This window comes from Carassius auratus, unplaced genomic scaffold, assembly GCF_003368295.1.
Source record: "Carassius auratus strain Wakin unplaced genomic scaffold, ASM336829v1 scaf_tig00214737, whole genome shotgun sequence".
Lineage (NCBI taxonomy): Eukaryota > Metazoa > Chordata > Actinopteri > Cypriniformes > Cyprinidae > Carassius > Carassius auratus.
Genome location: NW_020527788.1, coordinates 214,517 through 358,695, shown reverse-complemented (window position 1 = coordinate 358,695; position 144,179 = coordinate 214,517). Strand labels below are relative to the sequence as shown.

The 144,179-nt window shown below is 36.4% G+C and overlaps 2 protein-coding genes and 6 long non-coding RNA genes across 8 annotated transcripts; 6 read left to right on the top strand and 2 right to left on the bottom strand.

The window, feature by feature from the left end:
* The first annotated feature begins 4,775 nt into the window (after positions 1–4,775).
* On the top strand, positions 4,776–5,678 carry LOC113092906 (uncharacterized). Its single transcript, XR_003287655.1, has 3 exons — positions 4,776–4,816; positions 5,208–5,501; positions 5,577–5,678. It is a non-coding gene; the product is annotated as an uncharacterized LOC113092906 (long non-coding RNA).
* A 76,158-nt stretch (positions 5,679–81,836) lies between these two features.
* Positions 81,837–132,084, bottom strand: LOC113092898 (uncharacterized). Its single transcript, XM_026258672.1, has 6 exons — positions 131,852–132,084; positions 126,726–127,058; positions 124,456–124,794; positions 123,702–123,709; positions 97,366–97,369; positions 81,837–82,324 (listed from the first exon to the last, which is right to left on the bottom strand). Exons 1-6 carry the CDS (start codon positions 131,889–131,891, stop codon positions 82,176–82,178), a joined length of 873 nt encoding a protein of 290 aa, XP_026114457.1. The 5' UTR covers positions 131,892–132,084; the 3' UTR covers positions 81,837–82,175.
* LOC113092902 (uncharacterized) lies at positions 90,316–91,432 on the bottom strand. Its single transcript, XR_003287654.1, has 3 exons — positions 90,807–91,432; positions 90,546–90,641; positions 90,316–90,446 (listed from the first exon to the last, which is right to left on the bottom strand). It is a non-coding gene; the product is annotated as an uncharacterized LOC113092902 (long non-coding RNA).
* On the top strand, positions 97,517–98,882 carry LOC113092897 (uncharacterized). The gene is made up of 3 exons (XM_026258671.1): positions 97,517–97,564; positions 97,972–98,140; positions 98,247–98,882. The coding sequence occupies exons 1-3, from the start codon at positions 97,559–97,561 to the stop codon at positions 98,855–98,857; spliced, it is 786 nt and encodes a 261-aa protein (XP_026114456.1). The 5' UTR covers positions 97,517–97,558; the 3' UTR covers positions 98,858–98,882.
* Positions 101,327–101,912, top strand: LOC113092901 (uncharacterized). The gene is made up of 3 exons (XR_003287653.1): positions 101,327–101,411; positions 101,517–101,721; positions 101,808–101,912. It is a non-coding gene; the product is annotated as an uncharacterized LOC113092901 (long non-coding RNA).
* LOC113092900 (uncharacterized) lies at positions 103,542–104,569 on the top strand. The gene is made up of 3 exons (XR_003287652.1): positions 103,542–103,643; positions 104,310–104,423; positions 104,522–104,569. It is a non-coding gene; the product is annotated as an uncharacterized LOC113092900 (long non-coding RNA).
* Positions 105,795–106,376, top strand: LOC113092899 (uncharacterized). The gene is made up of 3 exons (XR_003287651.1): positions 105,795–105,884; positions 105,970–106,031; positions 106,192–106,376. It is a non-coding gene; the product is annotated as an uncharacterized LOC113092899 (long non-coding RNA).
* Positions 132,085–133,048: 964 nt separating the features above from the next.
* On the top strand, positions 133,049–134,586 carry LOC113092896 (uncharacterized). Its single transcript, XR_003287650.1, has 3 exons — positions 133,049–133,250; positions 133,545–133,606; positions 134,262–134,586. It is a non-coding gene; the product is annotated as an uncharacterized LOC113092896 (long non-coding RNA).
* The last annotated feature ends 9,593 nt before the right edge of the window (positions 134,587–144,179 follow it).

Here is a 144,179-nt window from a genome sequence, read left to right as displayed (position 1 = left end):
ATCAAGAAATTTAATCAAGATCATGCAGTCTTCAAAAGCATAAGTCACCTGCTAGATCAAGAGTTGTATCAGCATTGCACAAATGTTTGCTGCAAAACAATAATGCAATTGTATAGAAGCAAATTTGTGAAAAACCGCTTAAAGGCTCAAGATATCAACTGAAGCAAATACTCACCACAATTATGGTGGCAAAGTTTTTTTTTTTTTTTATTGATTTTTTTTTTTTTTTATTGATTTCATCCAAGGCTGTGCTTAAAGTCAGTTGTAGTTCTTGTGTTTCTCTTTTCTTCAGTGATGTTGATTGTAAACAGCAGGTGTTCATCACTAATGCATCTTCATTTAATTAGTCACTTAATTATCTCATTAACTTTAACTCTTTGAGGACTTGGGATTTGACTCAAGACTCGTTTGTGACTTGGAAGGAATGACTTTGTTCCTCCTCTGGTGAAATCGGCTGATGAGTTCATGGGTGGAACAAAAATCTGGCAGGACTTTTACTCTTTGGCCCCTGGACTTCCCACCTCTGGTCCTGGGTGACACATATCCTTGTTTCCTTCATCAGGTTTTCTGAGCTATTCACTTTTAAAAAAATCTTTCTTGAACATTTTTTCTTTGTCTTTATTACTTACTGTGATTTCTTCCCCAATATTTAACACTGGACAATCATATTCTCTCATAAACAGAGGTGGGAAGTCCAGGTGCCAAAGAGTAAAAGTCCTGCCAGATTTTTGTTCCACCCATGAACTCATCAGCCGATTTCACCAGAGGAGGAACCAAGTCGTTCCTTCCAAGTCACAAATGAGTCTTGAGTCAAATCCCAAGTCCTCAAAGAGTTCAAGTTAATGAGATAATTAAGTGACTACTGAATGTGCATTAGTGATGAACACCTGCTGTTATTGAGAATTACAGAGGATCAGATGGTGATGTTTTATTGGTTAAAAAGATGCCACCATCATGGAGATCAGTGTTTGGTTTAATTGTGCTCTTGACCCTTGACTTGTTGTGCTAGATCTCTCTCTGTAGTTCTGCATGGGTTGTTGTGGAGAAGACAGAACTGTGACATATGAAAAACATATAGTTACAATGAGCTGGTTTAACTATATCTCAAATATTTTTGTCTTCTTTCTGATCACATGTCTAGGTTTTGAATAATTTCAGTGAAACTACAGCATGCACACAAAAAAAAGCATTGCTCTAATATTTACAGGATATGGATTTTTTTTTTTGTTTGTAACACATATAAAAGTTTGAACTCCAGTGATTTTCGACACACACAGATATCAAGAACCAGCATATGAATCTCTACAATGGTTACAATCAACAAAATGCTTCATGTCACGTTACATGAATTACTCCCATAATGCACTGCAGTATGAATAATAATTTTCACCACTGTTGAGGATCACATGATAAATGTTCATGGCTAAACGCCTAAATCCAATTTTTTTTTGCTTAATATTGAAGTGTTAAAAAGCATTATATGGTGGCCTTTGCATAATGAGATTTCTCTCTGTTTTATGAAAGTGACATACAGTTAAGTGTGGTGACCCGTACTCAGAAATAATATTCTGTATTTAACCCATACAAAGTGCACAGACAGAGCAGTGAATTCACGGCAGTTCTCTCTAACAACTAAGCCATGAACTCTTCTCATATAATCAAGAAATTTAATCAAGATCATACAGTCATCAAAAGCATAAAGTCACCTGCTAGATCAAGAGTTGTATCAGCATTGCACAAATGTTTGCTGCAAAAACAATAATGCAATTGCATAGAAGCAAATTTGTGAAAACCGTTTAAAGGCTCAAGATATCAACTGAAGCAAATACTCACCACAATTATGGTGAAACGTTTTTTTATTTTTATTTTTATTTTTATTTTTTAATTGATTTCATCCAAGGCTGTGCTTAAAGTCAGTTGTAGTTCTTGTGTTTCTCTTTTCTTCAGTGATGTTGATTGTAAACAGCAGGTGTTCATCACTAATGCATCTTCATTTAATTAGTCACTTAATTATCTCATTAACTTTAACTCTTTGAGGACTTGGGATTTGACTCAAGACTCGTTTGTGACTTGGAAGGAATGACTTTGTTCCTCCTCTGGTGAAATCGGCTGATGAGTTCATGGGTGGAACAAAAATATGGCAGGACTTTTACTCTTTGGCACCTGGACTTCCCACCTCTGCATACTCCACACTTCCTCAACTGGAGTATTTTTCCCAATTTCATCACAAAACCTTCTCCAATACTCTTTCTTCACCTCCCTATTATTTTCCTTTCTGCCTGAGTTGTCTATATATTATTATATTTTGCCAGTTGTGAGTCCTCTTCAGTTTTTCCAATCCCTTCCTTTTTCTTCTAACTGATGTTGAACATTTCTCATTCAACCATTGAACTATTTTTCATCTCTCTGTCCTTTACTTTTTTGAATGCATTTACTTGCATCATTGTGAATGCTGACACTACTTCTGTATCTTCTCATTTCCTATTTCTTCATTCACCTTTATCAATTTCAATCGTTCCTCACACAAGATTTTGAAATAGTTGATAAAAAATAACGTGACAGAGCTTAAACTCAGCTACAAACAGGAAGTGACATCTGACTAACATCAGAGTTGTCCCGCAGCGCTCTCTGTTGTGTCGGGTCCCGCAGGAGAGCAGGTCTCTAGCTCAAACAATGTTTCTTTTTGTCAACTTAAACGAAGAACATTTTTGTAAACCTTTTATTCAGAGAATGGTCATCCTTGACTAAGGACAACTTTCTTTCTCACAGAAAAATCTTGGGAGTCTTTATCCATTTCATTTATTGATTGATTTTCATTTCATTATTAGGTGTGTTATTTAAATCCTTTTTTATAAAACTGAGAATCATTTTATACAGTCACCAGATCATCTGTGAAAATTGTTTATTATTTTGATATTGTTCTTCATCACATCCTTCTTTTTCTCACATCCATGCAGAATGATGATGGAAGGTTAAAGGTCATCATCAATCTTTCTTTTTTTCACTTTTGTGGAAGGTTAGAGACTGCTGTGCTATTTAATTTAGTGTCCTATTTTGTTCTTGAGTGTTTCCTCTTCCTGTTCGCCCCTGTTTTCCACAGCACCAGCTTTTTACATTTACATTCTTGATTCTTGATCTCACTGCTTCAGCCTTTCTTTAAAAACTCTTTCCCATACTTTGATTTGACTGATTTTGCCGCTGACCCAAATGCCAAGCTCTCATAATCTAATCTTGACTTATTAGGGCAATATATGTATTTTAAAGATTCATAATCAGCTCCCCATTCCACTCGTGTAAGATACCTAATCATAATCAGGGTTAATACCTTCTTACATTTTTCCTCCACATGTTTAATATGCAGAAGACCGTTCTTCTTCTTTTTATTGTTTATTAGTGGTTGACACAGTAGTTCATCACAAACTGAAGTGTGGAGCATCGATGCTTGGGGGAAAAAATTAAATACAACAAATAATATACTCATAATGAGAGAAAAATAAAATAAATAATTAACACAAACAGAAAATAAATAAAAAACCAGGGAAAATTATATTCTTAATTTTCTTTTAAATCATTTATCTCAGAGACGCCCGGTTTCACAGACTATTCCCTTTACGATCATGTTTTCTTTCAGAATTATTTTATTATTTATTCTATTATATATATATATATATATATATATATATATATATATATATATATATATATATATATATTAACATAAGTATTGTATAAAATTCATGGCACGATTAGGCTTTTATTAGCACACATAACACACTCACATATATACACTAACCACCAGATGGCGTGTTTGATTCACTCTCGAAGCTGGGAATCTTTTCCAGGATGACAGGAACAGACAGAGGAAAGCCTCGGTGCTTCATTTGCCCATCCCTGCTCCACCACTGCATGAGACCAAACGCAGAAACTGTGATTCACGCTCACGTGCTGTGTTGTTGTGCTGTGTTTGTCTAAACCACTCTAGACCTAGTTAACAGACGATCAGAGCACTTCAGCTCCTCTGACGCTTGCACTCAACGTTTAATTCAACATCTCTGCTGTTTGGACACTGTGTTTAAATGTTGTCTTTTTAGAGTTTTAAACTGTTGTTGTTGGAAAACTGTTCAGCTGAAATGCCTCTTACAATATTTGAGGTGTTTCTTTTCTTCTGTTTGTGCTCTTGGAGTCCGGCTGGTAAGGATTTTTATGACTTTAGTTCTTCTGTATCTGTGTCATTTGTCTATCCACACATTCTGTTCTTTATTATTTCCATTATTCATTTAAATGTTTGTATCAGACTAAATTAAGCTTGTTAAATATCTTTGTTAATTACGTTTGTTTGGTCATTTTTCTCTTTCAATGAATTCAAAAGGATTCATTTGTTACACATTATCGCACTGAAGAACTGTTTTGCAATTACATTTTCTACATTTTTGAAAAAGACTAAAACTGCAAAAGTCTTTCAGAGAAACTGTTTGTGTTTGTTCTTCAGGTGTGTTTGGTGATGAAGTGAAGTCAGTGTCAGTGACGGAGGGAGATTCTGTCTCTCTACACACAGATTATACTGATACACAAAGAAAAGGTTCAATTGAGTGGAAATATGGATCTAAATACATTCTCATCGCTCAAATCAACAGAAAGAACAATGTCTCAACAATATTTAATGACAGTGCTGGTGGGAGATTCAGAGACAGACTGAAACTGGATCAGACTGGATCTCTGATCATCACAAACATCACAAACACACACTCTGGACTTTATAAAGTATTCAGCAGCAGATCAGAGACAACGCTCGACATCTTCAGTCTCTCTGTCTACGGTGAGTAGAGAAACACTTGCCCTGTTTGATTGTGAGTGTTTCTTCAGCAGTTAATTTTGGGCTGAAAAAAAAGCATCTTAAATATTTTAAGTAACAGTGCTGACTCATTTCTGTCTCGTTAAAGCTAATTTTATAGCTTGCATTTGCATATCCTAAGAACAAACAGCATTTTCACACTTCCTGCATGATTTGACGATTACAGTTTAACTGCAGATGAAGCATTTTTAAAATATTCTGTGAAATTATAGCCCGATTTCTTTATTTACACAACACTTTTCATTGCATCTCGGTCTCTTTACTGACAATATTGTCCATGTGTGATGAAACAGACCGACATCACAATGACATTTCACTCATCACATCAAATCCTATTCTCTAATATCTTTTCCAGCCCCTCTCTCCACTCCTAACATCATCAGAGACTCTTTATCTGTTCAGAACTCATCATCTTCATCAGGACCAGCATCCAGCTGTGTGTTTCTGTGTTCAGTGGTGAATGTGGATCATGTGACTCTCTCCTGGTACAAAGGAAACAGTTTATTGTCCAGCATCAGTGTGTCTGATCTCAGCAGAAGTCTTTCTTTACATCTGGAGTGTCTGGATGATTTCTACAGCTGTGTGGTGAACAATCCCATCAGAAACCAGACCACACATCTCAACACTGAACTCTGTCAGACATGTTCAGGTATGTCTGTGATAATATTTAGTGTTTATGAACACATTCACTCACAATAACAACACTCTCCTTCACATCCTCCAGACTCTGTATCTCTGATAGGGCTGATCTGTGTCATTGCTGCTGTTGCTGGTTTTCTGTTGATTGTAACTGGAGTCGGGATCTTCTTCATCTGCAGGAAACACAGAAAAAACAGACCAAGAAGGTGAGTATTGTCTACTTGTACCTCCTGCATGTGTGTATAATAATATAAAACAATACTCAGATATCAGTTCATTGAGAATTGTTGTTTCTGTTATATTTTCTTACAGTTCAGACCCATGACAGTGAGATCACTTACGCTGAATATACTGCACTTTCTTCACATAGTAATGTACATTTAACAGTAAAACAGATGTTTGAGCTTTAGGATGAAGTAAAGTTGATTAAATCTTGATGCATGTTTGTATTTGTCAGCTGTTGTTTGTTGTTTATGAAGATTTGTAACAGATACAAAATAATTTAAGATACAATATCATTGTTTTTAGTTAATTTCTCATTTATGTCAGAAACTGATATTAATCTTTCATCATTAAAATGTTACTTTAACAATTCAAATGTATCAGAACTAAACATATTTAAAGAGAAAAAATATTTTACTTAATTCACAAGATCCAGGCTTTAAAGCTCCTTTGACAAATTAAAATAGTCTACCAGTAAAGTTTTTGAACAGGAAGATTTTTTATGTTTTTGAAATAATTTTCTTCTGCTCACCAAGCCATTACAAGTTTTGATATTTAAAGTTTCTGAGAGTTTATGAACATTAATGTGATAATAAAAACAAGGTCAAAAGGTCAAAATTATAACATTATGCATTATAAATTATAATAAAAGGCTTTCGAGCAGTGTTGTTGTCTTATTTTTGTTTGTGTTAATATCAATATTTTTCTCAGTAGTGTGTCTCTGCCACAGTCAGATACAGATGAATCTGCTGGAGCGCCACCAACTGGATAAAGTCTTATTTCACTAACAGCTCCTCAGCCACATATTACATTTTATAAAGTAGAAATTCTTAAAAAGCTGATATGCATCTGTATTTCATAAATATACATATATATTATTTAACCTGTTTAGGTACATTGTTAAATAAACATGCTTGTAATACACTGTGTGCAGAATTATTAGGCAAATGAGTATTTTGACCACATCATCCTCTTTATGCATGTTGTCTTACTCCAAGCTGTATAGGCTCGAAAGCCTACTACCAATTAAGCATATTAGGTGATGTGCATCTCAGTAATGAGAAGGGGTGTGGTTTTAATGACATCAACACCCTATATCAGGTGTGCATAATTATTAGGCAACTTCCTTTCCTTTGGCAAAATGGGTCAAAAGAAGGACTTGACAGGCTCCGAAAAGTCAAAAATAGTGAGATATCTTGCAGAGGGATGCAGCACTCTTAAAATTGCCAAGCTTCTGAAGCGTGATCATCGAACAATCAAGCGTTTCATTCAAAATAGCCAACAGGGTCGCAAGAAGCGTGTGGAAAAACCAAGGCGCAAAATAACTGCCTGTGAACTGAGAAAAGTCAAGCGTACAGCTGCCAAGATGCCACTTGCCACCAGTTTTGCCATATTTCAGAGCTGCAACATCACTGGAGTGCCCAAAAGCACAAGGTGTGCAATACTCAGAAGACATGGCCAAGGTAAGAAAGGCTGAAAAACGACCACCACTGAACAGGACACACATGCTGAAACGTCAAGACTGGGCAAAGAAATATCTCAAGACTGATTTTTCTAAGGTTTTATGGACTGATGAAATGAGAGTGAGTCTTGATGGGCCAGATGGATGGGCCCGTGGCTGGATCGGTAAAGGGCAGAGAGCTCCAGTCCGACTCAGACGCCAGCAAGGTGGAGGTGGTGTACTGGTTTGGGCTGCTATCATCAAAGATGAGCTTGTGGGGCCTTTTCGGGTTGAGGATGGAGTGAAGCTCAACTCCCAGTCCTACTGCCAGTTTCTGGAAGACACCTTCTTCAAGCAGTGGTACAGGAAGAAGTCTGCATCCTTCAAGAAAAACATGATTTTCATGCAGGACAATGCTCCATCACACGCGTCCAAGTACTCCACAGCGTGGCTGGCAAGAAAGGGTCTAAAAGAAGAAAAACTAATGACTTGGCCTCCTTGTTCACCTGATCTGAACCCCATAGAGAACCTGTGGTCCATCATGAAATGTGAGATTTACAAGGAGTGAAAACAGTACACCTCTCTGAACAGTGTCTGGGAGGCTGTGGTTGCTGCTGCACGCAATGTTGATGGTGAACAGATCAAAACACTGACAGAATCCATGGATGGCAGGCTTTTGAGTGTCCTTGCAAAGAAAGGTGGCTATATTGGTCACTGATTTGTTTTTGTTTTGTTTTTGAATGTCAGAAATGTATATTTGTGAATGTTGAGATGTTATATTGGTTTCACTGCTGAAAATAAATAATTGAAATGGGTATATATTTGTTTTTTGTTAAGTTGCCTAATAATTATGCACAGTAATAGTCACCTGCACACACAGATATCCTCCTAAAATAGCTACAACTAAAAACAAACTAAAAACTACTTCCAAAAATATTCAGCTTTGATATTAATGAGTTTTTGGAATCATTGAGAACATGGTTGTTGTTCAATAATAAAATTATTCTCAAAAATACAACTTGCCTAATAATTCTACACTCCCTGTATATTCTTTAAATGTATTCTTCAGGCCTCTTTCCTGACCTTAAATAAATATCAAACATCGCATCATATGCATTTGCACCATCATTCATCTACTGTAGCTTTCACATGAGCAGCCAGAAAGAGCAATATAACCATTGAGAATAGAGATCAATACAGGATTACATCCACTGCTTCTTATGACATTGGTTAAATAGGCCACCCCTAGTATAAACATATATATATATATCCTGAAAACACACTGTTAATCCATTCAAGGAAGATCTTTACTAATGAAGTGAGAAAAAAGTGTGTGTTAAATGAGAAGCTGAGAAGAAAAACTGAACACAGTCTCTCGGACGCAAAAATAAATGTGTCACTAAACTTCAGTAATTTCTTCAGTTTATTTTCCACTCTGCTCTTGGATTGATCTTTATCTCTCATCAAGACTATTTAAAAAAATAAAATGATATTCATGTATCATTGTCCTGCAGTGATTTTATTTTATTTTTTCAGTTCTGGTCCAATTGTTTTCTGCTCTCCACAAACCACAGTGAAACAACACTGAGCAACTAAACCACCGACATCAGCTTCATCAGTCACTGAATCACCACATCAAGAGATCAGAATGCTTTACTTTAAAGGGGGGGGGGTTGAAATGCTCGTTTTCACTCAATATCCTGTTAATCTTGAGTACCTATAGAGTAGTACTGCATCCTTCATAACTCCAAAAGTCTTTAATTTTATTATATTTATAAGAGAAAGATAGTCTGTACCGATTTTTCCCGGAAAACACGACCGGCTGGAGGCGTGACGTGTGGGCGGAGCTAAAGAATCACGAGCGCCTGTAGGCTTTTGCGTTGAAAGCGTTTGGAAGCTGTGACATTACCGTGAGGAAAAAACCAACCAAAACAAACCATGGCTAACAGTCAGATTCAGCCGTTTATTTATGATCCAGAATCAGATCCCGAGGCTGAAATGTAAGTGATCAGTCAGTTATAAGTGATCAGTCTTTAAGAGAAGGACTACGTGAGAACCACTATGGATGACAAGTTCGCTCTGCCGCCTTGTTATTATTTTGTCTTTAATTGATTTGTAACGCCAAGAAAGAGTTAATCTTAAATGTGTGGGACACCAACTCCATTTCTCTTTCATTTCATGGATTTAATGAGTTATCCGAGTCAAAGCGGACCACTTCAATGACTACAGGCTCTAATCCTCCTGCGCTCGCGTGTGCGGTGTGTGTAAGCTGTACATGTGGAAAGTGCAGTTTGATGACAACATCGCATGTTGTTTACTTGATGTGCTTACGCGCCGATAGCTAAGTTAATAACACAGAGATATTTGAAGCAGTTTTACTCACCGCATGCGGTTCCAACACACGATCGTGACCCTTTTTCGTTGGGACTGCATTATCCTTAAGAAATAAACGATGTGCAAATCCAGCGTCAACCTGGGCCTTGTTTGTAAAACAAGTATCTTCGAAATGCAGGGAACAAACAAAAACACTTGCACAACTCCGTTGATGCTCTGTAAAAATAAACTCCATCCACTGGTCCCTTAATGTGGAGTATTTTGCCGGTTCTCCAAAGAATCGAACTCAGTCAGGGATTTTTCTCTCAGAAGAAAAGACTTTATTTTAAGCAAAACAAAGCCGAGAGTTCCTTGCAAGGAGATCTCCCGGATGCTATTTGGTTTCTCCTTATAGACACTATATGGGGCGGTTCCACATAGTCAAACTTTTCTTTTAGACTACACTTTTCATCCATCCCTAGAGAGGAGAGGCCCTCTGCTTGATTTATGAAGAAAGGCCCTTTCTGTATGTCTGACCACGTTTCTCATCAGTTTTGTACATTCCAGGGCGTAAGCATATTCCTTTCTATCCTTTACCTATAGGATTATAATGGAAAAACAACTAGCAACAAAAATGGCTAGATTCACATTGATTATTCTTGATTGATTAAAATCTTACTAATAAAAATCTTCCACATATTCTCCCCTTTGAGACTTAGTAAGTCCCACATTTGATTATTTTTATCCAGAGTGCTACTCCATAAACTAGTCATATTAGTTACACTACCTAATGACTAAATAAGTCACATTGTATTATCACCAGTGACTAGATTATGAAATTCCACTCTGAGGGATTACTGGACCAAACATCTCTCTCCTAATTTGACAAGGAGTGAGTAAAAGATCCAGTCTCCCTAACCCCTCTTTAATAGTAAACATTGTTAAAAGCATTAACATGCAATTGGTTCAGCATTTGCCTGGTTATCACAGTTATGTATAAAAGGCATACAAATACATACATCACATCACACATTGAATATCACAAGATTATAAGAGTTGATCTTCAGCGTAGATACCTTATGTATCAATTTCCCATTAGTTTGATATCTTTGAATTTAATTTGATTAACTGTGGCTTTGACTAGTAACCTCAATATAGGAAGTATACAGTAAAAGAGTAAATCTCCTGTCAATAATGCAATTCCTAAAAACTTTCCCAATTTAGTTATAAACTATGCTCCACATGCTCCTAACTGTAAATCAAACCGGTCTTACATTTTATTATCTTTTCCTTTTGTTATCTTCTAAGCCTTGTCAATTTGATCATTACTTCATTTAATGCTCCCTTCTATAAATACAGCATTGTCCCCCAAACATAACACATACTTTTCCTTCTTCAATTCTCAAATAATCTAGAGCTTTTCTATTTTGCTTCTTTCATTCTATTTGTTGCATCCAATTGCTCTATTCTCCCTTCTATCCTTCCTACATCCATATTTCCCTTCTCATAACCTTCAATTTCTTGATCTGACATTACTTGACATTATCTTTCCACTTTTTATTTTCTATTTGTTGGCTCATATCTGCTGCCAAGTATTTTGATCTCAGTAGCAGTCCCATCACTCTCTCGTTCCATCTTCACCAGGGAGACTTTGCGAGTCGTTGCAATGGTCTTTCCCTCGTTGGCAAGGGTGGGTCGTTACTAGCACGCCCTTCATCCCTCACTTCATGCTGTGTGGAGTTGTTGAATCTGGTTTGCTTGTTTTAAAGTTAGAGATGTGAACTCAGGTGTCACTCTGTAACCGTTTTGCTGATTAATGCAAGGCTCTCCCTTGAGATCATAACTGCACCCTCACTGGTTCTCTTTGACGGAGCGAAGCATTCCTTGGCCTTACTGGAACTGCAGTCACCTGTAAATGGAAAACTTCAGAGTTTTTTGTTAGTGTTATCAAGCATGCTAATTTGTTCATCTTGCTAGTCGTCCTTCTTGGTGTAACCTGTGGAAATGTAATGTGGGTTGAGGGCTGTCTTGGCCCCTTTTTGAGTTTTCACAATTCCAGTGCTGTCTTTACTATTTTTTAATTCCTTTCAATTTTATTCTCAGCAATTTGCTTATTTAGTTATCTCTTTGTTTTGTAAACTGAGTTCCATTATATCACTGGATATTTTCCTATCTCGCTCAGTAGCATAGGTCTTTTGACCTGGAAAACACTCAACCCACTTTATTTATTTTAACAGTCAGAAAGACAATATTTCATCCTTTTGACACAATCAGCTCCATCATGTTATGCTGAAAAGAAAGTTAGATGTGGGGTGGACAGAGCAAGCTTGCTTTGCTCCGCTCTGCCTTCCCATGTTATTCGCTGCGCATGTGTAGCACTGTTTTTCTTTCTGCCACAACAAAGACCTAGGTACTGACCAGGAAACTTAACCAAATTCATCCATGGTCATTATTTTTCTGGGCATAAGTTTGCCCTGTGGGCCCACATTCATATTTGTATACAGCTGTTTGGGCAAATTGATTGAATTGCCTCAGTGTCTCGTCAGACACTCTCTTTCATGCCATACAACACCATCATTCATACTTTTTCACACACTTTCACTTTCACCCTTTTTTGCCAAAAACTTTACTTTTCTTTCTTTCCTTCCTTTTTCCAAAATCTCCTAGATGAATTTGTTTGGAATATTAGGCCTAGGCATTGGGCATTTGAGAGAGCCAATTATCATTTCTCAAATGTCACGTGTTTGTCTAATTTAAAGTTAAGTCAAATACTTTTTTGTTATTGCTCATGAGCGACTCTGAGAAGAGGATTGGAGATCTCTGTAAATCTTGGATCCATGGCCAACAACATTTCCATCTTGTTATCCCCAGTGATGACAGCATATGTGATTTCATGATTTTAGAAATAATTTTTTTTTATTCATTATTATTTTATTCAGTTTTACCTTAGAAAATTACAAAATGGAGTGACCAATATTTCTATTTTTTCAACCAAATATATATTTTCTATTGTTCATCAAGATACCCTTATTTATTTATTTATTCTCTTCTTTCCCAAAGCACTCAGCATTGTTGTCAAGTTTTCAGTTGTGCATTTTCCCCCAGTTGTTTAATGAAACAGTCTTACTATGCCAAATCCAGCTCCATGTTGATCTGATTGGTGAGTCAAGTACTCACTTCTGTCTGTCAAAACTATTTTTTCTTTAAGACATGAGGCTGGACTGGAACCTATTGAAAAGCAGATTGAGGGAGTTAGTTAAAACACAGAATTTAAAGAAGTGCTGTGAGACCAGTGAATAATCAAGATTAAAACATAGTAAATAAGATAATGAAATAAAATAATTAACATTTGAAGCAGTCTCTATAGTGTTCATTGAATATGCAGGACCTGTGCACTGAAGGCATGGAAGTCCTTCTGGTTAGATCATCAGCCTGGGCTGTTGTACTGGGTCGTCAGTCTGTGATGGCATTCAAAGACCTGATGTTGTGGCGTACGGTCTCCGTTGTTTCTCTGCTTCTTCTCAGTCTGGCTTCTGGTTGCTTTCTGCCAGAGTTTTGCATTTTATAATGTTCTTTTCACCCTCAGGAAAAGTCTCAAGTGAAAGATTCACCTTTTCCTGCTTTAATTCAGTCTTTCTCCATGCTGAAGTGTGTTCTTCTCTTTCAGGATGCGAGGGGAACGTCCATCAGCCCCTCCCTCTTCTTCTCTCTGTAGCTGTGTTTGCTGTTTTGCCATTCCTCGACAGACTCCATTTCATTGCTCCCCTTTGTCAAGGCACTGTTCCAGAAATCATCTGAAAGTTTAACACTCAGAGACTGCATTAATCAAATGTACCTATGTAACTAACCAAATTGTGTCTGAGCAGTCAGCTCTTTTTCTAATTTTCACTTTTCAACCTCTTCTTTCAGTAGTCCCTTAATAAAAACAAAATCATCTGGTTGATAACAGCAGTTGTCTTACTCTATGTTAGTAAAGCAAGTTCTTCATTGCAGGAAAATAGCAAGCAGTTTTTTTCTTCTTTGCAAGATGCAGAAATCAGCTACCTTTATTATCTAAGTATACTGCAATAAAACAAAATAAACCCTTTTATAACAGCATGACATGCGTATGGTAAAATAAAGACTTCAATCATCATTTTTGTTCTATATTTGCATACATGATTCAGAATAATCTAGTATTTGTGAATTAATGTTTCCTAACCAACATAAAATAATTCCTATTATTGTAAATAAAATAATTAAATTTAATTATTTAAGCATCTAGTTCCCCTCCTATTGTAAAATGCCTATGGCTTTGAATCAAAATGTCTATTAACTTGGTCACCCAATCTTGCTTTCATTCCACATTGCGCAAGTTATTTCTTTTATTTTTTACATTTACACAAGCCCAATCTCTGAAACTCTGTAATGGATTAACTTTCATACTGTGTCCCAGGGATAACAAGATACAAATTTTAGATGTCTTCATTAGATATAAAGTTTTAAGCACATTCATCTTTTAAATTAATCTATTAATTTAAGTTATTAAATAATAAATGCATATCTTATTTTAATTTATTTATTATTATTTCTATATTCCACCATATCTGCCATCTCTATATTAGTCCATTTCTTGGAACATTTGTATTTATTTTTCTCTAAAACAACCTTCATACAGTTAACTTTATTGTTTTAGGGCTCCTGCACTTATCCTTGGGTTGCCTCTGTGATTTCACAGCTGGCTTCTCTTCCTCATTCATCTCTATCTGCCCTTCTAACTCTAGTTCTCCGGTTACCTCCACGGTTCCCTTGAGTATTGGGAACTCTCCTTGTACTGGCAAATGGGGGGAGGCTCTGAAAATAACTTTTCTTTTCTCATGTTATCTTTCTCTGCCCCCTTCAGGACTTTCCTGGCCTGTTTTATACTCTTCAGCATATCCTCACCTTCTTTTTAAACAGAGCAATTACTCCTTCCTCTTATTCCCTCTTTGTTTCTCTTTTTTCTCTTTTCATACTGATGCTTTTAGTTTTATAGTTTTTTATCAGGGTTTCCATTTCCTCACACAATGCTACATCAAATGTCCCTTCCTTTGGCCATTTTGTCGTCATATTTTTTGTTCTCTTCTGCCATTTTTTTGAGATTATATTTATTTGCTCTTTACACAGTGGATATGTTAATCCAATTATTTCCACTCTAGTGGCTGCCATATCTTTATTTATATTAATACCACCAAAAATCAACTTTTTAGTTTTATAGTCACTTGGTTACAATCTCTTATTTTCCTTTCACTTAATTTAACTATTTTTACCCATTACACCCTACTTTTTATTCTTTACTATGTGTCATACCTTTTTGAATTTAGTTTTTTATTTTGTCTCATGCGTTTACACTTTTTTTAAATATTATTATTTGACTGTCTATTTTATTTACTCTATTTTATTATCACTTTTTAGATAACTATTTCTAACAATAATTCTTTATTTTTATTTTTACTTCTCTTTCCTTTTTTGTCCAGCCATTTATTAAAACTTTAATGTGGAAACTTCCTCCCTTGCTCTCACTCCCACTGCGCTGGGCTCAGAAAATTTCCTCCCCTTTTCACACAGACATCCAAAATGCAAAAATCTATTATAGATCTTGTTTCAAACTTTATTGATACTATTTTCCTAACCTCATTAACACTTGCTACACTCTTTATTGAGCCAGAGTGCTTATTCTTGCATAATTTTTCCCTTTATCTAAGGGATAATCAGTCATTAATTGTCCTTTTATTGTCAAGGCTCATCATACATTCATCCCTCTCAAGTGGATACCATGCGTCCAACTCCACCCAGCCACCCTGAAGTGACGGTCCAAGAATGGTGCGCAACCTTTACCCACCCAACACAGAATTTATTTGTTCACACATTCATTCGTCCGGACACAAATACATCCACACAACAAAACACAGCTCTTCCTAGAGCGTCCTTAAGGGCCCACCTATTCTGTCCTTCGAGAATTTCACTTATACTTTCTCAAAGCGGTATCCGTGGGACTTTTCCTCGCGATTCCTTAACTAATCTGCTTATCCGTTTATCACTGTCCTTACCTAGACCCAGCTATCCAATAAACACAGACCATTGCATACAATGTCTTTTTGCCTACACCATTTTTGTTTTACATCAAGGTTAACTTCCAAGGCTTTCCTATTAATAAACCAAATATGTGCATGCAGTTATTTCTTCTGGAGTAAAACCCCTTTTTCAATTTAGATATCCTATTATTTTTCTAAATTTGGAAGAGCAGATTTTAAGTGTCCTTACCACTCAGAACTGACCAGTCAACAACACACACTAATTATCTAAGCAAAAATGCTTACCTTATTCTATGGTGGCCACCACTGTGTGTGTGTGTGTGTGTGTGTGTGTGTTGCTCATCAGTCAGCTCAAAAGCAGTCATCCACTCTGCTCCTTTCCAGTCCCATCTGGGGTGCCAAATCTGTGGTGTATATTGCCGGTTCTCCAAAGAATCGAACTCAGTCAGGGATTTTTCTCTCAGAAGAAAAGACTTTATTTTAAGCAAAACAAAGCCGAGAGTTCCTTGCAAGGAGATCTCCCGGATGCTATTTGGTTTCTCCTTATAGACACTATATGGGGCGGTTCCACATAGTCAAACTTTTCTTTTAGACTACACTTTTCATCCATCCCTAGAGAGGAGAGGCCCTCTGCTTGATTTATGAAGAAAGGCCCTTTCTGTATGTCTGACCACGTTTCTCATCAGTTTTGTACATTCCAGGGTGTAAGCATATTCCTTTCTATCCTTTACCTATAGGATTATAATGGAAAAACAACTAGCAACAAAAATGGCTAGATTCACATTGATTATTCTTGATTGATTAAAATCTTACTAATAAAAATCTTCCACATTAATGCTGTTTTTTCTTTGGTAATCTGTGCAGGGTTGTCTTGCCCTGGCAACCAAAAACACACTTCTTTTGTGACATTTCGTGCCGCTCTCGCTCTGATCAGTGAATGCCTGTTGTGCTCTCAGTGCTCTGCTCTACGGAAGCGCGCGCTCTTCCAGCAGAAGTGCCCTCAGGACCCATATAAGGAAATTCCGCTCCATCTAACGTCACACAGAGCCATACTCGAAAAAAACTTTCCGAAACTTGTGACAAACCGGAAGAGGTTTTTTTGGAACAGAAATACTCCTTCAAACGTACAACTTAATTTTTGAAACTTTGTCCATGTTTAGCATGGGAATCCAACTCTTTAACAGTGTAAAAAACTCAGTATGCATGAAATAGCATTTCACCCCCACTTTAACAAAACATACATTTTGTGCAAATACAGAAGCAAGTTACATTCAAATAAACCAATATTTATTCTTCAACCTCATTGTGATCTGGGACAGAAGATCTTTAGGTTTGGAAACACAGACCCAACACAACATGTTTCTGTTCTGCTGTCACTCAGATATGGCCTTCTGTTACTCGCTGATTTGGTTTTACATTTATACTGATGCATTTAGCAGATACTTAGTTTTTTTCCAACGTGACATAGACTAACGTCAGCTGTAGTCTTGAAGACTGAATATTACTTGTGCATTCACCTCATGATTGAGCAAATATACTGCATCAAACACAATATCCTTATCACAGATAGACTCCAGACACAGACGGGTTAGTGATCAAACATACGGGTTTATTGTACAGATATGGATAAATGTCAAGGCAGAGAAGTAACTGAGGTGAGCAAGGAGTTCGATGGAGATATTCTGGTTACCAGATATTGTCAGGGCTGAGTAGATAGCAGGATTGCAGAGAAGCTGGTGGTGATGATCAGAAAACACAAGAAAGAGACCAGGAGGAGTCATTCAGGTGAGTTACTTAGCATGAGCTATGAGTATTTTCCACATTGGAGAACAGACAGTGTGTTTCTTCTTCTGTGTTTTACAGCAGCTGGCATCCAGTTTGTTGCATTACTACCATCTTCTGTTCATATCCTTCCTGATCAGGATCGCTGGTGAGTGAAAGAGCCTCGTGTTTCCTATTGGCCTTCATTCATTACACTTACAGTTATTTATTATTATTATTATTTAGCACACTCTTTAACAAGAAAATACAACAGACACTACTAGTCTTTTTATTGCACAAATAAAATACAATTTTAAAAAAATCAATAAACTTTAAAAATGTCTTTTAAAAGATGACAGACATTAACCTCATCATGTCTGCGAGTGTTTCTGCTGAAAACATACTGTTCAACAGTTCGAGGAAGATGTTTGACACTGGAGTAAAAAAAAAAAAAAAAAAACATGATTGTGAGATGAGAAGAAAAACTGAAGACAGTCACACGGTCATAAAAATAAATGTGTGAGCATTAGTCACATCTTCAGTTTATTTTCCACTCTGCTCTTGGTTAATATATTTTTTCATACATATATCCACAGATGTTTGTTCTGATCTAGTATCTCTATTGTGTTCAGATCTTAAAATCATAGTTTTATCCAGTGGTTTTCCTCCCACAAACCATCATCAAACTCCAGACACCGACTAAACCACAGACATCAGCTTCATCAGTCACTGAATCACCACAAGAGAAGATTTCAGTTCAGTACAGCAATCTGAATCATTCACATCAACAAAACATTCATTTTGTGTGAATCTGTTAGTAAATTATCAATTGAGCGCAGATGAGAGAGAAGAACTGTAAGTGTATAGAGACACTTTAACCTTTAAACACAATGTGATTTAATGAGTATCTGTTAAAACAAATAAACAGTGTTTTCAGAAACTGAAGCTCTCAGCTCTCCGAGTTTATGCGTCTGAACGTGTGAGAGACGGAGGGAGAAAACAAGAGAAGAAACTCACCAGCTAGAATTTTTTTGTTCTAAAAATGTTCAGTACAACAATCTAAAACTTTTTTTCCTGAGGATTTCAGTTTTCATATAAACAAAACATGTATTTTTGTGCAAAAAGAAATGAGTGATCAATTGAGACAAGATGAGAAAGGGTGAAACAAACACTTGGAGACACTTTAACAGTAAACGGCTGTGGTTTAATGTGCTTCTGCTAAATAAATGCAGATAAGCAGTCCTTCAAGAAACTGAAGTGCTCAGGAGAACTAAGTGTAAAAAAAGCTGTAGTTACTTCTGCTTTTGCATGCAAACGAGTGTGAAAAAGATAAAGTGTGAAAAACAGCAGAAACTGACCAGTGCATTGGAAAGTTTGCTTTTAATACTGAACAATGATTTAGTTTTTACTTTTTTAATCTTCAGATTCAGTCAGTTCTTATCCTGGTCCTGGGACCCCTGCTCTGTCTCCATTATTTGATTCACCTGAGTCAGATCATCAGATCATTATGAGAGAGATCCATGAACTGAACTGAGTCAGATGAGAGAGACAGAGAATACATGTCTCATAAACACCCTGCTTTGATTAGTGCTAAGAACTTCATTTGGACAACTTTAAAGGTGATTTTCTCAATATTTAGATTTTTTGCACCCTCAGATTCTAGATTTTCAGATAGTTGTATCTCCCTTGTGACTGGTTTTGTGGTGCAGGGTCACAGTTGGTCCCCTGCTGGTAGATGTTGTAACTGCACTCTGGGAAAAGGAGCAACTTCCTCATCTGAAGTCAATTCAAAGTATTTATGTATTCTGGCGAAATTAAAGTATTTGCAAACAATATATGAATTGAAAAAATTTTATTTTGTAATATTTGTTTGTTGTCTTTACTTAGATGCTTTTTGCTGATGTTTTACAGTAACATATGAGTCTCCTGATGCAGACGATGCTGCTTTAGCTCCCTCTTGAAACTGAATATGAAACACATTCTGTTCAGGACACAGTCCATGTGTTCGGCCTCTACATCTAAACAAGGCTGGAATATTTGTAAATTAATAGAAATGTTCTGCTTTCAATACACACATAGTACATTTATTGTAAAGTTGATCAAACTGATTCTGAATGTCAGTAAATACAGTCAAATGCTGGCAATCATTTATAAAAAAAAGATATCATAGGAAGAGCTGACAAACATGAACTGCAAAACCCACAATTATTTTGTTCTTCATATTGGTCTAGAGCGTGTTTTTTTTAGATTTGCAGGGTGGTATTAAAATAGACGGGTTGGCAAACAGTCAAGGGATGTGCTTCATGCTTTTTCTGTGTTTTGTTTGTGCTTGTGGTGTCTGGTTGGTAAGTTATTAACGTGTCTTTTTGAAGTTTTAGTAGAGTAATAGGGTTCTGTTAAAAATCTGGGCAACACTTTAGTATAGGGACCAATTCTTGCTATTAACTAGATGCTTATGAGCATACATATACTTGCATATTGGCTGTTTATTATTACTTATTAAGTAGCCTGCATATTCTGAATAATTGTATTCTATATCCTTAATCCTAGCCAATACCTAAACACAACAACTAGGCCAACCTTAATAAAAATTAATAAGCAGTAATTAATTTGATAATAGTTAGTTAATGGTAATAGTTAGTTAATGACAAGAACTGGACCTTAAAATAAAGTGTGACCAAAATCAGCAATCATTATTTCACTGTTATTCCCATTATAAATAAAATTCCCCGTAACTAAATAACATGTGCTGTTATTTTCTTACCGACATGATGTTAGTTGTGGACCAAAATTTCAAATTAAATTATCTATGGATTCGATTTATTTGTTACTCAGATCAATCAATCGTTGAGAATTAAAAAATTTAATGCAACTTGATGTGTTCAGTTCTCTACTGTCCACATGGGCGTGGTAGTGGGGGGAAAAGTGTACCTGAATCCCCTCAATTCTTTGGGATTTCTTTTTTTTTTCTTTTTGTAGCCTAATTCGAATTAATTGGGCCCTCCAATTGATGTCATTATTCATTTCAAAATATTTTGATAACACCAACTGAGAGAATGAACTCTCAAAGTTTTAAAGTTATACTCTAAAATGAACTCTTAAAGTTTTAAAGTTCTACTCTAAAATAAATCTGATAAAAGATCATGTTGTTTACATATTTTTTTAAATAGTAAAACAAATCTTTGATATTTATGTTTGGATATGACAGTTTGTTGAAATTATCACCAAATTCCAGTTAATTTCTATTAATTTCCTAATTCCCATCATTTTTTTCAATTCAATTCAAGTTTATTTGTATAGCGCTTTTTACAATACAAATCGTTACAAAGCAACTTTACAGAAAATTATGTTTCTACAATATTTAGTAGTAGCTAGTAGTTTGTGCATGTTTGACAGGATTTTAGAAAAAATAAAAAATAATAATACAAGACGTAGTCAGCTAGACGATGAACTATCAATAATAGTAATTAATAGTTATTATATGATGCAGTCACATATTTAGCAATAATTGTTAGTTCTGTTTGTTGATTCAAGGTTAGCATCATCAGGGGTCCTCTGAGGGTCAGCATCATCTCTTCTCAGGTGTTCTGGATCCAGACTGGAGCTTGTGGAAATCCTAGTTGGCAAAACATAGAAACAAAATAGAGACATCATTAGCATAGCTGCTGATCCAACAAAGTAAAATTAGTTTAACCCAAGCTAATTAATAAAAATGCACATTTGATCAGATGCAACTACTCTCACAATTTAAAAGATACATTATTCGTATGCTTGGCGAAAGAGATGTGTTTTTAATCTAGATTTAAACAGAGAGAGTGTGTCTGAACCCCGAACATTATCAGGAAGGCTATTCCAGAGTTTGGGAGCCAAATGTGAGAAAGCTCTACCTCCTCTAGTGACTTTGCTATCCTAGGAACTACCAAAAGTCCAGCGTTTTGTGACCTTAGGGTGCGTGATGGGTTGTAACGTGGTAGAAGGCTAGTTAGGTACGCAGGAGCTAAACCATTTAGGGCCTTATAGGTAATTAATGATAATTTGTAACTGATACGGAACTTAATAGGTAGCCAGTGCAGAGACTGTAAAATTGGGGTAATATGATCATATTTTCTTGACCTGGTAAGGACTCTAGCTGCTGCATTTTGGACTACCTGTAGCTTGTTTATTGACGAAGCAGGACAACCACCTAGAAGTGCATTACAATAGTCCAGTCTAGAGGTCATAAATGCATGAACTAGCTTTTCTGCATCAAAAACGGATAACATGTTTCGTATCTTGGCAATGTTTCTAAGATGGAAGAATGCAGTTTTTGTAACATTGGAAATATGATTTTCAAAAGACAAATTTCTGTCTAATATAACACCCAGATTTCTGACTGTAGAGGAAGTAACAGTACATCCGTCTAGTTGCAGATTGTAATCTACAAGATTCTGTGTAGTGTTTTTTGGTCCAATAATTAATATCTCTGTCTTATCCGAATTTAATTGGAGAAAATTATTTGTCATCCAATCTTTTACATTTTTAACACACTCTGTTAGCTTAGATAATTGGGGAGTTTCATCTGGTCTTGTTGAGATATATAGCTGAGTATCATCAGCATAACAGTGGAAGCTAATTCCATATTTTTTAATAATATTACCAAGGGGAAACATGTATATTGAAAATAGAAGGTGACCTAGGACGGATCCTTGTGGCACTCCATATTTTACTGATGATAAATGAGATGACACCCCATTTAAGTAAACAAAATGGTAGCGATCGGACGGGTAGGATCTAAACCATCTTACAGCCTGCCCTTGAATACCTGTATAGTTTTGTAATCGATCTATGAGTATGTCATGATCTATGGTGTCGAACGCAGCACTAAGATCAAGTAAGACTAAAAATGAGATGAAGCCTTGATCTGACGCAAGGAGCAGGTCATTTGTAATTTTAACAAGTGCAGTTTCTGTGCTATGGTGGAGCCTAAAACCTGACTGAAATTCTTCATACAGATAATTTTTATGCAGGAAGGAGCTCAATTGAGCAGACACAACTTTTTCAAAAATTTTAGACATAAATGGAAGATTTGAAATAGGCCTATAATTTGCCAGTACACTAGGATCTAGTTTTGGTTTCTTAATAAGAGGCTTGATAACCGCCAGCTTGAATGGTTTTGGGACGTGACCTAAAGATAACGAGGAGTTTATGATATTGAGAAGCGGTTCTTCGGCTACAGGTAACAGCTCTTTCAGTAATTTAGTGGGTACAGGATCTAATAAACATGTTGTTGGTTTAGATACAGTGATAAGTTTATTTAGCTCTTCCTGTCCTATATTTGTAATGCACTGCAGTTTATCTTTGGGTGCGATGAATTAAACTGAAGTGTTAGACGCTGTAGAATCTACATTCGCTATTGTATTTCTAATGTTATCTATTTTATCAGTGAAGAAATTCATAAAGTCATTACTATTTAACGTTGGTGGAATATTTGAATCAGGTGGCGTCTGGTAATTTGTTAACTTAGCCACTGTGCTAAATAAAAACCTTGGATTGTTTTGGTTATTTTCAATGAGTTTGTGTATATGCTCTGCCCTAGCAGTTTTTAGAGCCTGTCTATAGCTGGACATACTGTTTTTCATGCAATTCTAAAAACTTCTAAGTTAGTTTTTCTCCATTTGCGCTCAAGACTACGAGTTACTTTCTTGAGAGAGTGAGTATTACTGTTATACCATGGTACAGTACGTTTTTCTCTAACCTTTTTCAATTTGATGGGGGCAACAGCTTCTAATGTATTAGAGAAAATAGTGCCAAAGTTGTCAGTAATTTCGTCTAATTCATGTGTATTTTTGGGTACAAATAGCAGTTGAGATAGATCAGGCAGGTTATTTGCGAATCTTTCTTTGGTGGCTGGAACAATAGTTCTGCCCAGACTGTAACGCTGCGACATATAGTTAATATCAGTTATACGCAGCATGCACGATACAAGGAAATGGTCTGTAATATCATCACTTTGAGGTATGATATCTATAGCAGTAAGATCGATTCCATGAGATATAATTAAAGTCCTAATGCATCATTTGTATTATCAACGTGAATATTAAAATCTCCCATGATTAGCGCCTTATCAACTGTAACTAGAAGGTCTGAGAGGAAATCTGCAAATTCTTTTAGGAATTCTGTATATGGCCCTGGTGGTCTATACACAGTAGCCAGAGCAAGAGATACATTAGATTTCTTTTGCATGTCTGACAGAGTAACATTTAGCAGAAGTATTTCAAAAGAGTTAAACCTGTATCCTGTTTTCTGGGTAACATTGAGAATATCACTATATATTGTTGCAACACCTCCTCCACGGCCAGTCTGACGGGGCTCATGTTTATAACAGTAGTTTGGTGGAGTAGACTCATTTAGACCAAAATAATCATTTGGTTTTAGCCAGGTTTCAGTCAAGCAGAGTAAATCAAAACTATTATCTGTGATAATTTATTTTACAATAACTGCTTTTGGTGTGAGTGATCTAATATTTATGAGCCCAAACTTTAAAAATTGTTTTTGTTCATTTACTTTACATTTTTCTGGTTTAATTATGATAAGATTTTTTCTAGATCCTACACTATATTTATATTTTGACCTCACTATTCGGGGAACAGACACATACTTAATAGTTTTTACAGTGCAAATACTTTTATCATTTAAGCGGGGGAACAAAACTCATCATAATGGTTATTTGAGAATTGACTTACTAGTCACATGGAGCGAAGTGTCCTGGAGATGTTGTCAGAGTGAAGCTCGGCTCCAATTCTGCTGGGGTGTAATCCATCAGCGCGAAACAGCCTAGGACGCTCCCAGAAAAGATTCCAGTTATTAACAAATAGCAGTTTGTGTTCTTTACACCATGACAACAACCATTCATTTAAAGCAAAAAGTCTACTGAACCTTTTGTGTCCTCGTCGATACGTGGGCAGTGGTCCTGACACGACGATCGTCGCCGCGGGCGTCGTGCTGCGCACCGTCTCAATCAGGCTCCTGAAGTCCCTCTTCAGCGTCTCCGTCTGCCGCAGCGTTGTGTCGTTAACCCCGGCGTGAAGCACGACCGCTCTGGGGCTCTCGTCGGCCTTCAGGATCGCGGGTATCTGCGCAGAAACATCGAGAACACGAGCACCAGGCAAACAATGAGTGTGCACTTTACCTTCGGCTAACGTAGCACTTACGTGTCGGACGATGGAGTCTCCGATGATCACAGCATCGCGTCCCGTCTCACGGAGGGGAGCGAAATGGTTCCGGATGGAGATCTCGAAGGCAGGAGGGGGAGAAATCATCGCCCAGGACCCGGCTAGCGTCCTCCGCTGTGGATGCACCCAGGGTCCGTGGTGTCCCGGCGTCGCAGTGAAGGACATCTGGGAAGATCGCGTCCTGGGTGCACTGGGCCTGTGCAGAGAAACACACGGAGTAGACGTGGTGGGACTGTTAACAGCACGCTGTATACTTACCCCGGACTTGTGAGCGGCAGCCCGGGATGATTCCAGCGTGGCTCTCCGCTCTCTCAGCTGGTCCTGCCTCTGTTCCAGGTCGCGAATCTGCTTCCCCACGGCCTCGAGCTCGAGCTGCACAGAGAGGAGACATTCATCCGCCATTAAAGCAAGTAACAGTGAGTACAGCAGTGGTAATGTGTGTGAATAGAGTATTAGCAATGTAAGCGCAGTTAGCAGCAACCACGCTTGCTGATGCTAATGGGCTAAAAGCTAATAGCGGACCCGGGAGATCAAAATAAAACTAGTGATAGCGAGGCGCTCTGATTGTTTTTGTTGTAGAATACAATAGAGGATATATTCACACGTTATATAAACGGAAACGATGATGTATAAAATTGATTTTTAAGTTAAAAATAGTCAATGAAAAGAATATAGTGACGGAGCTCAAACGCAGTACAGCCGCCAACAACAAACAGGAAGTGACGTCTCCTGTTTTTGTGGAAAGTTTTCAAATTTGAATATTTCCAAAATTCCTCAGCTTAACTTCCCATGGAAAGTTTCTGGAAATGTTCCTACCCTTTGCAACCCTACCAATTAATAGTTATGTTATATTTGTACTTGTTCGTAATGGTAGATTTCAAACTCTGTTCGAAAATAAATGTTTTTAATTTAAAACTTGCATCAGTATCATGGATCAAAATGTTAGTACACAAACCCGATGTAGCCTAAGGTTTAAATGTATTTGAGCACAAGTAGGCCAAATAGATTTAAACACTATTTATACTTGTTTATATTCAAATAATAAAATAAAAAAAAATCATTCAAAATTTAATTTTCATTTTTCTAACCCGAAATGTCATGTGTAGGGAGCCCACTGACATTGAGAATATACAGGCCCCAGAATTTGGTGCTACTCCCCTGACTGTCCAACTATTGTCTTAATTGTACTAACACTAGGCCTACTTTGTTTTGTCAATTTTTATTTGTTTGTTTACTAAATGCAAAATGCCTCAATCTTTTTGGCCTCACATAGAAAAATTACATATTGAATCACACATGAACCAAGGGAAGAACTGATGATAAGTTTTAGTGTAAAGTAAAACTTGGTTATTTAGACCAAGATCCAGTTTTGATGCAGTAAGGGCCCATTTCAAAGACATGATTATGAAATGTATAACATTTGAAATATATAGATTTAAAAAGTGAATCTATATAAATTTCAAATCTAAAATCACATGGATTGTTTTGTCTAAGCACAGCCTAATATTACATATTATTACATATTCATGAATAGTTGAGCTTTGAAAGACTGTATCCGCTGTTGTGATACTTCCTTCATCTCTCATCATTTTTCTATACATGTTCGTTGTAAACCCCATGATATACCGATGTTTGTTCTGATCAAGTATCTCCGCTGTGATGTTATAATAATTGTTTGATCCAGTGGTTTTCCTCCCACAAACCATCATCAAACTCCACGGACCGACTAAATCATCACCAAGAGATGAGTTCAGTACAACAGTCTGAATCGTTTTATATAAACAAAACATGTATTTTGTGAGAATATAGTAGCAAGCGATCAATTGAGAGCAAATGAGAGAAAAGAACTACAAATTGAAAGACACTTCAACTATAAACAGGCTGCAGTTTGTGGGATTACAAAGTTAACAATCTGTTTAAGATCTGATGATCCTGACCAGGCCCAGACTGGGACACAATTAATCTCACACTCATCCAGGCCACATTGGCCAAAATTTTACCTTTTACCACCGTAGAAGTACACCATACATAAAAGTACCTTAAGAGGAGTAATTTGTACCCTTAAGGTACTAATTTGTAGGCCTACCTATTAGGGGTAAAAAGGAACAAATGTGTCCTTTTAAGGGTTTTGTTCGAGTGACAAGCTATTGTACCCCAAAAGGTGCAATTTTGGCCTCTTATTTCCTGTATATAGCCTATACATCCACAACAATTTCTGAAACCAGACAACCCTAATATTTGTATGGCCATCACATAAAAATGTCTAAATCCTTTGTCTGGGGCCGTGGAAAATAATTAAAGGTTCTCTCTTGCACTGCATCTTCACTTCCCTTTCCCTTTTCTTCATTTTTTTAACCCGCAAATCTGAATATTATAAAGATTTCTGAAGGATCATGTGACACTGAAGACTAGAGTAATGATGCTGAAAATTGGATCAAATAAATCAAGGCTTGGTGAACAGAAGAGACTTCAAAAAACATTAACAATCTTACTGATAAAAACTTTTGACTGGTAGTGTATTAATTACACAATTTCTAAAGTGCCTGAATGTCAAAAGTAGTAAAATATATATGTTGAAAAAGTACTGAATACAGACCGTAAGCCTGTTGCTCATATTATTTTTGTGTTGCTGTCTGCTCTAGCTCCCTCCATCACTGTACAATAAATCCATGTGAATATCTGTCTCTGCTAAATTTATATATTTTAATATTGATGTCTTTTAGCACAGTATTCTGAATGATAATAATAATGAGGTGCTACTGATAGTCTAATAAGAGCTAGCAGTTGTATGCTCAACTACATTAATAAAGACAAAATTATCTAGCGTATTTACAGATGAAACTGAGCTGCACTTGAAACCCTGAAGAGGTCAGTGATGTAGAGACATTTCACTGCTTCTTCTGGCCGCTTTCTCTCTTTCGCATCCCCTCACATCGGTTCTGTTCGGAACCGTTTGACGGAAGAACGTGAGCTGACGTGAGCTGAGAGCTGCCAGTCAAGACTAAAAAAATCTGAAAATTGGTAAATTTGGTAAATTGAGAAGGCATTCATATAAAATATTAATAATAATAATAATAAAAAACACCAGTCCAGATCCTGATCCTGACATAACATTATATGAAAAAGTAAGGCAATTTTAGGGCTTTTGATGTAAATTAGGTCTGTTTGATTTCACCGTTAGGGGTAGGGGTAGCCTATATTATCTTTGGGATGTTTTGGTTAATCACTTCTGAGGCTGTGTGTAAGGTCAACACCTTTAAGGTCTGACCACTGATAACTGTAAAATACAATGTATGCTTGACTTTTGATGACTGCAGCACCACACAGCGCTCAGTAAAGAGTCCTGCTGAAGATACACAAGAATATCTTGGTCTTTGCTTCTGTTTCCAGTTGTAAGGGAAACAGGTCAATTTAGCTCAAAGCGAATCATTTAAGATTTTAAAGGGAATTTGAACAGAATCACTGTTTCACTGCTGTTCACGGAGACGCGCCTGCGGTTCAGTGAACGAGCCGTTTAACATCAACTCTGCGCTGGATACTAATATCCAAACTATAGTGAAAACACTATCAATTAGCACAGTAACAAGATCGGCAGTTTAAGACATTAACTTGTAAGCACAAAACACAAGATACTTCTCTTTTCAATATGAATAAGGCTTTATTAGATAAATCTAAGACATATAAACTAATCTAACACACAAACGCACGCACACACACATTCACACAAGTTGCAGGAAGGTCGAAAGTTAGGGAAAGATGAGTTTAAGAGAATGGAAATATGGAATCCCAAGTTAACAGCAATACGTTAAATTGCATAGACATGAACAACCATCAATCACGTAATTAGCCCTCGCATTGAGTTCCTCAATGGGGTTAAAATTATATTAGGTACACCAGCACAACAAATATCTGGGAATACGTTGCCTTCGTTTGCTGTGAAAGGGACTCCCGTTGAAAGGGGTATCCCGGTGTCGCTGATTGGCTGGAAGTTCAGTCTCTGAAGTGACGTCTTGGGAAGCCCGTGGTTGTTGGGCGTTGGCTGAAGGTGCAGAGTCGTGTGCGCTGGTCGAAGTTGAACGGGCAACCGAGGTCAGGCGTCGGAGACTCGACGTTACAAAACTTAACTCAGAACACGAAACTCTCAAACGGAAAAGAAAAGAAATAAAGTTTGACGAGACTAGGTTGTGTTCCTTCTCATCGTGGCATAGTAGCAGCAGGCAGGCACGCTGGAACCGCGCTCAAAGAACAATGATGACTAACCGCATGGCTAGATGCTACAAGCTAAAAGTTTAGAGCAGGCATGACTAATAGCATGACTGATAGCACGAGCAAGGCTGGAACTAAAAGCAGACATGGCTAATAGCAGCAGCTAGGGACTAAAAGCAGACTAAAAGCAAGGCATGACTGATAGCACAAGCAATGCTAGAACTAAAAGCAAGATTTAATCGTGTCCAAAGTTTTTAAACTTCCTTGTTGGCCACCCCTCAAATGTTGCCTTGACCAATCAGATATGGTCCTGGGGTCTGGGGGATCGTAAATCATTGTTTATCTTACCAAGCATGTGGTTCTTGCCTCACAGGGTCTAATTTTGGACATGATTCCTATAACATGATTATGATATATTTTACAAATAAATGATTGTCAGGACAATATCAAGCAAGAAAATGCGATTATTCCAATACTAGACATGACTATGTATCCTATAGTTATCAAAAGACATACACAATAAGTGATTATACATGATAGTCAAATGTGTGGGTTACACATAAATGAATATGGAGTTAAGCAATGGAATGATTCATTTAGCAGTCTTTTTGAGTTCATTCTGGTCCATATATAATGTATAAAAAGCAGTTTCTTTGCCATTCTCTGGCAAAGGACTTTTCTGTGAAGACAAAGGTTTAAAGCCCTTCCCCCTTAGGAATTTCAGTCTGGTTCTGCCTAATGGGGGAAGTCAATGCAAGTATTTAACTTGATCTCCTGGGTTTACATGTGATGTCCAGCGTTGCATTTCAATCACGAACAATAAATTTGACAATCTCTTCTTCGAATTAAAATTGTCAATAATTGTAATATTGGTGTTAATGTTGAAAGCTGTTGTGTGAACAAGTTGGTTGGTTGGTTATCTTGCTTGGTTCTTGTGGCACTAGAACTGATTTATGACTTCCTGAGGAATTCAGCTCATGTTTCAATGCACACAGCTCTGATAGACTCTTTGATTTGTCTGATTCGACTCATTTCTGCTACACAGTAGTCATAATGTTCTTCTGCTAAAACACCTGCTGATAAATAGTTTCACAGGAATCTAAAGCATTCAGGAACCAAAAGTGACACAAAAGATTTCTGTTTCTCTCTGCAGAAATTTGGGTGAATGCTAAATGTAAACTTATCAAACATATAATTCTATAAATATTTCAACGTTGGTTTTAGCCATTTACTATTTTGAAATATATTGAAAAAATACACCAGATTTTTTATATAAATTAATTCTTATTAATGAAAATGACTTTCTTACTGTTCTGAACATGATTTAATGTGCATTTCGTATAATTTATAATTAAATATAAGTGATTTTTGTTGCATTTATAGTTATCTTGAATATCACTGTATGAATGATTTAAACTAAAGGTCAAACATAAATCATAATGGGATGTTAAATGAATTCCTATTATGTTTTATGAGTGATAGACATATGATTATCTTTTTTTAATCTTGAGCTTCAATCATTTTAACTCAGCTGGAGCGCCCACAAGTGAACAAACATGGAAAAACAAGGCCTTAAAAAGTTGTTTTTTTAAAACACTCTGTTTAATGATTTTTAAATATTTCCATTATCTCCTAAATATATAATTTCCTTAATTAGCTATGTCTGGTATTAATGGAACATAAACCATATAAATTGCAAATATTATACATTTGTTTTATGCAGAGGACATTGCTTTAGCTCTCTTCTGACTGAATATGAAAAACACATTCTGTCATAAATGGCCTTTAAGAGCTGATGTGACAATTTCAACAATAACCATTTGCTTTCTTGAACATTTGTATATTAATAAACAAACATCTTGTTGTGTATCACTTCTTTTTATTTTGACAATATTATACTACAATAAAATATTAATAGTGTCAGAATCTCCATTGGTTTATTGCCGATCTTCCTCATGAATGTATTGAAGCTGTTGTAGAAATTACAATTCTTGATCAAACTGTTGCTAAAGCATTAGAGAAGGGGAGAAGAGCACAAGCTTTTAAAATATCCACAATCTGTTCAAACATTTCATCTTAACAAAGATACAACTGAAGCTGATTTTTCAACTGTCTATATGTTCATGAATCTGGATTCTGGATTCATTTAGCAGACACTTTTGTCTTAAATGGTTGTAGGAAGAGAGTGAAAAAAAAAAGAAAAGATGAATAAGAAGCTGAGAAAGATGCACAGATGTTTGGCCTGATGAAGTATCTCCTTTGTCCTGCAGCTTGTAAAACTGTGGTTTGGTTTAGTTTAGAAACTCAGCAGAGCAACTTAATCACCAACATCAGCTTCATCACCACAAGAGAAGATTTCAGCAAGAGATGAGTTCAGTACAGCAATCTGAATCATACACATCAACAAAACATGCATTTTCTGTGAAGATAGTAACAAGTGAAGATTTAAAAGCAGATGAGAGAGAAAAACTGGAAGTGTTAAAGACACTTTAACCTTTAAACACACTGTGATTTAATGAGTATCTGCTAAAACAAATGCTGATAAACAGTGCTTTCAGAAACTGAAGCTCACAGGAGCCAAAAAGATCCTGATTCTTCTGAGTTTATGTGAACGTGTGAGAGAGAGACGGAGTGAGAAAACAAGAGAAGAAACTCATCAGGATCATCTGTGTTATAAATGTGATAAATGAATCCTGATAACTCAATATGACTCACTTCTGCAGAATTACTCTTTTGAATAATTTTATACTTCATTTCAAACCATTTATAATTTATTTTTGACAGTTTAATGTCCCTGTGTGAATGATTTAGACTAAAGGTCAAAAGGTCAAACATCACACACAGAGAGTGTGAGAGGAGTGAATGCACAAACACTTTTTTCTATCCTCAATGCCACGACTTCAGACCCTTGAGCAAGGAACCGAAACCCCAACTGCTCCCTGTCTCTGTGTGTGTGTGTGTGTGTGCGTGTGTGAGAGAGAGAGAGAGAGACTGTGTGTGTGTGTGTGTGTGAGAGAGAGAGAGAGAGAGAGAGAGAGTGCGTGTGAATGTGTGTGACTTGTGTACGAATGTGTGTGTGTGTGTGTGTGTGGATGGATTTATTTGTTTATGGATTGTGGATTTATTCAACTGACTTCAGTAACAAAACACACACGTGACTCTGGATGTCATTATATCAGATGACCACTAGATGTCCTCATAACCTCATATATATGTATTACATTCTCAATATGTTACATCCCCCTTAAGTATATTGCTTTATACTGATGCATAGAACTTCTGCACAAACTTTTAAACACAACATTTGAGTTTCATTTACCAAACTTTCAGCATAACTACAAAATTATTCAACACATTCTCACAAATGTATTTATACTCATAAACTATTGCAATATTGATACTACTGAGTAGTTTTAACCCAATGTACTTTGAAAAGTAGTCCACACATAACAGAAATGCTGAACCACTATGGTAAAAAATGTCTGTACCTATTTTTTCCCAAGGTCCTGGCACTTCTTATTGTTGTTCCTGTTTTCTGCCTCTTGCCTTACATTTGACAATTCCCAGGTGTGACTCATGTATTTTGTTGATCATTTTCTGTCTTAGCTGATTTGGAAAAATGAGCTTATTTGCTTTAAATAACAGACCATCTTCATAACCGATTTCCTCTCGAAATGTCCAGTATTGCTGTATTGATCTTGGCATCATAGATCGTTCTTTCGCCCATCCATTCAGCACTGCCTTATTTAACATTTGCATCTCTGCATCCTCTGCTGTTGCTTTTTTGAAAGCATCCAGTTTCTGTTCTGAAACAGGAAGTTGTGACGTAATCCAGTTCACTGCTAGATCCTCTTCCAGCAGATTTTGCTTCTGTTCATGTAGATAAGCACAACTTAGAGCATCTGCTATGTATAGTTCCTTACCAGGTTTGTACATCACCTTCAGATTGTATCTCTGTAGTCGTAGAAGCATTCTTTGTAATCTCATAGAAGCCTGATGCAGCGGCTTCTTAAATATACTCTCTAATGGCTTGTGATCACTTTCAATCGTGATTTCCCTTCCGTACACATTCTGGTGAAATTTCTAACATCCATAAACTATGGCTAACAACTCCTTTTCTATTTGTGCGTATCTATGCTGACAGTCGTTCAGAGCTCTCCAGCCATAAGCCACTGGCCTTTCTTCCTGCAGAATCACAGCTCCTATTCCTTCTGAGCTGGAATCTACTGACAATGTGACCGGTTTGCTCACATCAACGAATTTCAAAGTAGGACTTTTTCAAAACTTTGCTGTTGAGCATCCTCCCAGTGCCAATCTGTCTCTTTCTCCAGTGATTTCCTCAAAAGTGCACTTATGTCAGAAATATTGGGAATGAACTTTGCCAGATATTGGACTACTCCAAGAAATCTTTGCAGTTCTTGCTTGCTTTGTGGTGGCAGAATCTCAGTCACTGCCCTTACCTTTTCTTCATCTGGCTTAACTCCTTGAGGACTCAGTATGTGTCCTATGTATTTGATCTCTGTCATTCTTGTTTTGCACTTGTTCCTGTTAAGTTTTAAATTGTTTTTTCTTGCACGTTCCAGCAGCTTTACTATCATGCTCTTGAATGGAGTCTCCCCACACCAGCAAGTCTTCGATTATATTAACCACACCTTCCAGTCCTTCTATCATTTGTGCAATGGATCTCTGAAAGACTTCTGATGCTAACGATATACCGAAAGGTAACCTAAGAAAACGGTATCGCCCAATTGTCATGTTCATTGTGCAAAGCTTTATCTGCCAAAACCCTTGATTTGCGTCTAGCACAGAAAAGTACTTTGCATTCAGCATTCTTGAGACAACATCTTCTACTGTCTCTCTTTTTATTGCCAGATTGAGTTCTTTAGGATCCATAGAAATGCACATTTTCTTCGATGTAACTACAGTCACCATGCTGTTGACCCATTCAGTTGACACAGTTTGCTTTGCGATGACCCCCATCTGCTCCATTCTTTGTTTTTCAACCACTTTCTCTCGGAGAGCTACAGGTATCCTTCTTGGTGCATGCACAACTGGTCTGATATTTGGATCAATTTGTATGTGGTGTTCTCCTGATAAACCACCTAACCCTTCAAATAGATCGTCAAAATCCTTGAGAATGTCACTGTTCTTTTCAATTTCATACAGTCTTTTAATAATGCCCATTTTTTGACATGCAGATCGCCCTAGAATGGCAGGTGCATTATGCTTCATTATTTCAAACAGGATTTTGTATTTCTGTCCTTTGTACACACACAATTCAGTGCTTTCTTGCCCAATGGCGCCATCTTGTGTCCAGAATATGTAACAAGATTGCAGCTTGACCTCTGCAGTCCCCCTGCAATGTTTAGCAACTTCTACACTCTTTCTGACATGATATTACATTCAGCTCCTGTATCCAGTGTCACTTTAATATCATTATTGTTTATCTGGATTGTCTCGACCCATTGTTCATCCTCCTTACTTGAGTTGATGGACATTACATTTCTTTCTTTTTCCACTGTTACTGTACCAATAAACATGTTGCCATCTCGTTCAATCACTTGCATTCTTTTACACTGACTCTGCAGGTCTTTGGTATTACGCATCTTTGCAAAATGATTTTTTTCTGACAAGACTTACATGTTTTCCCATAGGCTGGACATTTTCTGTACTCGTGCTTGTTGCCGCATTCCTTTCTCACCACTGACGTCTGCTCTGATTTGGTGTCTCTTTTCTTTGGCTTTATGGATTCAACTTTGTGTACATTTACTTCATCATTGAGTGCTTTCATCTGACTCGACGTGATCTCGCTGGCCCTGCAAATGTCTGTGGCCTTTTCCAATGTGAGATCCGTTTCTCTTAGAAGTCTTCCTTTTAGTTGATGCTCTCTTATGCCACATACAATCCTATCACGAATTCATGAATCGTGTAGATCACCAAACTCACAGTCTTTTGCTTTTCAGATCAGTGACGTACATGTCGATCGTTTCTGCAGGCCCTTGCGATCTCGTGAAAAACACGTGTCTGATGTGTTTTTTCGAGGCTTGCAGTAATTTTTTAACTTGTCTTTTAGTACTTGTATTTTATTTCTCTCCTCTTCTGAGAACTCAAATGTATTACATATTTTATGGCCTCTTCCCCCGCCACGTGCAGAAATGTAGCACACTGCACCGTCTCACGCCTGTTAATCCGTCAGCAGTCCGTGTGCGTTACGTATGTTGTGCTGAAGCAGCACGGACTCATTGTGCTTTCACACAGGGCGCGTTTGCAGTCCGCTACTGATCCACGGCTGTTTAAGCCACAAAACACAACATTTGTCCATTATTTTGATATCAAATCATGTAAAAAAAACAGGTCTTAAATAACTTTGTTTCTCTGCCTTTATAAAAGTGCACATGTAATGTTGCTCCTTTTTATTGTTTTAAATCTAGCCAAAACCCATGTGTTGCGTGTGAAACACAGTAGGCTTTAATTTGTATACATTTATTGTGAAATGACTGCATTTCCGTGTCAATCTATGTTCATTTTTACCGCGAACAATGCGCTGTCACTTTAATATCACATAACTTTATTCAACTGACTTCAGTAACAAAGCATACACACGTGACTCTGGATGTCATTATATCAGATGACCACTAGATGTCCTCATAACCTCATATATATGTATTACATACTCACTATGTTACAACTTTCTCTTTCACTCTTCTGATTAAGCTGCTGTAGCTCCCTCTTGTGGCTGAGTATGAAAATCACTCCTCACTGATTTTTCAGATATGTGGAAAATTTGTTAATTATCACTTTACTTCTTTTATCATATTTATTCTGATTGACAATCATGTTGATTTCTTGTATTATTTGCATTTTGGCAAAATGACCCTCTTCCTCATCCTTATTCTTCACTGAAAATCTAATATTATGTGAAGTTTTTTTTATGTTTGAACATGATGTTTTGAAAGTTTAGAGTAGAATGCATTTTTTAAAATAGAAAAGTGAATTATTTAAAATAGCAGTGTTTATTAATTGTAAACGTAAAGTGTTTTTTGTTTTTAATAATTTTATTGCACAGTTTGTACAATACAATATAAGAAAGGGATCATATTTCATATTTCTATTTTCTTTTACTGCCATCATGTGCTGAAAAGATGAAGTGCATTTAAAAATCTTTTCATGGCTGCACTTGAATTCTTGAATTGCAATAAAAGCCTGTTTAGATGATACATTTAAACTGTAAAATTAATAAACATTCAATATTTCAATTGGCACACAACCATTATTATTATTATTATTATTATTACTATTATTATTATTATTATTATTATTATTATTATTATTATTATTATTATTATTATGCCACAATTTCATTTGGTGAATAATAAAACAAAATCCGATTTAATAGCTCCCCGGGTGTTTATGAATTCAACTAACACAACTAGAAAATTATTTTATTTTATGCCCCCCCCCCCCCATATCTGGTCATATTCAGTTTACTCTGTAGATCTGATCAGTCATAAAACACACAGAATGCAGCAAGTTTTTATATTCAGGTACATTTTCATTTGTTCCATGTGAAAACAGTTGTTAGAAGCAAAAGCTGTATCAGTGTTTGTCCACTAGAGGACAGAAATTACACATTATATTGTGAATTTGTATTCGTCAAGCAGATGTTTTTGTCAAAATTAATAAAACAATACATTTATACTTCAGTGTGAATACAAAGGCACTATAAATTCAGATTGCATTGACAGTTTGACATTCAGATTTGATTAAGACTAGAGGATGAGAAGTGTGTGTGTGTGTGGGGGGGGGGGGGTGTGTGTGTACTTGGGTGAAATGCAGAGCACAAATTCCAAGTATGGGACACTATACTTGGCCACACATCACATCTATTCCTCCTTTCTTTTTCTTCAAATGTTGATGATGTCAGAGTGATTGACACTTGTGGCCGGGTCTTATATTATTGAAGTGAACTCATCCCCTTCTGATCATTCACTTCATTCACATCCTCTCTATTCAACACTGTATCTCTACAGTTACTGATTCATTCATTTCTGTCGATTTAGAATAAAAATAAAAAGAGAAGATTTGGAGGTCAAACTACCTTTACAAATAAAATGTGTGAAATCATTTTAATGTCATATTGTCAGTAGCTCGTTTACTGAAAAACTCACAATAAGCATAAAAACATATGTAGATGTCAGGACATCTGCTTAGTCTCAGCCAGATCGAAATGTAACATTGGAACCAAAACACAACCTTAAGTAAACCATATCAACACCCATCTTTGAAAGCCCAAAACTGAGCCCGATCCACAGGTGAACTAACCCTGGCAGCCAAAATATGGGCCATAAAAGGTATACTCTGGTTTTGTCTTACCATTATTAATTTTAATTTCAAAGATCTTTTTTTTTTTTGTTATCATCTGTGTCTTTTTTCAAATTATGATTAACCCCTCTTTAGGTTGTTGTGTGTGTGTGTGCAATTTAAAAAAAAAATTTCCAGGCCTAAAAACGTTTTTGATAAAGTTGTGGAATTTTATTTGACAAATCTCTGTATTATAGAGTTGTATTTAATCAGGTCCTAAATTTCGGTGGGGGACTGTGTGTAGCTATATATGGTTTTAATAATTCTCGCAGTTTTGAAGTTTATAAAGAGGAAAATTCCTGCATGTATTCTACGTAGCTTTTAGGTTTGAATAATAAAATAAATCCACACAATATTTAATCTATTACAAGATTAAGTAAGTCCTTCAAAACCAGCCTTTGAATCCATGAACTCTCTCAGAGCGCGCTTCACATCAGCGTATCTTGTCTGCACAGAGACCTGCTGCACGCTCCGATACAAAACTTTCTCTCGGATTTCAGGACAGCTGACAGAACTGTCACTTGACTAATCAGGTAATTGTTGCATTGTCACAAAAAAATGTAGAATTTGCACACCTTTTAAAGTATTTTAAGCCATATGGTACTCACCCGTTCCAAAGGCTGTATTATGTGCCCTCACAGTCGCATCCAAAGTTAGCGGATATAAAACCGCCTCGTGAGTATTATAAGAGTTATTTTTCATAGTTTGTTGAGCTTAAGCAACCAAATACACACAATATGATGTCTGTTGTGGGTGTTGACCAGGGGCGGATTTAGTGAATTGGGGGCCCCAGGCAAATATAGGAATGTACATCACCCTGAGGTTGCTTTTTAGTCGTGATGCTTGCTGCTGCACAATGGTGCCACACTGTAGTGTCTAATGTTTCTAAATTTTTTATGTACATGTTATAATGGGATTCTTTAATTTACATTAACATTTATTAATTTAGCAGACACTTTTATTATTTCATGTTTTAGACCACAAAATAGTAATTGGTTTACCGTTGAGATACAAGTTTTAACAAAAAACTAAATACATTCTAAAATGATAAACCTCACAACCGAATCTTTAAAGCCTTTTTTTTAAGAAAAGGGATGAATCAGAAGTATAAATTATTATATCATTTAAATGGATTCATGTGGGTGAATTTTCACATTGATCTTAACTAAAACTGCAGACTGGATTATTGAAAATGCACATTCATTCTCTGCCAGTAGGAGGTGCTTTTGGAACGTCAGAAATATAGTGGTTTCCCCAGTAACGGCTGTAAACAAAGCAGCTCAGCTCATAAATGATACTTAATCAGGTCAAATGAAAATGTGATCGAAACTTTTCTGAAGACAACCAGTTCCCTTCAGAGGTTCATTCATATAAAAACTTGAATTAGTAAGAATGAGAAAAGTGTGAAAAAATATAGCCTATATTGACGAGGAAAGTCCACTGATGAGTTACCTGCATAATTTTTAGTCATTTTAACTTAGGGCTGTCAAACAATTAAAATCTATAATTTATTGCATGATTATCATGAGTTAACTCGTGAATAATCGCAATTTAATCACACATTTTTATCCGTTCTAAATGTACCTTAAATTAATACTTTCCCCCCGGTTTCACAGACAAGGCTTAAGCTAGTCCCAGACTAAAATACATCTTTGAGTGGTCTCAACTGAAAATATCTTGCTGTGACATATCTTAAAATATGTCAGTGTCATTGTTCTGTGTCAAGATGCAAACCTGTAACATTTTCTTCGAAGGCATTTTTGTAAAAGTTGCTTAAATATCTTAAAGTTGCTTAAATAAAAAGTTGCTTAATTTAACTAAGGCCTAGTCCTGGCTTAAGATAACCAGGCCTTCAATTTTTTAATCTAATCAACATGGGCATAGACAAATATGGATGCTTTATGTAATATATTTTTATTATAAGTGAAACCATAGTTAACAGAGCATGAAGAGTAGTCATGTTTCATAGGTCAGAGATGTTTTTCAAAGAACTTGTTCATGTCTATTAGACACATGAAAAAAAAAACATGTTTCTATTACTTCTCTTTCTTTGCACTGAGCATTTTACTAACAATACACAACCTGTTTGTATTTCCACAAGACAGTGCAGCTCACTTCTTCTGAACATGTAAAATGTACATTTATTATTTATTATTACATTTGTTTGCCTCTCAGTGCCACATACTGTATTTCGATGCAGCTAAATTCTAGAAACTGTTTTCATTGATATATCGAGCCCCTGCATCTTTGAGGTCTGACGCTAAAGTGCCCTTGCGGTCTGGTCTGCCCCGGTCCGCAATTTCTGCCGAGGGTAGGATATGAAGATTTTTGATCGTGGAAGATAAATATGTCTTCACGATCTGCTTTTGAAGAAATATCGTTGTATTCAAGAATTATGCAAAATCACATTTTATTTATATTAGTTATTTCAGATGTTATAATAGTTTTCTAATTGTGTTAACATATATGAAATAATAATTATTTAACAAATATTATATTTGCATAATAAACTGGGAGGGCCTGTTATCAGAGTGGAGTCATAGACATTTTTATATAGGGACGCCATGATTTTACTACTATTTCTACTACAAATTAAACCAAAAAAACATGGTAAGTATATTAAACCATGATAACCACAAGTGAACCATGGTTTTGCTACACTAACCATATTTTAACCGTGGCATTTGTAGTAAAACTGTGGTTAACACAAATGGTAATCAACACGGCAAAAAAAAAACAAAAAAAAACAACACCAACAACAACAACAAAAAAAACATGGTTACTACACTTTTACTACAGTAAGCCATGGTTAATTTTCATGAGGGCGAGCTCCTCTCTCTCATAGATATACATAATAAAGGCTAGATGTCTCGTCCGCGCTGCTGGCTAATGGAGGTCGACGTCCGCATCTGGCACCCATCTTATAACAGTCAGCTCGCTCATGAGCTGCAAAGGCAGTTTAGTTGTTTCAGTTAATTTTTTTTTATGTTGAAACAACTTGCAGTTACTAAATTTGTTCATTCAATTTTTTTTTTTTTTAGTTTTCACTGTCTCAACTAGTTTGTAAGTTGGCTGAACTAGAGTACTTGTCGTCTCAACTTAAAAAAAGGCGTTGAATCAATTCGATAGCAATATCAAGTTCTCAACATCACTTATCACGAGATCTTGTGAGGGCCAGTGGTGGAAATTTGATTCTTTCAAGAGATTCGTTCATTTTCAATTCGTTCACCAAAATGATTCGTTCATTCGATTCGAAAATGATTCGTTCATTCGATCACTCTTCGATGAGATTCAGCACTTTATTTTACTCAGTCTGTAATAAGGAGAAATAATCAGTGGATCGACAGGCGGCAGCTTCTCCCTCTCTGGCACACAGAGTCGTTTACAGGGAGAACCGAATAATACATGTGCTCATTTAGCCTCGCACACAGGTGGACTGACATTATACAATAATAATAATAATAATAAAGCTTTATTGCAGACACAGGTCCATATAACACAACATACAGCATAAGAAAGGGGATACAAAAATACATAAAAATTCCAAATAATAGCCTATAGACTATACAGACTATTACACCAGTGTCGTCTAAGCCTCGAAGTGTATCTATAACAGCTTTTCAAAGGACTGACTAGGGCTTTGATTATATGGTTCACTGAATTGTCCAGTCGACACATAAAACCAAACATCAGTTGCCTTAAGAGTGCCTTACAGGTTGGCACTCTATTTGACCCAAAACAAATGACTGGCACTATGCCACCTAGGGACACGGAGCAGCAACCTCATTGCATCATTGTATGCTACCTTTAGCCGCTGCATACTCTTTTTCTTATAGCTAGACACAATTGAGCAGCATATAGTGGTGTGATGTAGGTTCTAAACAAAGAGCACTTCACAGAGTCAGAACACATATAAAAACTTCCTTATGAGCATATTGGCTTGAGCATAAAGTTTACAACGCTGACGGTATAGGTCTTTGTCATCCGTCCAGTCATTAGATATCACATGACATAAGTATTTAACTTCCTCACACACAGCAAGAGGGCTGTCTCACAAATAAAAAGTCGGAAAAGTTTATTTATTATCCTCATTGCTTCTAACTACCATTATGTGGCTTTTCTTAGTGTTATATTTAATATCATAATCAAAGCCATATTGCGAGCAGACTTTCAGCATCTGCTGCAGCCCAACGCTGTAAGGACAGAGCAGGACAAGATCGTCTGCATACATTAGATGATTAACAACTGTGTTACCCACAAGACAGCCAGTTTTTAACCTATTTAACTGGTCTGACAGTTCATCCATATAAACATTAAATAAAATAGGAGACATAATTCCTCCTCGTCTCACTCCGTTGCTGACATAAAATGGAGCAGACACAACATTGTCCCATTTGACCTGAACCGTTTGATGGGCATACCAAAACACTAAAATTCTCACAAAAAATGTAGGGGCACCTCTATCAAGCAATTTTACAAACAGTCGTTGATGATTGATTCTATCAAATGCCTTTGACGCATCAATAAAACATAAAAACATGGACGAATTCAGGCTGTTATACCTGGACACAATCTCTTTAAGAGCATAGATACACAAATCGGTTCCATGCTTTCTTTTAAACCCAAACTGATTGTCAGTAGTAAGAACATACATTTCTAACTTTGTTAGCAGTATTCTCTCCAGTACTTTAGACAAGATACTAACTAATGCAATTGGACGATAATTGTCAATACTGTTGAGCTTCCCAGTCTTGTCTTTAAGCACAGGTAGTAACAAAACAGACATAATAGCATTAGGCAGGACACCATGAACCAAACAACCATTAAAACACATGGAAAGCAAAGGACAGAGGTTATGGCTGGCATATTTTAGACGTTATGCATTAATTAGTCCATACCACAGGCTTTGTTGTTTTCCAACATATCAATGGCAACATAGATATCTGCTACCCTAACCATCATATCTGCTGAGAAATCAGTATACCCAGGTCTAATGTTAAGCACTTTACATTTTCTTTTAATGGTACACTGGATACATTAAGACATTTCACAATACCATCATACATGGCACAGAGTCTGCGTTCGTCCCAGGGCTGGATCCACAGACTGAGCCAGTCTTCCGCCATCAGTCTCACCACGCGCCGCTGGCAAACCTCAGCCGCAGAGGGAGGGCAGAAAACAGGACCAGGGCCCTTGGCCTCTCCAACACAGCCAAGGGAAGACCTGACACGCTGGGTGCAAGACCCAGTTGTGTCTCCACGGCAGTGAGGCAGATAGCATCCGGGTCACAGTGCCCCTCCACAGCTGTCAGCCGGTCGTCAAGTTTCTCAGAAACCTCCCGCAACATTTCACAGGCAGCTACTTGAGTTCCTACACAGCAAAATCCCCAGTGTTAATTTAACACTCTTGAGTGTGGACTCATATAAACACTAAAGCAGTGTTAAAAGTAACACTGAAGCAGAGTTGAAGTTAATGAGATAATTAAGAAGTTAATTGAGTTATGATTGAGCATTATTGAAGACACCTGATGTTAACAAGCAGAATCACAAACGAGAAAATCACAATTTGTGTTTCACCATTATAGTGGTCAATGTTTGCTTTAGTTGGGATCTTGACCCTTCAGTTATTATCTTTAGATTTTGTGTGGCTGTGGTGACTGAATTATATCATACAGACAGACCACAGCAGAGGAAATCATGTCTGCTATTGATTGTAGTTTGAGCTATTTGTTATAGAGTGACCAGAATGCCTGAGTTTAGGTTTCTTTACTGCATACATAAATTAAGTGAAAAAGAAAAGTAAGCAACCCAGCATTTCTCACATAGTATGACATGTTTTTAATAGTTAATTCTACGTAAAAAAAAAAGAAATCTTTTGTTTAGACACACAGACATCAAGAATCAGCGTGAGCATCACAACAACGGTGACCATCAAAAAAGCATGTTGTAGCCAATAAAAACTCATCCATGGCTCCCATCGTGCATTGCAGCATGAATAAATTATGAGCTGAACTGTCTTTTTAACTTTTTATTCTAACTATATTTTATTTTTGCTGTTTTTATGTTCATTTTTTGCATCTAGTTTTGTGATGTTCAGAGTTGGTCTGTTTATCTGAATATGCTCGTACTGCATTACTAGACACTATGGGGAAAACTCCTTTTTCTTTAATGACTGAAGCCTTTATTTCATGCATTGAAACTGCACGGCCATTCAGCAAAGCTGCACAAGCCTATAGGGCCATTCACACCGCTTTAGTTCCAGAATTGAATGTACAGTACTAAAGTACTGGTACGATTTTTCGCAAACTATTTCCAAGTACCATTTAAAGGGTTGCATTCGCACCGACAATGTGTACTAGGATGTGATATATAAGCCGGTTGACAGCGATGTCATTTGTGCACGGTGTTCAACAACGTTCACCGTTGTTGAGATTCATACACTGATTATTGTTATCTGTGTGTGCCTAAAATTAAAATTCTTTAATAAAAAAAAAAAAAAAATCAGAATCACTTGCAAGAGATACCTACAAAATGTATAGAAAATACAGATTTTTTCATTGTGGAATCAAAGCTGTTACAATCAATATGGAAGTTTTACTTTGAGAAAAGACTGTAAATGAGTTCAGTGATTCATGTCAAACAACGATTACATTAAAACATAATCATCAACACGCAATGATTTTTGCTCTTGGTTTGACAAACAAACTTTAAAAGTAAAAAGTTACAAGCCAAGATCCCAACTAAAGCAAACACTGACCACTATAATGGTGATACACAAATTGTGATTTTTCTCGTTTGTGATTCTGCTTGTTAACATCAGGTGTCTTCAATAATGCTCAATCATAACTCAATTAACTTCTTAATTATCTCATTAACTTCAACTCTGCTTCAGTGTTACTTTTAACACTGCTTCATTGTTTATATGAGTCCACACTCAAGAGTGTTAAATTAACACTGGGGATTTTGCTGTGTACTGTAATAGGGCATTCAGAAATACATCCAGTTCAAAAAGTCTTAGAAAACTGTTGGGAACATGAATATGTAAATATAAATAGTTTTGGATGGTAAGCAAATAATGAGGCACATGAAATTGGAATAAGTAATTGTGATGTTTGCAGTATTGTTGTGTTGCCAGTAACACCTCCACGGTTATTCCCAATGCCTGTAGTTGACTTTCAGGGTTTAGTGAATATAAATGATAAAAACAGACAAGAATCTAAGGATTCAATAGTACAGAAATATGTGGATCAGAAATATATATCAGTAACTTATATATACACAGATGGATCTAAAGATCCTGAAACAGGACACACAGAAGCAGCAGCAATATATGTTCCAAGGTTCAGGTATAGAACAGAAAAAAGAACATTTCATCATCTGTCAGTTTATACCACAGAAATGATTGCCATATTTTTGGCTCTTCAGTGGGTTGAAGACATTAATATACCTAAAGTAGTCATATGTTCAGACTCATTTTCAGCACTATCAAGTTTAAAGAGTGGCAAATCTTCAACTAGACAAGACATTTTGTCAGACATTTTACAGAGTTTGTTCAGAATACAAACAAAAACAAATATTTATTTTGTGTGGATACCTGAACATATAGGAATAGAAGGTAATGAAGTGGTGGATCAGATTAAAAACATTAAAATATCCCGACATAGAGTTTAATACGCCAATGATTAAAATAGAAATAAAAGGGGTAGTTAAAGAAACATTAAAAGATATGTGGCAAATTAAATGGGATGGTGAGAAAAAAGGACAGCATTTATATAATATTCAAAGCACAGTTGGAAATGAAAGAATTTTTGGGAATAGAAAGGAAGACCGCATAATATCTCGCCTTAGAATTGGACACACTGCACTTAATCAATCATTATTTATAATGAGAAAACATGAGTCTGGACTTCCTGAAACAGTTGATCATATTTTAATAAAATGTAAAGGATATGACAACGAAAGATTACAACTTACAGACGCAGAATAAATCAGATCTCACTTCAGAAATTGTTAAATAAAGATGTGTCTAGAAATGTTTCACAGATTAATCAATTATCTCAAAGATACAGAGTTAATAAACAGGATTTAAAGAATTACTACTAAGTTTATTATTATTTTTTGTTTTGTTTTATTATTTTATTGTATGTTTATTATTACTATATATATATATATATATATATATATATATATATATATATATATATATATATATATATATATAATAGTAGGTGTATATATGTATAAATGTAGGGGGTGGTAAATGCACCTAAAGCTGGTTTGTCAACCGCCATAAAACGTCAAAGAAGAAGAAGAAGACAAAACAGTCGTCAGCCATCTTGGTCAGCTTCTCCACAAAGTTTAGAAATTTTCTCAGAATACAACTTTGGTAAGTAAAATATTTGTATTTATTGGTTCAAAGTGTAAAATAAAAATTGTTGTCTAAGAAGAGTAAGCATGGTTTAAAGAGTCGTATTTTATGTATGCAAATCTCGCGGCACTCTGAAGTCTCAAACTACAGGCGGTTCCACAGTATTTTCCTTATAAATATTAAAACAAATATTCTCCCATGCGGTACTGAACTGAACTTATATGGAGAACAATAAAAATACAGGTATGTATTATTTGAGGCCAGAGCTGCGTTAGAGACCGTTAAACAGAGCGCGAAAGCGCAACGGATCACTTTGAGGATTTATAAAGGCTCGAGATTGCCAACATTTTTGTTGCATATGCTCCTGAAATTTAATCTGTGCGACCTAAAAATATATTTGGGAGTAACGTTATATGTGCGGAGCATATCTGTCCACTAATGACACGTCCGATTTGCGAACTAATGACTCCTTTGAACCGATTCACTTTAATGAATGCTTAAAACTGATCTGGGTCGAGTTTCCCGATAACTATGTATCTTACGATTCCTTAGGTTATATTTCAGCACGAATCTCGGGAATGGACAGCGACTCTTAAGTAGCACGTAGAACGCGTTCATGTCAAGTAAATTTTTTGGGAAAAGCACGTGGAATTGCGGCGAGCGTTCGTAACCTTGCACTTGCATAACCTTGTATTTCTGACTTATCAAAAGCTGCGGCTGAAAGCATTGAAAAAGCTTGCTGCCAAGTAGTGTTGTCAAAAGTACCGGTGGTACCGAGCGCCCGGTCAACCCGGTTCTTGATGCGCTATCCGAAAGTTGCGCAGATGCGCTGTCTTCAGAAAAGCAGTGAGACATGTCTACATCAAAAGGAGGAATTAAGGAAAGGAGCGCTTATCTGATTACAGCCGTTACTGAGGAAACCTCTTTCGTGCTCTACAAGCGCCTCCTGCTGGCAGAAAATGAATGATAGAGCCCAATTCAGTACCGTGGTGTTCAGGGGTTCAGGGCTCACGCAGAGAAAGGCGTCTCAAAACACCGAATTTGCTGCTTTTTGCTCTTGTGCCGACAAATACATACAAAATGTCAAAATACCTGCCTTGGAAAGTATGCTCGAAAAAAGTATTTTTTTCTCAGTTATTTGTCAGTTATTTCTTAAGTGAAAGTAAACAGTTGAGGAAAAAGATGCGTTCATCGTCTCTTAAAGTGACCGCGCCTAATTTAGCGACTGGCTGCTGTAATGTTAATCCAAGAAAATGAAAGAAAAATCACTCACTGCTCTTGACTGCATTACTTTGTTGTTTTAACAAGAATTTATTCACAGTCAAACCAAAAATTATCCAGACTCCAGATATAATTTTTGATTTATATATTTTACTAGTAGGTACAGGACACTAATACATTTATGTAAGTGAGTATAAGCAAACTGTGACATATTCAGTGGTGTCAAAAGTATTGGCTTTCATTACTCAAGTAGAAGTATAGATACTAGGGCTTAAAAAGACTTTTGTAGAAGTTGAAGTATCAACTCAAGCTTTTTACTCAAGTAAAAGTGTAAAAGTATTGGTTTAAAAAACTACTTAAAGTATAAAAGTAAAAGTAATGTAAGGGAAAAAATGCCATTAAGAACAAAAGCTTGGGCCGCACCACAGGGGCCTATTGTGAACTACCCCCCCCCCCATCCTAAATTTTTTTTTTCTAAATGCCATAATGACTATAATGTTATATTAAAATGTTCATGTTGAAAAATTTGGGATGCATTAGGCTACATGTTTCAGCATCATATATGCCCATTGAAAATGAACGCATTTTAGTACAATGCAAATACATTAAAGGACTAGAGATATGATGACTAGTTACCAGTAACTATTGTTATGGTGCAAAAAGTCAAACTTTAGAGGCATGTCATCAATAACATTTAATGGAATGTAAATGTACATCCAAGCTTAGCAATGGATAAGAACATTGGTACAGGCTTAGTAACAATTACTCTTGTATCGTTGTCTATATACAATAAACATTATAGTGCTGTCAAAATTAATGATTAATCCAAGTGATTAATCAAAAACTAAAAATGAAAGATAACTCCTAATCCTGATACCTTCTTGATTGATAGCTTCCTGTATTCGGTACATACGTCTGCTATGTCGAGTTTGAGGGGTAACGAGTTACAAAGTTGGTATAGCCTAGATATCACAACATTGTCAATCGCGTCGTCAATCGCAAACGATAATTTATTAAAACGTCTCGCTACCGAACTACCTACAGAAGCTTTATTTGTGGAGGACGAAGAGAAAGCACCTATTTGGTAAATGAGCCAGTGAGAAATAATAACTTTTAAGTATAGGGTCCAGTGTCTTTTCGATACTTTTAAAACAGTACAGGCGCCTAAACTGTGCCTGAAACGATACTTAAAAAAAAAAACTATGGATAACTTTAAAGAACATTACAAATATTTTAAATAAATCCATAGCTTTCACCTTGGATGCGCTCATTTCCCAAGTTGTGCTTCCCTTAATCTAAGGCTAATAAATGTATTTCACAATCTGGGTCATTATTTAATACAAAACCACACATGTTTCTACTGTATCTCTGTCAATCACTCTGATATTTAGTTAAGATGAGTGCTGTCTGTCACTGTCTTTAATCAGTTCTGTGAATGACTGTATGCTCATTCTTTAATCTTTATAAAGTAGCAACAATGTCGTTTGTAAAGTACAGTACTGTGCAAAAGTCTTAGGCACATTAGTATTTTCACCCCCAAAAAGGGTTTTAAGACAGTTATTTATATCTTTTGCTGTAGTGTGTCAGTAGGAAATATCAGTTTGTCACTAATTTTAATAATAATCTAGAGCGATTTTGAATGCACAAGCAGTGTGACAACCAAATGAATGTTTGGAAATGTAAACAGATATTTTCTACCGACACACTACAGCAAAATATATAAATAGCCGAACACCATTCTTTTAAGTGAAAATTCTAACGTGCCTAAGACTTTTGTACAGTAGTTAGTGTATGTTTAAAGTACGTATGATTAAATTAATAAGTATATTTAGTATATTAAGTATATTTAAATAAGTGTAATTAAAGTATGTGTTCGTTCATATGTGTTAAGGGCTAGATTTTCGCTGGAGGAAACAAGCGAAAACTTTACAGTAGATGAGAACGCGACAGCTTCTTCGTGACCTTTTGTAAACTTTTATGACAAATAACTGCACAGATACAGATTCTAACAATCTCTCGATAAACACACACCTTGTGTCCTCTGTCTCTGTTTGAGATCACGCTGCTCCGCCGCGGTCTGTGGATTGAAGAGCGCGCTGAAAGACGGGAGGAGACCGGTCTGACGCCGGTTTCATATGAACTTTAAGGGGACTGACTCTGAGGCGATCGTATACCGGTTCCATACCCAACCCCTACTTTTAAGAAATATATTTTTTGATGAACCCAAAACTGGCTATGTCCTTGCTGGAGTGTGATGTCATGTGGATGGATTTGTGTCATGTGCAGGTGCGATGGATCGCGTACAGACCAATAGGGTGTCGGAATGGTATCTGTTTATACTTCTCATCCAACCACAATCAAATTCACTCCATCCGGATGGCGCGATTTATCTGGATAGTTTTTTTTTTTTTTTTTTGAATGATGACAAGCCGGAATGAAAACAAGCCGAAATGAAATAGCAGTAACGAAGCTATTTTCAAAATGTAAGGAGTAGAAAGTACAGATACTTGCGTGAAAATGTAAGGAGTAGAAGTAAAAAGTCGGCTGAAAAATAATTACTCGAGTAAAGTAAAGATACCCGAAATTTCTACTTAAGTACAGTAACGAAGTATTTGTACTTCGTTACTTGACACCTCTGGACATATTATACCCAAAGAATCTTCATACAGTGAACTACTAGTGAAATAGATAGATATAAATGTTTTATCTTTCTATCTATATATAAAACTGGGAACAAAAATTATTCAGCACCTTATAAAGCACCATGCTTTGCTTGTGTGTTTTTTTTTCTGAATTGCTAATGCAACCTTTTCACACCACAGTCTGAACAAAATGAAGCATTGCTTGGCAATTGGTCAACGAAGTATTGATAGTTGTGTAAATATTGTCATAATAACAGTTGTCTGTAGTTTTGGTTGATTGTAATCCATTACGTACATTTCTATCAAAGTTATGACATTATCAAGACGAATTTGTTCTGATAGAGTTTAACTCTAAATTCTTGTCATATTTTATAACCATTTTAGAAGCAATAGCAATTAAACTGTAGTAATGTGAGAAATGTTCAAGGTGTCTGAATAAATTTTGGTTTGATTGTATATTTAATTTTTACACTGAATACTATCCAGTGCTATTTTACATTTAATTATTCGGTTTCTGTACCTGGACACCTACAAACGTGAAATAAAAAAAAACTTAAACGTTGTGTAAATAGCAAAAATAAATAAAAATGCAATTTCAAACAGGGCCCACTGGTACAACCTTCACCGGGTCCCGCTGACCCCAGCTACGGCCTGCCTGTGGGTGTTGAATACTGTGACCAAACACCAATAACACTTGTTATTTTGGAAAGTAATGCCATAAAATAATTGTTAATTTACAATGTTACTTTACAATGTTATAATTGTTAAGTGTTCCTGTGTTCTTGATACTCAAGAAAAAGAAGGCGAAGGCTTCAGTTTCTTAATCTTAAGAAATAATAGAATAACTCTTTAAATAATAAAACTCAATAATAATAAAAGTCAATAATAATAAAAAAAAACATTTGAAAGGAATTTTAATGACTGAAGTTATTTATCGTAATTCGTGTAGGTCATAAATTCAAATCCTAATAGTCATAAAAAGGTCTTAAAAAGTCTTAAATTTGACTGATTAAACCCTGCAGAAACCCTGATGACTTTATAGGTCTAAACACATTAAAACACATAATGTGAACAGCCTGAATGACGTGACTTATGTGAACATTAATTTTAACCAATTTTAGCAAATCTACAATATGCGTGTGAGACAATGTTGTTGTTCTTGTGAAGTCTCTGACAGCTTTTAGGTGCGTTATTGGCGGCACCACCTTCTGCTTACATGAACATGTCATCAGCACTAAAAACATGGAGAATTATTGTCTAAAAACAAAAAAAAACAGCCTATTCAGTAATCTGTTATAAAATCAGCTAACTGAATATTCGAAAATCGTGACCCGTCGGTCCGTGTATCATCCGATCATTCAATTATTCCATTAAATCTGGGAAACCAAAAACGAAATAACGAATCAATATTTTGTTTTTCTGTTTTTCTGTATAAACCAAATATGGAAAACTGACGTTTGTTTCATAGCTTTCAGCTCGAAACGGGAAATATAATAAACAAGGAAACCAAAACGAAATAATGGATCAAATTTACTTTGTCTCAATTTTTCTTTATTTGTGTAGTAAGTCTAACTATTTCCCACGGTGACGTCCTGCTTGCTTTGCGCATGCGCAGTGGATAGTTTCAAAGGAGTAGGTCGCTGAGCGCCCATCACACGATGGGTAACTCGCGAAGCACAAAGTTCCTCCGTGTTTTCTCAGCATTATATCTTAGAAAATACGAGGTTTGAGAAGTAAAAGGTGGGGCAACATTTAAAATATTTCAAAGTTAAATTTCATGCAAACAGATTTTAAAAGGCCAGTTTCAGTCAAATATTTTTGTTTTATGCCTATAATAAAACCCAGAGCGCGAACAAGTATATCTGGAACATTATATACTGTAGTGTAGACAGTACAGTGTACAGTATGTCCAATAACAATACATCACGCTATAATAAAAATCAGATGGTTTAAATGTCCTTTGAAATCACGCTAACCACTTGTTTTGGTATGTGGGGCATTTTAAGTGATCATTAATTAAAACATTTATATTTGCAGATTATTTTATTACTAATGAGATCAATAAAAGCAATCAAAACTATATATATATACGTTAAATTATATCGTATTTCGAATTTGGTTTTAGGACAGCTTTGATTAAAGGATTTGATCCACTTCAAACGTTGACTACTGTATACACACACACATACACACACACACACACACACACACACACACACACACACACACACACACACATACACACACACACACACGTAAAGAAAACAAGTAGTTAGAATATAAATATTTAGAATATATATATATATATATATATATATATATATATATATATATATATATATATATATATATATCTTTTTTTTTTATGAAAAACAAGTAGCCTAGATATAAAATGAACAGAGAGCAGGTAGATGGTAAAGAGATCTCTTTATTTAAATGCAAACAAACAAATATGTACAGAATTATGTGACGTTACATATTTACATTATTTTTACAGTTACATTGTGTGACATATAAGTAGTAGTTTTCAGATGTGAATGGGTGGGGGGTATTTTCTTGACAACATCAAACCAAAGTCACAGTAAGCGTATAGACTATAGAGTGATGTATCATTCCTGAATCCCGATATGAATCAGTCTTTGAAAGACTCATTATTATAGACAATTCAGTGACAAATTATTAAACACAGACACTTGAATTTATTCCTGAAAGAATCTGAATCTTGGACGAATAGATTGAATAAAAGGCTTCTTTATTAACACAGTGACTTACCGACACCTAGTGGCGATATTACTTTCAGAAGTATCATAAAGTAGGCCTATCATTTCATTTTGTCATTACATATTTCTGTGTTAAAAATGTAGTATTAAACATTAATGTCATTTCATTATACAGTTATAATTGCTATGTAAAGGCATGTCTGATCAGTATTAAACTGTAAACAGGCCTAATACATCTAAAATCAACTTCAGACGCAGCTATCTCTGAAGGCTTGAGTAATGCTGATTTAATTATTACATGTATTCCAATTTAACTTTATCATTTAAGAATTTAACATTAAGGATGACATAAATACAAACCCGATTCCCAAATAGTTGGGACGCTGTACAAATTGTGAGTAAAAAAGGAATGGAATAATTTACAAATCTGATAAACTTATATTTTATTCACAGTAGAATATAGATAATATATGTTGAAAGTGAGACATTTTGAAATGTGATGCCCAATATTGGCTCATTTTGGTTTCATGAGAGCTACACATTCCAAAAAAGTTGTGACAGGTAGCAATAAGAGGCTGGAAAAGTTAAATGTACAGATAAGGAACAACTGGAGGACCGATTTGAAACTTATTAGGTCAATTGGCAACATGATTGTGTATAAAAAGAGCCTCTCAGAGTGGCAGTGTCTATCAGAAGTCAAGATGGGCAGAGGATCACCAATCCCCCAATGCTGCGGCGAAAAATAGTGGAGCAATATCAGAAAGGAGTTTCTCAGAGAAAAATTGCAAAGAGTTTGAAGTTATCATCATCTACAGTGCATAATATCATCCAAAGATTCAGAGAATCTGGAACAATCTCTGTGTGTAAGGGTCAAGGCCGAAAAACCACACTGGATGCCCGTGATCTTCAGCTCTTAGACAGCACTGCATCACATACAGGAATGATACTGTAATGGAAATCACAACATGGGCTCAGGAATACTTCCAGAAAACACTGTCAGTGAACACAATCCACCGTGCCATTCACTGTTGCCGGCTAAAACTCTATAGGTCAAAAAAGAAGCCATATATAAATATGATCCAGAAACGTAGGCGTTTTCTCTGGGACAAGGCTCATTTAAAATGGACTGTGGCAAAGTGGAAAACTGTTCTGTGGTCAGATGAATCAAAATTTGAAGTTCTTTTTGGGAAACTGGGACACCATAGCCCCTTTCACACTGCCATTCTGGCAAATACATGGGTAAAGTGTTCCTGCAATTGTTCCCTGGTCGCTAGATTTGGCACTTTCACACTGCCAGTGATGAACCGGGATATGTGCGTGCTTTCACACATAACCCTTGAAGATCCCGTAACGACACGTGACATCAGCGCGTGACGTGTAATGTACGAGTCGACAACGCTAGGCACGTTATACTTTCACTGAAGCAAGCGAACGATCTCGGCGTGAGCGCGGAAAGTGAGGAACTAACTGATCTCTGCTTCATTACAGTTTGCTCATATGTTTTCGTCGCGAACGTTGATCTTCCTGAACAGCCGGTAAAAGAGTCGCGCGATAACGTGCGTCATCACTTAGACACAGAATTAGATCTGGCTTTTGTTCACACAGCGCTCGTCCCGGGTCGAACCCCCCAATGTTACTAGGTCCCCGACCCGGGTTCAATTCGGTAATCAATCCCGGGACGTGGTTGCTTTCACACAGAAGGCGACCCGGCAATGTTCCGGAAATATTGCGGGTCCAACGTGCAGTGTGAAAGGGGCTCATGTCATCCGGACTAAAGAGGACAAAGACAACCCAAGTTGTTATCAGCGCTCAGTTCAGAAGCCTGCATCTCTGATGGTATGGGGTTGCATGAGTGTGTGTGGCATGGCACGTCCTGATTTTGCCAAGTTCGATGTGTTCCTGGAACAACATTTTACTCCAAAAATATATTATTAACCATATCCCTACACCTAAACCTAACCTTAACCATGAGTAATCCCTAAAATCAGAGGAAATGATAGATGAATGACACTGATGTACAAGCACCAAACACTGATTTTAAGCGTAAACTTCACAAAATCTATAAACTGGTTCTTCAAATCTGATTGGTTAATCACAATGTTGTTCCAGGGTCAACAACGATGTTGTCCCAGGAACATGTCTCACTTGGTAAAATCAGGTTCTGCGTGTGGCATGGGCAGCTTACACATCAAAAGCACCATCAGTGTTGAAAGGTATATCCAAGTTCTAGAACAACATCTGCTCCCTTCCAGACGTCGTCTCATTCAGGGAAGACCTTGCCTCTTCCAACATGATAATGCCAGACCACATACTGCATCAATTACAACATCATGGCTGTGTAGAAGAAGGATCCGGGCACTGAAATGACCAGCCTGCAGTCCAGATATTTTTTGTCGCATCATAAAGAGGAAGACCTAATTGAGCAACTAGAAGCCTGTATTCGACAAGAATGGGACAACATTCCTATTCCTAAACTTGAGCAACTTGTCTCCTCAGTCCCGAGATGTTTGCAGACTGTTATAAAGAGAAGAGGGGATGCCACACAGTGGTAAACATGGCCTTGTCCCAACTTTTTTTCCCATGTTGATGCCATGAAATTTAAAATCAACCTATTTTTCTTTTAAAATTATAAATTTTCTCAGTTTAAACATTTGATATGTCATCTATGGTGTATTCTGAAAAAAATGTAGAAATTTGAAACTTCCACATCATGGCATTCTGTTTTTATTCACAATGTCACAATTTTTTTTTTTATAATTTCTGATGAGTGCAGGTTTGAAGTAAATAAATTTCATTTTTCAGATTTCAAAATTAAATAAAAAAAGATGTGGATGAAACCCTGATTTTATGCTGATTCTTCACAAAAAAACGACAGTCTTCTTTAGGCTATTCATTTATTTTATGTGAGAATTAAGAATAAAAAAATTCTGCTGGCAGAATTTGGAAGAATACAAATCATTAAAGCACAAAGATCTGCATTTATCTTAAAGTTATTAATTATTTTCCTACATAGCTGCTAAATATAATTTTTCACTTGCTGCCTTTCCAACCTAAGGAAATAGGCAGCAGAATTCTGCTCACTTGTTGCCAATTCAGACGAGATCTGATAAAGCCATGGATTTACAGTAGGCCTACTAACTGTATAGTTACTTCAACCCTGATACTACATCAATAATTTGATAACTGAAGAACGGCACACAGCAGTAGATAAGCTGATCCTAGGTTTAGACATAACACAAGGAATAAATGAATTTGTTTTATTTGTACAGATTGCAATGTAACTGTAAAATAATGTAAATATGTAACTTCGTAGTTCTGTGCATACAGTATTTGTTTACATGTGCACTAGAACCGTTTGTAAGTGTGTATTGCTAATAGATCTTAAATTTCAAAGTACATCTGCAATAAAGGTGTTCTATTCTATAAATTCAGTATAATGAATGGGTGTAATCTATTTAACTGATACAGTAATTGTCAGGTAGAATACTATTACAAACAGTATTACAGTATGTCAACCATTGCCTTTTTAATTACATTGTTACCTTTAAAATTGTTATTTTGCAAAGCTAAATGTATATTACATGCAGTACATGCATCTTCAAGAAACATCTAAAAACACATCTCTTTCATCTTTGACCCTCGAACTCTAGCACTGTCAATTCTAATTATATTTTATCTATTTTTTATTTATTTATTCTAACTGCTAGTTTTTCATCAAACACTAGCTTTCTGTAGTCTTTTTCAAATCTTTCCATTTTTGTTTATTTTTTTATTTGTATTGTACATGTGTATGTATTTATGGATGTGTGTTGTGTATATATATATATATATATATATATATATATATATATATATATATATATAGATAGATAGATAGATAGATAGATAGATAGATAGATAGATAGATAGATAGAGTATTTAATACTTAATGATCTACTTATAATGCCTCACATACCAAAACAAGTGGCTAGCTTGATTTCAAAGGACATCTAAACTATCTATGATTTTTATTATAGCGTGTTGTATTGGACATACTGTAACTATGCCTGTGATCGCTAAAAAACGTGTTCTTTACAAGGAAGTGAGCGCATATTGGTTAGTCTACAGTATATAATATTCCAGATATAATTGTTTGCGCTCTGCTTTAACACTGGGTTTTATTATAGGCATAAAACATAAGTATTTGACTGAAACTTGTCTATTAAAATCTGTTTGCATGAACTTTAACTTTGAAATATTTTAAATGTTGCCCCACCTTTTACTTCTCAAACCTCGTATTTTCTAAGATATAATGCTGAGAAAACACGGAGGAACTTTGTGCTTCGCGAGTTACCCATCGTGTGATGGGCGCTCAGCGACCTACTCCTTTGAAACTATCCACTGCGCATGCGCAAAGCAAGCAGGACGTCACCGTGGGAAATAGTTAGACTTACTACACAAATAAAGAAAAAATAAGACAACGTAAATTTGATCCATTATTTCGTTTTGGTTTCCTTGTTTATTATATATCCCGTTTCGAGCTGAAAGCTATGAAACAAACGACAGTTTTTCATATTTGGTTCATAGAGAAAAACAGAAAAACAAAATATTGATTCGTTATTTCGTTTTTGGTTTGCCAGATTTAATGGAATAATTGAATGATCGGATGATACACGGACCCCCGTCCAATCAGGGTATCTTCCGTCCATTCCAAATCCGTTTCCAATTAAAAATCAGAAAACGAAAGACTCAAGAGGATTCAAGTGAGAGAACATGAATTCAATAACGAGAAATGGAAAAATGGCTCGTTTATTCGTTATTCCATCTAGGTAAACAAACGGAAAATGAGTTTTTGACTTGAATTCTCATTTTGTCATTTGGGGTTTAAAAAACGGTTTATGGCTTCAATATTTCATACGCACTTGTGGGCGGAGCTGAAACGCTCCTTTCATCTGATTGGTCGAATCGCTCCGCCTTCAACTCGATCTTACATTCTTTCAGAATAAGAGTCTTATAAGAGTAGTGTCTGAAACCACCGCTCACTGTTAATTAACATAATATTTGAGTCAGATGTTGCTGCGCACATAATTCGTGCTGCTGTGACTTGCAAGTCACGCCTTTAAATTATTTCTAGGTTATAGTATTGTATGAATATTGTCCCACTGTAAATACAGTGCAAATAGTTTTGTCTCCTTGGATAAAAGTGAAGTGGAAATAAAAATCAATAATAGACTGAACAGTTCCATGATAATATGTCTGTAACATTTACCACTCTCATCTTTTAAGTCAAAAGACACTAGGTAGGTGTGTGTGTGACATTAATAATTAATTGGGAAAATTAATATAGTTAAATTTATGAAATAAATTAGTAATATTAGTTTTATTCCATACTTAATTGAATGGTTTTTCTTTTAGTCTTCTTTGTTGGCCTTGAGAAAGCCGACATATATTTGAACATTATTATCATTTATTATGAGAGTTATTGACAACGACTAAAATTTTAATGTTTCACCAAATTTCCTTCTCAAAAAATCCTAGTGACTTTCATTATCTGAGCAATGAAGGTCTTACACTTAATGTCCACTAGAGGGGGAGACAGGATTTCTATTTACGTAAAATGGCAAATAAATACATTAATTTCATGTGTACTACCATGAATATGCCATATCTGTGTACACGAATAAACTTCACACTTCAAGCTGTACTTTAAAACTTCCCATTCTGGCTTTTTCAACCTACCTCCAAATTTATTTTAAGGTTTATTTTTGATTCACACTGGTTTATGCATTTAATGTTTGTCCATCTAGATCTTTTATTTATCATGAGCTGTACATTTTAAGATGTACTCAGTGTTGATAAATCACATGCACTGAATGTAAATGCTAATGTCAGGACTCTCAGTCCTCCTCCTGGATGGCCAGTGTCCTGCAAAGTTTAGCTACCCCAAATAAACACACCTAAGCTAAGCAAGGTCTTCTGGATCAGTAGCAATGTCCAAGTAAGTGTGTTGGAACTGAACTCTGCAGAACATGGTTCTCCCGGTTCAGGACTGGGTTTTAAATCTATAAATGAATTTGTACAGTTGGGTGTCTGCATGCAGAGGTGTACTTCAGTAAGTACAATGTAAACTGTAATCTATAAAGACAAATCTTCAGATAAGCATTAAGGCCACTGCCTTGAGGTCTCCATCCATTGGTCAAAACAGACCTCGCACCCCACCACACTCCTGCTAGCTGTCAACATTAATTGCGGCTGGTGCCAAATAAAAATTATTATGTATGCCTTGTGCATTGTTCAAATTCACTACCCTTTCGTTATGTTTGGGATGAAAACATTCACTCAATTAAACTGCTGTAAGCATTAGATAAAAAAAATTTTTCCCCCTAATTTATTGTTGGTGGATGTTTTTTTCACTGACTTCCATTATAATTACATTTTTGATTGCAAAGCCATGACACATAATCATGCATTCTTGATTGTTTGTGGTTTTCCCTGTTGGTTTTTTCAGATACATCAAGGTAAGTGCACAAAGGTCTCTCTCACCCTCTCTCTCTCTCTCTCAAACACACACACACACACACACACACACACACACACTATAATTTGCTGTTAAACTCCATATAACTCTATATACAGGCCAGAAACTAAGCCTTTTTTCGCACAGGCCTATCTAAAGGGTTAATGGTCCCACCTAGTGATCAACTGTAAAAATAACAAATGTTACCTCTTCCCAACAGGGGAACCCACCAACAATCAAGAGTGCATGATTATATGGTGTCATGGCTTTGCATCAAAAAATGTCGTTACAATGGAAGTCAATAGGGCAAAAACAGCCACCAACAATAAATGAGGGAGAAAAAATTAAAATCTAATGCTGCACAAAAACTAACAATACATCTAAGCCAATCTACAGTTACTAATCTTTGACATGCCCAAGACTGTCATAAAAGGTAAAAAAAAAAATACAGTCCACAATTACTTTTTATATTGAAAATGTCATTTTGTGTGTGTTTTTTCTTCCCAAATCAGTGGCATCATTTATGAACTTGGTAATTAAAGAGTTAAAATCTTGGATTTTCTTTTTAAACATTTGGTAGTTTTGATCAGGACTGAGGGTGATTAATAGATTTATGCAAAAAAAAAAAAAAAAAAATCTTTATCTGAGACATTTTTACAGCATTTTAATTTAGTGGGTGTTTTCATCCCGAACATAACAAAAGGGTAGTGAATTTACCCACAGAATACTGTTGAGTTTTTGAAAAATTTCAAGCATTTTCCCAAAATAAGTGTAAAAATAAGATTTGTCACCAATCATTCCATTAGCTGCAACACAGAGAAAGTTGTGGCCAAAATAAGACTTAACTTTACCCCCTAGTGGACGAAAACCTCCCCAACAACGCATATGGGGTATTATGTAACAGTAAGTAATCTGTGCAAGTACATTTGACTTGCAGTTTTCCAAAACTTAATCATTTTTATTTGGTACCAGCTGCAGTAGTTAATGTTGTTTTATATTATACAGCTATCATTGAGCTAAGGTATACCCCCCTACCACCCCATCTATCATTGAAGAACCTGTGTTACACAGATATGGCATATTCATGGTAGTACATATGAAAATAATGTATTTATCTGTCATTTAAACTTACATAAACAGAAATCCTGTCTCCCCCTCTAGTGGACCTTAAGTGTAAGACCTTCATCGCTCAGATAATGAAAGTCACTAGGATTTTTTGAGAAGGAAAAAGTCTGACCAGTTACAGCGACGAGTCAAACAAGTCTGAAGATCTGAGCTGAATTTGGTGAAACATTAAAATTTAAGTCGTTGTCAATTACTCTCATAATAAATGATAATAATGTTCAAATATATGTCGGCTTTCTCAAGGCCAACAAAGAAGACTAAAAGAAAAACCATTCAATTAAGTATGGAATAAAACTAATATTACTAATTTATTTCATAAATTTAACTATATTAATTTTCCCAATTAAATTTTAATGTCACACACACACCTACCTAGTGTCTTTTGACTTAAAAGATGAGAGTGGTAAATGTTACAGACATATTATCATGGAACTGTTCAGTCTATTATTGATTTTTATTTCCACTTCACTTTTATCCAAGGAGATAAAATTATTTGCACTGTATTTACAGTGGGACAATATTCATACAATACTATAACCTAGAAATAATTTAAAGGCGTGACTTGCAAGTCACAGCAGCACGAATTATGTGCGCAGCAACATCTGACTCAAATATTATGTTAATTAACAGTGACCGGTGGTTTCAGACACTACTCTTATAAGACTCTTATTCTGAAAGAATGTAAGATCGAGTTGAAGGCGGAGCGATTCGACCAATCAGATGAAAGGAGCGTTTCAGCTCCGCCCACAAGTGCGTATGAAATATTGAAGCCATAAATCGTTTTTTAGTCCCCAAACGACAAAATGAGAAATCAAGTCAAAAACTCATTTTCCGTTTGTTTACCTAGATGGAATAACGAATAAACGAGCCATTTTTCCATTTCTCGTTATTGAATTCATGTTCTCTCACTTGAATCCTCTTGAGTCTTTCGTTTTCTGATTTTTAATTGTAAACGGATTTGAAATGGACGGAAGATACCCTGATTCCGTCCCTACTCTTTACACCAAGATGTTTTCAGATCATTAATAAAACGGTGGGACAGATTAGACTGAATTGCAAGCAGACAAAATTGGATTAAGGATGAAAACATATATTTTGCATTGGTTTGTCAAATTTTATGACATTCAGAAATAATGTAGAATAGAGGTAAAGAAAATAACATGCACATTTTTTCCCCTTTTTTTTAGCCTAGTTGGTTCCGGAGGTGTATTTTCCTCTTATTTTCTCATTGGGATTTTAAACTCTTTTCGTTCAGCAGAACAAAGAAATTTGTACAGGCTTTTAACAGTTTAATACAGGAGTTATTTTGAATGTTTGTAACTGAAACAGTTGAGGAGAACCATTTACTTTTGACTTTCATGTTTGGTTATTAAAATTTTTCTAAATATCTTCCACTTGAGGCTGAATGACAATTTTTTTTTATTATTAGCTGTCCTTTCAACAAAACACACAACTTTAATAGTGTATGTACATATGTGTGTTCAGTTGTTATAATTTTAATAAGTAATGTAATATTTTGTGTTTTTCCAGCCATCCGGTGAAATTAAGGATATTGTGAAAGAAATTGACGCGTTTGGACTCCTAATGGATCTGTATGCAGTGAACATCCACTACCTAAAGCTCATGAAATACACCACTGATGCTCTGCAAAAACTTGTGAAGAACGGCTACTCCCACCAATGTTCATGATGTGTTCATGGGCTCCACAGCAAGCTCTTTCATAAAAAGTAGGGTTTTTAAAAGGAGCTTTTGGTTCTTTTGAGCCTTTCACTACATTTTTAAATGCACTTTTAAAGTTTGTCATGTTATGAACTGGGATATGCATGTTCCCATGAAAACAAATGAGTATATATATATATATATATATATATATATATATGACTACACTTTTATAATATGAATATTACAAATTATAATAAAATTTCTTTTCGAAAAACGACTTAATCTTGCAGCATAGTTGGGTATCACGGCTACTTATGCAAGTTATCAGGGCTGAGACCAATCGAGCTGTTCGGTTATATAGGTTTTACTGACACCAGTAACGATTTTACAGAGGTGGAAAGTAACGAATTACATTTACTCGCGTTACTGTAATTAAGTAGGTTTTTTTTTGTATACTGCTACTTTTTAAGGTAATTTTTTAAATCTGTAATTTTACTTTTACTTAAGTATATTTTGTTTGAAGTATTGTACTTTGCTACATTTTAAAACACATTAATTACTGAGTAAAAAAAAAAAACAAATCGTTCCCTGGAAACTGTAGTAAATAATGGGCAGGAGAGCAAACTGGCGCTAAAATCACAAGAAAGATGCAGACAGACAAAACAGGCGTGAGTGGTGCAGACACCGCTGAAAACGAAACCCCGTCATATTCTGAAGTTGAACTCGAAGGAAATGAAGTGAACCCCTGGCCATATTTATGCTCTATTATGCAGTGTAAGCTTTGCTTGACTAGGGAGACCAAACTAGCAGCTTATAAAATCTCGACAAGACATCAACCCTTCGCAAACATGTAGAGGTGAGCTAAATAATTGCATCGTTGCATTGGTGGTTAAAATGAAGCTTTGACATTTTAGCAAGAGGTTTTGTACAAATTAGCCAAAAAGTCAGTGGTGCGGAGTGTGCGATATATATCGCCTGCGATAATATTGTTGTTTTAATGATGTGCGCGTGCATTTATAATGCGTTCTTTCACTGTGTGATTCAGTCTCCTAAAATGCATTTAGAATGATCACAAAATTGAAGAAATAGGGGCAGAAAATTCACATATTTATATCATTTCATATAGTAAATCAAAATCACACAAAGAATGCCGTCTTTTCCTCCAAAAATCATCATGATTACATTATATATATATATATATATATATATATATATATATATATATATATATATATATATATATATATAATTATTATTATTATTATTATTTTTTACAACAGGTCAGTAAACAAGTTAATTAAGAGACTTGTGTTTTAGACACCATATTGTCTGTTTTTGCTCTATTTCTACAACAAAAATAATTCCAAACATATAGCCACCAAAGCACAGTTTTGCGTCTCTGAGCAACATGACAGTGTTTCGTTCCTGAATGAATCGTTTAAATGATTCGGTTCAATCGCAATGACTCACTTATTAACAGTGACTTGCTGACACATACTGGCCATTTTAATTTCACATTTAAAGTATCTTTTGTTTTGTTTTTTATAATTAATTTCTTATAATTTCAAATGAGTATTCAACATTTTATGTCTTGTATATCAAAACATTATTCATGCATGTGTAACTGCAGGTTAAATGTATTCTTGTCCTGCATTAAACAGTGTGCAAATGCATCTAAATGCCACTTCCGATGAAGCTTCTGTGTTTCCTCTGCATTGAAAAGATGAGTTTGTTGATACTGATTTGCCTGGTAACAGCCCAAATGTCTTATTATTCTAAATAACTGATTCCTTTAATTAAAAACAACTAGTTTGAGATTAACAGGCCTATCCCTTTTTGCCTCCCTCCCACTGTTAAAATGTAACTAAATAATTTTTACTCTGAGTAAATTTTAAATGAGCTACTTTTTACTTTTACTTGAGTAGATTTTTAGACTGGTACTTTTACTTGTACTTAAGTAAAATTTCATTAATGAAATGGTACTTTTTTACTTGAGTAGAATATTTTTTTACTCTTTCCACCTCTGCGATTTTATGACAACTAATCTTTTGTCTAAATTACAGTCTTTGTGGATGTGGTTGTAGTTATTAGCTGGCTAATAACAAAAAGCTTTGAGTGAGACCTAGTAGTCAAATTCTGGGGGAAAACAATCTCACAATAGTCCAAAAAGAGAAATGTCCCCTTAATTTCCACATGTATTAATGATTATTATTATAAGTTATGATATTATCTTACTAACTCAAATTTCAGGATCTGTTGTGTGACGGGCTCTGAAGACGCTGTCCTGTGATGTCTGCCGTGATAGACGCTGCATCTGCCATCAAGGACCAGAGCTACCACCTGCTGACTTTAAAACACAATGGAGGTCTGGTGATTCCATCAGAAGACACAGTGAGGGTCGTCAGGGCAGCAGAGTGGGACATTAGTCGGGCATCTGCAAGTACCAGATGATCACAGCCCATCAAACTGCTAGAGGTCGTGTACATTGTACGGAAGAGGATAGAGTCAGAGGATGTGTTTGTTCTCGGGGAGCACATCGGCGACAGCCACCACCATACGCTGTTAACATTAGTTGTGTCCCTGTTTTTTAAGCTAAGGCTGTACCACATCGCTAAAATAACTAACCTTACCTTACAGAGCAACAACATGCGACAGAAGCTCAATAAAACCGTCCTTTTCAAAGAGCATTAGTCCTTTTTATCTCTGTCCTCCACAGTAGTGTAGTTCTCTCTACAGGGTGGGGATTTTAACATGCAGCATTTCTTTATGTATATATGTAAAGGGGAATCTTGTATCTATTTTTTTTTATTGCAAATAAATGTCACTTTTATAATAGTTTAAAAATAAAGACTTTTGTGTAATTATTCCATATTTTGTGTAGTTATATCAAAACCCCTGACATACAATCCAAATAGTCTACAAGAAACTTCAGAGGTTTACCTTTCATTATAGACCAGGATTATGCTTGTACACCAAGAGGTTGCCACACAGTAAGCCTTTTATTGTCAGTATGCATTTTGGGTAACCAAAGTCCTATGGGGAGTTTCCAGAGGGCATTTTACAAAACGCATGAGCATACCTTGGCAAATAAATGGTCTAATATTTCATTCTATATCGATCTGCTTTTGCACACAGCTCACAAGACCTGGTGCTTGGGCTCAGTTGTGTTTCTAAAGTCATATCAAGTGACCTAGAGGGCTGAAATGTGGTCAGATGAGATGCTTGTTATCCGGCAGAAAGAAAAAACTAGATTCTAGCCTCTATAACTCTGTGCCAGTACTTCACACAATTATCTTAAGAAACTACAGGGTCTCAGCTTTCTAAAGAAGTCAGGTCACTGATCTATAATATAGAACATATTAGTTATATATATATATATATATATATATATATATATATATATATATATATATATATATTGTCATATATAGATCAGTGGGTCAGGTGCATTTGATGGTAGGCAAAAATATCTGGGAACAGTGATCTCTGATGTAAGCACAGTGCAAAGTCGAGGGGAAAAGCCTAGTAAATGACCCAACCCTAAGAGAAGTTAAAATAAACATAATAATTCAATTTATTTTATTATAATAGTAATATTCATATTATAAAAGTAAATATATATATATATATATATATATATCATGTTGCCATTCTGTACACTGTGTTTTAGTAGCCTATATATTGATTTAACAAATACCTTGGGCGCAGTGGCGTAGCGGACGGGCACTGCGGGAGGGCCACGCGTTGTGGGGGGCCCCAAAAAAATTGACTCGAATAAATAATTCAAGCGTTTTTATAACGTGAACGTATAGGACTTTTATTTTGGTAGTAATTGCAGCCTACCGTGTTTGGCGATTATGACCATATGTTGTCCTTGTTATCCAATCACGATTAAGAATTTCCGCAACTGTTTAGAGAGTGAAGCTTATGAGCGCAAAATGAGAAAAAAGAAAATATGTCAGCGGAGCTCAAAAACGGACTAACGGAGATCTTTTTCTAAACTAAAACTAATAAAAACCTCCATGAGAAGCACAATGAGCCACGACAGACTTTCTGAACTTGCGATACTCAGCATTGAAAGCCAGCACGCGCGTCAGATGGACATAACAGACATCGTCAAGGACTTTGCGCAAAAAAAAAATGCTAGGAGAAAGGAACGCTTTGGAGGATTTTAAAGATAATATTACTTTTATTGAATGTTAAACGTCATGAATCTTTGTTGTATACTGCAGATAGAATAATATTTTGACGTGCTCATCAAAATCATGTGCTCATCATGTGCTCCCTTGCATTTTAACAAGTTAATGTAATTGCTGTTTTATTGTTGATGTTTCTTTTATTTTTATTTTTTTGTGAAAAGTTCTTAATAAATAAATACGAAATAATTACATACTATTAAATTCCACAGTACTAATTCACGATTTTGAATGAAAAGGTGAATCCCCCCCATCTAATTATGCGGTGAGGGGCCCCGCCTCCACCCTTGCGGGTGGGCCAACGCAGTTTGCCCTATGCCACTGCTTGGGCGTGTGTATATTCATTGCACCTATCTGTTCTGTTCAATGTTATTTTCATATGGAAGTCCATGGTTATAATTATTAATAAGTATGCAGTGTCATAAGTACATCTCTGACGTTTATAACAAACCAAACAGTTTGAAAATCGGTAGAAAATTGAGCAAGTTATGTTTATTTAAATAGTACATGCACCATTAAAACACTGTTAGAGTGAGCGAGCTGACTGTCAGGTGCAGACGAGACATCTAGCCTTTATTATGTTTATCTAAGGCTAGTCTTACTCAAATGAAATGGTAAAATACTTCTGAAGTGACTCTCAGAGCAGTCCTGGAGATGTTGTTTGTGTAGTTATGTCCTCATTAAGTGAGATGACGGATGCTGAAATCACCGCGTGCATTGCGCGCGCTTCAGTGTGTGTGTGTAGTAAACGGAACCGCGTGTCAGATTCATTCATACAGAGATATGATCGCATAATATGAGTTAATGCTCATCAGATCGCGTAAATCAGTGGAAAAATAATATAAATTATGATTCTATGTAAAGAAATATCATGTAAATTTGTATAAAACTATCAGCATTTTTACAAATATGAACTAAAAGCTCTAATGGAGGCAATTCAGTGATGCTTGCACGCAGTGGTGGACGAAGTTCACAAATCAAGTACTTGAGTAAAAGTACAGATACGTATAGTAAAACATTACTCCAGTAAAAGTAAAAGTACTCCTTTTTCAATTTTACTCAAGTGAAAGTACAAAAGTACTCAATTTTTTATGTACTTAAGTAAAAAAGTACTGAAAGACAGATGTTTGAAATTTTATATAGGCTACTTAATTAAGTTTTATACTAGCACATATTTTTTTTAAATAATCCTACTGCTCAAAATACCTGGGCCCGTATTCATAAAGATTCTAAGAATCCTCTCAGAAAACTCTTAATTTAGCTTAAAAACTTTTACGTAGGAGTCTTAGCTTAAAAGCGATTCGGGACCGATCTGAGAGCAACTCTGAGTGAGGAAAAGACAAAAACTTTCATCTTAGTGAGGAGGCGGGGTTGACCCTGTTGCTATGTATGACACAATCTTTTGAAGACTGTGATTGGTTGGTTGTCCAAGAAGGAAAAAAAGAGTGATTTTAAGTATAGGCTCTATTCTAATTCTCACTTTTACATGCGTAATTTTTCCTATTTGACTGTTCTCTCACATACACACACACACATTATAAGTGTGTACATAAATCCTTTTTTTATTTACCATGCTTGTAATTTCCTATAAGGTATTTGATTGGCCTAGAATGATAAAAATTGTTCCACTCTTTCTAATTACAGTGATTGCTGTCCTATTTAAGTGGTTCGAATGTTGGTTTTAATGTATCAAACATGGAATCAAAACCAAGAAGGGCGAGAAAGCCAAACTGGACAGAGGAACAGTGTTTACTGTTAGCCCAGTTAGTGGATGAACACAAGGCCATTCTTAAAGGAAAATACGGGCCGGGTGTCACAGCAAGGTACAAGAAGCAGACATGGGAGCGTATAGCACAAACTATTAACGGTTCATTCCCCCTGCTTGTGCGCACCTATAAGCCTGCTATATTCATAAATGCAGTTTTTTTGAGCCTGCAAGCTGGGAATGTCCAGTGGAAACTAAATGAACTGCGACACAATAAGATGTTCTGAAAGTGCTGTAATTGTTTGTGTGATCACTCTGCTTACAGAAGGTTGTGACAGACCCAAATCATCACTATTGCATTGTTGCATTTTATTGTTGCATTTTAATATTGTAATGTATGGATTACTTTAATTTATATATTAAATTATAAATTATTATATAATCTATACCGTCTTATTAACTCACTGTCATCCATTGTCTGCAACACATTTCTACTTCTTCTCTTCTGCTAAAGAAACTCTTAAGCCTCTTAAAAGTCCTTGTCTGAGCTCCTAACAAGTTTGACCTTAAGACCTCTTTTAAGGGTTAAGATGCTTTCTGAATTACTTTTTTCTTTACTAGGATTTTTTCTTTAATTTTAAGAGTAAACGCCCACATTTCTAAGAATTTTCTTAGAATTTTGTCACTAGGAGCTACTTTTTGCAGTAAGATTCTTCATGAATACGGGCTCAGGGATTTTTTCCAAAATAACCACTACCGGTATATGGAGTCAAGATATATTTTTGTTGTTGATATGGACTTCATTGACGAGAGTAATATTCACTGTGAAGCTTACACTGTGATGTACCTGAGAGAAAACAGAGATGACCATCTGATTTTCACCAGTAAGAACAAATTATTTTAAAGTTTGTTGTTTTACAGAACATCACAGTTATATATGACATGATAATAAGGCCTGAAGTTAGGAAGAACATTTAAGGAAAATATAATTATATTTTCATAATGATTTTTTCCTTCTCAAATCTTGTCTGTGGTGTAACACCCCAGGCCAAACGGGGTGCATCTCTTCCCCTCTTTGATAATTACTGTAGTTACCATGTTCTGAACATCACATCCTTTCTTTTGTCCCTAGATGTAATCTATATATAAATTTAAATTTAAAATATAGGTGGTTGAATAAAAATATTTGGACATTATTTATAAAAAATTACCAAGTTAGCACCAGCAAGCTTGTTAGGTAGACAGTTAGCATCAGCTAACAATATTTACTTATTTTCAGTACGGTTATGAATAAACATTCATGTCTACTTGTCTAGTTAATCCAAACAATATACATATGTTTAACGTTACTGTTGATAAACAATATAAAAACAGACGTCACATAGGACATGGTAGCATTTTAATAAAACTGTTAATATTACGGCAGCGGGGAATTTGAACATGCAGGAGTTATTTTATGTAATCTGTGTTAGTTTAATGGGTTTTTTTTTTTTTAAACCTAAAACACAGAGACGCTGATTGATTTGTCTGCATCGTCTGCACTCGAGCATTTCAGTGGGCTTAAACAGATCACTCTTTACAGCGGATTTAGTTCCCAAATAACTGACAATTTTGACCTAAATATGATTTTCAGTTACAATAATTAATCCTAAATTTCGACATTAATAACTTACTTTTAGCAACATCAGACGCACGCGCGCTCACAAGATCTCCCGGTTCTTACTGACTCGCACTAAACGGTTCATTTGAATCAGTGAGTGGTCGACTCCAGAACAGCTGCAATCGGATCATTCTAATTCGTAAACGAATCGTTTGGTGCGATTCGCGATCCGATATAAAAGTATATTTTGAAAAGACTCAGTTCGTTCATGATGAATCAGACACCGCTTCTGCGTGTCGGAGCACGTGATATATTATAGGGAGTAACGATATGTTTTATGAAATGTAGTGAAGTAAAAAGTACGATTTTATGCTTTGGAATGTAGTGAAGTAAAAGTAAAAGTTACTCGAAATAAAACTACTCCAGTAAAGTACAGATACTTGAAAAATGTACTTAAGTAACGTAAAGCTACTCCGTTACTGTCCACCACTGCTTGCACGTGACTGCCTGCCTGAGTTTTATCAGAGGCGCACGTACATCGCCTCATAATTGGCTAGCCAGTTTGGCGGATTACTTTTCATAAGTTATGCTCTTTCTTTTACTGTCTATGATTATGTTCACTCATTAATTTCTTGGGGAAGTTCGTGCAAGTCAAATCTGCGCAGGTTCAGCGCAAATACTTAACTCAGCACATTATTGCAAACAGCAAACAAAACACACATAAGCACTAGATTGCGTTCTTCCACTGCATGATTCAGTCTATTAATATGCATTAAGAATGATCAAATAATTCAAGATAAGGGGGCAGAAAATTTATATATTTCTATAATTTCATATAGTTAATATAGTGTTTTAAAAAAAAATCAGCATGGTTACAAATATGATATTGATTTTATACAACCGTTCAATAAACAATAAGTTAATATCAAGAGACGTTTTAGACACCATATTGCCTGTTTTTGCTCTATTTCTCCAACAGAAATCATTTCAAACACAGCCACCAGAGCACTGTTTTGTGTTTCTGAGCAACATGAAGGAGTTCATTCCTGAATGAATCAATCGTTTAAATGACTCGGTTCAGTCTCAATGACTCACTTATTAACAGTGACTCGCTGTCACCTACTGGCGGTTTTAATTAGGCATTTAATGCATCTTTTCATTTTAAAAACGATTTCAAATATCAGTATTCAACATTTCAAGTTTAAAATAGCAAAACATTATTTATGCATTTGTAACTGCGGGTTAAATCATACCATGTCCCTCTAGACTACATTTATATATGTAAATAGTCTACATCTGAATGCCACTTCAACTTCTGCGATGATTAATTTTGTTGATACTGATTTAATTTGTTTAATAACAGCCTAAATGTATTTTTATTATTATAATTGACTGATTAAATGTAAGAATTTGATTCAAAAGATGATGCACACTGGCTTTATACAGTTAATAATGCGCATAAAAGTTAAAAATGAATTTAAAAGATTAATTTCTATCATTGCTGTAAACTGTCCACATAGAATATGAAATATATCAAAAACTTCAGGAGTCAGGTGTCCACGGCCTTAAGATATCAGTGCAATAACACACTTAGCAAAGTATTAGATAATTATCTTTATCAATAAAATTTTGAGATATTATTTTTTGTCAATATCGTACACCCCTAGTTCTGACACAAAATGATTTGCAACGGTCGCTTTATCACGTTCAGTGTAGACAGCCTCAAGCTGTTGGTTTATTTGAGTGTTTTTTTTTTTTAGCTAGTAGAAGTTATGAATGTCCTGTAACTTAAAAGTTTATGTTTACCATGTGTACCAAAAATCTTTGTCGTATCTTTATGTTAACATACTTTACAAGCCTTTAGTTTCGAAGCTTTGCTGCAGTCTTCATCTTCTCAAGGTGCAAACAGGAAATAAACTGCTCTGGTCATGTGGCAATTTGCACTAATCATGTGAAACTGCACATATTTACTTGAGACCCTTTATGGTTTCCAAATTTGCAGGTACAAGTTTATTAAATGTAAACACTGATATGCATCTTTTTTAATCATCTCATTTGATAAAAACTTCTTCAAGATTCACTCTGATTTATTTTGTAGCTTTTGTCATTACAGTGTTAAAGTACAAACAGTGTTTAAATCAGCAGCATTTTAGTCACAATTTAGAAAAACAATGTGGCCTTTAATACAAAAGTATATACATGTGGGGTCCATTATCATGTTCAGTTAGTGTTCATCTGATTTTCCTGTTTGTTATTATGATCAACACAACTAGAGGATACTATTTATTTTTACAGTGATTTTTTTTTTTCTCAACTGTATAAGATTTGATTGTGTTCTACATATAGTATGAAGAAACACACATTTCACACAATTTTGCCCTTTAATTATTTATTAATATTGTAACACTCATATTCAAACTCATATTCAAACATATATATATATATATATATGTATATATATAGTATATATATATAGTAACAGTTGTTAGGAGGCAAAAGCAGTATCAGTGTTTGTCATCTGAAGGACAGAAAAGATTGAGTATACGATCAGTGGCATCTTTTTTTTGGTACAAGCGCAAAAGGCTCATTTCAAATGCTTCAGCGTGAACACAAAGGCACTATGAACATGAAGAACAAGAAGATTTGTGATCTCAGCTTTTGAAATAGACTGTAATCAACGCTGAACATGAACATTAATCTGGAACTGGTGTTTATCATATAAAAACAGAAAATAAAATGATAAGAGATACTGCTGTGGTAAAATATCTTATAAAAAAACATAAATGACACTTTCTGACACTCACTGTGTTTATTATTTAAAACAGAATAAACTCACTGTCTACAATCACACAAAATCAAAGCTGTGAGTCAGACTAGTATCAGGCTAAATAGAGTAAAAGAATGAAGTGTAATATTATTAAAATCACAAACATTGTTCTTGGTTCATCTAAAACTAAAGAAGCTTTGTACATACAAGTTTACCAGCTCAACACGGATTTATATCTGACTTTCACTGGACGGATTCTAGAGGATCATAAATCAGAAACATGTTTGTGTTGAAGCTGGAGCTGAATGATGATGATGTCAAGAGTGATTGACACTTGTGGGCGGGTCTTATGTTGTTAAAGTGAACTCGTCCTCACCTCCTCATTCACAACATTCAGATCATCTCTATTCAACAGCGGTTTCTTCACCATCTCTACAGTCACTGATTCATTCTCTCGCTCTTCTCTGGAATCTGAAGGAAATATAGAGATCATGATGTATTAAAAACAGAAGATGCACTGATCTGGATTTCTCCATGAGACATCAAAACTAACGTCAAACATTTACAATTTAAGAAATCATTTAACACAGATTGTCAGAAGCACATTTTGTTCATTTGATGAGTTAAATTTAGTTTAAGCACTTTTCTCACAAATGAACATTTATTATATTTATGAACTCGTGTGTCTACTAGAATATGCAATTTGAAATGTAAAAGTTTACTTGGGTTATTTAGACTGCATCTTGGATGTTTGTAGCATGAAAAGATTCAACAGAAGGTCATTTCTCTCAGGACAATCACTCTTTAATTCACTTACAGTCATTTGCTTGAAATCTGAATAAACTGCATGAAGCCAAATCACACATCAGATCATGATAGTGTTGTAAAGTCAGAGAGGAATCTAATACACATTTCTGTGTTATTTACAAAGGGTTGATAGAAATAAAAGCTGAATGAAATACTCATTGAGGTGAAGCAGCAACTTTAATCAGTTTTAATCTTTAATAATAGATTTTTAAGAATGAAATTATCTACAGAAACTCTGAATGAAGTCTGAACATTAATCAGTTTTGATCTGAATTACCTGCAGAAAAATATCTGAATCTATGAGGAAGAATGTGATCATTATTACACTGACTGGAGAGACTCACCTCTGACAATAACAATGAATCTCATGTTTGTGTTTCCTTTACTGCTGCGCATCTTCAGTCTATAATCTCCAGCATGTTCATCTGTAGAGTTCTTGATGGTCAGATCTCCAGTCTTCTTGTTCAGCTCCAGTCTGTCTCTGAATATCCCATCAGGAACATCATGTGTCTCTACAGTCCCTCCTTTGATTTCAGCGATGAGAGAGTTTTCTTTTCCAAACCTCCACTCTATCTCATCATCTCTCTGTATTTCAGTAAGATCAGTCTTTAGATGGACAGGTTCTCCCACAGTCACTACCACAATCCTCTCTTCATGTGACAGCAGCACATAGAAACAGAGAAACACAAAGACATCCATTAGATCAAGTGTGTTCAAGTGAACAACAGAGATCAGAATGAGACAGAAACATCATTCAGATACAGTTTCATCAGTTCAAAACAAAGACAGTTTGCTGTGTATGAGGAGAAGAACCTAATACACATTTCTGTGTTATTTACAGTGTTATGGGTGGGTGATATGAGCTACAATTCATATCACAATATTTTACACTGTCCAGGTGATATCAATATTATATTGCAATATAAGAAAAAAATAACAGTAAAAAAAAAATATTTTAACCTCATATAACTAGAAAAATTAAGGGATTGGACAGAGACATGAAAAGTATTTTTATTGTGTCATTGTTTTTTGGCCATTGTGCAGCTGTCAGAAATTGTTGATTATATGCTCACCAAAGCTACATTTATTTAGTAAAAATACAGTAAACACTGTAATATTGTGAAATATTGTCCGTTTAAATGATCTATGATTGTTTTAACACACCGGCTACTGTATTCCTGTGATCAAAGCTGAATTTTCAGCATCATTTCTCCAGTCTTCAGTGTCACATGATCTTCAGAAATCAGTCTAATATGATGATTTGCTGCTCAGTAATATTTTCAGATTATTATCAATGTTGTAACCAGTTGTTCTGCTTGATATTTTTGAGCGAACTATTTTTCACGATTCTCTTATGAATATTAAAATGGTCTTTTGTGTCAGTGTTATTTAACTCAATATAACTATGATTCTTCAATCCATCTAGTGGTCTGTTATAACCACAACTGATAACCGAGCGCTCAAGCATGAACTGTGAGTCATGTTGAGCTAATTAAAATGTGTCAAATTAATATTTTGCACTCAATTATTTATTTATCAGGCAAGTGGCTGCATGATAATGGGGACCGTTATACAGTGTAGTCTTTATCACCTGCAGAGATTTCTTTTGCAAAAATGATCTGCTGACTGTACACGATCCCTCAGTTTGGGAATCACTGGAGCAGGTGATCTTCGCTCTATTAGTTTGGTCTGTTACGATGCTCTGTGTTTGATTACTAATGCCTTGGACACAGGAGACAAAACCGTTCAGCCTCGACTCTTCATCGTAGTTTGTGTTAAAATTTGCAAAACGTAACAAATTGAACCAAACTATATAAATGCAAAATTTGAATTCATGAATATATAAAGGTATCCACGGTATTATAATAACTTTCATACCGATATAGCGCCCAGCAATAAAAGCTGAATGAAATACTCATTGTGGTGAGGCAGCAACTTTAATCAGTTTTAATCTTTAATAATAGATTTTTAAGAATTAACTACAGAACAAACTCTGAATGAAGTTTGAACATTAATCGGTTTGATCTGAATCACCTGAAGAAAAAAATCTGAATCTATGAGGAAGAAATGTGATTATTATTTCATTTACTGGAGATACTCACCTCTGATTTTAACAATGTATGTCCTGTTTGTGTACCCTTTACTGCTGCTGATCTTCAGTTTATAACATCCAGTATGTTCATCTGTAGAGTTCTTGATGGTCAGATCTCCAGTCTTCTTGTTCAGCTCCAGTCTGTCTCTGAATCTCTGATCAGGACCATCATGTGTCTCTACAGTCCCTCCTTTGATTTCAGCGATGAGAGAGTTTTTATCACCAAACATCCACTCTATCTCATCATCTGTGTGTATTTCAGTAAGATCAGTCTTTAGATGTACAGGTTCTCCCGCAGTCACTTCCACATCCCTCTCTTCATGTCACAGCAGCACATAGAAACAGAGAAACGAGGAGATTATAATATCAGTAAAGTTTCATTAAGGGTGTGTGTTTGTGTGTGTGTGTGTGTGTGTGTGTGTGTATATATACACATGTAAATGTAGTAATGGCTCTGGCTTATTTGGTGCCCAAGGCACAATAAGACACATCGCTCACAAAAGGTATAAAGATGCAACATACACTGATACACTTTTATTGTAGAACTATATAAGCACTTAACTCAAATAATAACTATTAAATAGTAAAAATAACTACAAAACTGGCTGACTAAGATTGAAGTTCCTATCATGAAATTTGTATATTTGAAATACAATAATGGCTCTTTAATTTATTAAATTAAGGAGCCAACAGGGACACCACTTCCTGTTATTGAGGACATCCAGAGGAAACGCTGTCTACGCTGAGCTCGCAGCAATCTTAAGGACTCCTCTCACACTGACCATAGACTGTTAAACCTCCGGACCTCCGGGAGGCGCTTCAGGAGCCTCCGGACAAGGACCAGCAGATTCCCACACCATACACACAGACTCCTCCCCCACTTCATCACTACATCTGACCGATTTATTTATTTACAACAAGCAAAAAACAGTAAACAGTAGACTTATTACTTGCACTACTGTCTGTTCATCCAGAAACACTGAGTAATCCATTTGCACATTATTATTATATATATATATCAACTATATTATTATTATGTCCATAATACTTATCTGTAAATTTATTGTACATATTGTAGACCTTGTATATTCTGTACTTACTGCTTATTGCACTTCTGGTTAGATGCTAACTGCATTTTGTTGCCTTGTACCTTACATGTGCAGTGACAAAGAAGTTGAATCTAATCTAATCTAATCTTAATTTATTTTCAGTTAAAAGATACACTTATGTTATTTCACTGGTAAATCAAAGTCTGATGGCTGACAGCTTCTAACAACAATATATTGCAAGGGATAATGTTTGAGCACACACAATATCAGAGCGAGAGCCGAGCCAATTAATAACACACACACACACACACACACACACACACACACACACACTGTATATCTGAGAGAACTGCACTCACACATTACCTGCATGTGCTCTCATGTTAATGCACTCTCAGCATTACAATAATGACATGAGAAATATTCAATATATTCAATATATAATATATTCTTAACTGGTGTATTAATAATCTGCATGAAGTCAAAATTTTGAACAGATTGGATAAATTGAGAAAAATACTAAATGAATGTCAAATTAGTCACACACTATAATGAGCACCTTTGATTGTTAAGTTCAGTGTTCATTCAGTACATTACTCTTACACTTGTGTACAATTTACAAAATAAACGTAAAAACATTTACTTACCTTTTATTGAAACCTTGAATTTCTTGCACAAGATCTCTCTGCTCCTGATGATCTGTAGTTTATAGCGTCCAGTGTGTTCAGCTTTAATCTCTGTGATGGTCAGTGATCCAGTCTTGTCCAGCTTCAGTCTGTCTCTGAATCTCTCATTAACATCATCATACGTCTCTACTGTTCCTCCTCTGATCTGAGCGATGAGAATGTCTTGATCTCCAAACATCCACAGGATCAGATCATCTCTCTGTATTTCAGTTTCAGGGTTTAGTGTGACAGAATCTCCCTTGTTCAGTAATTTCAAATCCACTTTATCTGTCACAGCAGCACACAGAAACAGAAACAGAGAAAAACAAAGACAAATTTGTCTTTAGATCATGTGTGTACATGTGAATATCAGAATTTGAAATGTCTAGATCATGATCATTCAGGTGCTGTTTTATCAGTCTGAAATCAAGACATTTTGCTGTTTTCTTAAACAGAAACTTTATATTACCGTCTCGGCTTCAGATTTGATAACTCCAAGACAAAACCATAAATCAAAGAGAACTTTATACAGAGTACTGATATACGTAAAAGCTTAAGGAAGTAGTTTTTGTGGCAGCAGCAGAACAGTGTTTCAGTGTAGTTTAATGGGAGATTTTAAAACTGAATGAAATAATCTACAGAACAAACTCTGAATGAAGTCTGAACATTAAGCAGTTTGATCTGAATTATCTGCAGAAGAACAGAATTGTGAGGAATAACTGCCAGTGAAGATCTGTGATCATTATTACACTGACTTGAGCTACTCACGTTTGACAGTGACAGTGATTGTCTGTTCTGTAACCCCACTGCTGGATCTGATCTCTAGTTTATAGACTCCAGAGTGTTTAGTACTTGTGTTCTTGATGGTCAGAGATCCAGTCGTCTTGTTCAGCTCCAGTCTGTCTCTGAATCTCTCATCAGCAACATCAGCATATGTAAAGATCTCTCCGGTCTTTCCATTGAATTCAGCTATGAGAGTCTGCTGCACTCTATCTCCAAACAGCCACCGAATCAAATCATCTTTCTTTATTTCTATAGCAGGTTTTAGAGTAACAGATTCTCCCTCCGTCTCTGTTATCTCCCTCTCTTCATGTGTGAGAACGGTTCATAGAAGGACAGAAACACACAGATGTGATTAGAACAAGTGTGTGTGCATGTGAACAACAGAGTTTAAGATTTCTACACAGATCATGCAGACGCTGTTTTATCAGTGATGATCTTTACACTGCTGTGTGAAGAGTGTGAGCTGAAAATGAAGTTCTGTATTTTTTAACATTAAATACAGCTCTCACTGACATTACTCTCTAAACATTAAGCAGTTTGAGCTGAATTCACTTCAGAAATAAATGAATGAATGAGGAAGAATGTGATCATTATTAAACTGATTGGAGTGACTCACCTCTGACAGAAACAATGAATCTTTTGTATAAGGTTTCTCTTCCTCTTCTGATCTTCAGAGTGTAGAGTCCAGACTGTTTAGTGAAGATGAACTTGATGGTCAGTGATCCAGCCATCTCGCCCTGCTTCAGTTTGTTCATGAATCTCTCATCAGGACCGTCATATGTCTTCATCACTCTGTTCTCTCCTTTGATTTCAGCGATGAGAGTGTCTTCATCTCCAAATAGCCACTGTATCTCATCTCCTCTCTGTATTTCAGTTTCAGGGTTTAGAGTGATATAATCTCCCTGCGGCACTGACCCTGACAGCAGCACAAAGAAACACAGAAAAGAGAAGATTATTATTGAGTTTGCAGATGAACATGTCAGTATCATTTAATGACTGAGAGGATACTGTGTGATTCTTCATGTGTGCGTCTAATAATCATTTCATCTTCAGGACGACTTTTACTAAAGATCTGTAACAATTTGCAATAATGTTGCATGTGTTTACATGTATTAACTGGTTAATAAAATATTTTCCACTGAAAAAATCAGGTTTTAGTCAAAAGGAACAAACTTGTTTTTAAACTGTTCATTCGGAAAAATATTAATATACATATTTTTCATTATCATATAACTAAATATAACATTTGCTGTGTCCGAAACCGCTCCCTATCCACTGTATAGTGCACTATATGGGGTGTCAGCCATTTTGTATTGCTGTCCGAATTCTGAGTGAACGACTTCAGTCCCTACATTCGTCCACTACTTTTTTCCCACAATTCATTCTGATTTCGAGTCTACAACCGATGTACACTCGCTGAAGCACTATTTCCCAGAATCCATTGCAGAGAACCGGAGAGCTGGAAGCGAGAGCGGGAGTTTGAATGAGAGATGACTTTTACATCTTTATTATTTCTGTTTTAATGTTTTTTCATACATTATTTATATTAAAATATGTTATGCAGACAGTAACTCAGTTTAATATTTGACTAATTTACTGAGGTGGCATCGTTGTTAACTTACACAAATGATGATAATTTTATGATAATTTAAAAATGTTCGTTAATCACAGTAGCGTATTCATTCTGATGTAACATTAACGGTCGCCTGAGGACGCTCTACAATCATCTTGAAACGCTGCTTGAGCGAGTGTCAAGATACTAAAAATAAATACATAATTATGAACGTGTTTATTTTTGTGCTCAGTATTTTAATAGCATTTAATGATTATGAACATAAAAGCATTACAAAAAAATTATTATATACCATTGATAAAACCACAAAGCTGACGAGGAGGTATGTATAACTGCAATATAAAATCATTTTGAGTATTATTGCTATTAATATTATTTTCTAAGATAAGGTACATGTAATACAAAAGTACACATGACGATGTTTTTGCAACAGCACCAAGTCTCACACACAGTGCATACGTCACTGTCTGAATACGTTCACTTATTTGTTCACTCCTTTCTGATATAGTGAACTCAACTGTCATACACTATATAGGGATTAGTGAACGAGTGAACGATTTCAGACACATTCTGTTATTTACTCGCCCTCGTTCATCTAATGAATGAGCAGATGTTGAAGAATCTTCAAGCAGCTCTTTTCCATGTAATGAGAGTTTATAATGACCTTCACAAATGATATTAAAGACACCAGAAAATGAATTCATGTGCTGTAAGTGTTCTGAACTCATACAACAGCTTTATGTGCAGTTTAAGTGTTTGTTTCCTGAAACTCTCTGCTGTAATTCTCAAATATTATTTTTCATTCTCAAACACGTGTGTCAAGTTCAACATTCAGTCAACTTATTCCCCCGGTCATGTTTGTAGCCAAAATACCTTTTGTCTTGAATTTAAGAGCTCTAGTGAACAGGAAGATGATCAGTGAATAATTACTCAGATTTCTATCTGTTCACACACAAACCATCAAATGACCTGGGAAGACTGTTAATATAGTAAACAAATCATATGATACTTTTATGACAGATGACACGTAATAATACTTAAAGCAGTAATTCTTAAAGTGTGGTCCGCGGACCACTAGTGGTCCGCCATCGCCCCCTAGTGGTCCGTGAAAAGATGATCTAAAACTCTCCTCTTTGGAGACAGACATTCAGAAACTGATGTGTGATAAGCAGCACCACCCATCTCATTAATATTCACGTTAAGTTTTATATGGAAATCTCAAAATCTAAAATCTACAGATCTATTAGTTTTGTAATGTACTAGTTTTTGTTTCATGTGTAAAATCCCAGTAATTTCAGTGATATTGGACATTAAGGGGAACATTCTTTCCAGCATTTTATTGTTACCAATAGTTACAACCATATACTTACTATAACCACCACCTCAGTTTTAAACTAATGGCTCTTTGGAATGGCATTAAGTGGGACCTAGGCTGTTACAGTATGTTTAATTGCAGTTTTTTTTTCACATGTGCAGTTTGTTGTTCATATTAAGCAGCAACTCATTTCGCATTTACCTTTTCAAATTAAATACAAATTAATATAATGATTTCTGAACATATCATTGCATTTGTGTTTGAATAATTAGTTTTTGACTTGAAAAAGTCGCGTATTAAACTTAAATTTAGCTTATCCTTCCTATTTTGTTGGTTTTTGGGGGCGTGTTAGAGTGGGATTCTGTTAGGTGGTCCTCAGAAAAAAAATGGAAGATAAAGTGGTCCTTGGGCTGAAAAAGTTTGAGAAACACTGACTTAAAGCTTCAGTCTGTAAGTTCTGCCTCTGTTTGAAATCCTGCAATAGCAGCTGTTTGCAGAATTATCTTCCTTGTGTGGGTTGTGCTCTGGCACTGCTCCAGCATGGATTAATCTTATCTTTTGAGGAGTATGTGTGTGTGTGGGAGTCAATCATCACACAGGTGTGAATCTTGTGCTTAGTAAACACAGATTTTAGACTACGTTTTGGAATATATGACCCAAATAAGACTTTTCACCATATATTTTCATCTGAACGAGTAAAAAGTCTGCCACATTTGTGCTGTCCAACTGTGGAAAAATGCATCAAAATAAATCATGCTATCAATGGTGATTAAGTGTAACGATCTGTTAGCTCATATCACATCAAACTATGCAAATTATTATTATTGTTATACTTTATTCTCAAATTATTCATGTTAACAACATCAGCATTGCGTGACTATGAGTATAGTGTGTATTAGCTTGTAGATTTCAATTTCTGCACAGTCTAATCTCTAGTTGTCATACAACTTGAATTTCATTTTAAGAAATTATTTGATCCCATACAGCAACCTAAGCTCTCTTCGAACTGGTTATCTTTAAAATACACATCTTGTGTAAACCCAGGCTATCTGTAATCAGAAGCACATTTAAATCTGGAATATAATTTAATGTTTTAGTTTCATAAACACAAAATCCTTTCTGGATTACGACCCACCATCAAAATGATACATGTATTTATTTCAGCTGCTGTGAGAAAAGACTATAAATGATCCGTAACCTGCAGGATCCTCACATGGGATAGTCTAGAAGCCGGGACAACTTCATGTTTACAGACGTGACAAATTTCCCCCGAAAACCTACCCTTACCAATCAGATTAGAAAACATTATTATAAGCTAACCGCTGTAAAAAGAGGCTAAAGTAAGGCAATAGTTTTTAATCCTGTCTAGTTATGTACTTCTTGCTCAAATATTGATTTCGGATAATTCTTTACCAGAAAAATTTAGGGACTGCAGCTTTAAAATTGTTTGTATAGAAAAAGAGCTCCATAATGTTTATCCAAATATCTTGTATTTGACAGAAGAAATAGTCACATGCATTTGCAATGACATAGAAGTGAGTAAATGATGACATAATTCATATTTTAGAGTAAACTATCCCTTTAAAAGAATAAATAAACAACACTAACTGACCAGATATGTTCAGATATATTTGCTGAATTATAAACATGAGTGTCATTTACAGCAGATGTACAAACACTCTCTCCATATCATTTACTTGGTTTTCAGTTGAGAGTTTCTGTATTAATAGTCTGTGAAGTTTAAATGAACAAAGTGAATGAAGCCAAACACGATACAAACACAAACACATCTGTGAGATGCTATAAAAGACTCAGCCCTGATAAAACTCAAAATGAAAGACAGAAGGACAGCAGGACTATGATTTTAGGTTAGTTTCTGTTAAATTTCTCAACCCTCAATAGAGAACAAAACTACATAAACACAAACATCATCAAAAACATCTGAAATTAGGCATTTTAAACAGACAGAGATTGATGTAATTCAGCTCAATACTGGACAATCACACACTTCATTAATTTTTGTATCAATTACAAGCAAAACTTATGGTTCAAGTAGAAATGTTGACTGAAAAATCATATTATACATTTAAACTCTACTGAACCACAATACAGATCATCAAAAACATCTTGAATTCAGCATTTTAAAGAGACTGATTCAGTAATTAGTGTATTTATGTAATTCTGCTCAATCACACACTACATTAATTACAGCATCAATTACAAGCAGACACAAGAATTTGAAAAAAATCAGAAATGTTGACTGAAAAATCATCCTATTTATTTAAACTCTACTGAACCACAATAAATCTCAATGTTTTCTCTCTTGCTGTATCAGCTGTAATACTTACATGTTTGGTTTGGTAGATTAGTGGTAATGGGGCGACGGTAGTAGTACATCACACCAGCTACAGCTACAGCCAGCAGCAGAACACCAATAACAATCCCTGTTACAGCAGCTCCAGAGAAACCTGAATCTGGAACTGATAAAGAGAGACAGACATTAGTGTGAATGTGTGTCTGAACTATAACTAACACTACAAACATCAGCACTATCTAATCTAAGTGTGTATTTGGTTAATTGATCTTAATATTTATGATTGTGATAATTTCATATAAACATTAAAACAATGATGAAGATTAAACTAATTAAATGTTAATATTATCATTATAAGTCTAACAATAATCAATATTTATTACAGATATATTCAGGTGTCAGTAATGTAAGAGAGAAACAGTTTAAGCTAACACAATTATTCACAGAGAGCTGATAAACAATCATTACAATCATTCTTGAGTTACTCACTGACAGTAACAATGAATCTCTTGTATGAAGTCTGTTTGTTGCTGCTGATCTTCACTTTATATTCTCCAGAGTCTGTGGTTCTGGTGTTTGTGATGGTCAGAGATCCAGTCTGATCCAGCTTCAGTCTGTCTCTGAATCTCTCATCAGTTTCATCATATAATGATGAGCTCTTGGTCTCTATATCAGCTTTAGCTATGAGTTTTCCTTCATCTCCAAACCTCCACACTATCAGCTCATCTCCTCGTATTTGAGGAACATGAAGAGTGACAGGATCTCCCTCCTTCACTGACACACTCTTCGATTCAGCTTCACCAGCAGCAATAACAGATGGAGACTCTGTAGGGAATATATTCAGAGACAGAGATTAAACTTGGAACTAAAATATGAAGTTTTACAGTCAGTTACATATTATGTTACTATACAAGGCATTCATGAGTCATATATTACGTTGTTTATGGTATAAATCTAATTTAAGTACTGTATTTAATTTTCTCTTAAATGCATAATTATTTATTTATTAATTAATTATTTAAAACATATACACACATGTATGTGTGCATTTGTTGATTCAGTTTTCTCCATATAAGTGAAAGAGGGGCAAATACACAGGTGCACAATAAAGTTAATGAACAGCACAGACCAATACTAAGATTGATGACAGGAAGCAGAAACACTCTCTGACGCGCTCACACACTCAGGGATGCAAACAAACTGATGGACTTATATTGTCACACCTTATTTTGTCCATTTTGATGAAAACGGACTTCAGAAAGAAGCATTAACACATTACATGTGTTGATTGAGCTTGAGTTAAACAAAGCTGCTGTCTGTCTTCACTGTAGATGAAGGTTTGTCAAAACAAGGCATATGTAGATTAATAAAAGTATTCTGTTTGAGATGAACAAGTTATTTTAATGAGTCGTTTTATTTCATGTAACAGCACAGGAACATTTCACTATGAATCACTGCACTTGTCTGTTCAACAGATAGAATTACTATTTGTAATTCTATACAATAATTGATCTTGCTTTGAATAATTTCAATATTAACTAAAAATATCTAGTCATATGTTTGTATGAACTTTTCTTCTGTGTTTGTGTTTGATTGTGATTTGGTTTTCACTGTTTCTAGATCAGTTTCCTCTGTCTGTGTTCAGTGTTTTATACAGTTTGGCTCTGATTAATAGAGTTGTGTGACCTGTGTCTCATTTCAGTTATTGGACTGGTTGTGTATTAAAGCTCTGTGTTTCTGTCAGTTCTTAGTCTGCTCTCATTGCATTACCCTATTCGAGTGTTTACTGGCTCTGTGTTTAATAAAAACTTTGTACTGCTGCAATTATATCATTTACCTCATCCCTGCTTCAACCGGTAAGTGAAAATGTCTTATTTAATCTAATTAAAAAATAATTATTTTCTCACCATAGACAGTTACACTGAATTTCTGATTTAAGGTTCCAGTGTTGTGGTTGATTTCTGCTTTATAAAGTCCAGAGTGATTGATTCTGACGTTTGTGATGGTGAGAGATCCAGTCTGATCCAGCTGAAGTCTGTCTTTGAATCCCTTAACATCTTTATATAAGATATCATTTCCATCAGTTTGAGCGATGGTGGAACCTTTCTCTCCAAACCTCCACAGTATCTCAATAAATCCCTGTATTTGACTGAGATCAAGGTTCAGAGTGACAGAATCTCCCTCCATCACTGTCTTCACTTCATCTGCATCAGCATAAAACACTCCTGCAGAACAAACAGAAACAGTTTCTCAGAGATTAGACTCACAGAACTCTGTGCTGATAATGTTGGTTACACTTTATTTCGATAGTCCACTATAAGTAACTTTGTAACTACATATCAACTAAATCTCAGAAATTTGCAACTACATGTCTACTAGCTCTCAGAGTAGACTGTTAGGGTAGGTTTAGTCTTAGTGTTAGGGGTAGGTTTAGGCTTAGTATAAGTTTACAATAAGTTGACAAAGAAAGTGTTAGAAAATATTAAGCAGACAGTCTACTAATACTTTACTAACCACTAGTTGACATGTAGTTGCAAAGATACTTACTGCTAGTAGAATATCTAAAGCGGACTATCAAAATAAATTGTTACCATAATGTCAGCAAACATATAGCAACAGAGGTTAGTCTTGTCTAATATAAACACAAATTGTCTAATATTAACACAAATTGACTTATTAAAGGGTATGGTGGGTGGGTATAATGGAAAGGGATATGTATCTGAAAAAAAATACAGTAGTACAGTCTAATTAGGGACTGTTTACAGAGGCAGCAAACTTGGATTGGATTGACAACTCTTGCATTCAAAACTGTCAGGATCTTATTACTTCTTATTTTTTCATTTACACATGCAAGTAACGTGTTTGTGTATTTGAGTGATTATTGTCATGTATTAGGGCATAGAAACGTAGAAACATTAAACAGAAACATAGAAACATTAAAACAGTGATGAATATTAAACAAATTAAATGTTAACATTATCATTATAAGCAATTATAAGCCTTAAATCTGTGCTTTAAGTCTTAAAATGTAAGTTAATGTAATATTCAGTTTTTTTTTAAATAGAATGTTTATTTAATGTTAAATAATAAATTAATATTTTATATAATCAAAGGGCTGCACAATATATTGCAATAAAATCTATATTGTGTTATGACTTAATGAGAGTTATTTTGATGTATAATTTATATTGCTTCACTTAAAGGCAGGGTAGGTAAAACATGTATAAAAAACTTTTTTTCCAAATGTGTTTAAACTTTATTTATATATCAATACATAATTAAAATGTAAGTACTCTGAAAAAGAAAGTATAAAAATCGAGTGTCTGTAGACCTCTAACGACTGTTTTAAAGACAGCTCATTATTTCCATTCACACCACCCCCTCCCTTCTGGGCGCCTTCCAAAGCCACGCCCCCAAAACACATGAACGCGCGACTCCGACCACTGAGCTGGAAGACGCATTATTTACCTGAGACGAGCGGAGAGGAAGGAGCACAGTGCATGTAGTGAAATCATGTCAGAATCACATGTAATAAAAATAACTTTATAATTATGAAGATAAACAAACAAGATGTATTTTAGTACTCACTATCAAGCTAGCATATTGATATTGGTAAAGTTTAAAATATATATTTTTTGAATCGCTAACGAGCTAGTTATCTATAAGGCAAAGCTAAAAACAGGTTGCATGATACACGTTTTTCCATTACCATCATTTACACTGTGATGAAGATGAATTTCGTGTAAGATTCATAACATATACGTTGTTCTGCATGTAAGAGTTTCCATGATGAAAGATGAGGACTACACTCCAGAGACAAGTACCGCATCGTCAGCTCGAGGACAGGTCCGGGGTCGAGGGCGAAGCAGAGGAGGTCGTGCCAGAGGCCGTGCAACTAGGGGTCCGAGGAAGTAGAGGCCGAGGACGGGGTGGTCGAAGTGCAGGGCAAGGAGCACTTGAGTTCCCTCAGTTCTCGCCATCGCTGGAAAGGCACGCCGATATTAACTCGCGTTTTATTTCTTTGTTTATCCAAAGACTTTTTGTTCATTGCCTTTTCTTGTACTGTTACTGTCTTCCTTTTTTTTTGCCTGGTTTGCCTTCACTAACTGCATAGGCCGGTACAGTGAATTTTGCTTGCTGTTTCTCTGCCATTGTTTTGGTATTCCTAGGATCCGTGCCTCTTGAATTCCTCAAATCAAACGTGCGTACGCAAGTGGGCAGGTCATGTGTGGCAAAAGGGTGGTTGCCATGGTTGCGAGAGAGTGACAGTCGCCTAAGCCAATCCTATGTTTCGTGCCGAAAGGAAATAATGAGCTGTGTTTAATACAGATTAAACGGTCTAGAGTCACTCGATTTTTATACTCTTTTTATCAGAGTACTTACATTTTAATTATGCATTGATATAAATAGAAAGTTTAAACAAATTTGGAAGAAAGTTGTTTATAAATTTCTTACCTACCCTGCCTTTAATTATCTCATTAACTTTAACTCTTTGAGGACTTGGGATTTGACTCAAGACTCGTTTGTGACTTGGAAGGAATGACTTGGTTCCTCCTCTGGTGAAATCAGCTGGTGAGTTCATGGGTGGAACAAAAATATGGCAGGACTTTTACTCTTTGGCACCTGGACTACCCAATCTGGTAAGAACCATGCGTTACCGTGCTATGACTTCGTCTCCGCCAAAAGAAAGAAACAGAAGAAATCGGACGTTCTTTTAAATTGAGACTCAAGCAGCCAATCAGGGCTGGCTCTACAAATTGTACCTTAACCTTTAAAAGAAACGGTACATATATGTACCTTTTAATGTTTGGGAACATATATGTACCTTTTTGACCCTCGAAAAGGTACATACATGTACCTTGAGGTCCAATAATAAGCCCTATGGGGTACGTTAGTGTAGATTGTACCTTGGGGGACAGAAATGGACTCCTTCTGTACCCCTATTTCTGACAGTGTAGCAGTCCACTCTGGTTATTGTTTTTCGAAAATGTTGCACTCCTGTTTGTCATTGTGCACATAACTTCATGCCAATAAATCATCAGAAATATTGGTCTAGGGCTGAAACGATTCCTCGAGTAACTCCAATAACTAGATTACAAAAAATGATCGAGGCAAATTCCTCTGCCTCGAAGCCTCTTTTAATTTATTTTAAATCTCTATTATTTTTTTTATTATTTTTTATCAAGGAGACACAAGCGCTGCGTGCGTGCGACATCGCATACTGCAAGGAGTCACCAGTGTTTTGATTTGAGGGCGCGGGCAAACGTAAATTGTTATTGTCATTGTTCAAAGTACAAGTACAGACAGAGAAACAATGGGTAATAATTAAATGTTTATTTTTGATGTATGCATTGCATTCTATGCATTTAAATTATTTTTATTAAATTTTTTTCTAAAAAAAGGAAACTTAGTTGTTCATTTTAAGAGACCCAGGAATCTTATTTTCTCTTGCATAATTAATATTGCACTTTAATTAAGCAAAAACACATTTTATCCGATTACTCGATTAATCGATGGAATTTTTGGTAGAATACTCGATTACTAAATTATTCGATAGCTACAGCCCTATATTGGTCTTTACCAATATATTGATTCTTTACATTCCTCCTGTCTGTTGTCCGTGGATTTACCTATATTTGGTGTTATTTGCCGTATAAAACTTATTTAGACATGCAAAATCGATTTTACAATCGATTAATCAAACAGGATTTTTTTCAAAAAAAGTGTCAACCCAAGAAAGCAAAGTAAATGGTCTCTCATTTGTAGGTTGCATTGACACCTAGCGGTGGATGCAAGTAAAACAGTACCTCATTTTTTTTTCTTCTCACCTGAAATTCATGCAATAAACATGTTTTTGATAAAGATTTAAATTTGCTTGTGGTCTATATAGCCTGAATCAAAATGAGGTTTGCAATTATGCGCCCGAAGGCACGGTTTGAAGACCCAGTCAATGACGTCACGATATGCTAATTTGTTTAAATTCATACCTACGTCATCACTATCACCAAAATTTACTTTTTTTTTTTTTACACTGAAACTTGAAAAAAACAAAAAACAAAAAAAAAATATAGACCGACCTACCGAGTCCCGACCCTTTTTTTTTTACACTACTGTTACTGCAAACCAAAATATTTTTAAAGACGGCCCCAAAGTAGCGTAATGACCATGTACCAAATATCAAATATAAAAGTTAAAAGTGACATAAGTGACAAAAAAAATATGTCACTTCCATCCCTAAAATACATATTTTACAGTCACTGTTATCACATTGAGCATAAACACAGCTCAAAGGCTTCCTTCTAGCAGCCCTAAAACATTTAGCACATGTAGAATCAAAATGTTTGAGTAAAAATACATTCCAGTCAAATGTAATTTATGCAATATTTCAAACCTTTAACCCACAGGGAAAAACAACGAAACCAATGGCAACAGTTTAAAAGCAGCCCAAGCGAACAACCCTGCATTCAACACAAGCTGCAGGAGTCAGATTTGACTGATCACGAGTCGAGAGTAAGAAGAGATGACTGACAAGATGTTGGAGGATTTGATCCTCAACAGATTCTGAGCTCATTGATAAGTATCTTATATCATAAGATGTGCTCCCTTCACACAGTGCGCGCGCGACCGCGAAATCGAAAGTGGAAGTGAACTGCCACAGCTAGCGCTCAATTATTAAATGATGTAAATACCCAAAATATTGATAGTGGCTCCCTGATGCGTGAAAAATTATATGCAATATTAGCGGGAGCGGACGGGTGCGGGCGGTAATGGCCAGAAATTCAGCGGAGCGGGAGCGCGCAATCACGCAGCAGTGCAGTCAGTCCGTAACAGATGACATCTATAAACCACACAGAACCCTACTATTCGGACAAATACACATAATGAAAAGGTGTTACAAAATTTAAAAACTTGGAAAATTACATTTAAGACTTTTTAAGGGCCTTTATTTTCTCCAAATTTATCAATCAACTTTTAATACTTTTTAAGACACCCTGAAAAAAATACCTCATGCTTATCTTTTTTTTTTTTTTTTTTATCTGAAAAAAAATGTACTTCCGCCTCTTCTCTTCCAAATAATGTAAGAGAGCATGTCCAAATTCGTCTGTACGTGATGGGATGTGATATTTGTTAGTAATTAAATTAAGTTTAAGAACATCTGCTGAACACAACTGTTTTCGACGTCAAAGTAAAACTGAAACTTTTTTTGAAAACATGAAATCGCACACTTACCGCACATTAGAAGACAAATCTGAAGAAAAATTAATAAGGTCTTCATAATGTTGAAGATTCCGGCAAAATTAGATTTCGCTTGCTATTATTCTGGTTGACTGTTTCTGAACCACACCCATCCATTTGACAGACAGACGGCGACAGCGAAAAAAAAACAACATCTAAATACCAACAAGAGATATATACCGATTGTTATTGATTGATTAATAATGGTTTATACGCTACTTAAGAAGAATAGGAACGTCTGTGTTTGCAAATCCCAAAGACTGTGTAGCGAAACGCAGAAGACTGTAATGGCGGACAATCTGAGAAGGAGGTCTCTGCGGAACAAAAAGAGGTGTGACAAGGCTACAAAGGTGTTTGATTGCTCTTGACTACGCCACTCCAATTTTACTGGGGTAGGAGATCCCCAATCACTCAAGGGTTTCCCCGCTCGGCTATCCAATTAAATGGATAAGCTTAAGGCCAAACTGCTATGAGAATTAAAACATCACTTTTATTAAATACATGGATTCTGGTCTCATTTGATTTCCTTCACAAGCTAACCACATTTAGTAATACAGGATGTCAGTACACTAGATTATGTTGGGTAACAATACCTCAAAAAGAAAATATACACAAAAAAATAGATAGATACAATAAACCCCAAAAGAAATTACAAACTTTCTGCACCGCACACTACGTGCACAAAAACACACTCAAACTCGTTCCACACCACACTGGTGTATAAATCAAAAGGAGTATCTTCCCCTCATAGTTACTCTATTAAGAGCTGTTGAAACTGACTTAGCTTGAAGTTCGCAAAATAAACCATAAAGAAAATACAACGGATTAATTCTGGGCCAACAAACAAACAAAGTCACAAATAAATAGAAAACTGATTACAATACCATAACCCTATAAAGAAACAAAAAAACACCAAGGTAGGGAAAAACAGTGGTCATTTGCACTGGATGGATCGAATTCTTATTTCAGACGCCACAGGAAGTACAACCGTCGTTAATATCCACTGCTCATCTCGTTCAGCAGCCAATATGAGGGCCTTTAAGGAAACTTCTCTAAAAAAGTATTTATTTATTTTAATACATACAAAAATGTATTTCACCGCTCATTTCGGACAATAAAACAACCTGCTTTGAAAAAGGGCAAACACTCACGTGCAGTGTACTGCAATGGTAACCCAGTGTCCACCACTCATCCAGTCAAACCTTCTCAGCATTAAGGTATTTAGAACACACGTCTAAACAAACCAACTACATAAACACAATGAATTGATCAAACATCCCATGCCCAATTAAAACAACACTAACACCCAAAATCGCTGGCTCTTGGTCAACACGTCAAACCAATCACAAAACATCACAAGTGAGCATTAAAACACTATTCTTAAGACCATAACCTCTCTTAAATAAACCTACCAGAGCTTGTTCTTCCAGCGACCGACCATGCCAAACAATTCAAACACTGCAGCCATTCCAACCAACAGGAAGCGACATATTTAAAGGGAACTTACACCCTATACTGATACCCTCAGCAGCGCCCTCTACTGACCTGGCTACATACACCCCTGCTTTAATAATCACCGTCCCGGTGAACCACCCAAAAGGTAATCCCTACTGCCAAGGCCTAAAGGTGGTAGTGAGGGAACTAACTTCTGCAAAACCACTAGACCCATTCTGTGCCACAGACTGGGGAAGATTAAAAGGATTTGGGTGTTGGCCTGCCGTCCTACGAGTGGAGCGTCTAATGGGGGGACACATCTCCTCTGGCTGACCGACTGACTGGTCTACAGGGTACTCTACCGTAATATCTACATTACTCACTAGATCAGACTCCTGCTCATGTTCAATGGTATGAAACTGTACTCTCATGGGTTCTCTTATACTTCTACTAGGGGAATGGTCCCTTGAAGATTGTGCCAAGCTACCACGATGGTCTAATAGCTGGGGGCTAGAAACAACTTGGGCACCTGCTCTTGTATAGACAACAGCCACTTGTGGCTGACTTTTTACTTCTGGTTCCTCAGTACTCGTATCTCTATATGGACTAATAGTAACACTCCTAGTGGGTGAAGCAGACCTCTCTGCGCCTCGGGGAATCAACTTAAGCTCTGAACGATGCATTATCTTAATAGGGGCGCCTTTTCCCTGTGGTCTTATTCTATACAAGGTCCCCACTTCATCAGTGCAAGTTACAATTTCGAACACCGTAGAACTCCAGATATCCTGGATCTTGTGACGGCCATGAAAATGGTTTCTACAGTGTACTAACGTGCCAGGGGGCAGTATAGATATGGACTCAGGAAACGCAGCCCTACGGCGCTCGGCTGCAGACTCTAAGTGGCTACGGGCACTGGCATAAACGGAAGACAAATACTCTTGATGCTGAACAACCCAGTCTGAAGGGGTACGCTCTTCTAGTTCATCATTATGGCCTAGCAGATGGTCGACAGGCAATTTCGGCTTCTGTCCAAACATCAACTCATAAGGGGAGTGTTGAGTCGATTGGTGCACAGTGGTATTATATGCAAAGAGGAGCTGGGACAACAGTTGCGGCCACTTCCATTTCTGTTCCGAGGGCAAGGTACGAAGCAAATCATGCAATGTCCTATTAAATCTTTCGCATTGGCCATTACCCTCAGGATGGTATGGGGTCGTTCTACTCTTAGTAACACCATAAAGGTCACACAAGCGCCTCAACAATTCCCCCTCAAAACTACGCCCCTGGTCGGAGTGAATCCTTGCTGGCACCCCATACACATAAAACCATTTCTCTGTCAGGATTTTAGCTACAGTACTCGCCCTTTGATCAGGTGTGGCGTAAGCTTGGGTAAACTTGGAAAAGACATCTGTTACGACAAGGACATTTTCCTGCCCGTTACTCGCTCTGTCCAACACTGTAAAATCAATTGCAATGATTTCTAATGGTCTACTAGCTAACAAGCTTCCCAAATATGTTCTTACCTTGGGTTGTGAAGCCTTGGCCACAGTACAACGTTCACACTCAGTGCACCATTTCTTTACATCTTGCCACATATTAGGCCAATAACACCTCTGACGTATGAGGTCTGTGGTGCGCTCTACTCCCTGGTGGCCATGGTTGTCATGGAGGCTAGTAAGCACCTCTACTTGAAGCCCCTTAGGCAGTAATAATTGCCACACCAACTCTTTTTTTAGGAGGAACCTGGACTGTTCTATACAACACCCCATCTAATTCTCGCAACCTGGGCCACTGGTTTACCAACTGTCGAACATCCCTTGGCATATTCTTCAACTGAGCAACTACTGGACGCTGCCCTTGCAACCAAAATTGCATAAAGGTCTTAATACATGGATCTGCAGCCTGCAATGCTCTCAGATCAGCCTTACTCCGGGCAGGAACAGCATCCACTGTTGATGATTCCAACACCTGGTGGCTCAATCCAGACCGTTTCTCCTGCATTACAATTGATTTGGGGACTGTAATACCTGATAATGCCATTTCAGAGTGATCAACAGAGGGCAAAGGCAGCCTGGAAAGTGCATCTGCATTGCGGTTTGCACTGCCAGGTCGATATTTGATCTCATAGTTAAATAGTGCAAGCTGGGAAACCCAGCGATGTTCAACCGCCCCCAATTTTGCAGAGTCAATGTAACGCAAAGGGTTGTTATCAGTGTAGACAGTCACCTTACTACCGAGAAGATATTCTCTAAACTTTTCTGTCATTGCCCACTTAAGGGCCAGGAGCTCCAACTTCATTGCACTGTAGTTAGTCATGTTCCTCTCACTTGGCCGAAGCCCACGACTAGCAAAAGCAATAGGTCTCCGTAGCCCCCCCGGTCTTGTGACAACACTGCCCCCAATCCTAAATGACTTGCGTCGGTCTCCAGGATAAAAGGAAGGGTAAAATCAGCATACCCCCAAGACAGGAGCTTGAATGAGTCGTTCCTTTAAGTCAATAAATGACTGTTCACATACGTCATTCCAGTATTGTGCAAAGGAACCCTGCTTAAAGGATATGACACGCTTTTGAGAACCCTGTAGCGCACCAACTAACTTATGCAGGGGAGCAGCTAGTCCAGCAAACCCTTCCACAAACCGACGATAATATGAGGCGAACCCGAGAAATGACCGCAACTCCTTGACAGAGTTAGGTCTACCCCATTCAACAACAGCCTGGATCTTACCTGGGTCAGTTGACACCCCAGCCGCAGATATCACATGACCCAGATAGCCAACCTCGGTCTGGAAAAATTGGCACTTTTTTAGTTTTACCTTCAAATTCTGGGTTTGAAGCCGACTCAATACCATCTCCAACCGTTCAAGATGTTGATCAAAAGTACTGGAGAAAATTACAATATCGTCCAGATATAATAAGAGGGCATGGAGGCTCTGATCCCCAAAAATACGTTCCATGAGCCATTGGAAGGTGCTGGGCGCATTGCACAGCCCAAAGGGCATACGGTTGAACTCAAATAGCCCAAAGGGGGTGCAAAACGCTGTCTTTTCCCTATCGTGATGGGCTACAGAAACCTGATTATAACCGCTTGCCAGATCTAATGTACTAAACAACTTAGCCCCACTAAGCGCATCTAGTGTCTCCTCTATTCGAGGCAAAGGAAAGGCATCCTTACGGGTTTTGGCATTGAGTTGACGATAGTCTACACATAAACGAATAGAACCATCCTTTTTCTGGACCACAACTATAGGCGAAGCATATGGGCTACAACTGGGCTTAACTATATTCTGTTCAACCAGCTCTCGAATATGAGTCTTAACCAGATCATATTGAGAAGGTGGCAGACGACGGTATCGCTGACGCACTGGTACATCATCTAATAGCGGGATAGTATGCTGGAGTAAGTCAATACAGCCCAAGTCTCTGTCACTCTTACTAAATACATTGGCATATTTCTCCAGTAATGATTGGGCTCGTTGATGTTCTTGAAAAGACAACGTAGGCCAAGTGAGCTGGGAAAGATCAACATTTGGGCTACTCTCTACCCCAACTGACTGGATAAACGCTACTGCCTCAGAATCATCATTTTGTTCTTGGAACTGGACAGAAGATGTTAAAACAGGTGACTGAACAATATGTAATTCTCCAAGTACAGTCTTTGGCCAAAGCCAACGATCCTGATTCCCCACATTAATGACTGGCACCTTCACTACCCCACAGGCAGATAAGCAGGCAGATGGAACAAGGAGATCCCCAGGCAACCGTCCTTCTACAAATGATACCGGTTCCAAGAAACAAGTATTAAAGGTAGCCCCCAACCCTTGATGGCAAGTTGCTGGAACCAACTTCATGGCGCCTGCTGGTACTCTCACGGCTGGGCCCTACTGAACTCGAGCTGGACCCACATACCCAGTCTCTAAGGCATGTTCCCAAAGCTGGCACTCAGAAAAAGCCCTCTGCCATACGTTCCCTGCGTGTTTGATAGGTGGAGAGTTAAATAGCCTAGTCCCATGCTCCAAAAACAGTTCCTGATAACAACTGCTAATAACATTCATTCCCAGCAGGCCAGGAACCTGTTCTCGCTTTAACTGGATAGCAGGATCAACTGAATTTTTCACTACTAAAATGCCCATCTTGGGCAGAACCTTTCCAAGTATGCCTATAGTAGTCTCTAAATACCCCAAATAAGGGATATCAAGGCCGTTGGCTGCTTTGAGCTTAAGCCATTGGCAAGGTTGCAACTGAAACTGGGAATGTGGTTGCAAATACTGCTCAAAAAATTGTTGCGTGATCGTAGTCACCATAGATCCTGTATCCAGCAAACATGCCACAGTTACCCCACCAATATAAATGTCTACAACTGGACATCTACCTAGGAGTTGAAGCTCCTCCACAGGAGAACTGCCCAAGGATTCCCCACCCGACACATGGGCCATGCTGTCGGGGGGCATTAGTTTTCCGATGGCTGATTAGCAGATCCAGGCCCTGCAGCTACCCTCTGTGCTGTACCAAGTTCGGCTTTACAAAATCTCGCAATATGACCAGGTTGATTACAGCGCAAGCAGATAGGTCTACCATCTGAATGATAACGATACTGGGGGCTATGAGCACCACCCCTCAAGGTAGCGGGAGCTGGTGGTAGAAACGATCCTGGAGCAGCATGGGGAACAGAGGACTCTAAAAGCTTCAGAATATGATCCAACTGCAACTGCTGTTTGCGAAGACTTTCTTTAACTTCCATCAATTCATCTGGGGGTTTACCAAGAACGGCATTAGAATGGGCTGAGAGTTCTGTAATATTACAAGACTGGGCACGAGGCCGCTGTACACAAGGGTTGTCACCCTCCTCTACCCAACGCAAGGCTTCCTGTCGAGCATCTAGAAAACTCAGGGTAGGATCCAGCCTAACATGACGACGTAGTTCACGACGAAGCATGCTATCTCTCACAAATTCTATAAATTGATCTTGTAAAACAGTGTCTGGGTTAGCAAAACATGCTGGATCCTTACGTTTAATCACATCCATAAGAGCATGAGAATACTCTCTCAATGATTCACCTTCTAGTTGCCGTCGCTGGAAGAACTGCTTCTGAAGACTAATATACGACTGAGAACACCCATAAACACTGGCTAATATATTAAATATTTTATCAGGGTCATCTCGTTCAGAAACTGGACGGAACCTAACCTCTGTCCTAGCTTCACCATCCAGCAAATCAAAAATGGCCAAAACCTGCTCAGAACATAGCATTGGACGCATAGACAGATGATGTCGGGCCTCCTCAACCCAATCCTCTACAGTTATTGAGTCTTGGGATATTCTCCCAGAAAACCTAGGACACTTGCGTTCTCGTGGTACATAAACATAACGTTCTATGGCTCCCACCGGACTTGGTGTAGTAGAACCACCCACAACACTAGTACCAAAAGAATGAGGTTGTTGTTCCCTCATAGGGAGAGCACCCATGGGGACAGAGGATGAGCTCTGACTTGCCTCTGATCTAAGTTGTGCATTTTCTACCTGGAGCTGTTTCACCAACTCAGTAAGTGTCCTAAGCTGAGCGGTCATATCCTCATCCTCCATACTAAAAAAAAACAAAGAAAAAAACAAAAAAAACACCACCACTCAAAACAAGGCAATTAAACTACAGGAGGCGCCGTTGTCTTCAGGCTTGACCACGATGACCGATGACTAGAGTCCTTGACCACTGTTTTCCCACCTTTCAAAACACACACACAAAACAAAACATACTCTATTAAGAGCTGTTGAAACTGACTTAGCTTGAAGTTCGCAAAATAAACCATAAAGAAAATACAACGGATTAATTCTGGGCCAACAAACAAACAAAGTCACAAATAAATAGAAAACTGATTACAATACCATAACCCTATAAAGAAACAAAAAAAACACCAAGGTAGGGAAAAACAGTGGTCATTTGCACTGGATGGATCGAATTCTTATTTCAGACGCCACAGGAAGTACAACCGTCGTTAATATCCACTGCTCATCTCGTTCAGCAGCCAATATGAGGGCCTTTAAGGAAACTTCTCTAAAAAAGTATTTATTTTAATACATACAAAAATGTATTTCACCGCTCATTTCGGACAATAAAACAACCTGCTTTGAAAAAGGGCAAACACTCACGTGCAGTGTACTGCAATGGTAACCCAGTGTCCACCACTCATCCAGTCAAACCTTCTCAGCATTAAGGTATTTAGAACACACGTCTAAACAAACCAACTACATAAACACAATGAATTGATCAAACATCCCATGCCCAATTAAAACAACACTAACACCCAAAATCGCTGGCTCTTGGTCAACACGTCAAACCAATCACAAAACATCACAAGTGAGCATTAAAACACTATTCTTAAGACCATAACCTCTCTTAAATAAACCTACCAGAGCTTGTTCTTCCAGCGACCGACCATGCCAAACAATTCAAACACTGCAGCCATTCCAACCAACAGGAAGCGACATATTTAAAGGGAACTTACACCCTATACTGATACCCTCAGCAGCGCCCTCTACTGACCTGGCTACAGAGGCTTTTCCCAATTTTTGGGCGTCTTCAAACTGAAATAGGTGTTTTCCCATCTCTTTCTCTGATTTGCTCAAATTGAGTGGGCGATTCCCAAATGCATTTTCCCATCAACCCAAGTAACGTTATAGTAAGTGATGCGGAAATTAAGCACAAGCGCCGTCTGCTACTGAGAGATCGCCTAAATATGAATGTAAGTGTATTGTTACCAATTTGTTTTTGATTAATTTGTGTTACTTTTCTAGCTTGTTCCCCCACTAAGTTATTAAAAGCTCCAAACAATTTACTTTTAGTCACAATCTAGGATCATGCGTTATTAGCCTGCATGTTCTATTCTCACTGATATAGGCCTATCTGTGTTGCTTTAGCCGTGAAACCTCGGTTTACCTCTCCAGTGTAGATAATGATAGCTTGCTTAACTTTCCTGTCACACATTTTTAGTCAATTCAATTAGATAATTAAGTAAATTACAATTGTTAATCGAGTTTAACTAGGTAGTTACCTTGTCAGTTTAGAATGCTAATTGTTTTAGTAAAATGTTGTGGAAAGAATGTGTCTTAAATAGAAATGTGTGGATATTTTATCTTTGTGCTATTTCAGCACATAACAGTTCAGCGGAGAGGTAAAGATCCTCAACCACAGCGCTGCCATGAAGATGCTAATTTATTCACATGCCCTTTCTGCTCATCTGACACATACAAGCCATGCCAGTATCATCAAATAATGACCCATATAGCTGGACATAAACTGAGATCTGTTGAACATGGAGGTAAGTGTGTAAGCACCGCTTCAAAAATGTCTATAAAAGATGTATCTAAACGTGTAAAAGGTTTAAAACGTGTATTAACAATTATTTTTTTTAACCTCCATTTTAGATTATGTTATATACAGCTGTGGCCTTGGCTGTGGTCAAAAGGCCAAACATTTTCACTGCTGTCAGTGTCCACAGACCTACATAAATAAAGGTGCCTTAAAAGAGCATCTTTGCAAAAAACACCCCATATCAGCTTTTACTGCTGCTCTACAACCAGTCGCTCGTCCAGCACAAGAAACATCTTCACAGCAACCAGTCGCTCGTCCAGCACAAGAAACATCTTCACAGCAACCAGTCGCTCGTCCAGCACAAGAAACATCTTCACAGCAACCAGTCGCTCGTCCAGTAGAATCAGCAGCTCCACTAGTGATTAAGAGAAAGAAAATCACTGTGAGTTGCCCTCACTGTGGAGTAAGTCTGAATTCAAAAAATTTAAAAAAACTCATTGAGCGTAAACATGAAGCCATAAATCCCATAACTTCAACTTCTCATCTACCAGCACAGTGTGTTGATAAAAAGAATGGGATATATGTAGTGGCTAAAACGTTTCGTGGGCCCTGTATCCCCATTCATGTGGCAAAAAAATTTGGGGCTCATCACAGAAGGTTATGTGTGAAATGGATGTCTGCAACACATGTGCTGAAATGGCACAAAGGAGTGACCTTTTGGTAACACCGTGTGTTCATCTAAGGTCAGTAGACTACTCCAGTGCTATTGCGCCTAATGAAGATTTATCAGAAGATGTGTTAACTGAGATGGTTGAGCAAAAATGGTTTGGTGACACAAGGAAAAACCAATGCCTTAAACAGCGAGATCAGGCTAAAAGTAAAGGTGCCACATTTGCTAGCCTTGTTACTACTGGAGGCCCTGACTACAAGTATTACATATCTGTATATGAGCCAAAGGTTTCACATTACAGTAGATTGGCCAGAGTCTTGGTTAATTACAATTCCAAGACAAACACTTGGCATTGTCCTTGTCTCAAAGGTAGAAAATCATGCCTGCATAAGAGTATTGGAAAATGGTGTCTCTTTCAAATGAAGCGGCAGCTCTTCACAACGCTGCCACAAGCTGAGGCAGTGAGAGAACCATCACAACATGAGGATGTCATGATGTCTGGCCAACAGTGGGAATATCCTCCAAAGGGTGAAGGCCTGAAGCAGATGGTACAATATATTTACCATAATAAAAAGCTTCCTGAGACACTATCAGATGTTTTTACAGAAGATGTAAAGGAGGAAGATATTCCTAAACATCTTATTCCTGAGGAGGAGTTCTGCTCTCAGTGCCCTGGACCTGTTCACCTCAGTGCTCCTATCCTCATCACCAGAAATGCTAAAGTTGCAATGCTCACTGGTGTAGTGACTGGTAGGCATTGTTGGTTTTTTTTTTCAGTTGTTACATATATATGTGAATATTCATTAAGACCTTTTTTTATTTAGTTTGCATTTGCTACAGTATTTGGGGCAGTGTAGGTTTAAGTATGCAGTACATTATAATTGCCATGTGATCATTTTACATGTCCTATTAATGTCTTTTTTTTTTTACCTCATCAGGAATATCCACATATTGCAAGAAATCAGGGCCGTGCACAGACATTTTGAGGGGCAGTGGCCTAAACCAAAAAAAGGGGCACGAAGGGGGTGGTTGCTTATTAACACAAATTATCCAGTTATTACAAAATGTACAATTAAAAAAGAAGACAGTACACGCTCAAATACATTTCAGACTTTATTGTAGAAGTCTTGATAGAACATCACAATTACACATTACTGATACTTTTTTATATTTACTTGTTCCATTTACAGCAACACTTTTTTATTTGGTACTATGTCCTGAAAGATCTTGATAACTAAATTTTTTTATGATTCATAATTACACATTGGTGATAATAAACTATTTACCATCCGTTTTACATTCTGGTATTTACCTTTTCGTTTTACAGCAAAACCTTTCTATTTGGTACCATGTCCTGAAAGATCTTAACCTCATCTTTTATGATTGGGATGTCTTTTTCAATGGCCAGAAGCAGAAGATCAGAGAGTCGTTCTTGTCCACACGCATTACGAAGTTTCGTTTTCACCAGCTTCAACTTCGAGAATGAGCGTTCAACAGTGGCTGTTGTAATATAATTACTCTTCCATTCAAATAATTTAATGTCTATCTTTCTTGTTATAAAACTCTAGCATATTCAGAATCCTTTATTGTCAGCCAGTTTAACAACACTTACCTGTAAGTGTCTGATTTGGCTGATGCTGAATGGGCTCTCCCTCACTCTCTGAGCCTGCCTGTGCCTCATCTTCAATGGAGTAATAAGTAATAGACATTTAATTTCATATTAGCATACAGCCTAAATCTATATATACAACTCATTTAGAGCCTATGATGTGTTAGTCTCAACTAAGACAAGTGATTACAATGGGAGATATACTTACAATAATTAAACAGACAAACTGTCTGCTAACTGTTCTATATGATGATTTACCTGCTGGCTTGCTGGAGCTTTGAATCCATGTTTGCAATGTTGAACTGCCTTTAGCAGCATCCCTTCTCTCTTTCTCTCTCTCTGTCTCTGTCTTCTTTTTTGTGAAGACATTGTTTTTTTTGTTGTTTTTTATGGTTGTCTTGTCTACAAAGTGTGCCAACAACAGAAAATGTAGTTATTTGTATTAGATCTGATCTGATCGAGAGTACAATTATAATTTGATTAGACAAGCAGCTTCTTAGAACGTGGATATGTTGTACAAGTTGTTAGCACTAGTAGAAGACCAAGAGCACAAAACATTACCGACATAAATACAAAAAAAAAAAAAAAAAAAAAAAAAAAAAAAGACTAATTTCGCAGATTCAACCAACTGTCTTGCATAGCCTACCTGTTAATGCGACAGCTTTCGTGAACTGTCGTGTTCACAAGCGCCGCAGACACATACTGTGAGTGATGCTGCGGAGTGCGGAGCGAGCGGGAAAACCTGGAGCGGATTCGCGGAATCAACGGAATGCTTTGAGCGGAGCGGTGGGGTCCGGGAAAAGGGGCACCTCAGTCCATGAGGGCAGAGGGGCAGTGGCTCTGGCCACCGGGCCACCCCCCTGTGCACGGCCCTGCAAGAAATGCAGTAATTGTGGTATGTTTTACCGATACCAGGACTGGATGCATGGGCTTCACAATTGTAATGATCAACTGCTGCTAACCGTCTTTCTGTGCATTTTCATAAGGAATTCTGTGCAGGTTTTGTTTCTTAAATTAGTTATTTGTTAAATGGAAAAGACATAAGTCTTAAGACTTTATCCTGAACTAACACTGATACATGTTCTTATGTTTATTCCCACTAAGGCTCATGTGTCAGTTGGAAGAGTGCGTTCCATTTTGCAAAAGACATCACATGTGCCTTACCCAAAGGACTCAGAGTTTTTTCATGCATATTTACATTTTGAGGCACTGACCCACCATGATTATAACTTTTCATGTCTAAAATGTGGTCATCATCCTCCAGTTGTTGTGATGGATTTACACAGAAAGGGAGTGTTCAGCATGCCAGGTAAAAAAGTCACACGTTTATTTATTTATTTCATTTTCTAGTTTAAAGCTAAATTGTATAAAATGTAATTTATTTTCTTTATCCAGTCAGTGACATAAGTGAACCACATGAAACCTACAATGGTGAGGTGAATTCAGAGGACTTCTGGGAGACTCTTTCAATGGAGAGGATTGCAGCTGGCTTGTTGAAAAGTAAGTTTATTACTACATCTTTTTTAATTAAGAACAAGAATTTAAACAACTTTAGTCTCTTATGAATACTTTTGAGTTCTTCACATCATGCAGATACGCTGTGTGCAGCTGGATGAATGAGGCAAAATATATCTGTTGCCATTATTTAGAATAGGGTAAAGAGTTTATTGCAAATGACCATGAACTATTTTTCTAAAAAAAACCTTCCAAGCAAAAGTCCTATTTCATGAGTTTGAATTGCTTCTTTGTTTCCTCTATGATCTTAGCTGGGGACAGAAATCCTTACAATATAAAACCCAATTTTGAATACTGGGCCCCCTGGATCGGCAGATACACACGCAAGGCACCAATTGTGTTAAACACAGAGTGGCAAAAAGTGCAGAGCACAAGTGCACAAGACCTCATCACTGAAATGGACATAACCGAGGAAAGACTAAGTGATGAATTAATGAAGCTAAAGGTATTTTACACCTTAAACAAATCAACTTACATTTAGCAATTAAAAAATGATGGCAAGAAGATATACAAAAAAAATTCATTATCATACAGGTCTAAATTAGTTGTTACCTTCAAGTCATGCCTAGCACTGATATACAAATAACTAGTTTTACAGTGGCAATGATAATTGTAATGCTATGCTAGTATCAAATATATTTGTGCTCCAACAACAGGTTGCTGACATTCGAAAACTTTGCAAGGCCTGTGGAGTTGCTACTCAAGGATCAAAGACTGATCTTCTATCCAGACTGAGAGGACAGATGCAAACCAGAACTGCATATGACAAAATATTTCAGAAAGTTTGGGGAGCATCAGGTATTTGTTGTGCTCAGAGTTAAAAAACACATATTCTGAAAGCTATTAAGTTCCATTCCATTTACCAAATAAACTATTCATTTCAGGTGGATGGGCAGTCATTTTATGCCCTTGTGGTGTGGCTTACAGTGTGAAATGTCTCATCCGTGCTGAAAGTCCTAGAGACTTTTCTGACATGTTGTTCTCTTGGAAACACATGCCAAACATCTGCATTTATGATTTTGCCAGAGGACTGGCCACCCATTCCAATGTCAGGAGACCAGAGGCAATGCCATTTGCACCATTTGACGGGCGGCTTGCAGAGGATACAGAAGACAATCTGAGGGCTGCACTGAGTGGAACCCTTACTGTTAGCCTACCTTGGCTGAATGAAAAGAAGTTGGATGAAGATGTCAGTTGCCATCCAGTGACTGGATCCTCAGATCACTATGCCCTATATGACAAATTCCACGAGTCTAATTCTAAGGATGTGCGATACTCACTCAGAAAGATCCAGCTTGTTCCAGAGTTGGCTGGTAGTGTTAACACACAAGCCGCAGAACAGCTTTTTTCTGGAATGCGGAAGAATAACTACTTCCTGAATATGATGTCTCCCACCACTCACATGTTTTTTGTCAGAAATATTTTGCACATTCATAATGAGGAGAAAAACAAATCAATGCTGAAAAAAATCCAAAAGTGCCACTCAAAAACTACTGTGAATCTCCAAAAAGATTCGCTTGGACGTCTGGTTGTAGGCAAGTTCAATATATGTATACTTTGAATCGTTAATTTTTATATGGCAAAGTTGAAATATGTCTATTTGTCTTTGTGTCTTTAGATAAGGAGAACAGGGGTCCTGAAAGAACCAGACTACACCTGATTAAACCTACTAAAGCTTGCTGGAGCAAGCCACTGAATCGATCACAGCGTAAACTGGTAATCTAACTGCACTCCTCCATTATGATTCAATTTGACATTTTTATTTAAACTTACACTTATGCGTTTATCAGACACTCTTATCCTAAGCAACTTACATTACATTTACATTTATTCATTTAGCAGACGCTTTTATCCAAAGCGACCTACAGATGAAGACATTGGAAGCAATCAAAAAAAAATAAAAGAGCAATGATATATAAGTGCTATAACAAGTCTCAGTTAGGTTAACACAGTACACGTAGCATGGGATTTTAAATAATATAATAAATAAAAAGAAAACAGATAGAATAGAACAAGCTAGTGTAAGAGATCTTTTACACATACACACACACACACATACAGTTGTATAATAAATGAAAAGAAAACCAAGAATACAAAAAGATTAGAAAGGTAGTTAAAGGTAGTAAAGGTAGTTTTGAGAATAGAATTAGAATAGTGAGTGCTAGAGTTAGAGGGTCACATAAAGATGGAAGAGATGTGTTTTAAGCCGATTCTTGAAGATGGCTAAGGACTCACAGTAGGTAATACAGTATGTCAAAGATCCAGCGATATTCATTGTGTGCAATGCCAGGTCTATTAGACAGTTTTAGATTTAGATTTAGATAGATTTGCAATAGGAATGTGTTACTTTTCAATAATTTAACATTTCTAATCTCATGACAGGTGGCTCAAGCTCTTTCAGTAAGTAAGGATGATGAAGTGGCATATGTGGGCTCTACAGTAATAAAACAGAAAGACTTTACAACTCTGACAGAACTTTCTGAGGTTGAAGGAAGTGTAAGAAAAGCTGACATTAAAGATATTAAACAATAAACCATATTGAAACCATGAAAGTCCTATTTAAAGTAGAATTGATATCCACCCCCTCCCCACAGGTGCTGAATTCCTGCTTTTGTGTTCTGCAACGGATTGCCCTCTCACAGGTTTAACCTAAAAGTCTAAAAAGCAGAAATAAAGGCATTTAGATAAAATACTCAAAACAAACATTTTCGCTTTTTGTTTCCAGAATGTGGCCATGTCATTGTGACCTGGTTACCTCCTATTTGTGCACATCCACTGGACAGCTTACCTGTATGTATGATTTAAGTTTTAAGCAGGTCGGGAATGTCTTCAATATGTTGCATACATTTAAGTCATTTTTGTGTAAAATATTTTCACTATACATATAGCCTGAAATTAGCAGCAAGGATGCTGTGGTCTTTCCATCTTATGTGCCAGGACACTGGATGCTGTGTGTGAGTCTGCTTAGATGTTGCATTACTTTAACCAACCATTTGTTGTACAAAGTGGAAAAAGCTACATTTTGCATGTTATTCCTTGATATTATGCATTCTCTAACAACTTAACACATGGTAAAATTTTTCAGATCATGAAGCCAAAATTGAGTGAATTGTATTTTCTCAATTCGCTGAGAAGCCCAGGTTTTGGTGATGGCACTTACATTGCCATATACAGGTTTTGCCTAGAGTGCTAAAAAATTATGTTCTATGGTTCAGCCTGGTTCTACATTCAGTTCTGTTCTTTTTTTTTCTGTCCTGTTCTTTTTTTTTTCCTATTTCTATTGACTTTGTTCTCATCCTATATAATTTACGAAATGCACTTTATTTTACTAAATTTTATATTTACCAAAATGTTGTGCATATTTGCAATGAGAAGAAAGCCGTGGAAAAAGTAAAGGTTGGACAGTTCCCGTTAAACCTGCCTTTACTTCTATTTCTGTTTTTAAAAAAATTCTCCCTATCAAATTTAGTTTTGCGGGGTAGTTCTTTAAAACCCTGTTTACTGTTTAGCTGCATGTAGGAAAATCTTAACTTTTTTTTTTTTTTTCAAATGTGTTTTGACAGAGAAATTGCTCTCAGCCTCTGTCCTGGGCCATGGACTGAGTTCTTCTCTGAGGACCTTGAGGTATGTTGTATTTTGCATTAAAGGTAATATAGTGTATAGTGTCTTTAGTGATAAAGGCTTTAGAATAAAGAAATTATTTCAGATTGTTTTGTGGTTACAAATCCTTAATTTACACATTGTATTGTACACACATTTATACCTATGTCTAGGATGTTCCTCGACAAGAGTTGTCTTGTAGCTGTGGAGTCTTTACACTAATGGTAGGAGTAATAGTTATTTTGGTTCTCCAGATGTCATGTAAGAATTTAGCCCACATGTGCAGTAATTAATACGTCATTCATGTTACAGTATGCTTTCTATATTACCCTGGGTGGAACGTTTGACTTCTCAGAGGTGGGTTTACCAACCATATTAAAATATATTCTGTAAGTTTGCAATTTATTTGTTTTGATAAACTTGTTTTTTTTCCAAACTATAGTCAGACATGCCAAGTATTAGAAGATGGTGGTCTGCCCTTTTGCTGGAGCTGTTCCCACCAAGGTATGCATTTTCCCCCTGGTATTTATCCCTTTGGATGGCGAAATGTATTTACAATTGGTGATATTTTAAATTGGTCTTACCTGCATGCAGTCAATCTTGATATTGTTCGCTATTTGTCTTGATATTTAATAATGTATTTTTATGTCACAAATTCATCAAGATCATTCACAAAAAGCCAGCAAAGAAAAAAGAGGCGAATCGGGGCTGACAAGAGACAAGACACTGGTATTGTTTACTTTGTTTGAGGGGCTCCATTATTGATTACAAATGTTTTTTATTTGTTTGTTTTCCCCAAATTATTGCTGTTCTATTGTCTCTTCCTTGTAGTTGCAACCAGTGACACACCCCTGAACATAAAGCAGGCATGTATTTGCCATTTTATTCGATCTCTAAACTGCAGTTGGATTATTATAACCACAACTTTTGTTCCTCCACAGCTTCCTCTGGTAGTTCTTCGAGCAATCTTGCTGGAAGTTGTTGTTCATGATGGTGATGTTGCAATCCGCACCCTTGCCCTTACATGCAGTTGCTTCAACAACATTGTGTGCATGGAAAGTTTCCTGCGAGAGGCTCACTTTCGGTGGTTGGACAGTAGGTTTTGTCTTATTACCCTTCCCATTTTTCTTGATATCATTGTTAGGTAAATGGAAGCTCTGTTTGTTTCTTTCACAATTGACATGTAACAGTGGCCAGTACATTGTTGCACTTTAAAGGCAGTTGCCTGTGAATGAGATCAGCTGAATTATTTTTTAATATACATTTATCAGGTGTGGTGAACTGGAAGGCATTTAGTGAGAACTTCAGATCCCTGTACAGGATTCCTTACTCAATATCCAGATGCCTTCAGTGTGACAGTTTGTACAAGCATTATGGAGCAGGCTACAGAGGGAGAGGACAAAGAGGCGTGTTGCAGGGGTTTTACTCCTCTGATGACTTCGAGGGATATTGTGGAAGCGACTGTTTTTATGAGGCTGGAGCATAGGCTGGAGAAAACATTTAATGTTTCAGATTAGATTCAAATTTTTCTTTTGTTATCACTCGCCTTTTAGAAAATATTTTTCTTAAAATACGAATTAGTTTAGTTTTGTAGCTATGCAATCAATAAAGTGATACTAACAGGTTTTTATTTCTTGAATATTAATTTATATACTTTTTAGTTTGTTTTTATTACACTCAACTAAGAATATTGCATTTAAAATAATTATTTGTGTTAAGTGTTATAAGTTTGTGGCTATGTGGTCAATAAAATTATCCTACTGTTTAAAGTTTTTGGAGTCATCATTTCAGGTCAACATTTTCTTTATAATCAATTTCACAAGGTCAGCTAAATATCAGTAATGCATATAAAGCTTATTCTGTAAAAATATGGCAAGTTCAAATGCAAATGCAACATTTGCTTCTATATTTGTATATGTTGAGGGAAAAATTATATATAATAATACTAATATATAATAATATATGATAATATTAATATATAATAATAATAATAACAGCGTTAATTATAAATAACTTGAGTAAACACCAAATGTAAAATGCTGTCTAAATTGTTCCGCAGGAAGGTATTTAAAGGTATTTTAGGCTTTAATGGTGCTCATATGTTGATAAGTGCAGTCATGTCACACTTTTATAGCTTTTATGAAAAATGTTTACACTAAGGAAATACAATTTGACATTTGTTTGTAAATAAAATATTAAATACATCTTTTGCTCATTTTCTGTGCTCTTTAAATATTTTTAAGCGCAACAATATACTGTTAAAACATGATGGACCAAAAATGGTTATAAATAATTAAAGATAATAGTTTTCTTTGAATAGACTATGCTGAATGATATTTATTTATTTGTAATGTTGTCACAGTAAATGGTTTAAAGCCTTTTACGTTTTATTTGTCTGACTAAAGTACAATAATACTGAAACGTAGTTCCCTTTCAGCGGTTACTCATTTGAGGTTTGACTTGGCTTAAAATTATCTCACACATTTCCTTTAAGCTAAGTATTCGTAAATTAAATGTTGTATCATTGAGTAAAATGTTTCAATGCGTCTGCACTTAGGCACTTAAGAAAAAATGACATGCAGCATTCGTTTTTGTTTCTTTATTTTTACATAAATCATTGATCGGAAAAACGCGAAAGAAAAAAATAATGATGTGTGGCTTTCAGGGCTTCCGTACTTTTTTGATTGGATTGTTAAAAACGCCTAATTCTTGTATGAAAACACCCCTAAAAGGGGAAACGCCCCCTTTTTGTTCCGCAGAGACCTATACTTGGGACAATCTAGCGGGTTTCTTTCTTCCTCTTTCTCTCTTCTTCTTCTTCTTCTTCTTTATTGTTTATTGGCGGTTGGCAAACCAGCTTTTGGTGTATTTCCGCCACCTACTGGGATGGAGTGTGAATACCTAGGGTGATGGAATGGAAAACTACTATCTAGTAATAAAAAAAAATAAAAAAAACATTATTTGTGTAACCTTAAATTCTGTTTATCAACCGTGTATCTCTCAAATATTTAAATAAAATAGGGTACACTTTTGGTTGTATCTGTGCACTCTGAAATAAATCTTTTATTGCTAGCTGAACTTTCAGTTCCTTTAGATCTTCCACAAGTTGAGCTCGTTCCTCATTATATGCTTAACATTGAACAAGCACATGCTCCACTGTTTCTGCCACCCCACAATGGATGCACCCATCTGTCTCACTTTTACCTAACATGTGTAAATAATAATTTAATCTGGTGTGCCCAATGGCTATCCTCGAGATAACTGTATCATCTCTTCTGGATCCATATTTTCTCCTTTCACTCCCCACTGTATTCTGAATATTGTACAGATGTCTTCCTTTTAACTCCTTATTCCAGTTGTCTTGCCAGATATTTATAACAGCTTTTCTTACAATGCACTTAGCTTCAGCTTTGCTTAATGGAATCTCTATGTCGACTTCATCCTTTTTTAATCCCGTCTTTGCCAGTTTGTCCACTATCTCATTTCCCTCAACTCCAACATGAGCTGGTACCCATAAAAATGATATATTTTTGTCTAGTGGATTTATTCTGTACAAAATCTGTAATATATCGTATAAGATATCTTGTCTAGCATCTGACATTCCACTCTTTAAGCTGCACAAAGCTGAGAATGAATCAGAGCATATGACTGTATCCTTAATATTAGATTCTTCTACCCATATCATTGCTATGAATATTGCCATGAGTTCTGTTGTAAATACTGATATATCATTAGACAGCCTTTTAACAGTACTTTGTTCAATATGAGGTATATACAGGGAGTGCAGAATTATTAGGCAAGTTGTATTTTTGAGGAATAATTTTATTATTGAACAACAACCATGTTCTCAATGATTCCAAAAACTCATTAATATCAAAGCTGAATATTTTTGGAAGTAGTTTTTAGTTTGTTTTTAGTTGTAGCTATTTTAGGAGGATATCTGTGTGTGCAGGTGACTATTACTGTGCATAATTATTAGGCAACTTAACAAAAAACAAATATATACCCATTTCAATTATTTATTTTCAGCAGTGAAACCAATATAACATCTCAACATTCACAAATATACATTTCTGACATTCAAAAACAAAACAAAAACAAATCAGTGACCAATATAGCCACCTTTCTTTGCAAGGACACTCAAAAGCCTGCCATCCATGGATTCTGTCAGTGTTTTGATCTGTTCACCATCAACATTGCGTGCAGCAGCAACCACAGCCTCCCAGACACTGTTCAGAGAGGTGTACTGTTTTCCCTCCTTGTAAATCTCACATTTCATGATGGACCACAGGTTCTCTATGGGGTTCAGATCAGGTGAACAAGGAGGCCAAGTCATTAGTTTTTCTTCTTTTAGACCCTTTCTTGCCAGCCACGCTGTGGAGTACTTGGACGCGTGTGATGGAGCATTGTCCTGCATGAAAATCATGTTTTTCTTGAAGGATGCAGACTTCTTCCTGTAACACTGCTTTAAGAAGGTGTCTTCCAGAAACTGGCAGTAGGACTGGGAGTTGAGCTTGACTCCATCCTCAACCCGAAAAGGCCCCACAAGCTCATCTTTGATGATAGCAGCCCAAACCAGTACTCCACCTCCACCTTGCTGGCGTCTGAGTCGGACTGGAGCTCTCTGCCCTTTACCGATCCAGCCACGGGCCCATGCATCTGGCCCATCAAGACTCACTCTCATTTCATCAGTCCATAAAACCTTAGAAAAATCAGTCTTGAGATATTTCTTTGCCCAGTCTTGACGTTTCAGCATGTGTGTCTTGTTCAGTGGTGGTCGTTTTTCAGCCTTTCTTACCTTGGCCATGTCTCTGAGTATTGCACACCTTGTGCTTTTGGGCACTCCAGTGATGTTGCAGCTCTGAAATATGGCAAAACTGGTGGCAAGTGGCATCTTGGCAGCTGTACGCTTGACTTTTCTCAGTTCACAGGCAGTTATTTTGCGCCTTGGTTTTTCCACACGCTTCTTGCGACCCTGTTGGCTATTTTGAATGAAACGCTTGATTGTTCGATGATCACGCTTCAGAAGCTTGGCAATTTTAAGAGTGCTGCATCCCTCTGCAAGATATCTCACTATTTTTGACTTTTCGGAGCCTGTCAAGTCCTTCTTTTGACCCATTTTGCCAAAGGAAAGGAAGTTGCCTAATAATTATGCACACCTGATATAGGGTGTTGATGTCATTAAACCACACCCCTTCTCATTACTGAGATGCACATCACCTAATATGCTTAATTGGTAGTAGGCTTTCGAGCCTATACAGCTTGGAGTAAGACAACATGCATAAAGAGGATGATGTGGTCAAAATCCTCATTTGCCTAATAATTCTGCACACAGTGTATATTGCTGCTGCTGTATAACCAGATTGAGGATTTTTAGACCCATCAGTAAATATCTGAACACTATTGTTATAATTTTGATTCAAATAGTTTACCACTGCTATATTCATAGATATACACCTTTCCTTTTCATTCTTTATGATGTTTAATTGTAGATCCACTAAAGGCATTTTGTACATCCAAGGGGGTACACTTGGTGTAATTACCGTATGATTCATGACTATACCATCTATTCCAATATCTTTGGCAACTTTATCAGCATTCCATCCAAAACTAATAAAACTCGCATATTCATGCTCCCAACTTTCTTTTACCACATCTTTTACTGGATTAGCATCTGCATGTCCCTTTACTGAGCAACAATACACCATTTTCAGCTTAATTCTCCTAATTTCTAAAGGCATTTCTGCCATTTCAACTTGCAAAGCAGAGATTGGAGATGTTCTAAATGCCCCACATGCTATTCTCAGTGCTTGGGATTGTACTCCATTTACTTTAGTATGGAAGGTGCTGCTGAACTGTATACTATGCCACCATAATCAATAATTGGCCTTATCATTGCACAGTAAATTCTCTTTAAAGAATACCGAGTTGCCCCCCAATCTACTCCTGCAAGACACCTGAGAACATTAACTCCCTTTTTACATTTTTCAACCACTTTCTTGATGTGTGACGCAAAAGTAAGTCTAGAATCCATCCAGATCCCAAGGAACCTAACTTCTGAGACCTGTTCTAATACCTTATCATATAACTTAAGTTTAGTACTTGGTAATTTCTTTTTCTTAGAAAACCATATTACTTTTGTTTTTTCAACAGACATTCTAAAGCTCCAGTTATTAGCCCATTTTTCCACTTCTATGATGGCTTTCTGCATACAGCTTTCCACATATGTCACATTTCTACCCCGTTTCCACAGTGCACCGTCATCTGCATACAGGGATTTTCCAATACCTTGTCAAACTTTGGAAAATATATCATTAATCATGATATAAAACAGTACTGGACTACACACACTTCCTTGTGGTGTACCATTATCAATTGAAAAAATCCTAGAATAACTTGCCCCAACCCTAACTTGAATAGTCCTATTTAGCAGAAAATCCATTATCCAATTATACATTTTTCCTTTAATGCCCATCTTTTCTAATTTAATTAAAAGTCCCTCTCTCCATAACATGTCGTAAGCCTTTTCAACATCAAAAAATACTCCAACTAATACTTCTTTATTTACCATTGCCTTTCTGATTTCAGATTCTAAACATATAACTGAATCCATAGTATTTCGTCCTTTTCTAAATCCGCTTTGATATGGGCACAAAAGATTTTCCTTTTCTATAACATAATTTAATCTGCCTATTACCATTCTTTCCATCAATTTACACATATTTGATGTTAATGCAATCGGTCTATAACTAGATGCTAACGAATGATTCTTCCCAGGCTTTGCAATTGGAACGATTACACCATGTTTCCATGAAGAGGGAAGTTTACCTATTTCCCACATCTTATTAAAAAGTAGTAAGATAAAATTCAGGGACACATCTGAAAGATGATTCATCATTTCATAACATATATCGTCCTTCCCTGGAGATGTATGCCTGACCCCTTGTAGTTTCAACTCATAGATGGTAAACCCTTCATCAATTACATCACCCTCAAGGACTCTTTGAACCATTATATTGATGATTTGCTCTCTATACGTTCTCATATCATCTGATATGTTACTATCACTGTGAACCTTTACAAAAGCTTCTACTAACTCCTCTGCCTTTTCTTCATTAGATGTAATATATTTATCATCTTTGATTAACGTTGGGACACCTTTATACATTTGAATCCCTCCCATCTTTCTTATCATATTCCACATTTCACTTATATCTGTACTCTCACCTATTTCATCACAAAAAGTCCTTCAATACTTCCTTTTATTCACCCTTATTACTCTTCTTACATCTGTCTGGGCTCTCTTATATGCTTTTAAGTCTTCAAATAAATATGTTTTTTTTTTTTCACTTTTCTTAACGCTTTGTTTCTTATTTTAATTACTTCACTACATTTGTCTGTCCACCAAGGTACTGCCTCTTTTACCCTGATACCTTTATTTTTTCCTATTACCTCATTAGCTGTATCACAAAGAATATTATTTATTTCCTTATTCAGTTCCTCTATAGCTGTGTCCAAATTCAGGGTCTGCATCCTCCTTAGGATCCTTCCTACCCGGTTGAAGGAGGATGGGTCCTCCGACGACCGCAAAAACCGGAAGTCGGTGTTTGTGAATTTGGACAGCCTACCCTTCTTTCAGTTCCCTCCCTTACCCGTTGCTCATATCCTGTCGCCTAGCAACCGTGACAGCGCTAAGCAAGTAGCGGGTGAAGAGCTCATTGTTCTCTCCCCGGAGCTTTATAAAAACTTCTGTCTGCTCTTTCGTCCTTAGAACCGTTAAAAACAGCTTCAATCACTAACAAATAAGCTGTGTGTAAGGGGATATTCACACAGGCAGTAAGGAAGAAGCTAGTTTATGAAAGTAAACTTTTTTTTTTTTTTAAATATAACTTGTTACACATACAAATGAAAAAAAAAAATGCTTAACGCTAAAACAAAATGCCTAACTAGAAAACCACTGAAAATATATATTTTTGAAAAGCCAGTTTTTAAAAAACATCAAAAATAATACTCCTCCCCCACTCCGCTACCGCTCGCTTCGTCCTGCCGAAAAGAATTATGGGATAGGTAGGACGCGAAAGGATCCACCACACCCATCCTTCCAATTCGGGGAAAAGGAGGACGCATTTGTGGGCCGCATTTGAAGGATCCTACGAATTTGGACAGCCTTCGTCGCGGCGCTGTGACGTAACATCCTTCAAATGAGTCCTCCGAAGGATGTAGACCCTGAATTTGGACACAGCCTATGTCTCCTAAATTTTCCTCTTTCTTTCTTCTTCTTCTTAAGGTTTTATTGGCGGTTGACAAGCAACAAAATGGTGTATTACCGCCACCAACTGGTATGGAGTGTGGATCAAAATGACATTTTATATCCTCTCATACAAATTATTTATTCTAAGATACTGAAAAATAAAAGTATAACATTCATTTCCAGATTTATTTTGTAAAAGCTCATATTTCTGACAGTATATCATAACATGTTCCACAGTTTCTTCTTGCCCACAAAATGTACACCTTCCCGTATCATGTTTACCCATTTTATAAAGTGTACCATTTAATCCTGTATGTCCAAATCTCATCCTTGATATTACTATCTCCTCTCTCCTGTTTTTTCCTGCACTTCTCATCTCTCCCACTTTCCTTTGGATTCTGTAAAACCATCGACCTTTCTTCTCCATATCCCATTGTTTTTGCCACCTTACCTTCAACCTTTCCTTAATAATACTCTTGATTTCATTCTTACTTATACTAACACTTAAGTTAATTTCATTATTTTTAAAGGCTTCCTTTGCTGCCTTATCTGCCATTTCATTTCCTTGGATACCAATATGTGCAGGTACCCATAAAACATTCACTGTAAGTCCCATCATTTGTATTCTGTATAATGTTTGCTGTATTTCTATTAAAATATCTGGTCTACTTTCCGAATGACTGTACTATGCTAACCAATGACGAACTTGAGTCCGAACAAACAACTGATTTTAAAGGTCTTATCTCCTCTATCCACTGTATTGCTAATAATATTGCAATCATTTCCCCTGTATAAAGCGATAACTCATCACTAATCATTTTCCTTATTGCTAACTGAAACTCTGGAACAATAAAAGCGACTCCTATTGTCTATATTCTTTGATGCATCTGTATATATCTGAACATAGCTGTGGTAATCATTAATATATTTCTGCACATTACATGAACTCCATTCTTTGTCCCTGTTTTTCTTTTCTAACAATGTAAAATCTACTGTAGCATCTGAGAGTAACCATGGTTTTATTACTGGTAGCGGAACAGTTGGACTAAGAATCAGAATCAGAATCAGAATGAGCTTTATTGCCAGGTATGTTTACACATACGAGGAATTTGTTTTCGTGACAGAAGCTCAGCAGTACAACATAATGACAGCGACAGAACATAAAACACATAATAAGAGAATAAAAAATACAAATAAGTAGATAGTGAATGACAATATACAAATTGACAATTGTAGGCAGGTATATTACAAAATGCAGTTATGTATGTACATGTATATTATGTGCAAAATTTAAGTGTATACTAAGTATGTGTGTTAGATAAATAAAGTGTATGTGTATATAAATATAAAGTGTAGTGTGTTCGCAGTTATTATCAGCTGTTCATAAGATGGATTGCCTGAGGGAAGAAACTGGTCCTGTGTCTGGTTGTTCTAGTGCTCAGTGCTCTGTAGCGTCGACCAGATGGCAACAGTTCAAAGAGGGAGTGTGCTGGATGTGAGGGGTCCAGAGTGATTTTACTGGCCCTTTTGCTCACTCTGAATAAGTACAGTTCTTGAATAGAAGGGAGGGTTGTGCCAATGATTCGCTCAGCAGTCCGGACTACCCTCTGTAGTCTTCTGAGGTCAGATTTAGAAGCTGAGCTGAACCAGACAGTTACTGAAGTGCAGAGGATGGATTCAATGATGGTGGAGTAGAACTGTTTCAGCAGCTCCTGTGGCAGGTTAAACTTCCTCAACTGGCGAAGGAAGTACAACCTCTGCTGGGCCTTTTTCACGATGGAGTCATTGTGAATGTCCCACTTCAGGTCCTGAGAGATAGTGGTGCCCAGGAACCTGAATGACTCCACTGCAGTCACAGTGCTGTTCATGATGGTGAGTGGGGGGAGTGCAGGGGGGTTTCTCCTGAAGTCCACGATCATCTCCACTGTTTTGAGCGTGTTAAGCTCCAGGTTGTTGAGAGTGCACCAGACAGCCAGCTCTTTTACCTCCTGTCTGTAAGCAGACTCGTCACCATCCTGAATGAGGCCGATGAGTGTGGTGTCGTCTGCAACTTCAGGAGCTTGACAGAAGGGTCTTTAGATGTGCAATCATTAGTGTACAGGGAGAAGAGCAGTGGGGAGAGAACGCAGCCCTGGGGAGCTCCGGTGCTGATTGTACGGGTGCTGGATGTGTATTTTCCCAACCTCACTAGCTGCTGCCTATCTGTCAGGAAGCTGTTGATCCACTGGCAGATGTAGGTGGGCACGGAGAGCTGATTTAGTTTGGGCAGGAGGAGGTTTGGGATGATCGTGTTGAAGGCCGAGCTGAAGTCCACAAACAGGATCCTCACATAAGTCCCCGGTCTGTCTAGGTGTTGCAGAACATAATGCAGTCCAATGTTTACTGCATCGTCCACAGACCTGTTTGCTCTGTAGGCAAACTGAAGAGGATCCAGCAAGGGCCCAGTGATGTCCTTCAGGTGGGCCAGCACCAGTTTTTCAAATGACTTCATGACTACAGATGTTAGAGCCACAGGCCTGTAGTCATTTAGTCCTGTAATTTTGGTTTTCTTAGGGATGGGGATGATGGTGGAGCGTTTGAAGCATGAAGGGACTTCACACAGTTCCAGCGATCTGTTGAAGATCTGTGTGAAGATGGGGGCCAGCTGGTCAGCACAGGATTTCAGACAGGCTGGTGTAACACAATCTGGGCCTGGTGCTTTTTTCCTTTTCTGCTTCCGGAAGACCTCGCTGATCTGAATTGCAGGTGTGGGGGAGAGGGGGGATGCAGCAGGTATGAATGGTGAGAGTGCTTGATAGGAGAGGTGTTCAGGATGGGTTGCAGGAGCTGTTAATGGTGTGAACGGTTGTTTGGAGAGGCATTCAGGGCTGGTTGCAGGAGTTGTGAAGGGTGTGAATGGTTTTGTGGGGAGGCGTTCAGGGCAGGTGATGGGTGTTCTTTCAAACCTGCAGTAAAACTTGTTCAGATCGTCTGCCAGTCGTTGATTCTCTACAGTGCTGGGGGGTGGTGTCTTGTAATTGGTGATCTTCTTTAGACTTTTCCACACTGATGCGGAGTCGTTCGAAGTGAACTGAGTCCTTATTTTTTCAGAATAATTCCTCTTTGCCACTTTGATCTCTTTTTCCAGTGTGTATTTAGCCTGTTTATACAAGACATTGTCCCCCTTCACGTAAGCATCTTCTTTGGCCTGACGGAGCTGCCTGAGTTTTGCAGTGAACCACGGTTTGTCATTATTGTAAATTAGTTGAGTCTTTGCAGGAATACACATATCCTCACAGAAACTGATATATGATGTTACGGTCTCTGTGAGTTCATCCAGATCGGTGGCAGCAGCTTCAAAAACACTCCAATCAGTGAGGTCAAAACAAGATTGTAGATCCTGCTCTGCTTCATTAGTCCATCTTTTTACTGTCCTTGATACAGGTTTAGCTGATTTTAGTTTCTGACTGTAGGACGGTATAAGATGAACCAGAAGGTGATCAGAACGTCCCAAAGCTGCTCGTGGAACAGAGTGATATGCATCCTTTATTGTAGTGTAACAGTGATCCAATATATTACTGTCTCTTGTGGGACATGTAACATGCTGTCTGTATTTTGGCAGTTCACGGGAGAGATTACCTTTATTAAAGTCCCCAAGAATTATTAAAACAGAGTCCGGGTGTTGTTGTTCTGTGTCTGTGATCTGATCAGCGAGTTTCTGTAAAGCTGAGCTCACGTGCGCTTGTGGATGGATGTAAACACTCACCAGAATGAACGAGTGAAACTCCCGCGGCGAATAGAACTGCTTGCAGTTAATGAAGAGTGTTTCGAGATTTGAGCAGCACGTCTTCTTTAACACAGTTACATCTGTACACCACCGTTCACTGATGTAAAAGCATGTCCCGCCGCCACGCGATTTCCCCGTTGATTCTGCGTCGCGATCCGCTCTAAACCAATAGTATGTTCCTGCACAACCGGAGGCTGCAGATTCAGGACCGCAGATCTAGGACCGCACTTCTAGGACCCTAGTTTTTCGTGACAGCGCCACCTACCGTACTGGACGATATAGCGATGGCTGCAGTTTCAGGTCCGCAGTTCTAGTACCCTGTTGGTTTAGTTTGCAGTCACGTTATTTTGTATATAGCATCAATCTATTAATCTAAGTAGTATTTGTTTTTAAATGTGATTTCTGATTCAAAATGCAGCAGAGTTGAATTACTAAGTGTGCTTTGAGTCACAATTTAAAATTTAAACATGAATTTACAAAAAATATAAATGAAATATAAATTTTGTAAAATTGATGTATATCAATTTTAAAACAATTGTAAAAAAATGAAGAACCTTAAAAGTCTTAGTCTCTTGAATTATACAGTATATTGATTAACCTCCTTAAGGTGAATTAGCTCATTATCAGGTAAGTTAAAGTTGGAATCAGCGTATGGAGTCACTAAATTACAGCCAATATTTTAAAAGTTGTTGAGAGGCAAGACAAGACACAAGAATGATTCAAGAATGTATATACAGTACACACCTTCTCATTCAAACAGTTTTCTTTATTTTCATGACTATGAAAATTGTAGATTCACACTCAAGGCATCAAAACTATGAATTAACACATGTGGAATTATATATGGAATTATATACATAACAAAAAAGTGTGAAACAACTGAAAATATGTCATATTGTAGGTTCTTCAAAGTAGCCACCTTTTGCTTTGATTACTGCTTTGCACACTCTTGGCTTTCTCTTGATGAGCTTCAAGAGCTAGTCACCTGAAATGGTCTTCAACAGTCTTGAAGGAGTTCCCCGAGAGATGCTTAGCGCTTGTTGGCCCTTTTGCCTTCACTCTGCGGTCCAGCAATGACAAAAATGTCATTTTTGCGACAACATCACAACAGTACCAAAGTGCACCCCTTTTCCATCAGTTGCTGCATGGATAGAATGGCTGTAGGCTTCAACTCTAGAGAAAGAGAGAGCGGGAGACGGAGAGAGATAAATAAGAAACATTTGTTTAACATATTCATATATATATATATATATATATATATATATGAAGAGTGAAAGTCTTGTGGTGATGTGGTGCATCTCTTCAATTCGGGCAGGGATCTCCCTTTTTGGATTGTTATATGTATCTTGAAAAAGAGAGCCTACTTGTTAGAATATTTTGAGATCATGAAAATATCCCTAGTGCCTTTTTTAATCATCTGTCCTACAATGAGCCTAACCAAATCCATAAAATCACTTCATATTGGCCATGCAGAACATGACAGAAACTAACACATGATATCAATGGACTGTATGTGGAGTAGACCTGCAGATTAGGCCAAATTGTAACAAGCTATTAACACTGCCAAACGCCTCATTCATCATTGCAAAACAATGCCAAAACAACAGGCTAACACATACTGCAACTAGGCAGTCAGTGCAGTTTAATTATGAAAGATATTTTATACATAAATATGTTAAAACAACGACTATTAAGCCAGTATTCACACTAATACATTAAGCTGCAGGTAAATCTTACAAACCTTACATCAACCATGCTCTTGTCATCTGATAAATTTAATTAATGTGCAGGATTTACTAATTAGATTCACTTATAATACTTCGTCATTAAAACTCAATAAGAATTTATGAAATCATGGCCACGAATTAACGTCGTAGTAATTAATAAAACTAGCTCACAAATTCTTAATTTGGTGGGAATTAATTATTAATTCATAGTTAGCAGTTCTCACTATGTAAACTTCGCACCGTTTAAACGTTATAAAATGAAAACTTAATTAAATATCGGTACTCACCGTCTGATTGCTGTCCATGTCGTCCATCTTTAATTAGTGTTGATCCAGTACAGTAGGTGGCGCTGTCACAAAAATACTAGGGTCCTAAAGCTGCGGTCCAAGAGTTGCGGTCCTGAAACTGCAGCCTCCGGTTGTGCAGGAATACCCTTCTCGTTGTGTCTCATTTCTGAGACACTCGTATTCTGTGACACTAGTAGGCGCTGTTGTCACTGTTTGGCTTGAACTCGATCACAGCAAACAGCTACAGGACCTGTAGTACAGGTTCATGGCGCACGTGCACATCAAATGAGCGCGTCTATACAATCTGTATTCAATGCAATGTGCACCTATTGTCCTCTATTGTATAGCCTATCCAGGAAAGGAGCTTGGTCTAATATGAACAGTACAGCGGTTAGATTAAATGATTGGATTTATTTATTCGTTTTCTAATACTTTTAAATGGTTACAAACAGAGGTGGGTAGAGTTACATTTACTTCGTTACATTTACTTGAGTAAATTTTTGGGGTAACTAATACTTTTTGGAGTACATTTAAAGATGGCTACTTTTACTTGAGTAATTTTTTGGGGGAAAATCTGTACTTTTACTTCGTTACTGTGGGATACGCTCCTCTTGTGTACGAATCTGTAAATAAGATATTGATTTCACAGTGTAAACAGGTTCAGCGATTTTAATGGGAGTTTCTGAGAGTGATTGATAGACGGTCAGCGAAAATGAACTTTGATAATGTAAATGTTATTTGCTCTCTTTCTGAACAATGAAAGATTAGTAGCAGTTTTTATATCACATTGACTTTCAATGTTAAATTCACATTTAATATAAAGTAAGTCGTATTAAAAATATGTTATGGCATGACACCTATATTACTTAAGTAAACTGACAGGTTTTGATAATAAATTACATAATTACTTTGAGCCAGAGGTGGAGAGCACATGTACTTTTACAGAGTAACATTTACACATTTACTTTTTTAAATATTTACTAATATTTAACATTTACTTTTTTTCAAGTAACTTTTACAGAGTTATCTAACATAAGAAACCAAAGGTCAAGAGCCCAACTAAAGCAAACACTGATCTCCATGATGGTGGCATAATTTTAACCAATAAAACATCAGCATCTGATCCTCTGTAACGCACAATAACAGTAGGTGTTCATCACCAATGCACAATCATCATTTAATTAGTCTCTTAATTATCTCATTGACTTTAACTCTTTGAGGACTTGGGATTTGAGTTGAGACTAGTTTGTGACTTGGAAGGAATGACTTGTTTCCTCCTCTGGTGAAATCAGCTGCTGAGTTCATGGGTGGAACAAAAATGTGGCAGGACTTTTACTTTCTGACCCCTGGACTCTCCACCTCTGCTTTGAGCATCGCATATTATAATTATTAACAATTTATGAAAAGTGAGAATCGAGATATTTCATTATATAGTTCATGCTTCTGGAATGTTTCTAATAAAAATGAAAAAAAAAAAAAAGATAATAATAATAATGCTTAATAATAATTTGCCAATATGCTGTGGCTGCTGCGTCACATGACGACCCCCCCATGCCTAGACACAATTAATAATGATATTTCCACAATATTTGTGCTTGCAGAAATATACATTTGTTTACATTTTGCAGAACAGATGAAAGAAGATCCGTCAATTGGTTCGTTATGTTCAGATGTTCAGTAACTTAGCGGTTATGTTAGGAGTTTTCACTCTTCTTTGTGTCAGAGGTTATTTATACATATATAATACATATTTATATAATTTATTTCGTGATGCAAATCAGAATTTTCATCAGCTGTTACTCCAGTTTTCAGAGTTATGATCCTTCAAAATATAATTCTAATATATTGATTTATTACCAGTGCTGGAAACCGTTTTGCTGCTTAATATGTTTTTTGGAACCTGTGAGATTTTGTTTAGGATTATTTGATGAATAGAAAGATAAAAAGAACATCATTGATAGTAAATCAACATATTGGAATGATTTCTGAAGGATTATGTGACATTGAAGACTGGAGTAAAGGCTGATGAAATATATATATATATATATATATATATATATATATATATATATTTATACACACACACATACATTTCATACATTTAATCTATATATCTAAATAAAAATAGACTCAGTATATGACCCAAAGTAACTAGTAACTAACTACTTGAGTAGATTTTTTATCCGATACTTTTTTACTCTTACTCAAGTAACTATTCAGACTAGTACTTTTACTTTTACTTGAGTACAGTTTTTGGGTACTCTACCCACCTCTGGTTACAAATATATATATCTTTTTTTAAATAAAACAATTATGTTTTAGCCTTAAGTGTTATAATTAAGCTAATGTAGATACTCTAGAATGTTTTGAATATGTTTGTTCAAATTCTTAACCGCTTCTTAAATAAATAAAAACTAAAGTGACTGTGTGGAAAGTTTGTTTAGAAATGCTCGTTATTCAACAGACTTATTAAACCAATTAAAAATTTCATGAGAATGAACACAGTCCTGTTGTTTGCAGAGTCTATCTTTGCATTTTGTATGCAAACAATGTTCATGAAGCCGAAGCCGCAGGCTACTAATGTTTTTAAAGGGGTCATCAGAATATGTGACCCCATTGTTATGTACAGTATAGTATTTCCAGTACAGGTAAATTCCTGACACAACAATCAAACCATTTCAGGTAAACTTATATGTCCTTCTATGTACCTTTTTTGTGGTTTTACCACAAATGCAAAATACATTTACAAATGAATACAACCAATACTTTAATTAGCAATGAAATGCTTTATTTTTCAAACAATGTGAGGTCATATCAGGTTAACAGTACCTTTAACTAAACAAAAACTTAAACACTAATAATGTAAAGGCAGGGGATTGACGCGCTGCCCAGCTATAGAGCATCAAGAGGTCAGGCTCTTGTACATATTGCATGTGGTACCTCCGGTCACATATGTCACTCTAAATCTGTAACAACAAAGTTAATAATGATTCCAAGATATTCAGGGTGAATATCTGAGATACAGTAAAACATATAGGTAGCTGTGATACATATACTGTGTTTATCATCTGAAGAAAGCTGTACGATGCATGAATGGGGCCTTAGAATGATCAGAGCACTGAATTATTATTTTTTATCCTGTTTTGGAGCCGTCAGGAACACAATGAGATGCCTGTATTTTTGTTCATTTTATTTTGTTAGGCTAAGATAGTGCTTAAAGTCTTTTTGTTGTTGTTGTTGTTGTTTAGGCATTTTCTGTCTTGGAAGCTTGTGATGTGACATTTAGGGGAAAATGACCTAAACGCTCCCACAATAAATGAAAATTAATTGTAGTCCTTGTTGCTGATATTCATCTGTTGCATGTTGCTCCTCTCTGCTCCTTCTCTGGACCGTATCAAAAATGAACAAAAATACAGCTGTCATCTCTGTCTGTTCTAAAACAGGAGCCCATCTCATACAAAACAATCACCTAATGCATGCAATCAACACATTACCTTTTAAAACTGATAAACTATCAAATTAATAATAAAGAAAAAGGAATTATTGTCTCTCTTTACATTTTACCTTTTAATACTGATAGAATAATAACTACAGAAAAGGTAAAGAGATAAAAGCCAACAAAGTGTTGTGTGTAAAAGTATCTTGTATCTTGTACGGATGTGACTTTTAAAAGATGCACATGAACAGAAGAAGTCAATCCACTTCTTCAGTCAATTATGAGCAGGACCCTGGAGTAAAGAGAGAGAGCAACTGGACACAGAGAAGAGAGGCAATGCAGACAAAACACAATTTCTCATCATTATTTTTAAAATAGAAAGAACAAATGTACAAATTAAAACGATTAGAAAATGAATAAATAAGTGCCAGTTAAATATTTTAAAAGTTGTACTGTTCATATGAAAACCTTTTAAAGTTTTAGTGTATTTTTATTTATAAAGTACACAGTGCATTTGGAGAACATCAAAGTCTTTCTGTGTGAATGAATTTCCTTTAGACTATATGTGTGTGTTGATGTAAAGAAATCTTTTTTTTAACAGTTCATATGCAGGACGTGACCAGACTGCAGAGACGCGCTCATTCAATGTGCACGGGTGCCATGAACCTGCGTTTGCACCCAATTCTGAGTTCAAGCCGAACAGTGACAACAGCGCCCACTAGGGTCACAGAATACGATGGACACAGAATTTGGTTTCGGTTTCGGTTTCCATAACCACGTGATCTGTGACAGGCTGCAGCCGGCTGTAGGCTACTTGAGGAAGTCCGGGAAGAAAATTAACCTTTTTCCACATTTGACCACAAGCTGTCATTAGTGTGCAACGAGTTGCAAAGCTTTGAGTAATGATAATTTTTTTATATATAAATAAACCTCCAGACTAGAGTTTATGGAAGATGAGCTCCAAACCCAAATATAAGGTTTGTGCATTTAACTTGAAATTAAACATTAATGCTTATGGTGTATATGTGACCATTGTTTTGAGTTCAGTATGTCAGTAGAACAAATTAAGTCAGATTGAGGTTTAACGTTCTGTACAAACTCTCAACTAGATTACTATATCTGTTCAAATTCAGTTCCCTCTGAAGATTTCATTTTGTCACAGAGCATACATCATAAAGCAACAGATTTCACAAACATATTTAGATGAAGATTTATTCAAATGGTTAACAAAAGAGAATAATACAAATAGCAGTGAATAATAATGCAAGGAACAACACAATGTGGTCATACCAAGAACATCAGCCTGGATATGATCAGATACAGGGTGAATTATTATTTTGATTATAATATAACAGAACATGCATAGTTTGAGAAATACTGCTGTGATTCATATATTTTAATGTCAGATCAACTGAATTATACACAAACAATTTTTACTTAAAACACTTGGTTACTTACTATTGACAGTAACAGTGAATCTCTTGTATAAAGTCTGTTTGTTGCTGCTGATCTTCACTTTATATTCTCCAGAGTCTGTGGTTCTGGTATTTGTGATGGTCAGAGATCCAGTCTGATGATTCAGCTGCAGTCTGTCTCTGAATCTCTCATCAGTTTCATCATATAATGATGAGCTCTTGGTCTCTATATCAGCTTTAGCTATGAGTTTTCCTTCATCTCCAAACCTCCACACTATCAGCTCATCTCCTTGTATTTGAGGAACATGAAGAGTGACAGGATCTCCATCCGTCACTGACACACTCTTCAATTCAGTTTCAGCCCCAGCAATAACAGATGGAGACTCTACAAATTAAATTAAATTAAATTAAATAAAAAGTGGATGATGTTAACTGTGACGAGATTGGAAATAAGACAAACCTTTTCTAGTTTCCGAGACTCTCCCACTGATCTATATTTATATTAATATAGATCAGTGAGCTCACCATTATGGTGTCATCTAGCAACATTTAGAGACCAGTTTTAGCTGCTTTCAACTGAAAGGAGTTGGCTACACCAGTCAGTGTTTTTTCCTCAAATGTTTGATGGTTTAAATGAAATGTAGGGTCATTAAAAAAAAAAAATCTTATCTTCCATCTTGATGGAAGCAGTTCTGTGCAGATGACGTATGAAATCAGCGTTACACATGCACCGGTGAGACTCATGAAAACCATCGTTTGTTTATGGGATCAAAAGAAGCACATTTATCTTACTTTAGCAAAGGAAAACCATTCTCCTCTTGACATATCAAAATCCTCTGACATTCCGAACTCATACGTCATCCGCCTGGAGCTGCTTCTGTGTGCAACTGTTGGTGCAAGCTAAATTAAAGTGATTATTACATTTTAAATATGGTTATTTTCTTAGAAAAATACTTTGATTCACTACAGGAGTCCCCCCCCCCCCCAACCCTAAGCCCCCAAAGCTGTGTAAGGCACTTTTTTTACTATGGATGGATGCACATTATTTCACTTCTTTTGGACTGATGCACCCCAACACCCACTTTTCATTTTTGGGTGAACTAACCCTTTAACTCCAGGAATCAGAATCTTTCTTGGAATTTACAGAGTTACATTTTTACTCTGAGTGGCTTTATACATGAGGTCCTGGTAAGAAGGTATTTATATTAATGACTGTGATAATTACATGTGAACATTAAAAATGATTATAGATTAAACTTTAATTTGAAGATTAAACTTAAAATATTTAAAAAAAAATATAGGAAGCTATAGTCACTCAGTCACTATTTATCACATATCTATTTACGGGCATCAGAAATTGGTATTTAATTGAAATTTACATTTAATTGCACATAAAATGAGCGCTTTTGTATCACATTGGCTGATTATTCACTGGCAGCTAATAAACAATTATATTCAAAAGTCTTGAGTTACTCACTGACAGTAACAGTGAATCTCTTGTATGAAGTCTGTTTGTTGCTGCTGATCTTCACTTTATATTCTCCAGAGTCTGTGGTTCTGGTGTTTGTGATGGTCAGAGATCCAGTCTGATCCAGCTTCAGTCTGTCTCTGAATCTCTCATCAGTTTCATCATATAATGATGAGCTCTTGGCCTCTATATCAGCTTTAGCTATGAGTTTTCCTTCATCTCCAAACCTCCACACTATCAGCTCATCTCCTTGTATTTGAGGAACATGAAGAGTGACAGGATCTCCCTCCTTCACTGACTCACTCTTCAATTCAGTTTCAGTCCCAGCAATAACAGATGGAGACTCTACAAGAAACAGATTCACAGACAGAGATTAAACTTAAAACACCGTTACTGGCACTAGAATACCAATGTTTATAGTTGATTATTTTATAATATGGTTACTAAATATGACATATGCAGATTAATAAAAGTCATAATAAAATAAAAAAGTAATAATAGGGTCCGTTTGACATGTAGAACAGCAGCTGGCTTACTAATTTGATTGGACATGAGGCATCTAATTTCAAATGACCACAGAGGAACTCTTTTTATATTCCTGAACTTGTCAGTGTTCAATTATTTTCTCTATACAACAAGCAATCTTGTTTTGAATAGTTTCAATAAAGTTGCTGAAGGAATGGAAATGTGATGATATTTAGTACAACAGCACTTTGAATCTGTTTATTTAAAAATAATGCCTAAATAGAAACTTGAAAACATTCAATTATTCAGAAAAAAAAAAAAAAAAAAAAAATATATATATATATATATATATATATATATATATATAATAATAATATGCTCACCATAGACAGTAACCCTGAACATAATATATGAGGTTCCACTGTTGTGGCTGACTTCTGCTTTATAAAGTCCAGAGTGATTGGTTCTGACGTTTGTGATGGTGAGAGATCCAGTCTGATCCAGCCGCAGTCTGCCTCTAAATACCTCATAATCTTCATATAAGATATCATTTCCATCAATCTGAGCGATAGTGGAACCTTTCTCTCCAAACCTCCACAGTAGCAGGACCATTCCTTGTATTTTAGAAAGATCAGGGTTCAGAGTGACAGAATCTCCCTCCATCACTGACACACTCTTCATTTCAGCTTCAGCTCCAGCAATAACAGATGGAGACGCTATAAGAGTCACAGACAGAAAATACATATACTGAACACTGTTACTGGCACGAGAATGCTAAGATTTACAGTTGATTATTTCATTATATGTCATATGCAGATTAATAAAAGTAATCAGTTTGACATGGACAACAATTATGCTAATCAGTTGATTAATTTGATTGGCCAGGAAGAATCTTATTTCATATAAAACGCCCAAAAACATCACTTGTATGTATCACGGTGCCTGAATGTGTTCAATTGCAATTTCTAATTCTATTCAAGGATTGATCCTCCTTTGACTTGTTTTTACATTTATTCTTTTAGCAGGTGCTTGTATACAAAGCTACTTATAAATGAGAAATGAGTGAATACAGGTGCACCTCTTCACTGCTCCAGAGTAACAGAAATCTGTCTGAAAGCACAAAGGTGGATTGATTCTTTGAACAGGACTCACATAATTCATACTACTGTATAAGTGTACATGTGAATAATGTTGTTTAGCCTCATCTGACAGCTTATAAACTGTTTAGAAATGTGAGGAACTTTAAAGCCACTTCACCACATCTCTCACTCAAAATTAAAGCAGTTTATAGTCAGTTTAGAGATCAAATCGCATTTTTTTTTATAATCTGCCTGTAAATGCTTGTATCTCAGGGGATATGTCACCATTTTAGTTGAATATAAACCAAGATATTTTTTTACATATAGTCTCTGGTCAATGGACTTTAGACTATAGATTATTTTCAGAAAATCAGTTCAATACTCAAAATTCAATTAATTTTTTATTTATTATCAATCATTTAATCATTAATCTGCGTATGTATGAAATAAGATTTGCAAACCTAGGTATAAAATGTACAAAATATATTTGCAAAATATAGTTTGCAAATGTGTTTTTCAGCTTTTTGTGGCTCATAAGCAATTCATTGGTTATGGGGGGGGGGGGGTGTTGTGTCATATTCAACATTAAAAAAATAAAACAATTTAAACAACATAAACATCATGACAAATGGTTCAGCACCTGTGTTGCACTTTTAGGGTTAACAATGCTTTGCTCAGACTGAGTATATGTTGATCTAGGGGAAAAGCTTTTGCTCTTTTGCACATCAATGGACTGACTATAATTTACAGGTTTCTCAACTGTATGTTGTTCCTTGAACACATAACCTAGTAAATAAATGTATTTGCTTTAATGTTTTGATAAGCAGCGACTGTAATGGAGTCAGATCACATGCTGTCAGTTCTGCACGTCATCCTTCAGCTGCTCTTTGTTCTGATCACTGGTTCAAAATAGAAGCAGAAGTTTTCAGTTTTGTGCAACACACACACACACACACACACACGCACACAGTGTGTTATCTCTAACCTTCTCTCAAATTCATTGATCCACCACACCACACAACTTTTTTTGGTTCATTATTTTACATTTTGTCATGTCTCGAGGGGCTGCTCTAACGTTCATATGACTGGAGCATTTGTTAAAGTGATAACCACTGATGGCTTCTCATTATGCTTATAGGCAAATGTACATAGTTTGTAAAATAGTGCTTCGCTTTCAATGAAAAATAGCAGCCTAAAGTATTGCATTGTAGAGTGGTCATGAATAGGCCTGCTTTACAAAGTATTATAATTTAGATGGGGTTTTAGTCTGTAAAAAAAAAATAAAATAAAAAAACAGCGTTTGTTTTTTAAACCAATATAAAGTTGGTTCAACATTTGATGTTTCGTTAATTTAGTTAATTATTTAACAATTTAGCACAATGACAAGAAACTGTGTTGTTATTGTTTTCAAATGTAGAAGAGAACACACATTGTAATGTAATTACAATGTAAAAGTGCAGGACAGGGACCGTCTGCAAAGTGCAAAACAAAGAGAAAAAATACCATTATTCCATCTAAACGCTTCACTTGTGAAATGTATACATAATAAATCTCAAATCAAATGGGTGTGTCTTATTATTTGTTCTTAAAAGAACAATAAGATTTGGTTTTATTCACATAACTGTAGCACAACAAAAGTTATTGAAATGTACCAATTGAGAAAAAGCTTGCAAAGCAAGTTTGACATGCAGAAGTTTAAATACATTAATTCAGAATGCATACAGTTTGATATGTAAACGTCAAGGGATGTGTCTTGTTACTTGTTCAAAGAACAATATTTACAACCATCTTTTACGTAGTATGTAAATCAGGATGCATATTATTGAATTAAATTTGAATCTGTTAACACACTCATTTTTAAAACATACAGTATTTCATCTCAACTTAAATGGGTGTGTCTTGTTACTGGCTCCTAGAAGATCATTTTTATGGTGGTTTCAGCCACAGAACTAAAATAGAACACAATTACATATGAGTGTCCTGAATTACATATGAGAGTAAAACCTGAAATTAAATGTTAGAAATCAGAAACAAGACACACCATTTGAAGTTGAAAAAGAATACTTTATTGATCTTAAAAGAAAATCTAACTTTGAATGTCAAACTTATTCAAAACAACTGCAGTACATTCCTCTAGGGGGCAGTAACACTGGAGACTCGAAGGAAAGCTGTGCAAGCAATTTTCCGAATGTCAATAGCATGACTTTGGCATCACTTTCTACAATGAAAACTACTGCAAAATATAATTTATTAAATCTACAACAAGACACAGCCATTGTAGCTGAGATATAAGGCTGTATTTATTTTAAAATAAATGATGTAGTGTTTTCATTTTCAATAGTATGTGTTCTGTTATAGTTCTGTGGCTAAAACCAACATCAAAATGTGTGTGTACTCTGTAACAAGACACACCCACTGAACTGGTGTAATAAAACTGGTTGTGTAATAAATTAATTTATATAAAAAAATAGATTTTCAAATTCAAGTCAAAACAACTGCAAAACAACACTGTTCGCCAGTGTTGTCTTATTTGTTGAATTTAAATAGCATGTTTTCTATATATATATATATATATATATATATATATATATATATTAGGGCTGCACGATTAATCGCATGCGATTGTCATGCGTGTCTTTGTCAGTAAAGCCGGTTCTGTGATTCCCATGGATTGTTCTAACAATGTTTTTAGTGGGTAGTTTTATTTTTGTTCCCAGAACGTTCTCTCAAAAGATAGGATAACGTTCTCTAAAAACATTCTACAAATGTTTATCAATAACATTATTAGAACATTATTCCATAACATTCTAATTAAGATTTAAGTGGATGTTTAGATGTGGATGTGTCTGTTTAAAAGTAATAGCTTGGTTTGATGTCACCATAATGCTGGTAAGTGTTGGCTTTAGTTGTGCAATTTGACACTTGACTTGACGGTGTTGTTTTTTAGCTGCTGTCATCTTTATTGTGGCTAAAACAGCAAACGAATATGTGGTTCAATAGTGCTGTTTGCTTGCTGATGATTGATATGTCTGATTACCTGTTTTCACCCAAGCTACTGTGTGGTGTTAGTTAAGTATTATTTATTAAAGGGACTCAATGGTCAACAACCTGACACCCAGTTGAATTTAAAGCAGATAATTTCAAAAATTTAAAAAAAAATTTGTCACACAAACATCAAGATTCAGTGTATGAATCTCAGCAATGGTGACATGCTTTATGCTGCAATGTATTCTGGGTACATCATGCAAAACTCATCCATAGCACCCAGAAGGCATTGCGGCATGAAGCATGTCACCATTGTTGAGATTCTTACACTAATTATTAAGGTCTCTGTATGTCTAAGCATCCCAAGGTTTGAAATGATTCTAAAACAATGTAGTTTAAAAAGATCAGATAAAAATAAAATAACATAAATTGTCAGGACCTTGTGTGTTGCAATACATCTGCTATTGTCACTAATATTAAATTAATAGCGTAGAACAGACTCCTGGTAAAATCAGTTGATCAGATTGTTACATTAAGACATCTCTAATATCAGCCAGTAACCAACATTATCGAATGACATCTTTTTCTCAATGTTTTTGCTGTAACAGATTTAATTACAGCAGCTAAATGAACGCTAACACTGAAAAGACTCATACTTCCTAAGTACTGATCAGCATAATGGTGACATCAAACTAAACTATAATTTTCAATAAACCATCAACATCTCTGTTAATCTCAATAAGAACTTTTTTACATTTATGACAGAAATAAATCTTGTTTATAATAAGTGAAGATTGTCATGTTTTTGGAGTATTTACGCTAGAGTTTGACACCAAACAGAGGTTGGGTTTTCACTTTCAACCAACATCTGACTTCTGAGCAATGTCAGTCCACATCTAGTGTGATGGGAAGCCGTAATTCACTGACAAGCTGTGCAATATCACGTTCATAATCGCAGATTAATCGCATGCGGTTATGAACGCGATATTGCGTAGCTTGTCAACGATCTGCGGCTCTGTATATTAGGTGCGGCTCCATTTGAAAGCAGCTGATGGACATTTACCGCTAATCACAGAACCATCTTTACTGATGAGACACGCATGACAATCGCATGCGATTAATCGTGCAGCCCTAATATATATATATATATATATATATATATATATATATATATATATGCTGGGAAAAACTATCGTTTTTGTCATTATCATGTACTTTGTAGACGGTCCCTGACTAGTCTTTATGTGTCGCAACAAATCGAGGAGGAATAAGACAAATAAACTGCGACGTGTGTTCAGTTCTACGTACTAATGCTTTTCAGATAAGCCATTTTTGTACAATTTTACCCATCCACTAAGAATTTATAGATGTTTTTTTTCGCGGCTGAATATCTGTCTTATATCCAACGTCAATGGTAATATACAGAGAACTGAAGTCATATTTACCAGCCAGATTCCATGAGAACAAAAAGTAGAAAATAAACATTTTCTTCAACAGATCTCCTAACAGTTTCACAAGAGAAATATGACAATGATCATGTCCTGACACTCTTGAAATGTTGAACGCAGCTGTTGTTCTGTAGAGAAACTCTGCAGTGAGTGTGAATAAACTGTAGGTCAAACGGTGTGATCTGGAGAAGTCATATTGAGTCGGTGAAGGGAGGAGCTGCTGGAGGAGTTTCTTCACTCACTGCAGATCTTCACTAAACTACTTCACTTCAGACCGACAGCTTCACTGGCTTTATGAACAATTCAAGGTTTACTATCACAGTTCTGTTGTGAAGCTGCCTTGCAAACTGCTGAAGAAATGATCATTTACATTTATTTGTTTTCATGGAGTCTGGCTGGTGAGTATCTGCATGACTTCAGTTTTTTTTTTATATATATTAAAAGTTGGCCACAAATATAATTATGTTATTTTTTATTCCATAATTCATTTTGTCTTTAATATTAACGTTCTATCTGTCTAAACTTACTTAAATACTTCTGTGAAGAATAAAAACTTTCAGAAATGATTTTTCTGAGTAATTCTGTGTTTTTTCTTCAGGTGTGTTTGGAGTTGATTCAATGAAGTCCGTGTCAGTGATGGAGGGAGATTTAGTGCATCTAAACTCTGATCTTACTGAAATACAGAGAGACGAGGAGATGACGTGGAGATTTAACAACATTATGATTGCTAAACTCAATGTGAAGGACAGTAAGAGCAGGTTTTATGAAGATAATGCTGTTGGGAGATTCAGAGACAGACTGAAGCTGGATCAGACTGGATCTCTGATCATCACAAACACCAGAATCACAGACTCTGGAGAATATACAGTCAGCAGAAGAAGCTCAGGGATCCCACTCAACATCTTCAGTCTCACTGTCTACGGTGAGCAGAGAATTACCAGGATTTTTATACACATCTTTGGACAATAATCTCTTTTAGAATTGATGATATAATATAAGTGTTTTTTCCTCATAACTTACTCAACTTACATTCTCTGCAACTTTATTTACATCTGAAATATCAAATGGCAATTATCACGTCATATTATTTTACTGAGTTGTATTTATCCCCTTGTGTTTTTAGCTAATCTGCCTGTTCCTGTCATCACCAGAGACTGTTCATCATCATCATCATCATCACATCGTTCATTTCTGTGTTCAGTGGTGAATGTGAGTGCTGTGACTCTCTCCTGGTACAAAGGAAACAGTTTATTGTTCAGCATCAGTGTGTCTGATCTCAGCAGAAGTCTTTCTTTACATCTGGAGTGTCTGGATGATTTCTACAGCTGTGTGGTGAACAATCCCATCAGAAACCAGACCACACATCTCAACACTCAACTCTGTCAGACATGTTCAGGTATGTCTGTGATAATATTTAGTGTTTATGAACACATTCACTCACAATAACAACACTCTCCTTCACATCCTCCAGACTCTGTATCTCTGATAGTGTGGATCTCTGCTGCTGCTGGTTTTCTGTTGATCATAGCTGCAGTCGGGATCTTCTGCATCTGCAGGAAACACAGAAAAACAGACCAAGAAGGCAAGTATTGTCTACTGTAATCTACTGCATGTGTGTGTGTGTGTGTAATAATGTAAAACAATAGTTTACAATAATTGTAACAATTGTTTCTGTTATATTTTGTTACAGTTCAGACCGGTGACAGAGAGATCACTTCTGCTGATCCAAAATTTCACAAAAGACATAAATCAGTAAGAGAATATATTTCTGTCTATGATGTTTCTGTATTATTTTGGCAGTGAGTCAAATTCAGGTGTGTGTTTAATGATTTACTCTGCTACATTTATATTGTAGGGTCACACAAGTCCATCAGAGGCTTTACAATATTGTCACATCACAAACTCTAACATCATCCAAGACTCATCTATTCTCTCCAAAATGGGAAATTATATTATTATTATATAATTAATTATTATATTAAATTATAGGTCAATTTTAACCTAATTAAAATATTTAAAACAATAAAGAAAGAGAGAAATACTAATATTCCCTCCATATGTAACACAATCTCATGCCATTTCATGAGTAAATTATGTTCTGGTGAATTGTTTGGTAATTTGTATATATTTGTGAAATCTTATTTATCTGCTTACACCCCGTAATGAGAACGTTTACACATGGACCTTCATGCTCAGGTTTCTGTAATAATGGATGTTTTTGTATGGTTCACCGTACAAATTCATATGAAATCTCCACGTTGTATCTTATTGTTAAATTTTCCTGTGAGATCAGATCGTCTGTTCTCCAGAATACTTGGAACCTGGTTTGAAGAAAATAGCAGATTCTTGCCATGAAGAGGACCTAGATAAGTTTGATAAGTCGGTGGATGTTTGTGTTTTCTTTCAGAGAGCTACAGAGCAGGATAATGTGGTGTACGCAGGAGTCTCAAGACGCTGATCAACTCTTGATCAAAATGTGATTCTGTTTTTGATTACTAACTTTATCCCAAACACAGAGACAGGAGACAGAATCACATGTTCTTTGTGAATAGAGATAAATGCCCATTAAATGTCATTTTGTCATAGTTACACATATATTTGAAAAAAGAAAGATTACTGTTATTATTTCACTCTATGCCAGAATATTTTTGTGAGTTTGCCTGTCTGTGCTCTCTCTCTCTCTCTCTCTCTCTCTCTCTCTCTCTTTCACCCTCCCTTTCTCTCCCCTCGTCCTTTCCCTTCCTCTCTTCTGTGCTCTCTCTCTCTCTCTCTCTCTCTACTCTTGGTAGTCTTACCTCTCTCTATCTCAATGTCTACACACATCCGCACTCTTGTATATTTCCTCATGAGTTCAGATGTTCAGAAAAGGACGGGGGCTATAGGCCCGAAGGTTATTGAGTTCGGTCTTTGCCAGATGTGCTCCTAATATGGTCAGAACTTCCTGTCTGTATTCTCATTTTATATAACATACAGATCTAATCTTTATTCTACGGAATCTAGAAGTAGCAGGAAAAGAAAAACCCTTTGTTTGTTAGACATTCCTATTTGATGTAGTGTACAGTTCTTATTGGTGATCCCCTACACCACCCCTGACAGTGTATCTGTATATTCTACTGATGTAATAATAAACTTTGAAGAAGTTTGTGAACAGACAATTGGCTTCATGTTCATAATTCTTTCCATAAACCCATGCATGGACTGAGAATAGTCGGACAGCATTGATAAAGATGAAGAGGTGAAATATATATTTAACAATTACAAAAGGGGATTTTCACAGTGATGTCATAGAACTTTTGTTTTAAACAGATACAGACAGGACTGGACTGGAGTTCAAATTCAGCCCTGGAAAAATCACGCCCAATCGAGTTTCCCTTGAATGTTTTGCTGGGGTTAGTGTCTTAAAATATAGGACAGAAAGAAAGAAACAAACAAACAAAATATATATTATTGAAAATACTGCATTTCTTCACATAGCAATGCACTTTTGACAGTGAAACAGATTTTGAGCTGTAGGATGCAGTAAAGTAAATGAAATCTTGATGCATGTTTGTATTTGTCAGTTCTTGTTTGTTGTTGATGAAGAGTTGAAATGAATTAACATGACGAGTTATGCTACAAAAGAAGAAGCAGCAATTTTTTCCCCCGAAATCTGAAAGAACATAGTGAAACCTCTTTTCTTTTAAGGCGACAGTAACTCTTTTCCCTTTTATGCACACGATCTGAAACTATAATAGTGTGTTAGCGCCATCTGCTGTTTGCATAGAGCACAAACTGCCCTTTTTTTCTTCATCAGTCAATCAACAAATCTGCACTGTTTTATAAAATGTGGTGGGGGGGGGTTTAGCACAGTGGATAAGATGCATGCCATTGGTCGGAGAGACCCGGGTTCGAATCCACTGGTTGACACCAATGTGTCCCTGAGCAAGACACTTAACCTCTAGTTGCTCCAGAGGCGTGCGACCTCTGACATATATAGCAATTGTAAGTGGCTTTGGATAAAAAAGCATCAGCTAAATGAATAAATCTAAAATCAACAGTAGCATATACAACACTGTAAATAGAAAAATAAGTTCAACAATTTATTTCGAATAATGACTTACAAAAGCTTTGTCTAAAATATTTAATAGTTATATTAATATAGTATGAAAGTAATAGTTTACAGAAAAAAAAAAAAATATGCGTGATGATGATGAAGGTCATATGATGCGATTTCAACTTTTTCTTTCTCTTTGTAGAGTTACAAGCTCTTGGTGCATAAAGAAGATCTGTAAAGTTGCAAAGACTAAAGTCTCAAATACAAAGAGATATTCTTTATAAAAGTAAGACTCGTCCATGCCCCCCTGAAACGGCTCATTCTAAAAAGGCTATAAAATGACAGTACAAGTCATTATAATCAGGAATTATGTCCCCACTGGATGCAACAAATGCTTCATCTGTAATGGGTTTTGTTGGTTCTGTCTCGTCTTTCCAGGACACAAAGCATCACAGTTTGTAAAGGAAGTAACATTTCCGTCACACGCTTGAGGTGTTCGACCAATCACAACACACTGGATAGCTGGCCAATCAGAGCACACCTCGCTTTCAGAACGATGAGCTTTGTAAAAAAAACATGCATTTCAGAAGGCGGGGCATAGAGGAGAAACAATAATGTACAGTATGTGAAAATTATGTTTTTTTTTTAACCTTAAACTGCATGAACACATTTAATTACACCAAATACATAAAATAAATTGTATTTTTAGCAGCATCATATGACCCCTTTAAAAACATTCTTAACGTGAGTTTAACAGCTAACCACATTATAATATTTCTTTCTGTTTCTTCATATAAGCAGAAAAATGTTGAGTTCAGTGATTGGCACGTCTTATTAAACTGAAGTCCCCTGCTGCACTTCCTCTTTATTCACCAGTGGTTCCTCTTCAGTTAATTCACTCACTGTGGAATATAAAAGAAAATAGAGAACACAGGAATTAAAAAGAAAGAAAGAATCAGTTCTGTTACATCTACATCTACACATGGATGATGTTACAGCTCCACTCAAGAGTCCCTATACATGCTGAAAACAACAGAACACGAAACAAAATATGAGGACTGTTGTTTTACAGATGTGCAAGCTGACTCTATTCAGTATATCACTCAAAAAATTTGATTTTGAGAGGCCAAAAGCATGAATGCAGTTAATGACCAAATAATGAAAGGGGTCATTGGATGCCCATTTTCCATTAAGCTGAAATGCTCCTTTAGTGTCTTACTGAAAAGCCTATAACATACTTTGGTTAAAAATTCTCAATGGTAGTGTAAAAAATAAAATAAATAAACACATGACGCCCTGTCAAAACCGCCCCGTGAGAATACTAAAATGAGCTGTCTTCCAATTTTTTTTTTTATGTATGGATAAATAAATACAAACTTACATCAAAGACAAAATTACATCACAATGCACGTTTTGGTGAATATGCTAGTAAGCACTGTTGGTTAGGCTGGTTATAAGGTTATCTGTAGAAAACGTTTATAGGAAGGAGCTCATATTAGCAGCCAGAATTGTGTTTGAGATGTTGCTCAATTCTGCAAAAGTTGTCCTCCGTGTCAAATGACATCTGCTAGCCTTCCCTCCATAGCTCCACTCCTACCACTCCCAATCATTGCCACTCTATTTGAACACCTTGGGATGGACATTGTTGGTCCTGTTGAGAAGAGCAGAGGTGGGAAGTCCAGGTGCCAAAGAGTAAAAGTCCTGCCATATTTTTGTTCCACCCATGAACTCACCAGCCGATTTCACCAGAGGAGGAACCAAGTCATTCCTTCCAAGTCACAAACGAATCTTGTGTCAAATCCCAAGTCCTCGAAGAGTTAAAGTTAATGAGATAATTAAGTGACTTCCCACCTCTGGAGAAGAGTAAATCTGGGAACCGTTACATGCTGGTTATAACAGACTATGCAACCAAGTACCCCGAGGTGTTCCCATTGAAGTCCATAAAAGCTAAATCTGTTGCTTTTTGTTTAGTACAGTTTTTTTCAAGAGTGGGTTTCCCATGTGAAATACTGACTGATCAAGGAACTAACTTTGTCTACTTTGTTGAAGCCGGTCTATCAATTACTTGGCATCAGGAGCCTGAGAACCACACCTTACCACCCCCAAACGGATGGGCTTACAGAACGTTTCAACAAGACGGTGAAGCAGATGCTGCGAAAGTTTGTGAACAGCAATGGTACAGACTGGGATCTCTGGCTGTCATACCTTTTATTTGCATACAGGGAAATAGGGATGTTCCGGTTAGGGCTGGGCGATATATCTAACGATATGATCATGCGCATCTAATCAGTAAAGCTGCTTCCGTGATCACCGCTAAAATCTCCATCACCTGCTTATAATTGGAGTGGCATTTAATAGACAGAGCCGTAGATCGCTGACAAGCCACGCCATATCGCGTTCATTACCGCAGATGAATCGCCTTCGATAATGAACGCGATATGGCGTGGCTTGTCAGCGATCTACGGCTCTGTCTATCAGAGGTGGGACTTTCAAGTCACAAGCAAGTCTTCAAGTCATATTCAAGTCCTCAAAGGGTTAAAGCTAAAGCGATAATTAAGTGACTAATTAAATGATGATTGTGCATTAGTGATGAACACCTGCTGTCAACAATCAACATCACTGAAGTAAAGACAAACACAAGAACTACAACTGAATTTAGCCACAGCCTTCAACTGAAAAAAAAGTAAACGAAAAAAAAAATACACACACTATGCCACCATATTTGTGGTCAGGGTTTGCTTTAAGTAGTGTCTTGACCCTTTTTCTAATTCAAACCAATTTGATTCAAAACAATTTCAATATTGTTTTCGCAACAAACATGTATGCATTGCTGAGTCGAACCTTGCAGTAACAGATGATCTTATGTGTTTTCTGATTATAGCTCATGATGACTGAACACCATGAAATTGTGTTTATCTTTGGATAGTAGACTGACACTCAGCTATTACTGAACTGAAGTAAAAAAAAAAAAAATCTAAATGTTGAAAGACACAAAAGGAGACAATCAGTTCAGGTTTTTAGACAAACACAGTTATCACACGATCCTCAACAGGGGTGACAATTTTTCATACTGCAGTGCATGACGGGAGTTTTTACTAAGGTTTTACCCAGCATGCAACATTTTGTTGATTGTCACCACTGTTGAGAGTCATATGCTGGTTCTTGATGTCTGTGTGTGTCTACAGAATATAGTTTTTAAAATTTTGTATGCACTTAGTAGATTCAAGATTCACTTACTTTAATTTTTTTCCATAGAGCAGTTTTACTGGGTTGATTATGCTAAACTTAAATAGAGCTAATGTTAATTTGATTGTAATCTGACCACCTATCACATACAGATTAATTTCTTCTCTCTGCTTTACAGCACGTCATGCAATGCTACATAAAGAGATCTAACATGACAGTCAAGGGTCAAGAGCCCCACTAAAGCACACGCTGATCTCCATTATGGTTGCATCACTTTAACCAATAAAACATCAACATCTGATCCTCTGTAATTCTCAAGAACAGCAGGTGTTCATCATTAATGCACTATCTTCATTTAATAAATCACTTAATTATCTCATTAACTTTAACCCTTTGAGGACTTGGGATATGACTTGAAGACTTGCTTGTGACTTGAAAGTCCCACCTCTGCTGTCTATTAAATGCCACTCCAATTATAAGCAGGTGATGGAGATTTTAGCGGTGATCACGGAAGCAGCTTTACTGATTAGATGCGCATGATCATATCGTTAGATATATTGCCCAGCCCTATGAGATACTATCAGAGGTGGGAAGTCCAGGGGCCAAAGAGTAAAAGTCCTGCCATATTTTTGTTCCACCCATGAACTCATCAGCCGATTTCACCAGAGGAGGAACCAAGTCATTCCTTCCAAGTCACAAACGAGTCTTGAGTCAAATCCCAAGTCCTCAAAGAGTTAAAGTTAATGAGATAATTAAGTGACTAATTAAATGATGATTGTGCATTAATGATTAACATCTGCTGTTATTGAGAATTACAGAGGATCAGATGGTGGTTTTATGTACCCTATGCCAAAGGTACAAAAGCTGTAACCTTGAGGGTACACTCTCAGAAAATAAAGTACATAATTGTACCTTTAGGGGTACAATAGCTTGTCACTGGTGCTGTACCCTTGTGATTTGTACCTTAAGAGACCAGTTTTGTACAGAGGTGGGAAGTCCAGGGGCCAAAGAGTAAAAGTCCAGCAGCTGATTTCACCAGAGGAACCAAGTCATTCCTTCCAAGTCACAAACGACTCTCAAGTTAAATCCCAAGTCCTCAAAGAGTTAAAGTTAATGAGATAATTAAGTGACTATTGAATGTGCATTAGTGATGAACACCTGCTGTTATTGAGAATTACAGAGGATCAGATGTTGATGTTTTATTGGTTAAAATTATGCCACCATCATGGAGATCAGTGTTTGGTTTAGTTGTGTTTGACCCTTGACTTGTTGTGCTAGATCTTTCTCTGTAGCTCTGCATGGGTTGTTGTGGAGAAGACAGAACTGTGACATATGAAAAACATACAGTTACAATGAGCTGATTTAACTATATCTCAAATATTTTTGTCTTCTTTCTGATCACATGTCTAGGTTTTGAATAATTTCAGTGAAACTACAGCATGCACACAAAAAAGCATTGCTCTAATATTTACAGGATATGGATTTTTTTTTTTGTTTGTAACACATATAAAAGTTTGAACTCCAGTGATTTTCGACACACACAGATATCAAGAACCAGCATATGAATCTCTACAATGGTTACAATCAACAAAATGCTTCATGTTGCAATACATGAATTACTCCCATAATGCACTGTAGTATGAATAATAATTTTCACCACTGTTGAGGATCACATGATAAATGTTCATGGCTAAATGCCTAAATACAATTTTTTTTCTTAATACTGAAGTGTTATAAAGCATTATATGGTGGCATTTGCATAATGAGATTTCTCTCTTTTTTGTGAAAGTGACATACAGTTAAGTGTGGTGACCCGTACTCAGAAATAATATTCTGTATTTAACCCATCCAAAGTGCACAGACAGAGCAGTGAATTCACGGCAGTTCTCTCTAACGACTAAGCCACGAACTCTTCTCATATAATCAAGAAATTTAATCAAGATCATACAGTCATCAAAAGCATAAATCACCTGCTAGATCAAGAGTTGCATCAGCATTGCACAAATGTTTGCTGCAAAACAATAATGCAATTGCATAGAAGCAAATTTGTGAAAACCGCTTAAAGGCTCAAGATATCAACTGAAGCAAATACTCACCACAATTATGGTGGCAAAGTTTTTTTTTTTTTTTTTTTTACTGATTTCATCCAAGGCTGTGCTTAAAGTCAGTTGTAGTTCTTGTGTTTCTCTTTTCTTCAGTGATGTTGATTGTAAACAGCAGGTGTTCATCACTAATGCATCATCATTTAATTAGTCACTTAATTATCTCATTAACTTTAACTCTTTGAGGACTTGGGATTTGACTCAAGACTCGTTTGTGACTTGGAAGGAATGACTTGGTTCCTCCTCTGGTGAAATCGGCTGGTGAGTTCATGGGTGGAACAAAAATATGGCAGGACTTTTACTCTTTGGCCCCTGGACTTCCCACCTCTGGATACTATACAAGAAAAACATTTTTCACATAAAATAATTGAACAAATATTCAAGAAATAATGATTTTGGGTTTTCAAATTATATAAAAAAAAATGCTTTAAGGATAACACTTGATCACATTAGTGGAATTTAAAATATAAACAATTAAAATCAACAGTATTGGCTATGCTACAATCACAAAATAAAAAGGCAGCCGTTTCTGTAACATGTTCTTCGTTATCAAGATAATTACAAATACAATAATTAAACCTGTCACTTTTGTCTTTACGTTTTTGTGCTTGTTTTAACTTTGTGGGTCACATGATCAACATAGCGGATGATGATATACAAATTGCATTCATACTTCATACATATCCATTTAGGCTGTATAATATGTACTGTTTTAGCACTCATTAAGTTAGTACTAATTGAAATTAAGTGCCTAATTAAAGGGTATGCGGTTTCAAACGCATACCGAAAAAGTCTCGTTTTGACATATCGCGTGGTTCTGTGTGATTTGAACAACTTCAAGTTACGCCTCCTACTTCAAGTTACGCCCAATTCAAGTTATGCCCCCTTCTTGCAGTCTGCAGACAGACCCTTCCCTACAGGAGCACTGAGCGACATTCAGCGTCCTCTGGCGGCTGTAGACGGTAATGTTTTTTCTTGGTTCGTTTCTCTTGGTTCATGTCAAATTAATTTTGATAAATAAGTTGCACCTGACTATAAGTCTCAGGACCAGCCAAACTATGAAAAAAAGTGCGACTTATTGTCCGGAAAATATGGTAGTTGAAACCATTTAGCTTTTAAGGATATTTTCATATATTTATTCTAAAACATAGCAAGGACACTATTTCCCTACTGTCTCTGTGTTAAACATGGTGTCACATGCATGGGAATTCGCATGGAAATTATATGCAGATGATGTTTTGCATAGTAAAACAAGGCATTGTAAGCTCCATATATGGTGATTTCGGGGAGTCAGGGTGGACATGCACGTACGCACAATCTTCCCCTGACTGGGATTTATAAAGAGATTTTTGCACAGGTTCTGCAGTACGCATGGTTTTATAAATCGGAAAACTTTTGGGTATACGCAAAATCTAGCTTTTGTGCCTACGTAAAATTTTAGGATGAAATATTCGGAGAGTTTTATGAATGAAACCCCAGCTGACTACACATTTTGCCTTAATGCATAGAATAGATACTGAGGAAATAATTACCTCTGTCATGATATCAATTTTATACAACAGTTCAACAAATATGAACTTAATACAGAGTGGGTTACATTTTAGACAAAATGTTGTCTGATTCACCAGCAAAAACACCAGAGGCAGACATAGCAACAGTGTTTCATTCATGAATGAATCTCTTTTGAATGAATTGAGTGAGTCAATTTTAAAAATTCTACGATACATTCATAAAGACATAAAGTCACTTGCTTCCTTTCTAAATGAATCAGCCATTTTGAATAAATAAATGATTTAAAATATGGACTTGAACCACGTATTTGCACTTTTAGGGGCTGTTCACATCTCATTTAAAAATGTGTGGAAAACATCTGTTTGTTCAAAATAAATATATAGTTTTTGTAATAAATACTGTTCTACTTACCAGTACCAGTCAGATTGAATCTCCTGTATCTGGTCCGCTCCCTGTTGATGATCTGAAGTTTAAAAAGTCCAAAGTCTGTATCTGTGGTGTTTGTGATGGTCAGAGATCCAGTCTTAGTATCCAGCTTCAGTCTGTCTCTGAATCTCTCATTAATATCAGTCATTCCTGATTCGGCTTTAATAACCAGACAGTTTTTAGCTCCAAATGTCCACAGTATCAGATCACCACTCAGTGTTTCAAGACCAGGGTCTAGAGTGACAGTTTCTCCAACCTTCACTGACACTTTCTTCACTTCATGTCAAAACAACACACAGAAACAGAAACACAGAAAAAAGTGTGAATTAATGTAATTTTAATTTTCAACAAATTAATTGAGAAGACATTTTTTTAAAAACCTGCTGTAGTTTGTCATGTTTGTAGTTTCAGCTCATCTGTCTAGGAAGGTATTACCCAAATACACATATCATAGAATATGTTGTAGTATTTGACATGGATTTTTTTAGCCCCCCCCCAAAAAATGAATTCCTATGATTGCTTATGAATGACCTGTGATTACTAGGGGTGTAATGGTACGTGTATTCGTACCGGACCATTTCGGTACAGGGCTTTCGGTATGGTGCACGTGTGTACCGAATGACCGAATGCAATATTTTGTTTGAGGAACATATACATTTTTGTGTTTCCAAACGAACATATTAAGTGGCAGAAGTCTCCGCGTTCAGCGCAAATCCCGCCCTGCAGCTGATTGAGGCCGGTGACTAAGCCCGGTGACACACTGGCTGCGTGGCGTGAGCATGGTGTGAGCATGGCGTTTCTGCTGTTTGTCAGTTGCGTGACACCTGCTTCGCGTTTTTCTGTGTCTTTACACACCAGAATCGTGCCTGACACGCTACTTCTACTGTAGTTGACATAGAGGGAGACCGCTGAGGCGCCGACAGACCAGGATCTTGTCTTCACTACAACAATATCTATACTTCATGTTGAGCATAAATAGAGGACACCGTTAACAGTATTGACGGCAAAATAGACTATGTTTGACAGGTGCAATATGCCAGTGTGTCACCGGCTCAACATGAAGTAT

What these genes read in the sequence shown, in the direction of transcription:
- LOC113092897 (XM_026258671.1), top strand. An exon ending in GAGATCTGTTGAACATGGAG is followed by an intron (nt 98,141 to 98,246) that starts GTAAGTGTGTAA and finishes CCTCCATTTTAG; the next exon opens with ATTATGTTATATACAGCTGT.
- LOC113092898 (XM_026258672.1), bottom strand. Translation starts at nt 131,891, where the DNA reads ATGTTTATTTTCTACTTTTTGTTCTCATGGAATCTGGCTG. An exon ending in GTTCTCATGGAATCTGGCTG is followed by an intron (nt 127,059 to 131,851) that starts GTAAATATGACT and finishes TGACTCTTATAG; the next exon opens with CGTCTCCATCTGTTATTGCT. An exon ending in GTTCAGGGTTACTGTCTATG is followed by an intron (nt 124,795 to 126,725) that starts GTGAGCATATTA and finishes TTTAATTTGTAG; the next exon opens with AGTCTCCATCTGTTATTGCT.